The sequence below is a fragment of the Musca domestica genome, unplaced genomic scaffold (assembly GCF_030504385.1).
Source record: "Musca domestica strain aabys unplaced genomic scaffold, Musca_domestica.polishedcontigs.V.1.1 37, whole genome shotgun sequence".
NCBI lineage: Eukaryota > Metazoa > Arthropoda > Insecta > Diptera > Muscidae > Musca > Musca domestica.
The window spans coordinates 2,112,464-2,256,642 of NW_026712321.1; the positions used below are offsets into that span (position 1 = coordinate 2,112,464).

General features: G+C 33.9%; 9 protein-coding genes across 13 annotated transcripts; 6 read left to right on the forward strand and 3 right to left on the reverse strand.

Annotated features, from left to right (window-relative positions):
- Positions 1 to 3,839: 3,839 nt before the first annotated feature.
- Positions 3,840 to 8,832, reverse strand: LOC101890006 (dynein regulatory complex protein 1 homolog). The gene is made up of 8 exons (XM_011296846.3): positions 8,563 to 8,832; positions 8,337 to 8,500; positions 6,810 to 7,648; positions 6,593 to 6,752; positions 4,622 to 4,848; positions 4,382 to 4,561; positions 4,194 to 4,324; positions 3,840 to 4,135 (listed from the first exon to the last, which is right to left on the reverse strand). Exons 1-8 carry the CDS (start codon positions 8,757 to 8,759, stop codon positions 3,898 to 3,900), a joined length of 2,136 nt encoding a protein of 711 aa, XP_011295148.2. The 5' UTR covers positions 8,760 to 8,832; the 3' UTR covers positions 3,840 to 3,897.
- A 2,026-nt stretch (positions 8,833 to 10,858) lies between these two features.
- On the forward strand, positions 10,859 to 14,041 carry LOC101889661 (probable enoyl-CoA hydratase, mitochondrial). Its single transcript, XM_005189984.4, has 4 exons — positions 10,859 to 11,011; positions 11,103 to 11,232; positions 11,832 to 12,550; positions 13,746 to 14,041. Exons 2-4 carry the CDS (start codon positions 11,133 to 11,135, stop codon positions 13,809 to 13,811), a joined length of 885 nt encoding a protein of 294 aa, XP_005190041.2. The 5' UTR covers positions 10,859 to 11,011; positions 11,103 to 11,132; the 3' UTR covers positions 13,812 to 14,041.
- A 1,896-nt stretch (positions 14,042 to 15,937) lies between these two features.
- On the forward strand, positions 15,938 to 41,409 carry LOC101889835 (synaptogyrin). The gene is made up of 5 exons (XM_005189985.4): positions 15,938 to 17,065; positions 33,238 to 33,469; positions 33,533 to 33,672; positions 34,887 to 35,061; positions 35,132 to 41,409. The coding sequence occupies exons 1-5, from the start codon at positions 16,937 to 16,939 to the stop codon at positions 35,176 to 35,178; spliced, it is 723 nt and encodes a 240-aa protein (XP_005190042.1). The 5' UTR covers positions 15,938 to 16,936; the 3' UTR covers positions 35,179 to 41,409.
- Positions 41,410 to 46,769: 5,360 nt separating this feature from the next.
- Positions 46,770 to 55,113, forward strand: LOC101898853 (procathepsin L). The gene is made up of 3 exons (XM_005190120.4): positions 46,770 to 46,864; positions 53,834 to 54,230; positions 54,302 to 55,113. Exons 2-3 carry the CDS (start codon positions 53,911 to 53,913, stop codon positions 55,014 to 55,016), a joined length of 1,035 nt encoding a protein of 344 aa, XP_005190177.1. The 5' UTR covers positions 46,770 to 46,864; positions 53,834 to 53,910; the 3' UTR covers positions 55,017 to 55,113.
- Positions 55,114 to 59,405: 4,292 nt separating this feature from the next.
- Positions 59,406 to 67,309, reverse strand: LOC101898225 (SET domain-containing protein SmydA-8). The gene is made up of 4 exons (XM_059126253.1): positions 67,175 to 67,309; positions 66,996 to 67,124; positions 66,367 to 66,928; positions 59,406 to 60,171 (listed from the first exon to the last, which is right to left on the reverse strand). Exons 1-4 carry the CDS (start codon positions 67,231 to 67,233, stop codon positions 59,422 to 59,424), a joined length of 1,500 nt encoding a protein of 499 aa, XP_058982236.1. The 5' UTR covers positions 67,234 to 67,309; the 3' UTR covers positions 59,406 to 59,421.
- Positions 67,310 to 71,461: 4,152 nt separating this feature from the next.
- Positions 71,462 to 75,046, forward strand: LOC101896264 (uncharacterized). The gene is made up of 2 exons (XM_005175409.4): positions 71,462 to 71,598; positions 74,117 to 75,046. Exons 1-2 carry the CDS (start codon positions 71,494 to 71,496, stop codon positions 75,023 to 75,025), a joined length of 1,014 nt encoding a protein of 337 aa, XP_005175466.2. The 5' UTR covers positions 71,462 to 71,493; the 3' UTR covers positions 75,026 to 75,046.
- A 3,417-nt stretch (positions 75,047 to 78,463) lies between these two features.
- LOC109612383 (uncharacterized) lies at positions 78,464 to 79,617 on the forward strand. Its single transcript, XM_020036388.2, has 2 exons — positions 78,464 to 78,616; positions 78,678 to 79,617. The coding sequence occupies exons 1-2, from the start codon at positions 78,512 to 78,514 to the stop codon at positions 79,602 to 79,604; spliced, it is 1,032 nt and encodes a 343-aa protein (XP_019891947.2). The 5' UTR covers positions 78,464 to 78,511; the 3' UTR covers positions 79,605 to 79,617.
- A 3,412-nt stretch (positions 79,618 to 83,029) lies between these two features.
- LOC101895987 (protein quiver) lies at positions 83,030 to 114,741 on the reverse strand. 5 transcript variants are annotated; one of them, XM_059126152.1, is made up of 4 exons: positions 114,521 to 114,741; positions 100,535 to 101,227; positions 95,736 to 95,900; positions 83,030 to 92,627 (listed from the first exon to the last, which is right to left on the reverse strand). In XM_059126152.1, exons 2-4 carry the CDS (start codon positions 100,590 to 100,592, stop codon positions 92,368 to 92,370), a joined length of 483 nt encoding a protein of 160 aa, XP_058982135.1. In that variant the 5' UTR covers positions 100,593 to 101,227; positions 114,521 to 114,741; the 3' UTR covers positions 83,030 to 92,367. The 5 variants fall into 5 exon arrangements, with proteins under 5 accessions (XP_058982135.1, XP_058982133.1, XP_058982136.1 ...); XM_059126150.1 differs by having other exon boundaries at positions 114,434 to 114,572; XM_059126153.1 differs by having other exon boundaries at positions 100,535 to 101,115; positions 114,434 to 114,558.
- A 1,671-nt stretch (positions 114,742 to 116,412) lies between these two features.
- LOC101891431 (cathepsin L) lies at positions 116,413 to 140,672 on the forward strand. Its single transcript, XM_059126132.1, has 4 exons — positions 116,413 to 116,575; positions 124,365 to 124,488; positions 139,493 to 139,707; positions 139,780 to 140,672. The coding sequence occupies exons 2-4, from the start codon at positions 124,396 to 124,398 to the stop codon at positions 140,483 to 140,485; spliced, it is 1,014 nt and encodes a 337-aa protein (XP_058982115.1). The 5' UTR covers positions 116,413 to 116,575; positions 124,365 to 124,395; the 3' UTR covers positions 140,486 to 140,672.
- Positions 140,673 to 144,179: the final 3,507 nt, after the last annotated feature.

Genomic DNA, 144,179 nt, shown 5'->3' on the forward strand with positions numbered 1-144,179 from the left:
TATGAGAAGACCTTCTGGTCTTCTATGAGAAGACCTTCTGGTCTTCTATGAGAAGACCTTCTGGTCTTCTATGAGAAGACTTTCTGGTCTTTTATGAGAAGGCCTTCTGGTCTTCTATGAGAAGGCCTTCTGGTCTTCTATGAGAAGGCCTTCTGGTCTTCTATGAGAAGGCCTTCTGGTCTTCTATGAGAAGACCTTCTGGTCTTCTATGAGAAGACCTTCTGGTCTTCTATGAGAAGACCTTCTGGTCTTCTATGAGAAGACCTTCTGGTCTTCTATGAGAAGACCTTCTGGTCTTCTATGAGAAGACCTTCTGGTCTTCTATGAGAAGACCTTCTGGTCTTCTATGAGAAGACCTTCTGGTCTTCTATGAGAAGACCTTCTGGTCTTCTATGAGAAGACCTTCTGGTCTTCTATGAGAAGACCTTCTGGTCTTCTATGAGAAGACCTTCTGGTCTTCTATGAGAAGACCTTCTGGTCTTCTATGAGAAGGCCTTCTGGTCTTCTATGAGAAGGCCTTCTGGTCTTCTATGAGAAGACCTTCTGGTCTTCTATGAGAAGACCTTCTGGTCTTCTATGAGAAGACCTTCTGGTCTTCTATGAGAAGACCTTCTGGTCTTCTATGAGAAGACCTTCTGGTCTTCTATGAGAAGACCTTCTGGTCTTCTATGAGAAGACCTTCTGGTCTTCTATGAGAAGACCTTCTGGTCTTCTATGAGAAGACCTTCTGGTCTTCTATGAGAAGACCTTCTGGTCTTCTATGAGAAGACCTTCTGGTCTTCTATGAGAAGACCTTCTGGTCTTCTGTGAGAAGACCTTCTGGTCTTCTATGAGAAGACCTTCTGGTCTTCTATGAGATGACCTTCTGGTCTTCTATGAGAAGACCTTCTGGCCATCTATGAGAAGACCTTCTGGCCTTCTATGAGAAGACCTTCTGGCCTTCTATGAGAAGACCTTTGGGCCTTCTATGAGAAGACCTTTTGGCCTTCTATGAGAAGACCTTTTGACCTTCTATGAGAAGACCTTTTGGCCTTCTATGGGAAGAGCTTCTGGTCTACTTTGAGAAGACCTTCTTGACTTTTATGAGAAAATTTGCTGGCCTTCTGTGAGAAGATTTTCTGCCCTTCCATGAGAAGACCTTCTATGAGAAGACCTTCTGGCCTTCTATGAGAAGACCCTCTGGTCTTCTATGAGAAGACCCTCTGGTCTTCTACGAGAAGACCCTCTGGTCTTCTATGAGAAGATCCTCTGGTCTTCTATGAGAAGAGATCCTCTGGTCTTCTATGAGAAGAGACCTTCTGGTCTTCTACGAGAAGACCATCTGGTCTTCTATGAGAAGAGACCTTCCGGTCTTCTACGAGAAGACCATCTGGTCTTCTACGAGAAGACCTTCTGGTCTTCTACGAGAAGACCTTCTGGTCTTCTATGAGAAGACCTTCTGGTCTTCTATGAGAAGACCTTCTCGACCTCCATTAAAAGAACTTCTCGTCTTCTGAGAAAAGAACTTCTGGCCTTACTGATCCTCTTAAGTTAGACTCACTTTCCTCTTCTAAAATGAACTTCTGCCATAATTTTCCCCATTTTTTGTTTTATTTTTTGTAGTCTAGTGTCAATGCTACCCATGTTGAGCATAATTACGCTAATAATGAAAATCCATGCTACCGATCTAAGTCATGGATCACAAATAGGTGTTAATTAAAACTACAAATTAATGTTGACGTTACAGTGCACGTCAGTTTTTTAGTCATTCAATCACTCATTCATTCATCCAACGATTGAAAAAGAAAAAAAATTGGAGGAAAGGTTTCTGTTAATTTACAACCCGATTAGATCTCTGATAATAACCAAAATATTGCCCTACCAATTAAAGAGCGTTTTGAAAAAAACATAATCATGATAAGCCATATAAATTAGAGTCTTATCTGGAATCTCTCCATGAAGTCATTTTATTGGAATTTAGCCATGGCATGCGGCCATAGCTATTTATGGCCACGTTCAAGTCTAATCATTTCCAAATGATAACTACGTCGTAATTGGTATACCGGTCATAATTGTAAGACCCCCAACTAGTAGTGGGCCACTTCAAATGCCCTCCAGACACAGTACAGCCCAAATGCCAACGAAATTCCCTAATCTCTGGCCAAGGTATTCCCCTGAAGAAAAGGGGTGCCAAGGGAAGTTAATAGTGTCTCTGATAATACGCAATTTTTTTGCACTTCTTATCGGCCAATTTGAGGTGGGCAGAGGGGGAGGGGTTCCTGAATACCCTTTGGGGGGTGGTGACGCTTTACAATGCCACCCAGTGGAAGCTAAAAATTTCCATTTTGCAATTAACTGAATCATTTATTTGGCGAGTGGTGGTGAATGCTTTCTCCGTCAGCGTTATCTCTTCCGCATAGGCCGAAAGTAATCAGAAATATTAGAAAGGTATTTTCAAGGTAAATATAAAATTATTATGCAAGATTATATAGAATACCAATGGCATTTATTATATGGGGGACAAAAGGGTGTTCCTAATTCAGTACACCTGCCACATGGCAGAAGTATTTTTATGGGGAAGAAATCAGCGAATACATTGTTTAAAAAAAATGATAAGAATACCTTCTTGGAAATTATCAGGACAGAGAGAAATTGGATCAGGTTGGGTGAGTTTGGAATATGATTTGTTCTTTTAATAGAATTTTTTTTATTAGCCCTTTCCGATTTTCTAAGAAAAGAACCTTGGAATATTCTCCAAATTGGAAGTTTGTGGGCTTCGCCGAGAATATATTCTAGTCTTTTTTAGAGCTACAATGACCTGGGCTTCTTCGAGCAGACCTTCTGGTATTCTATAAAAATGCCTTAGGTTTTCTAAAAGAAGACATTTTGGCCTACTTTAGGAAGATATCTGGTCTATGAGAAGACCTTCTCTGCCCTTCTATGAGAAGAGACCCTCTGCTCTTCTATGAGAAGAGACCCTCTGCTCTTCTATGAGAAGAGACCCTCTGCTCTTCTATGAGAAGAGACCCTCTGCTCTTCTATGAGAAGAGACCTTCTGCTCTTCTATGAGAAGAGACCCTCTGCTCTTCTATGAGAAGAGACCCTCTGCCCTTCTATGAGAAGAGACCCTCTGCCCTTCTATGAGAAGAGACCCTCTGCCCTTCTATGAGAAGAGACCCTCTGCCCTTCTATGATAAGAGACCCTCTGCCCTTCTATGAGAAGAGACCCTCTGCTCTTCTATGAGAAGAGACCCTCTGCCCTTCTATGAGAAGAGACCCTCTGCCCTTCTATGAGAAGAGACCCTCTGCTCTTCTATGAGAAGACCTTCTGCTCTTCTATGAGAAGACCTTCCGCTTTTCTTCCTTCTTTTCTGCTCTTCGATTAGAAGAGACCTTCTGCTCTTCTCTGAGAAGAGACCTTCTGCTCTTCTCTGAGAAGAGATCTTCTGCTCTTCTCTGAGAAGAGACCTTCTGCTCTTCTCTGAGAAGAGACCTTCTGCTCTTCTCTGAGAAGAGACATTCTGCTCTTCTCTGAGAAGAGACCTTCTGCTCTTCTATAAGAAGACCTTCAGCTCTTATTCTATGGGAAGACCTTCAGATCTTCTTCTATGAGAAGAACTTCAGCTCTTCTTCTATGAGAAGACCTTCGCTCTTCTTCTAGGAGAAGACCTTCCGCTCTTCTTCTATGAGAAGACCTTCCGCCCTTCTTCGATGAGAAGACCTTCAGCTCTTCTTCTAGAGACCTTCTGCTCTTCTATGAGAAAAGACCTTCTGCTCTTCCGTTAGAAGATCTTCTTCCTTAAAAATAAGTTCTGGAGAATCCGTGAAGAATATTTTTTCATTAAAGGAGTCGTTCAAACTTGATTTTGAAATCTTTACAATTTTTTAATTCTCCTTCTCACATTTCTCCTTTATTCTCTACAATTTCTGCAATAAATATTTCAATTCCGAATTTTGTTTCTGCAGAAAAACACACTCGCCATCCAGCTGGGAACGTTTCTTCAATACCTCCAAATAGTGATTCAAACCGTGTTCTATGGTCTTCCAGAGATTTTGTTTATCCTGAGGCATAAAATTGGCAAATTGTTGCCAATAGCTGCGTATGTGGTTCTCATCCAAGGCCAGGAGATCCATTTCGGTTTCAAGGCACAGATCTCTGAAAAGGAATTCAAAATTTATTTGAAACATTCCAATATTCATTATTAGCTACAAACTTCTTGTGATCCTTGACATTGGCGGACTTGCCTCTGATCTGTTCGTGGCGGGTAAATTCGTTGAGAGCTGTCAAAACCAAGGCCGGTTCCATGACCAGAATGTGATTTGAACAGGGGGCTTTGGAGGAGACCTAAAATATATTTAGAGGTAAAGTTTTGAAAATACCAATAATTGGATATTATTTTACCTCTGAGCTCTCTTCTGTTTCAGTTTCTTTCACTTCCTCCTCCTCCCCCTTGTCCTTAAAAGAATACAACGATTTCAGGGATTTCTGATTCACACCCTCCGAACAATTTGGACACCAGGAGTAGGGCTCAAAATAGGTAATTAAACTATTGACCACCTCAATATCGGTTATGTGTAAGGCCTGAAATATTAGTTTTTATTGATTGAGATCTCACATCTCTCTCATAGATTCAGGGCTTACCGAAAATATATTCTCAATTCGCACCAAACATTTCTCTTCATCTGTATAGGGTTTTAATATTTCAAAGAGCCGTTCTTCAATCAAAAATCCAGCACGATCGGAAATTTTTTGCAAAATATCATTTAATTGTCTTTGATTGACTTTTTTGTTCTGGGATTTTGAGGTGCCGGATGTCAGGCGATGTCGATTGCGTCCATATGAGGCGGGAGCTGTTTTGGGCTTTGAAGCTGTAAAAGGAAATATTATTAGAAAATGAAGGGCTATGAAAAGATCAATTGTAAAATGAAGGGTTTGAAAAAATCCATTGAAAAATAAATTTTAAAAATCGATCTATGGAAGGGTCTTAAGGTGAGAATACATAAAACGCTTTATCGACTGGCTTAAGTCATTGGCTTGTTTTGTTCGGAAAAGAACAAAGAAGCGTCGAGCCAAAATCGAACTAAGTCAACCTAAAACTTCTTTGTTCATCTACGAAGAAGTCAGTCAAAAAAGCGTTTTATGTATTCTCACCTTTATTTTTTATGGAGAAAGCTTTAGGGGCATTTATCGCCAAACAAGATTCTTTGATTAATCTGCAGTAGAACTTAATTCCTAATAAAGAAGCGCCTTCAAAGCCTCCTCTATCTATGGAATGAACTTTACCTAAATGAGAGCTTTTGAGAACCTCGCTAACAACAGAGAAGGTTTTAAAATAACCTTTGAAGGATCATCTATCTTTTTGGGACCCGCAAAAAGTCCTCGGAACATTTTAAGGCTCATAGGTCCAAAATACATTCAAGACCCTTGGAATGTATTTTTTATGCCAAACAGAAAAATTTAATTGACCTTCCTTAACAAAAAGAAGCTAAAAACAGGTTTACATTCAAAGCCTATCATCCCAGACTTGGAAACATTGATATATCATGAACTGCATTTTTCAACAATTTCTACAAATCTCAATAATTTTTCATTAAAAATTCTCAATTATTATTATTATTATTATTATTATTATTATTATTATTATTATTATTATTATTATTATTATTATTATTATAATTATTATTATTATTATTATTATTATTATTATTATTATTATTATTATTATTATTATTATATTATTATTATTATTATTATTATTATTATTATTATTATTATGATTATTATTATTATTATTATAGTAATTATTATTATTATTATTATATTATTATTATTATTATAATTATAATTATAATTATTATTATTATTATTATTATATTATTATTATTATTATTATTATTATTATTATTATTATTATTATTATTATTATTATTATTATTATTATTATTATTATTATTATTATTATTATTATTATTATTATTATTATTATTATATTATTATTATTATTTTGATATTATTATTGTTATTATTATTATTAATAATAATAATAATAATAATATAATTATTATTATTATTATTATTCTATTTTATAATTTTAAAAATTGTCCAATTGCATTAGATCAACCGTATTTTTGAGTGTGTCCACTTTCGATCTATGAATCCCTATTACCCTAGACTAGAAAATCAGCTTGCGACTTGTTTTGGGGTATTTATTTCTTTTTTTTTTTTGTGATTTATTTTAGGCTTCTCTATACACAAATGTATCTTAAACAGCCTTTGTGAGAATGAAGCTATTTCATAAATTGAATATTCAAAATAATAATTTGTGCGATAACAGCTGCTCTCTGTCCGCAGTTTATATTTTTCATGCTATATAGATCTATTTTAAAATTTGTCCTTTGAGATCAACTGTAAAATTTAATTACACTTTGTATGTGCATCATTTTCGATCTATGGATCCCTATCACTTCTCACTATAAAAGCTATAAGCGACTATTTTCATGTCATTTTAGACTCTTCTACGTACAAAAGGTCTTTTACAAGCTCCTGTATAACCAGAACCTCTTCTCTCTCTCTCTTTCAGATTAAATGTGCTTTGCCAAGTTACTCTCTTACCATTCTTCTTTGGCTTGGTATAGTCCAGTTTATCCAAATCTACTGCAGGTCTCTCCCACTTCCTGGCCAACTGCTGTTCATATAATATCCTATCCACATCCCAGACACTTGTCAGTAAATCCTTCAATTCCTTGAAATGCATGCTCCAGACTTTGGTGAACTGGAAACCAAACCATGACTTTATAAACCCCTCTTTTTATTTTATCCTCAAACTTACCTTATTCCTATTGCTCTTTTGAAAATGTTCCGCCTTCAGCTGTAGCTCATTGATGCTGGCATGCAACTTTTGTATCTCCTCCGTATAGCGTTGCATAACTTGATGATTATTCTGCTTCAGTGTTTCCAGCTTCCGTTTGAGCAAAACAATCGATTCATTGAACTTGGCAACCCTACGTTTTTGTTGATTGTTGATGATGATGTTCTCTTCGTTGCGTTTCTGCAACACCTGATAGTTGTAGTCGATCTTTTCAGAATTTATAAGAATATTTGCTCGGGTCTTGCGAATTTCCAGCTCCAACATTTCAGCATCTTTTTCCAGGCGTATACGCGTTGCGCGCGTTATCTCCTCCTGTTTGGTGCGTATCTTTTCCAATTCTTCCGAATAAAGTTCTTGTTTTTCCTTCACCAATTCCATTTTCTCCTGCTCCTTTACCGTTAGATCTTCATACATTCGCGACCATTTCTCTTGGGAGACTTGATGCAATTTTTTCTTCTCCGTATCGATGGCCTCCTGAAGTTCGTAGAGATTTTCTTTGTAGGATTTTTTCAGCAGCTCAATTTGATCATCGATCCTCTCGACTAGGAAACAAACATCCTGTGATTGTTTCTGCTGATCGGCATTGTATTTTTCATTGATCCGTCTCAATTCCTCTTGGCATTTGTCGATCAGTTCATCCTTACTGCTCATCATTTGGGCTATGCTCTCGCGTTGTTTTTGCGTCTCTTCGAAAATGGCCATGGGTTCACGCATTTCATTCATTTCCAACCATTTGGCATTGATTTCATCGAAAAGCTTTAAAGTTTCCTCGGCTTCGTGGCGCAGTGTCAGCTGGAGGTCTGAAGGGAGAATAAGGGGAAGGGTAAATAAAACCGTCGAAAAGTTACATGCAGAATTTTTGAAGGGCCTTCTATCCAATGGATAGCCTTCGAAGGATCTTCCTTAATTAGAAGAGCCTGTGAGGAGCTCCATTGGATCATATTTCCGTATCAGGATCCTTACAAGATCTTTATCCCACAGATGAACCTTTCGAATAGCCCTTAAAGAATCTTCTAATTTTAGAAAAGCCTTTAACGCCTCCTTCGCATAGAAGATCCTTTAGCTAATCATCCTCTCAACAACAGCCCTTCAAAAAGTTCTCTTTTTATAGAGGAGTCCTCTATCCATTGAAGGCTCTTCTGAGCTTTTTTTAAGAAGAATATCTTTCATAGAAGGATCTTCAATTCTTAGAGGTTTCTTCGATTTATAGAAGATACTTGAAAAGGACTTTGATTCGTAGAAGACCTTTAGAAGGACCTTCATTCTATTGAAGAGGCTTCAAAAGGTCTTCTTTTTATGAAAAAGTTTTCAAGGGATCTTCTCTCCACAGAAATGCCCTTAAGGGGTCTATTTTGGATAAAAAAGCCCGGAAGGACCTCCTCTCAATAGAAGATTCCTTACAGAGATTTCATTGCCCAGAAGAGCCTTTAAAAGGCCCTCCCTCATCCATCAAAAATCTTCTTTGTTGAAATAACAACAAAATATTACCCTCTTCCCTCTGCTTTTTACTGCGGCACTGCAACAGCTCCTGCTGCTCATTGGCCGCTTTGATGTTGTTCACCAATTCATTGCCAAAATCCAAAAGGTCCTGCAAACATTTATCATTTTTCTCCAGTTGTAGCTCAATATCGCCTTTCTCCTTTCCCTGGGGCCTGGAACACAAATCGTAAAAAAAGAAATAAAAGGGGGAGGCTTTAACAGTCCTTCTACTCACATATCCTTCAGTTTCTTTTGTAGCCTATCCTTTCGAAGTTTACTGCGTATATCAAAAATGTGTGGAAGTTTCATCGTCACATCCCGTTTGTTGCCCACATATGGTATAAAGCCAGTTTTGAGGCTATCTTCTGAGAGTTGTCCCTTTGTTGTCCCAGCATCACCTCCACCAGTATCGTATTCATCACAATTTTCCATGTTTTTTCAAAATAATTTTCAATTTAAAATCAATTTTTATGAAGTTCCTGCTTCTGTCACAAATAGCAAATAGATTTTGAAAAATAATAAAGCCATGGTAACCGTTGTTTATTTTTATTTAGAATGTCAGGACTGTGAGGAATTCATTTTCCACCAGCCGACAGATGACATGACTAGTTCAAATTTTCTGTAATTAAGAAAGTTCTCAAAAATATCTGGTCCAGAGTTATCATTTCAATCTGATTTACTTCCTGTGTCATAAATCTTCCGCTCTAAATTATTGCAATTTTATTTTGAATAATTCTCCATTTTCTTTAATTCGAGTTTACCCAACAACGCCATCTGTAATTGATAACATACAACTCACCTTATTGTCTCAGTCTGTCATACGATTTATCGTCCAATTGAATGATATAATACAATAAAATTGAAGAAATAGCATGGATATAAACCTCAGAAGTGGATTTTATTTATATATGTTCTGGCCTACGACGTTAGATGGCGCCTAATTACACATTTAACCCTGTCGAACGGAAACATTAAATTACCCTTTTATTTTAGCTCAAAAAATTATAGTCGTTTAATAAATTCTCTTGTCTCCAATCTTCAAAAAAATCTAACATTCTTGCAGTTCTGGAACAATCCAAAAAATGGGATGAACAGAATAAACTATTATATATTTTAGAAAAAAAAAAAACAACCGCAGCGAGACTTTCAGTATAACCCTGAGGTTATTTGTCACTGTCGCTCTGTTGCAAAACCTGCTACAAGTTTCGATTTTTTTCGATAGCATAAAAGGAAAATCGGTTATCGTAGTACATTTTTTTTTGACATTCTGGTGATTCTAAAACAGAGCACATGTTTAGCCCCTTGGTGATCTCGCTAGAATTCCTGAAGCGTAGCTTCGTATTGCAGAGTGCCTTATTAAAATTCCTAACATTTACCGCAAAATGTCTCTAAAAAAGCATGGTCGTATCGCAAAGTGTCTTGTTAAAAAGTATGGTCGTATTGCAAAGTGTCTTGTTAAAAAGTATGGTCGTATCGCAAAGTGTCCTGCTAAAAAGTATGGTCGTATTGCAAAGTGTCTTGTTAAAAAGTATGGTCGTATCGCAAAGTGTCCTGTTAAAAAGTATGGTCGTATCACAAAATGTCTTGTCAAAAAGTATGGTCGTATCGCAAAGTGTCTTGTTAAAAAGTATGGTCGTATGGCAAAGTGTCTTGTCAAAAAGTATGGTCGTATCGCAAAGTGTCTTGTTAAAAAGTATGGTCGTATCGCAAAGTGTCCTGTTTAAAGGTATGGTCGTATCGCAAAGTGTCTTGTCAAAAAGTATGGTCGTATCGCAAAGTGTCCTGTTTAAAGGTATGGTCGTCCTGTTAGAATTTTTGGTCGTATCACCAAGTGTCGTATCACTAAGTGTCTTGTCAAAAAGTATGGTCGTATGGCAAAGTGTCTTGTCAAAAAGTATGGTCGTATCGCAAAGTGTCTTGTCAAAAAGTATGGTCGTATCGCAAAGTGTCCTGTTAGAATTTTTAGTCGTATCACCAAGTGTCTTTTTAGAGAAAATGGTCGCATCGCAAAATGTTTTGTTAGAATTTTTGGTCGTATAGATGACATACTTTGAGAACAATTGCTTGTATTATACAAAATAATCTATAGTTTAGACATACTAACTATAAACAAAAAAATTAACAATTTTTTCATTTTTATTTTTTTCCAATTACCAACATGTTTTCTATTATTCGTCAATACTTTGTCACTCTTGAATTTGTTCGACATATTTCGCTAACACTTGGTGGAGTGATTGTTGTTATCGGTAATATTTACTGTGTAAATTAGCTTAGTGTGATTTTCTGTTAATTTTTTGCATTTTCTAAACACTAAGTTAAAACGAGCGCCTTTACCGCCGTCATAGCCATTCAATAAACACTAAGTTAAAGCGAACAACTTTAACGCCGTCATAGTCATTCAATGGAAAGTCGACTTTAGGATCCCTACTTCAGTGTTCATCAAAGACCTAAAATGTCTTTGTGTTAATTTCGAAAATATTTTGCTTTTCTTCATCGACGCATTTTAGCTCTCAACTCAATTAATTGTTGTATACTTTCAGGCTTGTAAAAAACAGCACGATCGTCGATATCAAAGAATTTTTCAATGAATTATTTATTTCGATTAACCACAAAGTCGATCTTAGAGCCCCTAATATGCTCCAAAGAAAATACAAGTTGATCATTCTTGCTCCAGTGTTCGTTCCGTAAGTAACTTATTGTTCTTATTCGACTCGATTTTGTACCCCCTCCTTCCTCTGTAACCTGTTAAGTAATAAATTCTTTTGATTTTTCCAGAGCTCGCTAAGCAAATCAAACTCTTCAAAAATGGCACAAATCATGAAAACTGTGGCCGGTCGTGCCCAACAAATGTTGCAGGTTGCTGCCAAACAACAACAATTTGTTCCACGTTTCTACAGTGCTGCCGGTAAGTTGGCAATTTGCAATAGAGAACTTTATTCTACCTCCCCCTGCCGCTTGCTTAATTAGTTGTTAATTAATAGTTTTTCACAATTGTTTGACCTTCTCTGGAGGTAATTCAATGAAAGTGGAACAATAGTGGACATGTTTTAGATGAGTTCTTGAAAGTGTCGGTGGTTTTCGTAAAGATTTGTTTGTTTTTGTTCAGTTGTGGACTATGTTTTGGCAATTATGGAAAATCACTGATAGCAAAATTACGTAACTGCTTGCAGACAAAATTTTGATTTTTAATAATTGTCTTAGGTTTGGACCAAATCTGGGGCTAGCATTTTTAGAAGAAACTTTGGACAATGAAGCCATGTTTTATTTTTTCACATCTGGAAATAGAAAATTAAATATCAAGTTATTATGCGGCCCACCTGGCTCTAAAATAAGCAGACAATCTATATTTGTTTTATCTATGCAAATTATAATGTATTTTATTATTCCCGACACGGGCTGCCTCAGATAATGGATTCCGTGTTAACGAACACTGCTATTGTTCTTTATTATTAAAATACATTTTAATCAATTATTCGTATCTCCCCTTTGTTTTTTCTCCCTTAGCCACCAACTTTGAATTCATCAAAACCGAATTGGCTGGTGAAAAGAAAAATGTTGCCGTCATCACTCTGAACCGCCCAAAGGCCTTGAATGCTTTGTGCAATGGTTTGATGAAAGAATTGAGCACTAGCTTGGATCAATACGAAAACGATAACAGCATTGCCGCCATTGTTATTACCGGCAGCGAAAAGGCCTTCGCCGCTGGTGCTGACATCAAGGAAATGCAACCCAACACCTATTCCAAATGCATTATGGGTAACTTCTTGAATGACTGGACCCGTGTTGCCAAGTGCCAAAAACCCATTATCGCTGCCGTCAACGGTTACGCCTTGGGTGGTGGCTGTGAATTGGCCATGATGTGCGACATCATCTATGCCGGTGATAAGGCCAAGTTTGGTCAACCTGAAATCGCTTTAGGCACAATTCCCGGTGCTGGTGGCACCCAACGTTTGACCCGTGTCGTTGGCAAATCCAAGGCCATGGAAATGTGCTTGACCGGCAACATGATCAGCGCTGCCGAGGCCGAAAAGACTGGTTTGGTTAGCAAGGTTGTGCCAGCCGATCAATTGGTTGCCGAAGCTGTCAAGTTGGGTGAGAAGATCGGTACCCACTCGCAATTGATTGTTCAATTGTGCAAGGAGGCTGTCAACACTGCCTATGAGACCACCTTGCAAGAGGGTTTGAAATTCGAGAGGAGAACTTTCCATGCCACTTTCTCGACTGTAAGTAAGAGTAGAAGATAAATATGTTTGTTAATAGAGGGAAGAAATCTTAAAGATTTACATAGACACTGTTCAGTCTTCTTGTCAAGAGTAAAAGACCTTAGAAGACAGGGTTTCTAGTAAAGAAGTGCAGGCTTTTTACAAAGTTTTTGGGTTCTCAAATAAGAACTTCTAAGCTTAAAAGTAATTTGGAAGAACTTCTATTTTTAAAAGACGTTAAAGTAAAAATTAATTTCCATTCGTTGAAATTTATCCCTTTTAATGTTATCCTTTTAAAGGACAATATAGATCTAGACTTGTAGTTACTTAGAGTAAAAGTCTTACGGGTCATCTTTTAGAAGACTTATAGGTCTTCTTATTAAAGGTTTGTAGGTCTTATTTAGGGAGATATAAAAGTCTTTCTATGGAAGACTAAAAAGTGTTCTTTTACACAATTAATAGCCTTTCATTGTGATAGGTTTATATGTCTTCTTAAAAAAGACTAATGGATTCAAGATTTCTAGGTGTTATTTTAGAAGACATAAAGGTCTTGTTGAAGAAAACTTATGTGACTTCTCATAGTAAACCATCAGGGTTTTTTTTTAGAGAAGGAACCGATTTCGTTTGTGTAAGCTTCAAAGTACCTTTTGGCCATATTTAGAAAATACCTTCAGGTTTCCAAATTTCAAACCTTGGGCCATTTTTAAAAAAATCGTTTTACGGACTTGTGCCTCTTCTTTTAAAGACTTTTTAAGTGTGTGTCCAACTTAGAATTTTTGGGACATGCATCAAACCCACTTTAAAACAAATCCTTGGGAAATTCTTGGGTCTTAATAGGACCTGTAGGCATCTTATAGTCTTGTAGAAAACCTGTTGGCATTTCACTAAATATATGTTTTTGTTAGGAGATCGTAATATTTTCACAGAAGGTTCTTCTACATTCCTCTAGAAGAATACAGAAGCTTAAAAGGCCTTTCTATGTAAGACTTTTTAAGCAACCTGTAGTTATTCTACGTATTTTTCTTAGTAAACTATAATGTCTTCAGAGAATTTTACTCTGTATTCTTCTAGAAAACTACAGAAGTTTAGCTGGCTTTTCTTTGTAAGAGTTTTGTGGTCTCTTCCAGATTTCTTTATATCCATTTTGTATTAATTTTAATTTATCCATTTTTCCATAATTTTACTAAACAATTTTCCTGTTTTTCCTAATTTCCAGGAGGACCGCAAGGAAGGTATGACCGCCTTCGTTGAAAAACGCCCAGCCAAATTCAACAACAACTAAATCCAATCGTATGCCTTAACAATATTAAATATTGCGGAACTTAATGAGAAGAATGAAAGAAAGTTTAAGAAAAAGAAATACTATACCAGTAATGCATTTAAAACTATTTTTTTTATTGATATTTGACAACAAAGTTTTCGTATATTTTTGTCTATAACTGTGTTAATTTTTTTATAAAGATCCCAAGAAAAATATACACTAAAGCCATATAATCTTTAAAAAATAATGTATTTTACATATTATTATATGGAAAACTAATGGTTTGTGTGTCATCGAGACAGCCAATTTTTATAGGTAACTCATTTGACTTAAATTGTCTTGTCTTGTGCCCTTTGGCGAGACTGTTCAACAGCAAGTAAACTAGATAACTTATCTCTTGTTATCTTAATTTGCCAGATATTTTTAATACTTTTTGATGAGTTGGCAAATTTTTTTAAAGAAAAAAAGCAAGAATTTTAATATTTTTCTACCAGAGCCACGAGATATATTATTTAATCATAGACAGTAAATCATCTTATTTCTTGTAGAAAATTTGAAGTGTGCCTGTAGAATGAACTTGTTTTAGGTATAGGGGAAACCCCTTTTTAGGTTCATAGAAGACCTTTTATTATTCTTTTATACATAAGAGGTCTTCAACATGTTATATCACTTTGATTGATATTTATACCCCACCCCACAAGGTGCCCAATACCCTGTCTTTCTGCATTTGTTTGTAACAGACAGAAGGAAACGAGATAGATTCATCGTTCCTTCTGAAGATCTGCATAGAATCACATTCTGAGTCGATTTATGCATGTCCGTCCGTTTGTCTGTCCATATATTTTTGTAAAGAAAGTACAGATCGCATTTATTGGCCCATCCAGATGAAATTTTGCACAAGTCAATTGTTTGACCCAAGGACGAACCCTATTAAAATTGGATATAATCGGTAAAAATTCAGATATAGCTATAGCTCCCATATATAATGTTCGTCCAATAGATTATTTTTGTCCGCCATAGCCGTAATATGTACTCTGTAACAACGATAATCCGGAAACTATGTCAGATATAGCTCAGAAATACTTTCGCCAAAATTCATCGTGTTCGGTTCAGATTTGGATATAGCTCCCATATATATCTTCGTCCGATGTGCCTTTTATTGTGCACCAAACGTGTAATATTGACCCGAATGGATTGAATTTGACACTTACGACCAAATTGAACCTGAAAATAAATATGCCTAATTTGATCGAAATAGGTTCAGATATAACTATAGCGTCCATATATGTTCATCATCCTATGTCTTATATTTGGCATCCACATCCATAATATGAACTCCGTAATAATGATATTCGGAGAAATATATTAAATACAGCTCAGAAATACCTTTTCAAATTTTATTGAGATCGGTTCAGATTTGAATACAGCTACACGATTTCAACTTAATTGTGCACCAAATGGTTAATACAAGGCCGAATTGAAAAGGCACAAATGCCTCCGCAAATTTTTGTAGAAATCGATTCAGAGGAGAATATTCCTCCGTTGGACTATTGTGTCTGGAGTATTTTGGAAAGCAAGGTTGCCACTAAAAAATATCAAAGTGTCGATCGCCTCAAGCAAGCACTTCGCCGGGAATGGGCCAAAATACCGTAGAGCAACATTCGGGCAGCATGTGACGGTTTCATTGGCCGTTTGAAGGCTATAATTCGTGCCAAAGGTGACCAATTCGAAGAAATCTAGACTTATTCTAAAATTCGATATTATTTCCTACATTTTTTGCTTTCATTCAATAAAATTAAAGAAAAATTTAAAAATTGTGGCGTTTGTCTTTGTTGCAGTTTTTTTTTATTTAATCCTGTATAAGTATCTGATACATGAGTCTAATAGTTTTAAGTCTAAGGCTGATACAAGACCCTTCCAAACGGGTTTTTTTGTAGCATATAGCCTTCTTTTATATTGTAAAGTGTAGGGTATCACATATGTCATCACTCTAAGGTAAGATTTATATCCGTCCTGCTTTGGCTTTTTGTTTGCTGTTTCCGTTTCCCATATTCCATTTGTTAGGGGTTGGTTTTTCATTCCTTTTTTATTTTGTAAAAAGCTTTTCTTGTTTACTATGATTTGGGCTTTCATAAAAGCTTTGCATTTTTCCCTATTGGTTTCTGTCAATGTGAGACAAATTTTGGAACAGAAAAATACAAATTCAGTTCGATTTGGTATTTGTTACGAAAACAAAGGCGCGCTTTGTAACGAAAAAGAAATCTCTCCATTTTGTGTAATTTTGCAAAATAATATTTTCAAAGAATATTTAAAGAGAAAAAAATAGAAGAAAATTAAAGAGAAAATTGATAAAATATTGTGAATTGAAAAAAAAATAGAAAAAAATATTTATAAAAAATAAAAAGTATACGCCACCAAGGCACGGTTACTTGTGAGATTTTTGAGTGTGTGTGGTTGTGCGCTACAAAAACCATCAAGCCACCCTCCTTTGCTGGCCCTTATTGTGTGGCAGAAAAATAACGAGAGACTTTCCAGAGTCACTCACAGAACAAAACTACTCTCCTCAAAGTCATCATCTTCCAAGACGAGAACTTGGACACTTGCTGTAGTATTTGCAAAGAGTAAAGCCAAGAAAGGAAGGAAGCCATTGTCTCTCTCTCTCTCTCTCTCTCTCCGTTTGCCCCCTTATTCTTGTTCCGAGATAATAGAAAAGAAATAATAATACATCCAAAAAACGTAACAATTTTCAAAGCAAAAAAGAAAAGAAGAAGAAGAAAAGTGAACAAAATAACAGGACAATTTATTGTAGTGTCCCCTGCTCTCTCTCGCTCTCTTTCTCTCTCGTTGTGTGTAAAACACAGGATTTGAAGGCAATTATTTACACTAGAGCTTTGCTATAAGAAATACGAAATTACATAAAAGTGTAGAGACCAAAGGAAGAGCAAGAAACGAAAAAGCCAAAAAAAATTGGAAAAAAATCACAGGAAAATTTTGCATTTTTAAATAAAAGTTTGAGATTTTCCAAACAAAATAAAAAATAAACAAAATAGTAAAACAAGAATTTTTAAGCAGTTGAAGGAGGAGTGAAAAATTTTAGAATAATTTATTTTCATTGGTATTTGGTGTTTTTATTGTTGTAATCAAAAATGGATATGCTAAATCAAATATTAAATATGAATGCTGGTGGAGCCTATGGTGGTGGCAAGGCCGGTGGGGCCTTCGACCCCCTCTCGTTTGCCATGAAACCCCAAGTTGTGATACGAGCCTTGTGTTGGGTAAGTTTTGAAAGCGAAAATGTAATTTTTTAAATATTATGAAACAGGAAAAAAGGGGAGAGAGAAGAAAAAGGGGTTTTTAAAACGAAACCAATAGAGGATACCAAGTTTATTTCCTCCCCAAAGAAGAGGAAGTACCAAATGGTTTTTTCTTTTCCAGAAGACAAGGAATTATTATTCAAAATCAAAATTAGTAAAGGAAAAATAAAAAAAAAATCCAAAGAAAGTGGCTTTTTATTCCTCTGAAGACAAGGAATTCCTATTGAAAAAAGGAAACATAAAAAAATTCCTCAAGAACTGTTTTGGAATTTATGTAGCTTTTTTGTTTGTCCTCTACCAAAATTCCCCAAAACCAACCCTTAAATCTCCTCAAAAATTCCTTTACTTAATGTTGATGTTTCTGCCACTATTTTTTGAGTGTCTTTTATGTATTTTTTTTTTTTTTTTGGTTGTTGTGACCATGTTTTCTTGTTGTATATATACTCTAAGGACATGCCTATATACTACATGCCCACATACATACATATGTATCAAACTAGATATATACTACTGGTATATAAATAACAACAATGTAGGGTACATACATTATGCAAATTTGTTTTATTGATTTTGGCGTTTTCTGTGGGTGTATGTGTGTGTGTGCGTGCGTGTGTGTTTGACTTTTTTCCACGTTCCTTCAATTTTATTAGATTAGATACAAGGTCTTCATTAAAAGGACTTAACAGAACGCACACGCATCCTTTTTAAAACAAATATTACAGAAAATCCCTGCACATGTCCTGACATTCGATGGAATCATAATCCTGCAATATATTATCCCTGGGGATAAAAAAAAACAAATTCTCCCCACCAATACAGTACCAACACCCTCCACAATTTCTCCCCTTTCATAAAATGTCCTACCCGCCCCCTCTCTCAACCCATCAAGCCAAACAAATCCTGGCCATGCTTCAAAATAAATCTGAGAGTCCTTAAGAAGTCATCAAGTGGAAAGTTGAGTACTTGGCTTTTAACAACTAGAATTTGTAATGGAGGACCTCCAGCACACAATCGCAAAAATGTCAAACGTTTTTTTTTTTTTTTTTTTTTGTAAAAAACACATTAAGTTGTTGTTACTGTAATTTTGTTGGAATTATTTCATGACACTCCACTCCAATGGGAATAGATGAGTTACAAACACACCCACACACACACATGTGGATATTTTGATATTTACTCACTTAAATGCTTGCTGGGGAATTGTCACAAGGATATGGGTTTTTTTTAAAACACACACACACACTCTCTCACGCAAATATCAAAGGATATTTGTGTTAATAGCAAGGAAATTCCCAAATGACTGCAAATGCAATCTGTGATGGAGAAACTAATTTTCAAATTAAATCTTAATTTTATTGCAATAGGGAGGGGGCAGGAAAGAAAGAGGGTACGGAAAGAGTGGGAGATTGAAATGAACTTAACAAATATTTGCAATAAATAAAAGACATAAAAAAAGATAAAAGGACTTTTAAATTCGTTTTAAATGTTCTTGGACTTAAGACTTGAAGTCTTTTGAACCTCACCCCATGGCAGAAGAATACAGGTAGATGCATCAACGCTTGGGAGCATTAATATGCCAAAAAAATTTAAATGTTTTTTAAATATAAGTAAATTTTTATATACTTTCATATACTACGTCATTCGAAGGCTATTATAATTCGCGTTTTTCAACAATTTTTACAAATTTAAATAATTTTTCATTCAACATTTTCAATTCTAAAATTGGTTTGACAGTTCATTGTCCCAGCAGCTGTGTCGATGCGTCTACCTATATCCTTCTACCATGCCGCACCCTATGAATGAATGGCTCAAAAAAGGCCAAAAAGCGTTCTAATATCGCAAAAAATTGAGAGGTATTTATCATAAACTTCGGAAACTTTGTGGATTCTATTTTCTTAACACAAATTTTATTTACAAAATGAAAATATCTTAATGAACCTCATAGGCACCACCTGATTTCACGTTGTTTTTGGAATTTTAACCACAATTTCCAACCGGATCCATTGTAATTTTATGTTTTGAGTTCTTAGTGGACATGGTGGAAGAATACAGTAGATGCATAAACTCTTGGGAACAGTAATATGCGAAAAATTTTGAAATATTTTTTCAAATATAAGTAGATTTTTATATGTTTTTTATACAACGTCAATCGGAGGTTATTATAATAAGCATTTTTCATGACAAATTTGAAAAATTTTTCATTCAACATTTTCTATTCCAAAATTGGTTTGACAGTTCATTGTCCCAGCAGCTGTGTCGATGCGTCTACTTGTCTTATTCTACCATGTTAGTGGGTTAAGGTGCAAGTACATAAGAAGCTTGAAGTCATGGCTAGGCATATTTTGTGACATTTAATAAAGGGATTACAGAGCCGCACTAAAATTCTGCCGCCGTTTTCCCTTATAATTTGACATTAATATACCTAGCCATGACTTCAAGCTTTTTATGTACTTGCACCTTTAGATAGCTGAAATTGCACATAGGTCCACAATTCGCTATTATCATGGTATAATAAAAATGTATTGCAAAGCTACCAGCCGATTAAAGGTTTTCTGAGAGTGCTTGACCTTTGTCATAGTGATTTCTTTCAAAATATTTTAAAAATCAATGATCAAAAGTATCATTTATTACAAAGAGCAAATTAAAGAATCTAACCAGTGTTGCCATGGCAATGATAAAAGAATAAAATGAATTATATTTCTAAAAGAAAAATCAAAAAACTTTGATTTTTCGCGATTTTTAGTTCATTTAAAAAATGAAGAAAAATAAGAAATAGGTGAGAAACTCCTACTACACATCATTTGAAATCATTGTGACCATGATAAAATTATATATGTAGTGGCACCACCACAGCTGTTGGTACAATGAGCTGTCAAAATATTTTTGAAATTCTAAATTTTGAATGAAAAATTATTAAATAATTGAAATTTGTTGAAAATCACGTATCATACCAACCTCGTATAAGAAAACCGTTTAAAATTCATTTATTTTTGGAGAAATTTTTAAATCGTGATTGCGACAAAAAAACAGATATAGCATCAGGGTTGTATTTTAGCTTCCTTTTTTATTATTTTTTCTTATATATTTTCCATTAAAACTTACCTTCCGATTTTTTGTATTTTTTTAAATTTATACTTTTGCACTTTTTCAAGCATATAAACCCTTTATTTCTTCAGGAAATTTTCAATGTCTAAGCCTTATTTTTAAGCCGAAGTGGGTGGAATTTAATTTTTTGATATAATAATGGAAAGAATGAACTCCTCGCTAAATATTTCTATAAAGGGGATAATACATAAAACACCTTTTTTGAGCGTAGGGTTAACAAATATAAATAATGGACCGAAATTGAACTAAATCAACCTAAAACTTCTTTGTTATTTTAAGATGATTTAAGTCTGTCAAAAAAAACCTTTTATGTACCCTCACCTCTATTGATTTTCAGTAATGCAATTCTGGAAATATGAAGTCATTTTTAATTATATTTATTTAAAATTTTTAAGAATCTGTTTTTGTGGAATTGTATATAATATTCAGAATAATTATGGATTTTTAGGAACACTTTTAAGGACTATCATGGTAATATTTTGCAATATATTTTAAAGGTGCGAATACATAAAAGGTTTTTTTTTCATTGGCTGGGAAAAGAACAAAGGAATTGTAGGTTGACTTAGTTCAGTTTCGTCCCATAATTTATGCTAGTTCTCCAAGCTCTCTTTTTCATTAAGCCAATCAAAAAACCCTTTTACGTATTCTCACCTGAAGGGGCTATAATTTTAATTCAATGATTTTTTTCAAAGAGAGAGAGAGAGAGAGAGAGAGAGAGAGAGAGAGAGAGAACTGTGCTCAAGAACATTTTAATTAATTTTTGTCAGGACTATCCATTAAACGTAATTTTTTCAAAGACTATCTTATAATTTTTTAAGTTTTTTTTTTTTCGATTGTCTATTTTTTTTAATTTTTTAAAACATTTTTTTCTTTTTCTACGATTTTTTTCAATTTCTTGGTGGATGTTTAAACGAATGTTTTTATGGGCCATCGGTGAGGTTTAAATAAGTTTTTTTAAGGACTTTTATAGAAAAAATTTACGGATTTTTACGGAGAAATACGGAGAAATCTTCTCCCAAGGACTATTAGAGCTGTAATTGTGAATTTTCAATGATTTTTTTTTCTAGAACTGTCGGTAGCTGCGGATTTTTAGGAGATCTTCATCCAAAAACTGTTAGAGCTTTAATTGTGGAAATTGTAAAGAATTTGTAATCTTTTTAAAATATCTTTTTTTAATTACTATAAGTAATTATACAAGTGTTTTATAGAATTCTATATAATCCAAAATCAAGAGCTATAATCTTGGGTTTTAGACTTTGCATGATATAATTGTATATTCTGGGCCACAATTTAAGTTAAGAATACATAAAACGCTTTTTTTGAGTAGCTTAAGTCATCGGCTGGCTTTTTTCGAAGAGGAACAAAATAGTTTTAGGCTAACCTAGTTCGATTTCGGCCCTACGCTCCTTTGTTCAAAAACCAATGTTAGAACTAAGAAGGTATAGGAATTATATGTTAAATTTTTTTTCAAAAGTTATACATTTGATAACATATCATTGTCAAAATATTTATTTATGAATATATTGTATGTAAACAAATCAGAGGTGGGAACCTGTTTGCTATGCCCTTCAATTTGACGAGGTAAATTACAGAAAAAGCAGAGCCCAAATTGTACCATGTCCTCATCTTTAAACTAGACACATTTATTCCTTTGTGCTTTTACGAAAAACCAGCCGGTGATTTATACCTGATTAAAATACCTCTTCTCAAAGAATTTTTTTTTTCCAAAAACTATCAGTTCTACAATATTGGAATTTAAAGAATCTTTTCTCTAAGGACCAACTATAAAAAAAATCTTGAATTTTGTAAGGCATTTTTCATCAAAGACTTTGAAGATAATAATCGTGATTTTTTATAGAATTCTCATTTTTATTTCATACAATTATCTTTCACTGTCAATTCCATTCCCTATACCTCAAAATGAAATCAACTCTTAAATCCAGTAGATTTTATTTGACATATACGTAATGAAATTGGCAGTTGAAATTGCGTTTTATGCTAAATAGGTCGCTAAATTTGAATGTTTAGGGCTTTTTCCACAGTTATCTGTAGCATTTGTATAGCCTCTTTTGAGTTACTTCCAAAATTTTTTTATCTAAAAAGAAGAGCTTTACAGTAAAGTAGATATTAATATAAGTATAGAATATATAAAATAAAAGTGTATTTATGTAAAATATGGTACCATGGTTGAAGAATACAGGTAGATGCATCAAGACTTGGGAACATTGATATATCAAAAAATTTTAAATTTCTCTTCAAATTTATGTAGATTTTTATATGTTTTCTTATACGACGTCATTCGGAGGATATTATAATACACGTTTTTCAACAATTTTTACAAATTTAAATAATTTTTCATTCAACATTTTCAATTCCAATTTTGGTTTGACAGTTCATTGACCCAGCGGTTGTGTCGATGAGTCTACCTATATTCTTCTACCATTAATGTTACTTTGAAGTTTAAAAATCATTGGAAGCTCCTTAAAGTATGCTATAAATGTTGAAAGGGAAACGGTTTTCTGGGATGGGCTACCATGTTCACATTGGCATTTGAATAACGTTGAGAGCTCTTAAATACGAACTAAATTAACATATAAATGTCTTTCTTTAATTAAATTCTCTAGTCCAGAACCTGCAAGATTCTACTATTTTTTTAAATTTCTTCGATATCATAAAGGGAAAATCGTTTAACGTAGTAATAACTTTTAAATTCTTGCAGTTCTGGAGCAGATCAAACTTTACATTCTTTCTGGAAATGTTGACTATTAAAAAACACTTTTATCTATATCTTTTTTCGATTACAACTTATATTTAAAGGGACAAATAGGGGGCTGAAAACTTAACTTAAAAAAAATCATGCCACCAAACAAAACCCCCCACGGATTTATGGCCATCACTTGGCCATTGTCATTACAAAAAAAAAAAAAAATGACAATAAGGAATAGACATGACAACTACAACCACACACTATGCCATTGTTTCCAGCACTTTTCCAATTGTGGTAGTTTTTGCTTTTGTTGTCAGCAAAAGGAAATTAAATATGAAACCATGAATGGGCCCTAAAATAGTTGGTCGAGATGACGTACCAAGAATTCCATTTTATCGCATTTCTTTATTTTTCTTCTTCTGCTGCACGTTTATTGCTTTTGATTTAGATTTTTTTTTGAAAACCTAAGAATGACTTTGCCTTTTGGTATTGACAGATTTCATAGCCATATTTTCTTTGCACACCCAGCACTTATTTGCACTTACCCAATGTAATGTGAAAATTTAAAACAAAAATAGAAAAGAAAAACAACCAAAAGCAAAGAAACAAATCATTCTGACCATGGCCAAGCGACCATAGTAGTCATGAACATGGTTATAGTAAATCGTGATTGTTAAGCTATTACGGATTTTTGTTTTGTTTTGAAATGAAAGATAAACAACAAAAACAAACAATGCCTCCAATGTCATTGGGCATTGGGAAAGAAAAGAAATCTGAAAAGTGGCCAATTGGTGGACACGAATGAGCAGGTTTGACATAAGCAAGGCAGAAAAATGAGACTACAGGGTGAGATAAAAACAAACTGCAACAAGGTTAAACGCCATCATTTTTTACATTTTTTAAAAAAAAAATTATTCAATGAAAGCAAAAAATGTCGGAAATAGCCTTAAATTTTAGAATAAGTTTAGATTTGTTCGAATTGGTCATCTTTGGCACGAATTATGACCTTTAAACGGCCAACGAAACCGTCACACGCTACCCGAATGTTGCTCTGCGGTATTTTGGCTCATTCCCGGCGAAGCGCTTGCTTGAGGTGATCGACATTTTGAATTTTTTTAGTGCCAAACTTGCTTTCCAAAATACTTCAGACACAATAGTCCATCGGATTGGTATCCGGAGATTTTGGTGGCCATTGCGCGCTGGAAATGAAGCGAGGAACCTCATTTTGTAACCATTCTCTCTTTTGAGTCTATTTCTTTTCTCTTGCGGTGTAAGTTCTGGCGCTTTTTAAAATTTCAGTGGCTTTACTCCGAGCTCATTTTTCAATATTTGCCGGATGGAATATTGCGATATGTTCAGCTCACGAGCCATTTTTCGGCCACTGCGACGTGGGTTTCGATCAAGTCGCTTCTTTACTTTTCGAACCATTTCTGCTGATATTATTGTTTTCTTCCGTTCACTTCCTTGACATCGGGCTACGCTGCCACTATCACGGTAACGAGCGATGGTACGAGACACAAAAGATTTATTGACATTTAAATGCTGGAGTACTCTAACGATAGCCACTTGTGGTTTTCCAGCCAAATATAAAGAAATCTCACTACCACGCTTGAATTCCATTACGAATAACTTTTTTTCTGGAAAATTCTCACCAAAATGCTTTTGGAAGCTTGTAAACAATGTAATGAGCTATTACTGGAATAACTTTAACAGCTGTCGGAAGAGTGGCTTAGAAATCTCAACAGTGTGAAGTTGGTTGCAGTTTTTTCATCTCACCCTGTATACAAGACTTCTATAGATTGCATAGATTTTTTGGGTCCTTATCATTCCTCGTTTTTCTATTTTTCTTCTTTCAACTATTTATTTCTATTCCCTCAAAATTTGTTCTTTATTACCAAACACTTATTTTCCCCCTCATCAACCGACCAATACGTCGTCGTATAAGTAATAAATATTAATTATAACTTATACGCATTGTTGACCTTTAAAACAAAACTAAAACTTGGCCAAGTATTTAACACCAAATACCTACCAACCTACCTACCTACTTACAACAAGAAACTACTTTCATTCATGCCAAGAATTCCAAAAGTTTACCTTGTCTAAACTCAACGAAATACCAAGGAATAACAAGAAAATGCAATGAAAGTATATGGCTGTATGTGTGTGTGTACCATAAAAAACTGGAATCCCAACCTTGAATATATTTAACAACTTTGTCCCACATAAATTTTATATTGAAAGGACATACATGCATTTATATAAAAAAATATGTATATTTTTATGTATTACCTCATACCATGTTCTCACAACCAACCAACCCACCACCACAATTCCATTATAAAATGGGTCAAATCATAAATTTTTCATTAGCAACCAAGCGAGGTCATCGATGACCTTCAAGTTTGGATTCGCACCTGTTTGCTCTGTTGTTGTTGTTTGACATGCTGCTTCTTCGTCTTCTCCTCAGTTTGGTTTTGATTCTCTTTCCTTGTTATTTTTGGTTTATTTATTGTTGTTTCCTTTTGATTTGATTACCAAGAAAATAAATAGAAATTGCAACTAAAACAAAATCTATGCTGTTTCTGTTGTTTGTGCAGTGCGGGCATGCAAGTCCCGTTGTTGGTGTGTGTGTGTGTGTCTCAATGACTGGGTGTGTTGTGTTCAACGAGTAGTAAATGCAACGGGAAAACGAGAGACTCTCTTTGAGTTTCAATTTCTGAATAGAGTGTAGAAAAGTATGAGAGTGATGTCACATATAACGGTAGCTTGGTAAAATGCAATGCATGTGCTCTCTGTAAAAGGGGCGAATCTGAGGGGGGGGCCTTTAATGTGAGAAAATACATTAGAGAAAGTGGGAAAGTAAAGTGAATTGATAGCACATAAAAGGTAGTTTACACATTATTTTCGAGTCATGTATATGAAAGGTGAATATTCAGAACAATATTTAGCTGCATAAAAATATATAATATTGTTATATGCGAAATCTTTACCCGGGTTAACTGCAATAAGTGATCAATCATAAATTTGTTAAGGCATATGTCAAATTTATTGGGTTGGGTCAAAAAAGAAAGATTTGTGTGTTAATATACTTTTATACAATATTTATACCATGGTAGAAGAATATAGGTAGAGGCATCGACACAGCTGCTGCTGGGACAATGAAATGTCAAACAGATTTTGGAATTGAAAATGTTGAATGAAATGTTTTTTAAATTTGTAAAAATTGCCGAAAAACGCATATTATAATAACCTCCGAATGTAGTCGTATAAGACAACATATCAATATCTACTTATATTTGAAAAGATATTTAAATTTTTTTTTGACATATCAATGTTCCCAAGCGTTGATGCATCTACCTGAATTATTCTGCCATGGATGGGTCAAAAAATAAAGATTTGTGTGTAAATATACTTTTATGCAATATTTATACCAAAAATTACGTTTGTATATATTTATACAATACTCCAAAGGTTTTTTATACCCTCCACCATACATAGTATGGAGGGTATATTAAGTTCGTCGTTCCGATTGTAACTCATTGAAATAATAATTTTAGACCTAACAAAAATTCTTGATCAGCGTAACATTTTAAAACGATTTAGCCCCAGTCCGTCCTTCCGTCTGTCTGTTGTAATCACGCTAGAGTCAAAACGAATTAAGATAGGAAGATGGAATTTTGCACATATCTATTTTTTTGTCTGCAGGCAGGTCAAGTTCGAAGATGGGCTATATCGGTCCACGATATCATATAGCCCCAATATAACGGTACAACCGATATTCGGTATTTGGATGATTGAAGCCAAATTTTTCATTGGATATGTCTGAAAATCCACAAAAGAAGTTCCTTCTAAATACTTTACCTCCTAGAAGAGCACTCTCTATATAGGTCCACGATATCGTATATCCCCCATCTAAGGGTATCTCCCTATTTGGTATTTTGACGATTTTAACTACATTTGATTGTCCGAAACTTCACATTAGACGTTCTTTCAAAGCACTTTACCTCTTGGAAGAGAATTGTCTTTATAGGTCCACGATTTCGTATATACCCCATATAACTATACCTCCCTATATTCGGTATTTTGATGATTTTAGCGATATTATTCACCGGAATTGTTTCATATTTTCTATTTAAATTTCCTAATAGGTTCTGCAGTCTATGACAGAAAATTGTCTATGTTGGTCCACGTCTTCGTATAGCCCCATGTATCGGTGATTCCCTATATTCGGCATTTTTATGATTTTAGCGACATTATCAACCGGAATTGATTCAAAATTCGTATTGGAAGATCTTAATAGATACTACAACTTATGACAAAAAAAAAAAATTACGTGTGCAAGTCCACGTTTTCGTATAGCCACCATATAACGATACCTCCCGATATTCGATATTTTGATGATTTTATCGGCATTATTAACCGGAATTGTTTCAAATTTCATATTTGAAGTAATTAATGGGTAATACAGCCTATGAAAGAAAATTGTCTGTGCGGTCCACGTCTTCGTATAGCCATATAGCGGTACCTCCCGATATTCGGTATTTTGATGATATTAGCGACATTATTCAACGGAATTGTGTTAAATTTCGTATTTGAAGGTCCTAATGGGTACTACAACCTATGACAAAAAATGTGTATGCAGGTCCTCGGCTTCGGAAAATTGTTGACGATTTTTTTGTTTTTTTTAATTTCAAGTTCCTTCCAAATGGTGGATGGTATTAAAGATTTTTAAATTTGTGGGAAACGCCTAGAAGTAGGCTTCATAGTAGAGGCATACAGGAAGGTGCATCAACGCTTGAGAACATTGATATGTCAAAATTTTCCATTGTTTTCTTTTTATTTTTTTAAATAAGAAGATTTGTTTTTTTTTCCTTTACGAAGCCAATCGGGGTTGTTTTTTTTTAACAATTTTTATAAATTTGAATAATTGCTCATTCAAAAATTTCAATTCCAAAATTGGTTGGACTCTTCATTGATCCAGCAGCTGTGCCCATGGCAAAAGAATACAGGTAGATGCATCAACTCTTGGGAGCACTGATATGTCAAAAAATTTAAATGTTCTTTCAAATATAAGTAGATTTTTTATGTTTTCTTATACTACGTCGGTCGGAGGCTATTATAATTCGCGTTTTCGATAATTTTTACAAATTTAAATAATTTTTCATTCAACATTTTCAATTCCAAAATTGGTTTGACAGTTCATTGTCCCAGCAGCTGTGTCGACGCATCTACCTAATTCTTCTACCATGAGCTGTGCCGATGCGACTACCTGTATTCTTCTACTATTCTAGACTCTACGAATGATAGATATAAATAAAGGAATTGACCATTTAAATTCACTGGGTTTACTAAACCCTATAAACTGTAAACGACCTTTAAATCCCTGTAAAGCAAAGCTAAATATTGAACAAAGAAAAATATTCACCTAGTGAACTCGCGAGATAGTTACCACTATTTTCAAACTTTTTGCGATAGACAAATTCACTTTCGTTGTTATCAAGAGGCCTTGATTTACTTGTACAGATTTTTGATGGCCTTTTATTCACCATCTCTTGAATATTCTAATCATTACACTAAATTCAAGTATATGACCATCTTTCAAGGTTTTCATTCAAAGTAACACACTCAATCCATATAGTATAGAATTACTGCAAGCCTACGTGCCCAGGAATAAATGAGCACCTAGTTACCATGTAACGCAGTAATACGATGCTATGTAACTATGTATGTAATATTATGTACACAGTATTATATACTCATGTATACGACAGCTGGCTATGTTCACTTAGGTTTTATATTCGATGGAATAATTTTGAACAGTTTCCTTGTCATTCGTTTTTCTCTCTCATCTTTTTTAAAAAATTTTTTGCTGGACAAACAATCCAAATTGGCATCATCAAATAAAGCTTGTTTTAACAGATGTTCGTTACTTTGTGTACATTTGTCTGATGCAATACAAAAGCTTTTTTATACCATTGTCCTTTTTCTCTTCTTTTTTCGTTATTTTTCTTCGTCCGGTATTTGTATGTGTATGAATGTTATTAAAAATGCAACCCGTCCTGTCTGCCTGCCATTTAGTCAAACACATGCATTACTCACACCACTCTCTTTCTCCTACTCTTTTTATTTTTTTTTTCGCAGCGCTTTGTTCTCTCAATGGTATTTGAAAAAAAAAACCTTTTTCACACATGTTTCAGTCAGAGGAGGCTGTAAAAAAAATATAAATGGAAAACACATTAACAAAAACAACTAGAACCCATTCTAAAGTTTTGCCCCAGTTTTTTATGGTCTTTTTCTAGGTTGACATTTGTTATAATGATGACAAATGTTGAAAGTGGATTTTCCATGAGTTATATTTTTTTCTTGTGTTTTCAGAACATTTTTGTAGGGATTTTTTTTTGTGCATGTTTAGAGAATAAACAGATTGTTTAAATTTTGAAAAGTTAGAGAAAACAAACAAATGAGATTAAATTAAAAAGGACTTTAATTCATCAACGTGTGGACATGCCATAAGTATGACAAGCAACTACAGTAACGCCGTATGGCAAATTTATTTGCATAACTTAAAAGCACTCGTCTCTGAATTCTGGGACAATATAATATCAAGGCGGATCCAAAATAAAAACCGGCCCATGTTTTTCCGAAATTTTTAAAATTTATTTACAGGGTGAGATGAAAACATTGCAACCAACTTCAGACTGCTGTCATTTCTAAGCTACTCGTCCAACAGCTGTTAAAATTATTCCAGTGACAGCTCATTATATTATTTACAAGCGTACAAAAGCATTTTGGTGAGAATTTTTCGGAAAAAAAATTTATTCTTGATGGAATTCAAGCGTGATAGTGTGATTTCTTCACATTTGGCTGTAAAACCACAAGTGGATATCGTTAGAGCACTCCAGCATTTAAATGTGAAGAAATCTTTTGTGTCTTGTACCATCGCTCGTTACCGTGATACTGGTAGCGTAGCCCGACGTCAAGGAAGTGGACGAAAGAAAACAGCAACATCCTCAGAAATGGTTCGAAAAGTAAAGAAGCGCCTTGATCGAAACCCGCGTCGTCGCGTTGGCCGAAAAATGGCTCATGAGCTGAACATATCGCAATATTCCATTCCGCAAATATTGATAAATGAGCTCGGGGTAAGCCATTGAAATTCCAAAAAATGCAAGAACTTACACCGCCACGGAAAGAAAATAGACTCAAAGGAGCTAAAGAGTTGCTTCGCTTGGCCGAAAGTGGTGAACTGCCGAATTTGATTTTCTCCGATGAGAAAACATTCTTTGTCCAGCAGTTTGTAAACAAACAAAATTATCGAGTTTACTTGCCAAAGAGGTCAGGTGAAATTGTGCACCTTCGGTTGGCCACCACAAGTCAAGCGCCGGCCGTAAGGATGGTATAGACCGTGGGCCGCCATAACAGACGATGGTCGCTTTCCGTTCGTATTCATCTACCGTGGCATCAGAATAAATGCCGAATATTATAGCGAAAATATTCTGGAGGTTGTATTCAAGACTTGAGCACGCAAAACATTTTGGCCGCAGACCTTAGACATTCCAACAGGACTCAGCATCATGGCACCCAGCACGCGCCACCCAAGAATGGTTACAAAATCTCCAGATACCAATCCGTTGGACTATTGTGTCTGGAATATTTTGGAAAGCAAAAAAAATGACCTCAAGCAAGCGCTTTGCCGGGAACGGGCCAAAATACCGCAGGCAGTGTGTGACGGTTTCATTGGCCGTTTGATGGCCATAGTCCGTGCCAAAGGCGATCAATACGAACAAAACTAAACTTATTCTAAAATTTGATGCTATTTCGGACATCTTTTGCTTTCATTCAAAAAAAAAAAATGTAAAAATTGTGGCGTTTGACTTTGTTGCAGTTTTTTATCTCACCCTGTATATGTCTTTTTTTATAAGGAAGTTTTGTATATTCACACCTATTAGCAGATTAAAAAAAAAAGAGTGGATTATAAAATTGCTATTCAGCATCATATGAACCTGACATTAATGTGGATGGCAACTTTAATAGCGCCGTATGTCAAAAAAAAATTATTTGCAAAGGTTAAAAGCAGCTGTCTTCAGATTCTGCGCCATATAATATTAAATCAGATCCAAAACAAAAGCCATGCCAGGATTTTCTTTTTTTAACTTTTAAAACACACCTAAAATAAATAGATTTCTTAATGCAAAAAAAAAGAAAAAATAACAAAAAAAAAACATTGCAGTAACTCTAAAAAATTATATTCACCATCATGTGAACCTGACATTAATGTGGATGGCTACTTTAATAGCGCCGTATGTCAAGTAAAAATAAAAATTAATTTGCAAAGCTTAAAAGCAGCTATCTTTTCATTCTGGGGTCATATAATATCAAAGCAGGTCTACAATAAAATCCAGGCCAACACTTTCTTCTATAGGTTGGGCATATAGGTTTAGGCTGGCATTATTATATATTATTATTTTATGAGTATTTTTTATATACATACCTAAATAAACAGATTTCTTAATACAAAAAAAAAAAAAAAAAAAAAAAAAAAACAAAAAAAAACATTGCAGTAACTCTAAAAAATTATATTCACCATCACGTGAACCTGTCATAGCGCCGTATGGCAAATTTGTTGCATAGCTCTAAAGCATATTAGAAGAATACAGGTAGATGCATCAACGCTTGGGAACATTTATATGTCAAAAAAATATTAAATGTTTCTTTAAAAATATAAAGGTTTGCATATGTTTTCCTATGCGACGCCAATCTTAGGTTGTTATTAAATGCATTTTTCAACTATTTTTACAAATGTGAATAATTTTTCATTCAAAAATTTCAATTCCAAAATTGGTTTGACAGTTCATTGTCCCAGCAGCTGTGTTGATGCGACTACCTACCTATATTCTTCTACCATGGCTCTAAAGTCAATGAATTTCCATAGCATCTACCCAGAACAACCCTATTAAACGGATCAAAAATAAAACCCAATTTTTTGTGTTTTATTTTTTATGTTGACATAATTATAAATTATTATTTAATATAAAACTCATTATAGGAACCTACCTTGATTGAAAAAATTCTTAAATTTAAAAGTAAAAAAAATAATTTCTTTCTGAAACGTGCGAACATGCCATTAGTATGTCTGGCTACTTCAATAGCGCTGTACGACAAATTTGTTTTCACATCGCAGAAGCCCCTATCTCTGGATTCTGACATCAAATACCAGACATGACATCAAATACCAGAGCAAGCCTGTTAAACAGGTGTAAAATAAAATCCAGCCCATGGTACAACAAATGTGTACTTCCAGCTGATCATTATATATAGCTGTCAAATTACTTAATGTGTTTGAAATCAAGCACGAAAGATAAACAAAAATGCCATTTGGTCTAATTTTTTTAAAACATTATAGAATATCTTAAAAAAACATTAAATAGATGGCTGGGTGCTCGTGAGGTCCTGTTAGTTCAAGTGTTTCAAGCCTCATCGACTGTTTTTAACTCATCGACTGCTTTTTTCGTAGAGGAACAAAGGAATTTTAGGTTAAATTAGTTCGATTTTAACCCTAGGCTCCTTTGTTCTTTTCAGTCAGCCGATGACTTCAGCCAGTCAAAAAAACGTGTTATGTATTCTCACCTTAAGGGCAGATACATAGAAAGCTTTTTTATTGGCTTAAATTATCAGCTGTTTCTTTCGTAAGAGAACAAAGGAGTTTAGATTTGACTTAGTTCAATTTTAGCCCGTAACTTATACTTGTTCACCCTACGCTCCTTTGTTCTTTTAAGAAAGAAGCCAGCCGTTTAATTTAAGCCTGTAAAAAACTTGTTCCATAGAGTGAAACAGTTCAAAGCTTAAATCGTGACTTCGGCTTGACTTTTTGGCTGAACGAAATGTGAAAATACAACACTGTTGTCAGCTACACATATCAATAGTGCTGTGATTTAGGTTTCGATACGTTTTAGCCTTAAGCTGGGAATACATAAAGCGCTTATTTGGCTGGCTTAAGTCATCAGCTGGCTTCTTCGGAAATGAACAAAGGAGCCTAGGGCCAAAATCGAACTAGGTCAACCTAAAACTCCTTTGTTCATTTACGAAGAAGCCAGCCGATGACTTAAGCCAGCCAAATATGCGCTTTATGTATTTCCAGCCTTACGTTTATTCGCTTTTAGAAGAAGCTTCGCCCCATTTTACCAAATGTTTGCTGGAAATTTATTTATTTTAACTTCTTAATTGATTGATTATTTCTTGTTATGAATTTTAAATTTTAAAGTATTTTCTTTAGGTTTTTCTTCCAATTTTATTTTTACAATTGTGTGTTTTCCCATTTCAGCTCTTCTCAGTGGTGGTCTTTGGTTGTATATCCTCGGAGGGATATCGCGAAGAAGATGGCAAAGAGGTGTGTCTGTTCAACAAAGATAATATGGCATGTAAATATGGCAACACTGTTGGGGTTTTCGGGTTTATTGCATCGATTGCATTTATTGTGGGAGAATATCTGTTTGAACGCATGTCATCGGTGAAAAGTCGAAAACGTTTCGTTATGGCCGATATGGGTTTCTCAGGTGAGTGGGAGATAAGGGAGGATATTTGCATGACGTTTAATTTTTTATGGATATTTCTTACAGCATTTTGGGCATTTATGTATTTTGTGGCGTTCATCTATTTGTGGTCACAATGGAGTTCAGCTGAAATGCCACCTGGCGGCATTGGTGCTGGAAATATGCAAGCGGCCATTGTGTTTTCATTGTTCTCCATATTTACATGGGTAAGTTAGTTAAATGTCAATTTATGTGTTTTATTTGACATATTAGGGTGACATTTTAAATTAGGTGTTTTATTGTGACGGCTTTCATGTAAACGTAGTTATAGATTTCAAGACGTGTGTTTAAAAAGATACTTAAGGTGGAAACCCAGTCAAGCGCTTCGCTTCATTTTCTTGCTTGACATATGTCAAATTATAAGAAAATTTCAGAGACGCTCTGAAATTCTTACGCCGTTGCCCTTTATATTTTGGTGTCAACCATCAACGCTTGGGAACATTGAAAAGTTTTGAAATATTTAAAAAAAAATAGTAAATTTTTATATGTGTTCTTATACGACGCCAATCGGAGGATACTGCGAAAGGCATTTTTTAACATTTTTTTCGAATTTGAATAACTTTTCAAACAAAAATTTCCCTTTCAAATTTAGTTTGACAGTTCATTGTCCCAGCAGCTGTGTCGATGTATTCTTCTATCATGTCTTCAACGAAGCAAGAAATGTAATTCTTTTCATGGTACAAAAAATACAGGTAGTCGAATCGACATATCGGCTGAGACAATGAACTGTCAAACCAATTTTGAAATTGAAAATTTTTAATGAAAAATTATTCAAATTTGAAAAAAATTGTTTTTGGAAATGCGTGTTATAACGACCTTAGATTTGTCGTATGAGAAAACTTATAAAAATCTAAAATTTTTTTGAAAAATATTTTTCAATTTTTGACATTTGTTCCCAGGCATTTACTTGCATTCATGGTAGAATAATATAGGTAGACGCGTCGACACAGCTGCTGGGACAATGAACTGTCAAATCAATTTTGGAATTGAAAATGTTGAATGAAAAATTATTTAAATTTGTAAAAATTGTTGAAAAACAGGAATTATAATAACCTCCGAATGACGTCGTATAAGAAAACATATAAAAATCTACTTATATTAAGAAAAAACATTTAAATTTTTTTGACATATCAATGCTCCCAAGCGTTGATGCATCTACCTGTATTCTTCTGCCATGCTTGTATTCTTCTACTACCATGGTTCTGTTTCACCCTTAAGGCTAGTTTCCACCGGCATCTAAATTACGCGTTTTTCGAAGATACTTCATAAATTTGACATATTGTCTTAGAAATTGGCAAACCAAATATTTCAACATGTGAACCCCCTTAATTGAGATCATTTTAGTACAAAATATCAATTTTTGGTGTTTTATTGTTTTTAGGCACTGTGTGCTTTCTTGGCCTACAAACGTTTCTTAATTGGGGCGGGCGATGAGTTTACATCGGCCTTTGAAAACGATCCCGCCAATGTGGTGCATCAGCAGGCCTACACAAGTTATTCCATGGATAATGACAATGACCAATATAGTGCTTCACCATTTTCAGGCCAGCAAACGGGTAAGATTTAATTTTTCCTCAAAAAATTTTCAAATTATTTTCAAATTTCATATTTTTCTTTAAAAAATAGGAGGCATGGAACAACAAAACATGGAATACCAGCAACCCACCTATTAGATATCAAATTCAAAATAGAAAAACTTCAAAATAATTTAAATCTAAATTATAATGGAATAATTTGTTTTGTAGACGATTTAACAGAAATAAGAACTTAGTAACATACAACCCCCCCCCCCCTCAACAAATTATAATTCATTGCATATACTGAAAAAAACCCACTAATAAATGAAATTTTGAACATTCAGCAAATTGGCGCCCAAGCGTAAGAAATCCATTGCAAAACAGCAACAACTACAACTAAACTCTGTAAACTTGAACAATACAAAAAATACACCGAATAATAAATGTTAAAAAAATTTGTAAGAAAGCAAAGATTTAAGATGATGAACCAAGAACAAAAGAAGTTAGAGAGAGAGAGAAGTAAGAGAATACCACAAAAAACGTGAACACAATAAAACTGTAATAAACAATACATATTATATAATTATTAATATTAATAATAATAATAATTATTATATATACATTTGCATAACATACCTATATAGAGATTATTATACACTGATAAAGAAAAAGAGTAACAACTAAGTTTTGAAAAAAAGAACAACACACAAAAAAAAACAAATGGTTTAATGTTTTTCTTTTGTAAACATTCCAAAAAAACAAGAGCTCTCAAATGCTTCAGCTTTAGAAACAACAACAATAAAAACAATAACCATATTTTGTATTTTAATAGTAAACATTACGAATATAGATGTATTGTGAAGAAAAAAAACAGCTACCATAAAATCACAAATTAATCAGTTATTTAATATAAAATTGTTCGAAATATTATTTTTAGAAGAAGCGTTCTCAAACATGGTGGCTATATCAACTGAAAATAATTTATTTCCTTTGTGGACTTGATATTTTCTTAGAAACCCTTCGGTTTTGCGAAAGAGAGGAAAAACATATATTTTTTTCATTTCCCTTCTGCTCATTGCCTAACTAAAAATTCTGATCTTTTTCTCTGTTTTTAGTTAAAATATTTATATTTTGTAATTTGAGCAGAAATGGAGTTGTATTTTAACCTCACAACATTCAGACAATTTCTATTTAGTGTACCCTATACAACAAATTTCAAGTAAATCAACGTGTAACTTTTATATATAAATTTTACGAAAACTGGAATTTGATATTTAAAATATTATTCAAAACTAGGTTAAACGAGTTTGAAACACTTAATTTGAATTAATTAAAAAAACTGATTGTCTAAACTGTCAACACACATCTAATATGATCAGTAATAATCGAATTTGAGTAACCTATATAAGCAACTTTCCCATTGGCGTGTGGCAAATTAGTTTAAATGCCTTTATATTAATTTTATTGATGTTATTTCCACGAAAACTGAGTTATGTTATTCAGAACTAGATTAAATGATTTTAAAACACTTCATTTAAAAGAATTCAAAAAATATTTGGCTTAAATTGCATATGATTGCCAAAACTGTTCGTGTAAACTGTCTATAAACGTCTAAAATATGATCAGCAATAATCGATTTTGAATAACCTATGCTAGCAACTCTCATGTTGACTTGTGGCAAATTAGTATAAAGCCATTTATGTTGGTTTTCTTGATGTAAATTCCACGGAAAGTCTTTTATGTTCTTCAAAATTATGTTAAACGATTTCGAAACACTCAATTTGAATTAATTCAAAAACTATTTGGACAAAATCCAGTATGCATGTATAAACTGATTGCGTAAACCGTCTATAGCAATCTAAAATACGATCTGCATTAATCGATCTTGAGTAACCTTTACATGTAAATTTCACATTGACGTGTGGTTAGTTTAAAGGCGTTTATGTTTATTTTCATGATGTAAATTCCACAAAAACTGTGTTATGTTATATAAAACAAGGATAAGCGAGTTTGGAACACTTAATTTGAACCAATTCAGAAAATATTTGGACAAAATTAAGCATGCATTCATAAACTGATTGTGTAAACTGTTTATAAGCATTTAAAATAAAATCTGTAATAATTGAATTCTAGCAACTTTCACATTGACGTGTGGCAAATTTGTTTAAAGGCGTCTTATTTATTTTCTTGAGGTACGATACACTTAATTGAATTGCATATGATTGCCTAAAATGATTGTGTTAACTGTCTATAAGCATTTAATATAAAATCAGTAATAATCGATTTCGAGTAATATATTTTAGCAACTTTCACATTGACGTGTGGCAAATTAGTTTACGATAACTGTGTTATGTTCTAACTATGTTATGTAAACTTTCTATAAACATTAAACAAATAATCAGTCATCATCGAATTTGAGTAACCATCTTTTACATTGACGTATGGCAAATTAGTTCAAAGGCGTCTATGTTTATTTTCTTGAAATATTATTAAAAACTAGGTCAAGCGAGTTAAAATTTAAAAAAAATTCTAAATTCTAAAGCAACTTTCACATTGGTGTGTTGCAAATTAGTCCAAAGGCGAAAATAAACATTCTTGATGTAACTTTCACAATAACTGTATTATGTTCTTAAAAATATCATTCGAAACTAAGTTAATCGAGTTGAAAACACTTAATATAAATAAATTTAAAAATGTGTTGACAATATTCACGTATATATCATATGATCAGTAATAATCGAATTTGAGTCACCTATACATGCAACTTTCACATTGACGTGTGGCAAAATCACTCAAAGATGGTGTAATTAATATGTAAAAATCTTCTTATTTCTTTTTTGAACTCTACAATTGACTACAAGTGTTTTGTACAAGATAGAAAACAAATTCGATTTGTTTTGCATAGATAACACATTTGCCAAAAAAACACCCGATAATTTTTTTTTTTAATAATGTCAATATTTGTTATATAAAAGAAGCTCAACATTGACAACAACAGTCGGACCAGTGAGACAACTTGTTTAGTTTCGATTTTCCTTCATTCCTATTAAAAATTAAATAACTTTTTAATCCTGATAATCATCAGATATATTGTACCAAATGTTCGATTTGATCAGCTGATTGCTACCATGTTGAGGTCTTTTCAATTTAAATTGATTGTCCTGTTTTAAGATGATCTAAACAGTAATGTGTGTTGGTCGTAACACAGCTGATTGACAACTACAGCTGATTTATATTGTGTGCAATTTAAAAATAAGGAAATTTGCAAAATTATTTCACAATTATATTATGAAATAACATAACATTATTTTTTGACATTATCAGTGATATATATTTCAAGTAGAAAAATTGTACCACTAAATTGTTCTTATAGGAACATGTCACCGATGTTACTAATTAAAAAAATATTTGCAGAGATTTATTTCAAAAAAACAAAAATTCACGGAAATTTTTTCTATAATAAGGAATAACGTGCGACATTTGTATTTGGAAATGTATGACTGATGATATTTTTGAAATATTGTCTGTTCCAGAAAAGATGGCCTCTTTCGGAACTGCAAGAATGTAAAATAAATACGATAACAGATTTTCCCTTTATGTAATCGCAAAGAATAGAAGGTTCTGGAACAGAGCAAGAATACACAAGTTCTTATTACAATAATCTATTTTCTCTTTATGATATCGAAAAAAGGGCAAAACTAATAAGTCCTTGCAGGTATTGGAACAGATCGTTTATATTTGAAAGATATCATTAATATCATCAGAAGTACTAGTTGTTTTTATTTTTGACATTTTTACTAAGAAAAATATCATCGGTGAAATTATTCTTTAAGAAAAACCAAGAAAAAAGTCACAATAAACCGAAATGTAGAGATAACTACAAATAAGAAGTTATATATTTGTTTTTCTCTTTTGTATGTAAATGGCTTGATTCGTTATTGTTAAATGGATATTTGTAAATTGTAGGCAACAAATGAAAAAAAATATATAAACAACAATAAAAACATCATATTCCACAGAAGAAAATATAAAAATAAACACAAAAACAAACTTAATAACTCAGGTTATAGCAAATGAAAATGTAGAATTGATTTTGAAAACAAGAATAAAACCGGTTTTTATTGAATTTTAAGTTAAAGCAATATTGTACATTTTTGATTCTTACTATTATTTAGAAATGAACATTTAATGATTTATAAAAAACAGCATGTCATTTCTTGTTCAAAAAACATGGTATTATTATTGGTTTGGCCAAGAAATCTTAGGGCAATTTTTTTTGCTATATGTGCAGTGGAATTGGTCTTACCAAAACCATTTCGCATCACTAGGAACATTTTACATCTCACGTATTCAAATTTTCAATTATATCAAACATTTTTCAAGAAACTGTAAAAGCAATGTGTAAACAATGTGTTACATCAAACACACATGTGTTCACCAATTAACGAATTAGAGTTCCCTATTCTGGGGGTAGAACTTTAATTTTGGCGTATGACAAATATGTTGTTTTTTGCTGTAAATTCTACAAAATATGCATTTCATTCTTCAAAATCTTATAAAATACTTACATAAATATGAAATTTATGTGTACCATATTATTTGGAGCATTTTGGTACCAAATTTGAAAAATTTATGAATTTGGTAAAAAATTTAAGAAATATTTTCGGTTTATAAATGCGTTTAAGTAATGTATGAGCAATATGTAACATCAAATACACATAATGGTAGAAGAATACAGGTAGATGCATCAACGCTTGGGAACATTGACATATCAACAATTTTAAAATGTTTTGACGAAATAAGTAGATTTTTATATGTTTTTTTATACGACCCAAATCGGGGGCTATTATGACAGGCATATTTCAACAATTTTTACAAAATTTCAATAATTTTTCATTCGAAATTTTCAATTCCAAAATCGAGATGGCAGTTCATTATCCCAGCAGCTGTGTCGAAGCGAAAATTTTTATTTACCATGACACACATGTGTTCACCAATTACCGATTTAGAATTCTCTATTCTGAAGGTAAAACTTTTATTTTCAAATATAAGTAGATTTTTATTTTTTTTACACGACGCAAATAGGAGAATTTTATAATATGCGTTTTTAAAAAATTTTTACAAGTTTGAATAATATTTTTCATTCAAAAATCTCAATTTCCAAAATTGGTGTGACAGTTCATTGTCCCAGCAGCTGTGTCGCGCAATTGCCTATATTATTCTACCATAATATTCATCAATAATCGAATTAGAGTACCCTATGCTCAGGGTAAAACTTGATCTTTGACGTATGGCAAATATATTGTTTTCTTGGTGTAAATTCTACAAAATATGCATTTCATTCTATATGATATAAAAAATAAGAACATAATTAAGAAATGAATACAGACGTTAATTTTTAGACTATTTGTGTACAAATTTGGAAAATATATGCACTTGATGAAAAATGTCGAACAATATTTCCGACCTTTCCAGATAAAAATGTATCCATCAAATGTGGATACATTTTTATCTGGAAAGGTCAGAGATTTCAATGTAGTTAATAATAAAAATTCCACAAATTTGGATTTCTTAAAGGATGTCAGACCTTCAGGCCGAGTAGCATGTTAGGATTTAAATTCTTTCTCTATAAAAATGTGAAATTAAATCTTTTATGAAAAAAGATTTTCAAATAAAATTAAAATTAACATAATGTACATGCTGTTTTCCTAAATTTCCCCCCTAAGCTCAATAGTTACATACCGTTCATTTAAATAAATCAAATTAATAATTATGAAATTAATCCTAATTTAAATAAAACGGCATTTTAAAAAAGGCTTTACAGAGCAACACATATAGGAATTTATTATTAAAAATATATATTTAACAAAAAACAATACATAAAAGTAGTATTATTTAAAGATTTTATAAAAAAAATAAATTACAATAATTTAACACTCATTACACACACACATTCCCATCCCTATCCATAAACCCACTAAGAAAAAATAAAATTTATTTAAAAAAAATACCACAGCCCAATTCTTACCATAACAAATGCCAAAAACAACAACAAAACATATTCATAATTTTTCTAAAATAAAAAACAAATAAAAAAATAAATAAAAATAAACCTGCAAATACAAACCAAACTAAAAATTGTTGCTAAATCACTGTTACATACATTTATAAATGTATTTCACTTAAATATATAAATAAATAATAATAATAATTAACTATATATTTATATATATTTACATGGACACATAACTATATAATACATTCCAGCATATATATACACTAAAATACCAAATCACACATCTACACCCACACCCACACACATATACATAAAAATATTTATATAACTGTCTATTTAAGTAGTAAATGTGCGCGTTTTTTAGAAAAAAATGAGAAAAGTGAAAAAACTAAAACCAATATTTAATAAATAAACTACACAATAACAAATAATTATATATACATAAACAAAATTAAATACAATAACTAACTATGTAATGTTATTCATATATGAACATAAAAAGTAAATAAATAAAATGAATCAAGAGAACTATAAAACCCTATAAAAATGAACGAAAAGAGCAAACACATTGTAAGGCAAGTATAAATTTAAATAAAATAATAGAATAAAATAATAATAATAACAACAACAAAAAAAATATGTTTGGTTGAATGATTAATTTTGAGAAATAAATGAAAAAAAATATAACATTAACAAAAGAAAACCCAAATAACAACATTAAATCAAAAAAATTGTATGGTGTTTTATTTCAGGCTTATTTAAATCGACTTTCTTTAAAGTATGTTTAGACTTATGAAATTTACTCGATCGCAAATGTCAATTTCATATCGTATATGTCAAATAATATCTATTGGATTTATGAATACAATTTAAGTGACGCATACGCCATGTTAGAGGAATATAGGTAGACGCATCGACTCAGCTGCTGGGACAATGAACTGTCAAACCAATTTTGGAATTGAAAATGTTGAATGAAAAATTATTTCAATTTGAAAAATTGTTGAAAAACGCGTATTATAATAACCTCCGAATGACGTCGTATGAGAAAACATATACAAATCTACTTATATTTGAAAAGACATTTAAAATATTTTGACATATCAATGTTCTCAACCGTTGATGCATCTACCTGTATTTTTCTACCATGACTTACGCTATGAAAGTGACATTTGAAATCGAGTGGACTCAGAAGTGTTCTTAGACAATTTTTTTACAAGTTTTTATTGGCAAATATAATCCTTTTTGTATGTTACGCACACATGAAGTCTGCTTTGATTCTAATTATCGAACACGTTTTCATAAAACACCTAATTTAGTTTATTTACATTGTCAATTTCTTTAATTATACGTCATTTATTTAACGTATAATGAAAGGAAATGACAATCTAAATAACGAGATTAGTGTAAACGTATTCGGTATAAAAATCCTACTTTACACCAATACTAAATAATGCGTTTAACAAAGATTCGACCATTGTAGAAGAATACAGGTAGATGCATCAATGCTTGGGAACATTGATATGTCAAAACATTTTAAATGTCTTTTCAAATATAAGTAGATTTTTATATGTTTTCGTATACGACGTCATTCGGAGGTTATTATAATACGCATTTTCAACAATTTTTACAATTTTCAATAATTTTTCATTCAATATTTTCAATTCCAAAATTGGTTTGACAGTTCATTGAGAACCTAAATAACGCGTTTTGTGGAAACATGGGCGGTGTAAATATGACATAAAATGATTGTGGTGAAATGCGTCGACCGAGTACGTCTAACTTTAGGTAACGCTCATGTTAGAAGAATATAGGTAGTCGAATGAGATACATATGATGGTACAATGAACTGCCAAAGCTTTTTTGAAAGGAAAAATGTTGAATGAAAAATCACTCAAATTAAATAAAATTGTTAAAAAAAAACATATCATAAGAAACTCAAAACGGCGTCGTATATGAAAAACAGCTTATTTTGGTGAAATATTTTAATATTTTTAACACATAAATGTTAATAAGTGTTAATGCATGGTACAATAAAAAGGTAAGGTAGAGCTATCAGTTGATTACAATTTTTTTTCTAAGTGCGCCCGACTTCTGCCAATTTTATGTATGTATTTATTGTTTTGAAAAATAAAAACAAAATATTTTCAAAATCAATGATTGGAAGAATCTTAAATTGCAGGTGTGCATTAATGATATTAAACAGATTTGCGGCGGAATTGAAAGATTGAGCACTTAGTATTATATTTTTGAGAGAACATCCAGGCATTTCATTCAACTTTCACGCTATTTTTTTCATTTTAAAAGTGAACAGAAAAAAATCAAATAAATTAAAACAACTTGTTGGATATAATTTTGAATAATTCCGACAAGAAGCGGGCATAGTCTCAGGCTGTATTTCTGCAGTTTTACGAAGCTGTTCTACATCCTTACTGTACCATGTGTTAATGCATTCACCTGTATTCTTTTGTCATGACAACTCTATTAATACAAATGCATGTAGGGTGACTTAGTTCAAATCAGAGCCCATGATAAAATGATACAAGTAGGCGCATCAACACAGCTGCTGGTACAATGAGCTGTCAAACCAATTTTGGAATTGAAAATTTTTGACTGAAAAATTTCAAAATTTGTAAAAATTTTTGAAAAATACATGTCATAACAACTATTGGCGTCGTATAAGATAAGCTTTTAAATTCCATTTATTTTTTAAATATTTTTAAAAATTTTTGACATATCAATGTTCGAGAGTGTTGATGCATCTACCTATATTCTTCTACCATGTCCGACCCATTGACTTATATATCGTTTACATACAAAATTTGTTGTTTACATACATTCGTTTGTTTGTGAATGTGTGTATTTGTTTTGACCAATGAACGTGCTTGTAATTTCGCTGGATTAGTATTCTTAAAATTTCCAAGTATAGATGAAGAACCTATAAATACGAGTGAGTAGCAGGCCAGTTAGTCAGATGTGAATAAGATCGCCAATAAAGTATTGTGTGGACCAAGTAATGTAAAGCGTGATTTGTGTAAAGAAAAGTCTTGGCTGGCTTAAGTCATCGTCTGGCTGCTAAGTAAAATAACAAAATCGAGCTAAGTCGACCTAAATATCCTTTGTACTTTTTCGAAAAAGCCAGCCGATGGCTTGGGTGGATATACATAAAGCGCATATTTAGCTGGTTTAAGTCATCGGCTGGCTTCTTCGTAGAGGAACAAAGAAGTTTTAGGTTGACTTAGTTCGATTTTGGCCATAGGCTCCTATGTTCATTTCCGATGAAGCCAGCCGATGACTTAAGTCAGCCAAATAAGCGCTTTACGTATTCCCACCTTTAAGCCAGTCAAAAGAGGTATCTATGTATTTGCACCTTAAGACTCATAATATATAGAAAATATGTGCGGGGAATCAAACAGCGTTCACACGCTAAGTCATTGGCTAGCTTCTTCGGAAAAGGACAAATGAGCGTAGGGTCAAAATCGAACTAAGTCAACCTAAAACTCCTTTGCTCCTCTACGAAAAAGCCAGCCGATGATTTAAGCCAGTCAAAAAAGCCTTTTATGTGCTGTCACCTTTAATATTTTTATACCCTCCACCATTCTATGGAGGGTATATTAACTTTGTCATTGCGTTTGTAACTCCTCAAAATATTCATAATAGACCCTACAAAGTATATATATTCTGGATCAGCGTAAATTTCTAAGACGATCCAGCGATGTCCGTCTGTCTGTCTGTTGTAATCACGCTATCTTTCGAACGAATTGAGATAGACGGCTAAAATTTTGCACACATGTTTAGTTTTCCAGTAGGCAGGTTAAGTTCGTAAATGGGCCATGTAGGTCCACGTTTTCATATAGTCCCCATATAACGGTACCTCCCGATATTCGGTTTTTTGATGATTTTAGCGACATTATTTACCGGAATTGTTTCAAAATTGGTATTTGAAATTCGTAATGGATACTGCAGCCTGTGACAGAAAATTGTCTGTGCAGGTCCACGTCTTCGTATAGCCCTCATATAATAGTACCCCCGATATTCAGTATTTTGATGATTTTGGCGACATTATTCACCGGAATAGTTTCAAATTACGTATTTAGAGTTCGTAATGGGAACTACAGCCTGTGACAGAAAATTGTGTATACAGGTCCAGGTCTTCGTATAGCCCCCATATAACAGTACCTCCTGATATTCGGTATTTTAATGATTTTAGCGACATTATTCACCGGAATTGTTTCAAAATACGTATTAAGAGTTCGTAATGGGAACTACAGCCTGTGACAGAAAACTGTGTATGCAGATCAAGGTCTTCGTATGGGCCCCATATATCAGTACCTCCCTATATTCGGTATTTTGTCGATATTAGGTACAATACTCACCGAAATTGTTTGAGATGTTGTATTTGAAGTTCGTAATGGATGCTACAGCCTGTGACAGAAATTTGTCTATGCAGGTCCAGGTCTTCGTATAGCCCCCCTATAACGATACCTCCCCATATACGATATTTTGATGATTTTAGCTATATTATTCACCGTTTATTTCAAGTTCCGAATTTGAATATGGTATTGGATTATGACAAACAAAGCCTATGTCGGTTCACGTCGTAGAGACCCCAATATAACGGCTATATTTGGTATTTTTTAGAATTTTAACAGAATTTTTAATGGATTTTATTTTTTGAAAATTTCCAAAATTTCGTTCCAAATGGTGAAGGGTATTCAAAGTTCGGCCCGACCGAACTTACTGCTTTTTCAATTGTTATATTTTTTATTTGTTATATGAAGCTCTACTAAATATGCAAAGGGGTGTGGGGTATCATAAGGTCGATCCCGCCCGACATTTAGATTTTCTTTACTAGTTTTTTAATTTAATTTTATTTATTTATTTTTTTTCTTACTTTTAAATTTTCGATCTCTTTTTAAACACCTCCTTGCTTTCGTTTGTAAATCCCCACGCCTTTCACTTGGTTGATATATTTTTTTTTTTATTTTTTTTTTTATTTTATTTTTTTTTTTTTATTTGTTTGTTTTTTTTTTCAAAATTATTTTTTGAAATACGTTTTTTGTTGATAATAAACCATGGATTTTCGCAAAAGCCATGATTAATGTTTCACTAAATCAGCCCTTTGTTGGTAACTCGTTGAGGAAATCTTCTCCCAAATATCAAACCTGATTATAATACAATTAACATAATTACGTCCATAGATATTAAACAGAAGAAGATGAACTCTCTTAAAAGCCCCGCTGAACAACAACATCTGGATTCGAAACACCGCAGGTTGGTATGGTCATGGTTCTCCAGTCGATATGGAGACGTAACAACAAATGATAATGACCAACAATGATGTATGAAACACATGCGAATGGGCAAAATAACGAACAACAACAAAAAACATGTCTCGTGGAGCAACACTAACAGCAACAACAACAATTAATACAACGAAATCCAAGCTAATAAATTTACATTAATTATCAAAAAAGATCAATGGTGATAGTTTAGATTTAAAGCTCCCCCCAGAGCTGAGTGTTGACGTTGAACGGTGAGGGGGGATGTAAGGGGTCTAAGGTTATGTTTACAAACGTTTTCAATATTTTGTTTCATTTCCAAAACCATTTCTTGTTTCATTTTCATTTCGAAAAATCAACAACTTCATAATTTTCTATAAAAATCTCCGTTTGTTAGTTAAACAAATTTCAGTCGTTCAATAGACGAACAAGTTATCGGGCCGTGAGTTGGACGGAGATTTGAACTTTGAACGTTATTAGTGTCAAACGGATATTGCTCATCTGGAAATTTTTTTATATTGCACATCTCAACAACAATTTCGAAAAGGTGTGTGTGCGTGTGTATGTGTGTTGTGAAATGAAAACAAAAATCGAAATGAAATCGAAATCCATTCATTAATACAAAATCGATGCCACCGAGTAACAAATAATTTTGACCCTAAAAAAACGTATTTAAAAAAAAAAAAGATTTATGAATAGTTGAGAAAAAATTCCATAAAAATAATCAATGAATGAATTAAAATTTACAAAAAAAAAAAAAAAAAAAAAAATATTTAACAATTTTAAATGAATTTTTAAAAATTTTGTACTCCCCCCAAAAAACAAAGTGAATGAGAATTATTTCATTATATCTTAACTAGAGATTTCATTTTTCAGTGATTTAAAGTGACATTTCAGGGAGAATATTTTATGGTGCAGATACATAAAGATATGGGTACATAAGCAGCTTCAGGTCTTCGCATGGTATATTTTGTAAAATATTACAAAAGGATGCTAGAGCCGCACTCAAATCCTGTCATCATTTTTTCTTATAATTGAACAAGCTGATTATGTACCCACACTCTGTGAGAATACATAAAACGCTTTTTCGACTGGCTTAAGGGAGGAAATATATAAAGCGTATATTTGGCTGGCTTCTTCGTAGAGTTTTAGGTTGACTTAGTTCGATTTTGGCCCTAGGCTCCTTTGTTCATTTCCGAAGAGGCCAGCCGATGACTTAAGCCACCCAGATAAGCGATTTATGTATTCCCACCTTGAGTATTCGGCTGGCTTCTTCGTGGAGGAACAAAGGAGTTTTAGGTTGACTTAGTTCGATTTTTGTCCTACGCTTCTTTCTTCTTTTCCAAAGAAGCCAGCCGATGATTTAAGACAGTCAAAAAATCGTTTTATGTATTCTCACCTTAAACCTTTTTAAAGACTTTAGATACATAAAATACTTTTTACTGGCTTAAGTCATTGGCTGGCTTCTTTGGAAAAGAAGAATTTTACGAAGAAGTCAGTAATAAAGGGTGAAATAAAAAAAAAACTGCAACAAAGTCAAACGCCATAATTTTTACATTTTTTTCAAATTTTATTGAATGAAAGCAAAAAATGTCGAAAATGCCATAAAATTTTAGAATAAGTTTAGATTTGTTCGAATTGGTCACCTTTGGCACGACTTATGGCCTTCCAACGGCCAATGAAACCGTCGCACGCTTCCCGAATGTTGCAGTATTTTGGCCCATTCGCGGCGAAGCGCTTGCTTGAGGTGATCGACACTTTGGTATTTTTTAGTGCCAACTTTGCTTTTCAAAATACTCCAGACACAATTGCCCGACGGATAGGTATCCGGAGATTTTGGTGGCCATTGTGCGCTGGAAATGAAGCGAGGAACCTCATTTTGTAACCATTCTTGGGTGGCGCGTGCTGAGTCCTGTTGGAATGTCCAAGGTCTGCGGCCAAAATGTTTGCGTGCCCAAGGCTTTAATACACCCTTCAGAATAATTTCGCGATAATATTCGGAATTTATTCTGATGCCACGGTCGATTAATACGAGCGGAGAGCGACCATCGGCTAGTATGGCGGCCCACATCATCATCAGGGCCGGCGCTTGAGTTGTGGTGGGCAACCAAAGGTGCACATTTTCAGCTGACCTCTTTGGCAAGTAAACACGATCATTTTGTTTGTTTACAAACTGCTAAACAACGACTGTTTTCTCATCGGAGAAAATCAAATTCGGCAGTCCACCACTTTCGGCCAAGCGAAGAAACTCTTTAGCTCTTTTGAGTTTATTTTCTTTCTGTTGCGGTGTAAGTTCTTGCACTTTTTGGCTTTATCCCGAGCTCATTTTTCAATACTTGCCGAATGGAATATTGCGATTTGTTCAGCTCGGATTTCGATTAAGTCACTTCTTTACTTTGCGCACCATTTCTGCTGATTTTGCTGGTTCGTTCATTTCCTTGACGTCGGGCTCCGCTACCAGTATCACGGTAACAAGCGATGGTACGAGACACAAAAGATTTATTCATATTTTGGAGTGCTCTAACGATAGCCACTTGTGGTTTTCCAGCCAAATATAAAGAAATCACACTATCGCGCTTGAATTCCATCACGAATAACTTTTTTTCTGAAAAAAATCTCACCAAAATGATCTTGTACGTTTGTAGACAATATAATGAGCTGTCACTGAAATAATTTTAACAGCTGTCGGACGAGTGGCTTAGTAATGACAGCAGTCTAAAGTTGGTTGCAGTTTTTTCATCTCACCCTGTATTTTAACCTAAAATGTGCTTCTATGAACATTTTTCCCCAATTTAGACGTTACTCTGCTTGGGCGCCATTTACTTCAAATATACTGAATATCCTTTTTTTCTTCTCAAATGCATTAGTCAGATATTTATGGCATAAATGGGGCTGCTAAGATGCTTATCATCTCCCTGAGGGTCTCCACGTTTTACAGCCAGGTGGAATATTTCACAGAATATTACAAATTTTACTCGCAGTTCATATTCCCTATAGAATTACCCCCTGCAGGAGATGATCCAATATTAAATTGTTGATTGTGGCCATCAGAGCTATTTGTGCATCTGCTGGTATCTGCTCATTTTGCCTCAAAGATCCTAATTTTTAACGTCCAACTCATGTTTTGAACAGCACAGACTTCGAGAATGCATTCCGTCCCGAACTTACCGACTTTTCCTCTACCGAAATTAGACAAGTGCTTCCCGTCCTAAACTTTCTCATTTTTTCGTTCATCGCCTTTTTGGTAGATGATAAACTAACTTCTAAGGAAGGACTTTTAAAAATATTTTTAAAATATCGACGTTTGTGGAAGGACCTTTAAAAAATATTTTTAAAAGACCCACGTTTGTGGATATTTAAAAAAAATCCACGTTTTTTGGGATCTTTGAAAAACTTATTTTTGAAAAATCCACATTTGTTGGCATCTTTGAAAAAAATATTTTCAAAAAAATCCACATTTGTTGGAATCCTTGAAAAATATATTTTTAAAAAATCCACGTCTATTAAAGCCCATAAATATGTATATTTTTGGTAGATGATAAACTAACTTCTAAATCTGGTTTAGTTGGGCGCTATCCCAAGGAGCCATCTCTCCTACAACCTCAACGTTTGATAGCGAGGTGAAATAATCCCCTAAAAATGTCGAGCATGACTTCCACTCTGAACTTGCTATTCATCTTTTCTCGTAAACTCCGTCTTTAGTCAGGCAAGAAACCCCTTCTCCCTCACCCCTTCAGTTTGACATCTTCCCAGGGAACTGCTCTCTGCAAATAATCTTGCTAAGAGGCTCAACGGTATACTGCGGTATATATCTCCTCTTAACTTCCAGGACATAGCCGCTATTGGATTATGTCTGCAAGACCTACAACTAATGTTTTTGGTCTCGTTTCTCCAGCATTCGGCGTACAACGTTTGTAAATGAGAAAAGAAAGACGACCGTTTCGTCTAGGTTCAACTTTAATTCTCGATCCGGCTTAAAGGATCAATGTAAGTGAGAATAGAATCCAATCTCCCTCTTCGATTGTCAATTCTCTTCCGGATGCTGCTCGGAGGATCAATGTTTTTAATACTGAGAATAGAGTCCAATCTCCCTCTTCGATTGTCAATTCTATTCCGTTTTCGGCTCGACTAGAGCAATGTAAAGTAAGAAAAGAAATACGCTCGCTTCGTTAGGGTGTAATTTCAATTCTGATTTTATTTCAAAAATATGTTTCTTAAGTGCTACTGAAACTAATCGAACTTATCCCAATCGCAGCCATACAATTATTCATATCGATTCTAATATTGAATGGAGAACATTGCAGGGCTGCTTGACATTTCATTCAAGTGGTCTTGTACATCTACTGAGCGCATCGATATCTGTGCGTTTGGGTCATAACCTTTATTATCTCACACATGATCGTAAGATCACCGAATTGTTCAAATGTGGTATTTTATGGCGGCTGGGAAATATGTAATTTTAGAATATTTATTGTTTATCGCTAGATTTTCCCAGCGCCTCAACCGCACTCAAAAGTATATACAAAGTATTTTGTACAACGTTGTTTTCTTCCGGTGAGTATCCTTGGTCTCGCACTCTATGTGAACTCCGGGACCGGAATTCATACGTTATTGAATTATGACTTATGTGACATACTATTTAGATCATGGCGATTATCCCCGATGTGATCGGCAATGGAATATCTTTGTCTGATGACGGTAAGGTACTGTCTTCGGTACTTATGATCAAATGAAGTCAGCCTTAAATCATATGCTTCAGTACCATTCTGTCGAATTTTCCGAGTTTCAGAAGCAATGTGATTGTCAGAAACTGATTAAGGGCTTTTGCAATGTAATCCGGGCTCATAGAACTCAATGAATTGGAAAAGGATATGTTTCGATGTAATACTCTTCGCGACGACCTTGCGATCTCGGGGTACTCAACGGGCTGGTGGTTAAAATAATCGCTTACCTCTTCAAATCCATCACCGTCGTAAAACGTAGCCGTAGAGTTTTCTTCTTTCTTTGTTCAGGGCTCTTACACCACCCCCTTTGGTTTTCAGTCTCAGGTTTGACTCAAGCATTTCTATGGCTGCGATTCCTTCATCTTTTTTCAGGGTTCGAGTGCGATTTTAGGTTTTCAACACTGTGGATATCCTAAAGACCTTTTCCACCTATTCTCACCGGATTCAAACCCAGTTCTCTGACACTGGAATCATTTAAATTGGACAGCCAAAACTCATCACGAATATCTTCATATTCCATATCACTTTGTCGTCGTCCGACAAATAATTCTTGGAATAATTATACTCGAAGGCTAGGTAAAGATCTCTAAAGGCTGGGTAAAGATCAATCATTCCCTGAGCCTTTCAGTATTTCGATCTCTGTCAAAGGATCTTAGGACAATCTGCTTTTCATGGTTCTTGACTCTATGCGGTCGAAGCAATTGAAGGCGGAAATCTCATTTTCGGGAGTTAACAGTGTTCTACTCTTCACAATTTGAGACTCGCAATGCTCTCACTCACCTCATCCATCATCTTGCTGAGCTTTTCTTATTTCAGATTTCAAGGAATATTGTATTTTCATTGCTGTCGTATTCAAAGTTTGAGTTATTACCTGTCTCTGAGGTCTTTCCCTGAGCAATTTAATCTTGTTCTCCCTCTTTCTCCACGCCTATCTTAATAACTGCATAGGGGAGTTCATTTTTTGAGGAAATGTTGATGTTAGATGGTTCTGCAAATTAAATATTTCTTTACAGAATCTCTATGTTTTGCAGAAAATCTTGAAAACTTTGGAATGCACTTTGTCATCTTCGCCCAAAAAAAAAAAAATCCTTTGTCTGGTATTTGACTTGGGTACCTCAGCTTTTAAGGTGAGAAAACATAAAATGCTTTTTTGACTTTGGACTTAAGACAAGAATAAGGGAGTGTAGGGCCAAAAACTCTTTTGTTTCTCTACGAAGAAGCCAGCTGATGACTTAATCCACTCAAAAAACGTTTAATGTATCCTCACCTTTAAGTCATCGACTGGCTTCTTTGGAAAAGAACAAAAGAACGTAGGGCAAAAAAAATCGAACTTAGACAACCTAAAACTCTTCTGTTCCTCTACGAAGTCAACCAAAAAAGCCTTTTATGTATTCTCAGCTTTAATGTGAGAATTCTAACTTCTTCGGAAAAGAACATAGGAGCCTAGGGCCAAGTCGAAACTTCAACTCAGGTTGAAGGTTTTATGTATTTTCACCTTTAAGACATCGACCAAAATCGAACTAAGTCAACCTAAAATTCCATTGTTCCTTTACGAAAAAAAGGCGATGACTTAAACAGGTCAAAAAGCCATTTTATGTATTCTTACCTTAAGTCATCGACTGGTTTCTTTGGAAAATGGCAAAGGAACGTAGGGCAAAAAAATCGAACTTAGACAACCTAAAACTCTTCTGTTCCTCTAGGAAGCCAACCAAAAAAGTCTTTTATGTATTCTCAGCTTTAAGGTGAGAATTCCTAAAACGCTTTTTTGGTTGGCTTAAGTCATCGGCTGGCTTCTTCGGAAAAGAACATAGGAGCCTAGGGTCAAAATCGAACTAAATCAACCTATAATTCCATTGTTCCTCTACGAAGAAGCCAGTCGATGACTTAAGCCAGTCAAAAACGCGTTTTCTCACCTTTAGCTTTTTATTGAAGCCTTCTCTGCCCTCTTCTTATCCGGAATAAAGTACTTTATCCAAGAAATGTTATGGACGAGTTTCAAACTCCAAAACTTCCTGTTTTTTATTCTCGTTGTTTATTCGGATCATTTTAAGCCTCTCTTTGTTTGTAGTGCGTTTCAGAAAGCTCTCACTTCCTTCATACACCATCTTCCGGATCTTCTGCCTATTTGACATTTCAATAAAGGTTTCCTTTGCCCATTTTTTTTTTTTTTTTTTTGGACTCAGAGTCTCTATCATTTCTTGTCACTGAGTGCTCGATTGGAATGGAATTTCTTTGAGATTATCTCTCTCCTTTTTCCCTTTTCAGGAAGCAAGTCTGTCTATTCTTCAACATAAAGTATTACCGGGTTTTAATTGATTCTTGAGAATTTTTTTTCAATTTTCTGCTCATTTCTTATAACAGACCAGAAACCCCAACTACAAAGGTCTCCTCCAAAAATGTTTTTTCAAAAAAAAAAAAAAAAAGTCTTGTCTTCTAAGCCTTACTTGTATGAATAGCTATTGTAGCTATTACTAGCTTCTAAGTTCCCCGATGAGTGTTAATTTCTATGGAATTTAATCTCCCACGTTTAAATCTAAAAACCAAGAATTCCAACCCTTTCGTCGTCAAAGATGACGAAAAAAACCGGATATAAAAACCTGCCTAAAACATCATAAATTTTAAATTCATTTGAAGTCATGAATTCTTATCACCTAAATGACACCCATAATGATCGCGGCGATTAGTCAGTCGTGACGTTTATTGATTTAGTTGGGAGATATTATAATGGCTATAAAATTAAACAAAAATTAGCATCTCACATTTTAAATCTCGCATTCTTTTCTTTCTCACAGAAGCGGCAGCGGCCAAGGTTTCCTGTAACGCTTGAGATAACAAATTTGGAAGCAACAACAACTAAAACAACACCAATATGTTAACACCTAAACAAATTAGCTTTTTAATGCTAACCACTTTTGTGGCTGCCGGCTGGGGTCTACAGTCATTCCCCAAACTCTGTAATGTCCAAGATTTCCAAGATTATTTGCATCAGACGGGCAAAGTTTACAATGATCCCAGAGAATATCAGTTCCGTGAATCCATATTTTTGGCCAAAAAGGGTGTGGTGGATATGGGCAATAAATTTGCTGCCCAAGGTTCATCGTCGTTTAATATGGCCATAAATCCCCTGGCCGATTTGACACACAATGAGGTGGCACGTTTGCTGGGCTCGAAAATTACCTATACCGGAGAGTAAGTTCATTTTTCTTCAAGAGAAAGAGAGAGAGAGACATTTAATTTTAATTTTATTTTCTCTTTTTCAGAAACATTACCTCTCAACACACCAACTTTGTGACGGCCAAAACCCAAACGGATGGCTTGCCAGATCATTTCGATTGGCGTGAATTGGGCGGTGTTACACCACCAGATTTCCAGGGCTTCGACTGTGGTTCTTGCTGGTCTTTTGCCACCATTGGCGCTTTGGAGGGCCATTTGTTTAGACGTACTGGCCTTCTAGTGCCTTTGTCTACTCAAAACTTGGTCGACTGTGCCGAGGATTATGGTTCGATGGGCTGTGATGGTGGTTTCCAGGAATATGCCTTTGAATACATACGTGATCACGGTGTCTCGGTGGCCAGTAAATATCCCTACACCCAAATGGAAAATGCCCAATGCGGTAGGAATGAGACCACCGACAAGGGTGTGTATATACGTGATTATGCCCGCATTAAGCCCGGTGATGAAGCCAAAATGAAAGAAGTCATTGCCACCTTGGGCCCCTTGGCCTGTTCCATAAATGCCGATGTGGTCTCGTTTGAACAGTACAATGGTGGCATTTACGATGATGATCAATGTAATCAGGGTGAGGTTAATCACTCTGTTGTCGTGGTGGGTTATGGCTCGGAAAATGGCCGTGACTATTGGATTGTCAAGAATTCCTATTCGGCAAATTGGGGGGAGAATGGTTTCTTTAGGCTGCCTCGCAATGAGAATAGTTTTTGCGGGATTGCCAGTGAATGTAGTTTCCCAATTTTGTAAGAATGTAAAGGAATCAGCTGTTTGCTGCAATCAGCTGTTCGAGGTAAACAGCTGTTTAAAGATAAACAAATTGTAGATTTTGGAAATTAACAGCTGTTTAAGGCAATCAGCTGTGTTAAGTTGATTATATTAATTTTTGTGTCAATCAGCTGTTTGAGGCAATCAGCTGTTTAAGTTGTTTATGTTTATTTTTTTTTGTCAATCAGCTGTTTACCGCAATCAGCTGATTGAGACAATTAGCTGTTTATATTCATTTCTAAAACAAAGTTTATGTTTAGTATTAATTATTTTTTTTTAGAAAAATTGCTATAGGTCACATTCTCATACATAAAGTTGTTTTTAATATTCATTGGCCATCAAAATAAAATTTAAAATATAAAACTCCACAGGAAATTTGTTTTTATGAAAATTTTTTAGAATGAAGCGGTGAGTATGCCAACAATTCACGACAGATTCCTAAGATATTCAGTTATTGATCTCCTTAGAATAGAATACATTTAACATAGGGGTATATAGATCGACTTAGGAACATGTTAAACTATTTTCATTTTCAGCTGACCTCTTTGGCAAGTAAACACGATCATTTTGTTTGTTTACAAACTGCTGGACAACGAATGTTTTCTCATCGGAGAAACCCAAATTCGGCAGTTCACCACTTTCGGCCAAGCGAAGCAACTCTTTAGCTCGTTTGAGTCTATTGTCTTTCTGTTGCGGTGTAAGTTCATGCACTTTTTGGAATTTCAATGGCTCGGGGTAAGCTCATTTTATATTATTTGCCGAATGGAATATTGCGATATGTTCAGTTCACGAGCTATTTCTCGGCCACTGCGACGTGGGTTTCGAGCAAGTCGCTTCTTTATTTTTCGAACCATTTCTGATGTTGCTGTCCTTCTTCCGTCCACTTCCTTGACGTCAGACTACGCTACCAGCAGTGATAGTGTGATTTCTTTATATCTGGCTGGAAAACCACAAGTGGCTATCGTTAGAGCACTCCAGAGGATAACGAGCGATGGTATGAGACACAAAAGATTTATCCTCTGGAGTGCTCTGACGATAGCCACTTGTGGTTTTCCAGCCAGATATAAAGAAATCATGGTGTGAATTGAATTCCATCACGAATAACTTTTTTTCGGGAAAATTTTTACCAAAATTCTTTTGTACGCTTGCAAACAATATAATGAGCTGTCATTGGAATAATTTTAATAGCTGTCGGACGCGTGACAGCAAACAATATAATGAGCTGTCACTGGAATAATTTTAACAGCTGTCGGACGAGTGGCTTAGAAATGACAGCAGTCTGAAGTTGGTTGCAGTTTTTTCATCTTAACCTGTATATTTTTTCAATTATATTTTTTCGTTGAAAATAGGGCTCGCTGTGATCGAAAAAGAACTTATGTACATTACTCATGTACTTCACAACTGAAATGTCGTCCATGTATCACACGATTATTCAACTTCTACATATGGAAAATTTGACAGTACATATGTAAAATACTTATCGTCTGATAGCAGTTTTAGTTGTTCAACTGTTCATTTTAGTTTTCCCGTTTCTTTTAACATCGTTCGTTTGTTGTCATATATAATTAATTAAATGTATTAAATATATGAAATTTTTATATATTCCTGCCAAGGTTGGTTTAGGTTGTACCGGCGTAACAATCGATTTTCTGAAGAATTTGTTTCCGGGCCGTTTGACTTCTGACTTCTTCTTGTGGGGATATTTGAAGTCAAAGGTTTACGTTAACAAGCCAAGGACCGTAGAAGAGCTCAAGGGCAACATTCGTGAAGAAATAGCCGCTATTCCGGACGAAATGTTGGCAAAAACAATGGAAAATGCAGCAAAAAGGGCACAATACGTCATCAACGCCAGAGGCGGCCATTTGAGAGATATCATATTCAAAAATTGATGTAAACAAATCTACTTGGAACAAATTAAATGATTAACATTGCCAACCGCCACATTTTTTTCTTTGATTTAAAAAAAAAACATGGGTCCGTCGAATATGGGCAACCCTGTACTGTCTATAAAATTTGAAATTCAATTGCCTTAACAAAATTCCTTAACTGTTTTATTTCATTTACCATGATCTGATTAAGGTCTGGTATGGAGTCGTTCCCTAAAAATTGGGAACTGATATTTGCTAACGCTGGCCATTGGCAGAGAAAATGCTGCAATGTTTCATTATCTTGCGTAAAGTGGAGAGAAGAGAGATAGGAGAACTAGATGCACCGAAGGAACAAGATTAGTCAAAAAGCAAAGTATAGTTCCAATAGTTCCCTTTACGGAATAGTTTAGTTCAATTAGTTTATTTTGGTAGCACACAGTTTACACTAGACATATTGCTTTGAATCAGAGTTGCATTTTAATGCATTTAATTAACATAAGAAGCAAACAAATAAGGAAGAGAAAGAGAAACAAAAGGCAAGTTTTTCATTGAAGATTTTGTATTTGTCAGGTCGCAATGAAATTGTAGTATTTTGTAAATATTATATTTTATATTATATTATATTATATTATATTATATTATAATATATTATATTATAATATATTATATTATTATTGTATTATATTATATTATATTATATTATATTATATTATATTATATTATATTATTTTATATTTTATATTATATTATATTATATTATATTATTATTATATTATATTATTATATTATTATATTTGATTTTTTCCACAACTGCAAGAAAGTTAGCATTTTTACTTCGATTATCAATTTCCCAATGTTAATATTAAGAAGGGAAAGTCATTTCAGATGAGCATATCCATTTCTGCATTTTCTGTAATTTACCTTGTCAAATTTTACTGCGAAGAACATAGGTTCCCACCTCTGACTTATGCATTTATTGGATTTATAAATATAAATTTTGATATTTGGATGTTGTCAAATGATAAAATAATTATAAATAATTTAAAACAAGTAAAAAAAATTAAGTTCGGCCGGGCCAAACTTTTAATACCCTCCACCTTAGGGTAAAGGAAAGATTAGAAGAAATGTGGCAAAAACCATTAAAATGTCGAATATCGGGAGGTACGTTATATGGGGGCTATACCAAATCGTGGACCCACACATGCAATGTTTCGCCAAAGGAGCTAGAACCCATTATGATCTACAATTTTCAGAGAAATTCTTGAAAAAAATGTGTCAAAAATCATCAAAATATCGAATATTGGGGACTATATCAAAACGTGGACCTATAATTACAATGTTTCGCCACACGAACTAGGACCCATTATGACCCACAAATACCTATTTTTAGACAAATCAGTGAAAAAATGTGGCAAAAACCATCAAAATACCGAATATCGGGAGGTACCGTTATATGGGGGCTATACCAAATCATGGACCCATACATGCAATGTTTCGCCACCGGAGCTGGAACCCATTATTACCAAAAAATACCAATTTTTAGACAAATCCGTGAAAAAATGTGGGAAAAAAATAAAATATCGAGTAGCGGGAGGTACCTTTATATGGGGGTTATACCAAATCATGGACCCATACATGCAGTGTTTTGCCACACGCACTGGGACACGTTATGACCTACAAATACCAATTTTCAGACAAATCCGTGAAAAAATGTGGCATAAATCATCAAAATACCGAATATCGGGATGTACCGTTATATGGGGACTATACCAGAACGTGGACCTATACATGCAATGTTTTTCCACACGCACTGGGACCCGTTATGACCTACAAATATCAATTTTCAGACAAATCCTTGAAAAAATGTGGGAAAAAAATTAAAATACCGAATATCGGGAGGTACCTCTATATGGGGGCTATACCAAAACGTGGACCTATACATGCAGTGCTTTGCCACACGCACAGGGACTCGTTATGACCTATAAATACCAATTTTCAAACAAATCCGTGAAAAAATGTGGCATAAATCATCAAAATACCGAATATTGGGAGGTACCGTTATATGGGGACTCTACCAGAACATGGACCGATATATCTCATTTTCAATACCAATCATCCTAGACACAACACAAAAAGCTCTGCTAAATTTTGGCGCTCTGCGTCAAATAATGTGGGCTGTATCGTGATTTCAACAGACAGACAGACGTACGGACTTCGTTAAATCGACTTAGAATTTTATGCTGATTATGAATATATCAGCATACCACCTTTCCAAGGTGGAGGGTATAAAAAGTGTAAACATATGATAGCCTGACTTTACCTTCTTAATTCTACCATGAATTTTCCTTTTATGATATCGGAAAAGATTGCAAAACTAGTAGATTCCTGCTGGTTCTGGGACAGAAGAATTGGCTTCCAGGAACTATAAACCAAAACTTCTTATTCAAAGTTATAACGGAACCTCATCTCTGCTGGAAAATTAAAAAACTTGTTTTTCTTTCATTAAAAATTACTTCTCTTTATTCATCATCATGCTCCGGCAAGGGGTTATCCAAAATTTGAATATCACTGCGCAGATCTCTCAACTCACTGATTATACTCTTAACTAATTGCCCTTCGGGTGTTTCGGGAGGTTCATAGAGTAGGAGGCGCATTGATTCACGATACATTGCTTCACATTTGCGCAAATATTCCTGCAGCTCCTGGGCACTAATTTCATCTTCACCAAAACGCAAGCGATAAAGCTCCGCCGATGCAATTGCCATTTCGTACAAAGCAATAGCTTTCAGCCTTGATATTCCCGGTTGTATAATATGCAACAACACCACCAGCTCCTGACACAGGCGAATTTTCCTCTCATACAACTGACGTCCCGGCCTTTGCAAACTATTCCGAATGATGGTCCTTAACATATTTGCAATATTCTGCTTAACATCCACAATGATATAGTGATTCTTATGCAACAGTGTTGTCAACTTGGTGAGTAAATATTCCAAATGTCGAATGTCATCTTGGGCGTGGAAAACTTCCTCTTTGACTTTCTCTAAAATGTTTTCAATCTGTTCCGTCTTCAGGCAGTGTTGGCAGTTGGAACATTTCCATGTCTTCGGATCGATTTTCAAAATGTAACCCTCTTGTTTGTTTGTGGCACATTTATTACAAATCAAGGTGCTCATATGCGATTCCAATTCGGTGGGATCTTCACAGCGTGCGCAGACGCAGTGGAAATATTTGCCCTCACGCAGGAAGTTACGACGATCATCGGTGCCCTGGAAGAGAGAGAGAGTGGGAGTTATTGACTTGTAAATAAACAAAGTAGACAAATACAGACAGAGAGATGAAAAAACTGCAACCAACTTCAGACTGCTGTCATTTCTAAGTCACTCGTCCGACAGCTGTTAAAATTATTCCAGTGACAGCTCATTATATTGTTTACAAGCCTACAAAAGCATTTTTGTGAGAATTTTCCAGAAAAAAAGTTATTCGCGATGGAATTCAAGGTTTAGTGCGCTTCATGTTTGGCTGGAAAACCACAAGTGGCTATCGGCCAGCATTTAAATGTGAATAAATCTTTTGTGTCACTGGTAGCGTAGCCCGACGCCAAGGAAGTGGACGGAAGAAAACCGCAACATCAGCAGAAATTGTTCGAAAAGTAAAGAAGCGACTTGATCGAAACCCGCGGCGCAGTGGCCGAAAAATGGCTCGTGAGCTGAACATATCACAATATTCCATTCGGCAAATATAAAAAAATTAGCTCGGCGCAAAGCCATTGAAATTCCAAAAAGTGCAAGAACTTACACCGCAACAGAAAGAAAATAGACTCAAAAGAGCTTCGCTTGGCCGAAAGTGGTGAACTGCCGAATTTGGTTTTCTCCCATGAGAAAACATTCGTTGTCCAGCAGTTTGATCAGCAAATGATCGAGTTTACTTGCCAAAGAGGTCAGCTGAAAATGTACACCTTCGGTTGGCCACCAGAACTCAAGCACCGGCCATGATGATGGTGTGGGCCGCCATAACAGCCGATGGTCGTTCTCCGCTCGTATTAATCGACCGTGGCATCAGAATAAATGCCGAATATTATTGTACAAAATACTTTGTACATACTTTTGAGTGCGGTTGAGGCGCTGGGAAATTCTAACGATTAAAAATGAAGATTCCAAAATATCAAGTTCCCAGCTGCGATAAAATATCACAAGTGTAGAATTCAGTGATCTTGTGCGCTGTCGCATATGATAATGTGTAAAATAAAAAGAAAGAATATGACCCACACACACTTGAATGAAGGGACAAGCAGCCATATAATAAAAATAGATAAGAACAATTGTGTGGCTGCGACTAGGTTAAGCTAGATTAGTTTCAGTAGTACGTAAGGAACATATTTTAAAAATAAAATCAGAATTGGAACAGCATTCGAACCTTCAGGTTCCGCTTTTCCTTTCTCACTTTTTCAATTATAGCGCTATTTTCTGGAGGCTGTATTAAAGCCTTGGTCATCAAACATTTTGGCCGCAGACCTAGGACATTCCAAAAGGATTCAGCACCATCGCACTCAGAACGCGTCACCCTAGAATGGTTACAAAAAGAGGTTCCTCGTTTAAATTCCAGCGCTCAATGGCCACCAAAACCTTCGGATACCAAACAAGGAAACAAGGTTGGCACTAAAAACTACCAAAGTGTCGATCACCTCAAGCAAGCGCTTCGCCGGGAATGAGCCAAAATACCGCAGAGCAACATTCGGGCAGCGTGTGACGGTTTCATTGGCCGTTTGAAGGCCATAATTCGTGCCAAAGGTGACCAATTCGAATAAATCTAAACTTATTCCAAAATTTGATGCTCCTTCCGAAATTTTTTGCTTTCGTTCAATAAAATTTAAAAAAATGTAGAAATTATGCCGTTTGACTTTAGCGCAGCCTGTAGTACCCATTGGGAACTTAAAATACGACATTTCAAACAATTTCGGTGAATATTGTACCTGAAATTGTCAAAATACCAAATATATGGAGGTACTGATATATGGGGCCTATACGAAGACCTGGACCTGCATAGACAATTCTCTGTCATAGACTGGATTTCGCATTACGAACTCTAAATACGAAATTTGAAACAACTCCGTTGAAAAATGTCGCATAAATCATTAAAATACCGAATATTGGGAGATAGCGGAGAATTTGGACCAAATCCGTTCAGGACATTTCGATCTAGCGATGTCCGTCCGTCCGTCTGTCTATCTGGCTGATGCGCACGATAACTCTCGAAGGGAGTATCCGATTTGGTTCGAACTGGGTACATCGTAATATTTTTGTCAAACTTAGATCGAGTTCGGAGATGGGCAATATCGGCCCACACCTTCTGGTACCTGCTTCACAAAAGGTCGAAATTTTCAAAAAATGTATTTTTTGCACAGAAATAGAAAGGATAATCCGATTTTGCTCCAACTTTTCAAATCCTAATATTTGCATCAGTGCTAGGTCAGGCGTGAAAATGGAAAATATCGGTCCACTCCATCAAGTACCTCACCCACAAATGGTCCACCATTTTGAACAATTACAACTCTCATAAAATGTGATTTTAGAATCAGATTTTCTTCAACTTTCACTAATCCCAATATTTATAATAACCCAAGGTCTGGTGTTAAGATGGACAATATCGGTCCACTCCTTCTAGCACCTCCCCCACAAAAGGTCGAAATTTCAGAAAAATATATTTTTTTGCTCAGAAAGAGAAAGGAAACTCCGATTTTGCTCCAACTTGCAAATCCTAATATTTGCATCAATGCTAGGTCAGGTGTGAAAATTGACAATATCGGACTACTCCATCAAGTACCACCTCCACAAAGGGTCAACATTTTGAATAATTATAACTCTCATAAAATGTGATGTGAGTGTCCGGTCGTCTTCAAATTACACATATCACAATATTTTTATTAATCCAAGGTCTGATGTGAAGATGGAATATGTCGGTCTATTCCTTCTGGTACCTCCCCCACCAAAGGTCACAATTTATAATATCCATGAAGCTCATAAAACACGAAATTAACATCCGATTCCATTCAAACTTATCACATCTCAATATTTCCATTAACACAAGATCTGTTATAAAGATGGTAGAGATCGGACCATTCCTTCTAGTACCTCCCCCACAAATGGTCAACGTTTTTAATAACAAAGACTATCATAAAATCCGAAATAAGCATCCGGTTCTCTTCAAATGACACACATCACAATATTTTTATTAACCTAAAGCCTGGTGTGAAGATGGCATATGTCGGTCTATTCCTTCTGGTACCTCTCCCCACAAAGGGTCAAAATTTTGAATATTCATGAAGCTCATAAAACGCGAAATTAACATCCGATTCCATTCAAACTTGTCACATCTCAATATTTCCATAAACACAAGATCTGTTATAAAGATGGTAGAGATCGGACCATTCCTTCTAGTACCTCCCCCACATAGGGTTCAAAATTTTGAAAAACAAAACGCTCAAAGAAAGAGAAATAGGAATCCGACTCTCTTCAAATGTCACACATCCAAATATATTTTGTAACGAAGGATCTCTTGTGAAAATGATATATATCTGCCAACCTCTTCGGATAGGAATTGGTCAATATTGGCCAACTGCTTCGGAACCTCCCCCTATAAAAGGTCAACAGTTTGAGTAATCATAACTTAAGGCTGGGGGTATTAATCTATCGGCAAAACCGACCGATACAATTTTACTTGTTACCTTTACATTTCACGGCAGAAGAATATAGGTAGATGCATCAACGCTTGCGAACATTGCTATGTCAAAATTTTAAAATTGTTTTGTCAAAAATAAGTAGATTTTTATATATTTCCTTATACGATCCAAATCGGAGGTGGTTACAATATGAATTTCTTCACAATTTTTACAAATTTTAATAATTTTTCATTCAAAATTTTCAATTCCAAAATCGGTTTTACAATACATTGTCCCAGCAGCTGTGTCGAAGCGACTACCCATGGTAGAAGAATACAGGTAGATGTATCAACGCTTGGGAACATTTATATGTCAAAACCAGTAAAGAAAGTCTTAAAGTCGGGCGGGCCGACTTTATGATACCCTACACCACTTTGCTGATTTAGTAGAGCTCCGCATAACAATTAAAAGTTTTTATAGGAGAATTCAAGCATACACGCTATGATTATAATTATAATTTAAAGTTCAAAGGACTAAATATGCCGATGCATTTGTATCTTTTAAATTCGGGCTTGTTTTGCCCAATTGGTGCACAATTAATTTGAAATCGGATAAAAATATATATGGGAGCTATATCCAAATCGAAACCGATCTCGATAAAATTTGGCAAAGATATTTCTGAGCTGTATTTAATATATTGCCCTGAATATCGTTGTTACGGAGTGCATATTACGGCTGTGGGTAACAAATATGACAAATCGGATGAACAGTATATATGGGAGCTATAGCTATATCTGAACCGATCTTCACCAAATTTGACATACCGGAACCGATCTCGACAAAATTTAGCAAATGTATTTCTGAGCTGTATTTGATATATTTCGCCAAATATTGTTGTTACAGAGTGCATATTACGGCTGCGAACGACAAAAATAGCAAATCGGATGAAAAATATATATGGGAGCTATAGCTATATCTGAACCGATTTCGATCAAATTTGGCATACTTGTTTTCAGGCTTAATTTGGTTGTATGTGCAAAATTCCATACTATTCGGGCTGATATTACACATTTGGTGCACAATAAAATGCAAATCGGACGAAGATATATATGGGAGCTATATCCAAATTTTGACCGATTATCTCCAATTTAAATAGGGTTCGTCCTTGGGCCAAACAAATGATTTGTGCCAAATTTCATCTAGATAGGGCAAATAAATGCGATCTGTACTTTGTTTACAAAAATACATGGACAGACGGACGGGCGGACATGCATAAATCGACTCAGAATGTGATTCTATGCAGATCATCAAAAGGGACTATGGGTCTATCTTGTTTCCTTTTGCCTGTTACAAACAAATGCACAAAGACATAATACCCTGACCACCTTGTGGTGTAGGGTATAAAAATGTAAATGTTCTTTAAAATATAAGTAGATTTTTACACGTTTTCTTATACGACGTCATTCGGAGGTTATTATAATTCGCATTTTTCAAAATTTTTTACAAATTTAAATAAGTTTTCATTCAACATTTTCTATTCTAAAATTGTTCCCAGCAGCTGTGCCGATGCGTCTACCTATATTCTTCTGTAAAAGCAGGGGATATTATTATTATTATTATTATTATTATTATTATTATTATTATTATTATTATTATTATTATTATTATTATTATTATTATTATTATTATTATTATTATTATTATTATTATTATTATTATTATTATTATTATTATTATTATTATTATTATTAGTATTATTATTATTAGTATTATTATTATTAGTATTATTATTACTATTATTATTATTATTATTATTATTATTATTATTATTATTATTATTATTGTTATTATTATTATTATTATTATTATTATTATTATTACTATTATTATTATTATTATTATTATTATTATTGTTATTATTATTATTATTATTATTATTATTATTATTATTATTATTATTATTATTATTATTATTATTATTATTATTATATTATTATTATTATTATTATTATTATTATTATTGTTATTATTATTATTATATTATTATTATTTATTATTATTATTATTATTATTATTATTATTATTATTATTATTATTATTATTATTATTATATTATTATTATTATATATTATTATTATTATTATTATTAGTATTATTATTATTATTATTATTATTATTATTATTATTATTATTATTATTATTATTATTATTATTATTATTATTATTATTATTATTATTATTATTATTATTATTATTATTATTATTATTATATTATTATTATTATTATTATTATTATTATTATTATTATTATTATTATTATTATTATTATTATTATTATTATATTATTATTATTATTATTATTATTATTATTATTATTATTATTATTATTATTATTATTATTCTTATTATTTTGAAGAAATCAAAATGTCAAATAAAAAGGTGTCTATAGGTCGACTTAGTAACTTTTATCGATTGAAGATTTGTTAAAATTTCTTTAGCTTTTTATAATGGAAATTAAGTTGTTTTTTAATAAATAAACAATAACTATGTTAAAAAAGTCCCTGAATAGGGATCCTGGACATCTATCCTATTCCGGCATAAACAAAATCCCATGGGTCTCTGTAAAAACATCTCCCGCCTCGTTTTTCCCAAAATACAACTGAATTGTTTCCTTTTCAATTTGACAAAATTGACTTTCGATCTCTCACACAACAAAGTTCATTTGCCTAATTTTAGTATAGCAGAATACAACAACAAAAACGCAACGAGAAAACCAAACAAAAAAAACACCTCTTCTTTCACTCACCATCAGAACATTCGTATACGAGATTGTGACCATTTCGTCTTTGTCAATATCACGATTGGCATAGATTTTGATGCGATACTGATCATCGATTGCCTGATTGGCGTTCGGGATGCAATTGTGTGCCAACATTGAGGCATTTAAATATAAAGCACGCATACCCTCCGAATCGGGTGCTCTAATTTCATACGAATTGACATCCCAAATGCCACAGATGTGTTGAAGAAATTCCTCGTTGCAGCGTGTTGCGAGTTGTAGCCTTTTTACGATATTCGATTTGATGAGGGGTTGTATAACAGCCCTGTTATGATCCTTCCACACGGCAGTGTTGCGTCTCTTGTCCAGATGTGATTCCATTTGTAGCATTTTTTCAAAATAGTCTCTGGTTTCGGGATTTTCATACAACAAAAGGCATTTCAGAATGTTGTAGGTTGCGAAATATTTCTTCAATAATTCCACTTGGATCTCCGGCTGCTGTTTTGAGCTGACAACGTCGCTGAGGGTTTTGCAATCAAAATCGCTATGGCGTTCACATTCCAAACACAGGGGAGAAATTAGGCATTTGCTGGAAAAACAAAAATACATTGGATGACTTTCTTTAAAATTTTCCCCCTCATCCTGCCTTGACCTACCCACAGTACTGCTGGGCAAAACGAAAACAATTGGTGCATCTCTTATCTCCACTGGCTGGCAGTATGAGCAACGGCTTTTCCAGCAGCAATGTCTCCCCCGCCTCTATGGCGGCCACAGATTTCACATATCTGCAAGAAAGTCATTCAGTCACTGCCACTTTCACTCCTTGGCACATTACCTTCCCAGAGATTCACTTTTACACACCGTACACTTATCCACAAACTGATCGGCCATCATCCGAGAAGGCTCTGTGTTATTGATTTTCGTTCTTCCGTTAGCGTGTAACCGATCACAATGAAAGATTGTATTGTACTTAACGTTTTGAGATTTTGCCTGCAAAGCAGGTGGCTGCATCGCGAATTAGATTCGAAGATTATAAAGATTATGTCCACAAAAATGAAAATAGTTTTCAAAAAAAAAAAAAATAATCTGGTCTTCGAAAAGACCACCTTCTGGTCTTCGAAAAGAAGACCTTCTGGAGTTTCTGCTCTCCGAAGGAAGGTCTACGAAAAGAAGATCTACTGGTCTTGGATATGAAGACCTTTTCGTCTTCAAAATTTAAACTTTTTGGTCTTCGAAAAGAAGGTCTTCTATTCTTCCAACAGAAGACCATGTGATGCTCTTACAGAAGACCTTCTAATCTTCCAACAGAAGGCCTTTTGGTCTTCTGTATCCTTCTCGTCTTCTATGAGAAGACCTTCTTCTCGTCTTCTATGAGAAGACCTTCTTCTGGTCTTCTATGAGAAGACCTTCTTCTGGTCTTCTATGAGAAGACCTTCTTCTGGTCTTCTATGAGAAGACCTTCTTCTGGTCTTCTATGAGAAGACCTTCTTCTGGTCTTCTATGAGAAGACCTTCTTCTGGTCTTCTATGAGAAGACCTTCTGCTGGTCTTCTATGAGAAGACCTTCTTCTGGTCTTCTATGAGAAGACCTTCTTCTGGTCTTCTATGAGAAGACCTTCCTCTGGTCTTCTATGAGAAGACCTTCCTCTGGTCTTCTATGAGAAGACCTTCCTCTGGTCTTCTATGAGAAGACCTTCCTCTGGTCTTCTATGAGAAGACCTTCCTCTGGTCTTCTATGAGAAGAACTTCTTCTGGTCGTCTATGAGAAGACCTTCTTCTGGTCGTCTATGAGAAGACCTTCTTCTGGTCTTCTATGAGAAGACCTTCATCTGGTCTTCTATGAGAAGACCTTCTTCTGGTCTTCTATGAGACGACCTCCTGGTCTTCTATGAGACGACCTCCTGGTCTTCTATGAGACGACCTCCTGGTCTTCTATGAGAAGACCTTCTGGTCTTCTATGGGGACACCTTCGGCTCTTCTATGAGAAGACCTCCTGGTCTTCTATGAGACGACCTCCTGGTCTTCTATGAGAAGACCTTCTGCTCTTCTATGAGATGACCTTCAGCTCTTCTCAGAGAAGACCTTCTGCTCAGACAAGAAGGTCTTCTCTGAGAAGACCTCTTGTTCTTCTCTGAGAAGATCCTTTGCTCTTCTTTTCAGACCTCCTGCTATTCTCCGAGAAGACCTTTTGTTCTTCTTAGAGATGAAATATACCTTCTGATATACTTTAGTTCCTCTGAAAATGGAGATAATGCACATTTCTCCTCGAACGGTGTTCTCTTTTTATTCATCACTTGTTCTCGACGTCTTGTCTTCTTGTCTAATTAATTTCAGTAGAGCTAAATTTGCCATGCATTATAATTATCTGTAGAATCGTTTGTCCCTTTGCATAAAAGACGAGAATAACGACACGAAGGTTGTGGCAGCTGTGAATGAATTTTCTATTGGATTTTAGGTCTTCAAATACTTGCCACCGGCCGATTAATTAGTTGGTGTGTTATTACGGCAATCAGATAGAGAGGCTGTCAGTCCATAATATTGGACATAATATATCCCTCTATATAATTCTCCTATTTTGTTGATTTTTTGTAAAGATTCTCTTGTTGGGATAGGTCGGAAGTTACTTTATAATAGAAGATTTTCCAGGCGGGAAAAACGGTCATAAATATAGTGTGGAACCTTCTTTCGGTCTCGAGGAGGGTTCGATAATAAGTTAAGAAAAAACTAATTGTATAAAAACTGTTGTGTGGGTAACCATTGTGGACATGTACGCCACATTCGACTGTCCATAGAAGAGAAATCAAAGTTTTATCTCAAATCTGTTTGAAATCCCCAGCAATTCTTAGAATTTTATAAAATTGTTTAACTATTTATTCAAGTGTCTGTATGTGTTGTCTGATTAAAAAAAAATGTGATAACGAAGATATTCGGCTAATGTTAATATCAAGGTAATTCCTTTTCGGGGAATTGAAATCTAAACCTAAACATTAACGAAAAAGTGATAAAAATATGGAAAATAAATTATAATATTTAAAATATTAATCAAAAACTTCTCATAAAAATGGTAATGGTAGCAAATTTCGGAAAATATATAAAAATTATTAAAATTATAAAAAAAATAAAAATATTAATTCCCCAACCTAATACCCGCCTTATTTTGTAGCTATTTTTCTAATATTCCTTTTTTTTCCCATTTTCCCTTGTAAATAATTAACACACAATTAAAATCGTTGTATTACACGCATTGTTAATAGGATATGTGTTGTTCCGGCCATTTTAGTAATTTGCAACAGATTTCAGTTTTCAAAACATTTCATGTGTCAAGTTTACGATATGTTTAAACAGTTGCAAGCAGTCTAACAGTGCCCTGTCGTGCCAAAGCCAACGCGATGCATTTGAGCATGGAATACAATGGCATAGAAGAATAATTGTTTTGAATTATGTGAATTTTATTTGTAACCCTTTGATCATAATTTTAAATATAAATCATTTATGCCAGAAAAGAAATTAATGAAAGAACTGCAGAACTTTTCAAAACCCTTTGGTTTTAGGTGAAATTTTCAAAATATTTCTATGTAATTGTGTTTTGTTTGTTCATAATTCATTATATTTTTAAACGAAAGATAATTTAAGAACCGATTACTTTAGTTTTGTAACCGGTTACTCATTTTCTTGTAACCGACTACTCGAATAAATCTCATTATTTCCTTTTTGGCATTCATCAATAATTTTCAAGAATATTTTGATCAATTTAAAAATCGATTTTGAAGGTTTTGTAACCGGTTAACCGGTTTTTAGAGACATTTTCAAATTTTGCCCTTACAATAATGTTTTATTCTTCGTCATTCAATAAATTAAGATTATAAAGATTATTTATAATCCGAATATTTATTTTTGAGAACCGATTACTTTGTTTTGGGTACCAATACTCGGTTTTGCGAACCGATTATTTGAATTTTTATGAGCGGTTATTCGGTTTTTTTGTATCCTATTATTTGCATATTCATCATTAATTGATGTCCATGATGTTTATCAGTTATTTAGAATCGGTTAAATCGTTTTTGTAACCGGTTACATATTTTAAATCAAGCAAATACTCGGTTTTAGAATCATATATTTCGAAATTTATATTTAAATTATGTGTTTTGTTCATTACACAATAAATTATTACATGACAGAGCATTTCAAATCCGACTATTCGCTTTCAGTAACCGGTTACTTGGATTTTTGTAAAAAAACTACTCGGGGATTTCGCACCATCTACGTTTGTGGTGTTAATTAATAACTTTCTAAAGCATTTTAAACCAGTTGACAATCGATTATAGGATTTTTTGAACCGGTTACCACTATTTTTCAAGCAACTACTTTGGGTTTTTGAAAGAATTTTTTTTTTAGAATTTTTTTATTTTTTTTTTTTGTTTTAACATTCATTAGATTATAAAAAAATATAATTTAAAAAAAAACACTTACTCGCTTTTGAGGAACCGGTTTTTTGTTTTAGAAAACCGGTTACTCGTCTTTTGGTTGCCTGTTATATGGAGTTCTCCACATTTGCTTTTCTTTGCTCATCAATAATATTTTAGAGAAATTTGAATAATATAAAAATCTATATCGGGGCTATCGAAACCGGTTACTTGTTTCCTCAAGCAATAAATCGGGTTTTTGTGATTTTCCCCCAAAAATTGCCTGTGTTTTTTTGTTAATCATAAAATATGTTAGGTCACTGAAGAGAATTTAAAAACCGAATAGTCGCTTTTCGATGCCGGTTACTTGAGGTTTCATAACTGGTTACTCGGTTCCATGTATCCGTTTGCTAGTAAATGTTTTTTATTTCAAACTTTTGGGCTTGCTTTCAGATTTAAATTTTTGGTCGATTTATTCCGAATCTTCCCATACTTTATTTAATTAGTTTAGTTATAAAAAAACTTAACAAATCCAAGAAAATATCATAAAAAACTGTTTTTTTATCGCATCCCCTTATCACTCCAAAAAATAAGCGAGGAAATCATAAAATGCAGCCAAAATAAAATTGTTTACAAAATTATGTATAAAATTCCGTTTATCTTGCCAACACACCTTAAGCAGATAATTATTTCGCAATAATTTGGGTAGTTTTGAAAACAAATTTTAGTTGAATTTTGTGAGCCATAGAGAAATGTTTTCCCAAAGACCATATTGGATTTTGACCCTTGTGGTCCTCTTGGCCATCGACAATTGCTGTGGTGTGGTTGTTAGCGATGCAGAATGGAATAACTATAAGGTAAGTGATACTGTGGAAATTTATTTAAGGTGACGATACATAGGCAGTTTGCGAACGCAGCATGTCATATAATGTCAAATTATTAGGAGGAACGATGACAGAATTTAAGTGCGACCTTAAGCTACCTCTTTAATCAGCCCAATCAAAAATAACACCTTCGAGATGAGTTTTCCTCTCCTTTCCTTGTTTGTTATCAAAAACCTTAGGCCCCTGGTTTTTACGGCATTCGCTATCGAATGCAGAATCGTATCGACATGAATTATGACTCGAATTTATTGTTGCATTCGATCGTAATTTAGTATTGAATTGATCGATTTTGTTACATTTGAAAATGTCAAATTTGCCATCTTTTAGAATAAACAAATCATGTTGTTATTTATTTGGTGAAAAAGTGAAATTTTGCAAAATTGGATGATGACGAAGTGAATTTTCCTCCTTTTTGAGGCGATAAAATTTTCGATTCAAAACATGTTTTTCCTCCTTAATCTTAAGTTATTTCTCTGTTATATCACGAATTGAAATTAATAATTCGTTCAGCTCTGATCTCCATTGAACATTTTGTTCCACACTTTTTTCCAAAAGTGTTGTTTTTGTGACTTTTGTCATTTTTTCTTTGGAGGTGCTTGGAGTAAAATCTATCAAATCATCTTTTTCTGTGGAAGCCAAATTCTCGTCTTCATGGTTTGAGTCTTCCAATATATTCTCTAGGATTTCGTCGATATTCCTTGGTGTACCGAAAGTTTTTACCGATGAGAGACCTTCGACTGTGGCAGTTAATCCAGCAGCCTCAACTATTTGCTCTTGGGCAGTACTTAACAGTTTTTCTTAGAAAAGCCCCCCACCGGTTTCCTTTTTTTGTTAAAAGATAACTTTCTCTTCACCTTATGTTTCTGGTCAGTGTAAACCTTACAAAAATAAATCAATTAACATATTGATACATTCAATCGGGAAATCATATATTTCGCCACATAGCTGAGGTTTTCGAGGTGCACTCGTGCTTGGAGTAAAATCTAGCAAATCATCTTTTTCTGTGGAAGCCAAATGCTCGTCTTCATGGTTTGAGTCTTCCAATGTATTCTCTAGAATTTCGTCGATATTCTTTGGTATACCGAACGTTTTAACCGACGAGAGACCTTCGACTGCGGCAGTTAATCCAGCAGCCTCAACTATTTGCTCTTCGGCAGCACTTAACAGTTTTTCCTTGAAAGGCCCCCCCACCGGTTTCCTTCTTAGAAGTTTTGTTAAAAGATAACTTTATCTTCACCTAATGTTTCTGGTCAGTGTAAACCTAACAAAAATAAATCAATTAACATCTTGATACACTCAATCGGAAAATCATAACTTTCGTCACATAGCTGAGGTTTTCGAGGTGCACTCGTGCTTGGAGTAAAATCTGGCAAATCATCTTTTTCTGTGGAAGCCAAATGCTCGTCTTCATGGCTTGAGTCTTCCAATATATTCTCGAGGATTTCGTCGATATTCATTGATGTCCCGAACGTTTTTTTTCCGATGAGAGACCTTCGACTGCGCAGTTATCCAGCAACCTCAACTGTTGCTCTTCGGCAGCACTTGACAGTTTTCCTTGAAAAGCCCCCCAACGCTTTCCTTTTTTTGTTAAAGGATAACTTTCTCTTAACCTGATGTTTCTGGTCAGTGTAAACCTTACAAAAATAAATAAATAACATCTTGATACATTCAATCGGAAAATCATACCTTTCGCCACATAGCTGAGGCTTTAACAGGTTTTAACAAATGAAGATGGTCTGTCATGAAATCGGCAAAAATAATATTTTGCTGGAAGTTTATTTTGTTTGAATTTGACCTACAACTTTTGAAATCATAATAATTATTCAATTATTAAATATTTTTAAAGAAACTTACATTTTGTTTTTGAATTAATGCACAAATTATGCTCCAATCAGAATTATAACACTTTAAATTGTCGTATACGATACAAAAATAGACCCAAAAACTCGCATGGTTGCATTCAACACTTCCATGTCAAGTACTCGATATCGAACGCCGCCATTCAAACATGAGATTACGATATCGTAACTTCTCGGTAATTAGACCCTAGCATTTCTCTCGGAAAATTATTCCGAGTGAGGAAATTTAGGTTTCCCGAGTGCTCTAAAAATTTTATTTTCCTGCAGAAATTTGCAATTTAAACGTCCATATTGCTCCAGAGCCCTATCAACATTCGACACATATATTCGAATCCTAATACTGAAAAAAAGATGCTTTAAGTTGCCAAATTTTTATAAAAAGCAAACAAAAGCATTTCAAATTTGCACCAAATTGAACAACAAATAGGTTACACTAGATACGAAAAAGAACTTCTCGCGTTGCCATCTTCAAGAATTATTTCTCCTCAATTATTCGTGCCAGGAGGCATTACCTTTCGAGAAAAATGTTTTCCATACCATAATGCTAAGCTGCTTATGTAGCATCACCTTAATTTTAAAGCCTTTGTTCGAATTTGAGACTTTTTTTAAATATTACCATTTTTGCTTAACAGCTAAAGTTTGGCAAAACTTATGACAATGCCGTCGCCGAAAATAATGCCCGCTTCTATTATGCCTACAATGTCAATTGGATGTCGACACACAATAGCCAATACGACCGAGGTCTGAAAACCTTTAAATTACGCCCAAATCAATTCACCGATATGCGACTGATACACTTTAATGCCATGTTCCCAGTGGCGACAGCACCAACAACCACGAATGCCTCGCCGCCTCCAAATGTAAACATCGTACCACCCAGCTATGATCCTTCGATAAATTTTGGTTACACAATTCATGCCGAAGATCAGGGTTTGAAATGCAACAGCGGCTGGTCCTATTCTGCCGTCAAGGCAATTGAAATTCTCAATGCCATCCAGACAGGCAACACTGTCCCCACACCTTTGTCCGCTCAACAGCTCATTGATTGTGCTGGCCGTACAACGGCTTGTACAAAGCAAGTACCACAAACCGTATTCGATTATTTGAAGATGTATGACATGCCGCTGCTCCTCGAATCGGAATACAAAAATAATAACTCTCAAAGTGAAGCTGGCATGTGTTTAGTTCGAGGAAATGTGGGAGTGCGTGTTTCCCAATACTCTATGCTCACAGCGGATGATGATGAAGCTTTGAAAAAATATGTTGGCTCCGGATTTCCAGTGATTGTTGAGATCAATCCAACCTCCTTTGAATTTATGCATTATTCCGAGGGCATCTATGAACCGCCCGTGACCGGAACTAGGGGTTCACATTTTATGACGGTAATCGGTTATGGAACTGATAAGGCCAGTGGTTTGGATTATTGGTTACTCCTGAATTCCTTTGACACCACATGGGGTGAACGAGGATTTTTACGGCTACGCAGATCGTCAACCATCAAGTTGGCCAAAAATGCCATTTTCCCAACTGTTTTGGGTTGATAGTTTAAAATAATGAAAGAAAACGAAAAATAAATAAAACATAAATTACAACAAAGTACTGCCTTAGATGGACACGAGTTATTTGCATTTCATTAGGTATTTTGTCTTGAAAATCGCACCTTTCCTTTCAATGACACTTCACATTGCCTCCAAGAATTTCCATTTCTTTTAACGTCTGCAAGAAAAAAAAGAAAGTGTTAGAAGAAACTGTTATACAAATATTTGCTGAAACAATGTGGCCGAGGTAATGGCTGTTCGCTGGCTTGCTAACAAGTTAGCAAAACAAATGTACTAGACATTGAGCGGATGGTTACACCAGATTAAAAGATAGAAACTGTTGGCAGTAGACGAAAACATGATGACCTACAATAAAAAATAATATTTTTAATATATTTATTAAAAATAATTGCTCTGTTCCAGAACTGCAAGAATGTAAAAGTTTTTACTACGATAACCGATTTTCTCTTTACGATATCGAAGAATATTGGAAAACTAGTAGATTCTTGCAGGTACTGGAACAGAGTAAATATTTCTAATAGCGAGCGATAATAAGGCTTTATAGTGATATCGATTGTTATCGATACACATAAATATAGATCCCTATTATCAGCTGTTTTGGGCCTTAAAGGTGAGAATACGTAAAATCCTTTTTTTGACTGGCTTAAGTCATCGAAAAATATAGACAGTCGCATCGACACAGCTGCTAAGACAATAAACTGCCAAACAAACTTTGGAATTGAAATTTTTGAATAAAAAATTATTTAGATTTGTATATACCTTTGAGAGCCTCTGAGGTGCTGGGAAAATCTAGCAGTAAATAATAAATATTCTAAAACTACATATTTTCCAGCCGCCATAAAATACCACATATGAACAATTCGGTGATCTTACGATGATGTGTGAGATAATAAAGGTTATGACCCACACGCACAGATATCGATGCGCTCAGTAGATGTACAAAACCACTTGAATGAAATGACAAGCTGCCAGCCCTGCAATGTTCTCCATTCAATATTAGAATAGATTAGATTATTTTCAGTAGTACTTAAGGAATATACTTTTAAATAAAACCCGGAATTGAATCTACGTCCAAACGTAGCGGCTGTGTTTCCTTTCTCACTAAACATTGCTCCAGTTGAGCCGAATAAAGAATTGAATTGACAATCGAAGAGGGAAATTGGATTCTAAAAAATGTCGGAAATAGCATCAAATTTTAAAATAAGTTCAGATTTGTTTAAATTGGCCAATGAAATCGTCACACGTTGCCCGGATGTTGGTCTGCTGTATTTTGGCCCATTCCAGGCGAAGTGCTTGCCAACTTTGCTTTCCACAATACTCCATACACAATAGTCCAACGGATTGGTATCCGGAGATTTTGGTGGCCATTGTGCGCTGAAAATGAAGCGAGGAACCTCATTTTATAACCCATTTTGGGTGTCGCGTGATGAGTGCCTGCAGCCAAAATGTTGAGGAGCCCAAGGCTTTCATACTCCCTCCAGAATATTTTCGCCCATAATATTCGGCATTTATTCTAATGCCACGTTCGATTTATATGAGAGGAGAACGACCATTGGCTCTTATGTAGGCCCACACCGTCACCATGGCCGGCGCTTGAGTTCTGTTGGCCAACCGAAGGTGCACATTTTCACCTGACCTCTTGGGCAAGAAAACTCGATCATTTTGTTTGTTTACAAACTGCTGGACAACGAATGTTTTCTCATCAGAGAAAACCAAATTCGGCAGTTCACCACTTTTGGCCAAGCAAAGCAACTCTTTAGCTCTTTTGAGTCTATTGGCTTTCCGTTGCGGTGTAAGTTCTTACACTTTTTTGAATTTCAATGGCTTTACGCCGAGCTCATTTTTCAATATTTGCCGAATGGAATATTGCGATATATTCAGCGCACGAGCCATTTTTCGGCCAATGCTGGTGTACAAAATACTTTGTACATACTTTCGCTTGAGGCATTGGGAAATTCTAACAATTTTGCGATAAAATATCACATGTGTAGAATTCAGTGATCTTGTGCGCTGTCGCATATGATAATGTGTAAAATAATAAAGGACGTGACCCACACACACAGATATCGATGCGCCAGAAGGTAGCCAAGACCACTTTAACGAAGGCACAAGCAGCCATGTAATAAAAATAGATAAGAAAAATTGTGTGGCTGCGAATAGGTTAAGTTAGATTCGTTTCAGTAGTACGTAAGGAACATATTTTGAAAATAAGATCAGAATTGAATCACTTGTTGTTTCCCAGCCAAATATAAAGAAATCACACAATCACGCTTGAATTCCATCACGAATAACTTTTTTTCTGGAAAATTCTCACCAAAATGCTTTTGTACCCTTGTAAACAATATAATGAGCTGTCACTGGAATAATTTTAACAGCTGTCGGACGAGTTGCCTAGAAATGACAGCAGTCTGAAGTTGGTTGCAGTTTTTTTCACCTCACCCTGTATAACCTCTCTAGCCATATGACTGAGGATATAATAATATTCCCCAAGTGGAGGCCATTTTTTTTTTGCCTCGCATAAAATTTGCTCTTTTTAACTCATTTTCCCTGGACTTTCACAGAACTTCCGGTGTTAAGTTATTAATTTCGTCTCGAATATTGGTTTTTAATCCCTCAATAGTCCTAGGCTTATTAACAAACAATTTTCTCTTTTATATAGCCCCAAAGGAAACAGTCTCGGACTTTTAAGGTGAGAATACATAAAACGCTTTTTTGGCTGGCTTAAGTCATCGAAAAAGAACAAAGGAGCGTAGGGCCAAAATCGAACTAAGTCAACCTAAAACTTCTCTTTTCCTCTACGAAGAAGCCAGCCGATGATTTAAGCCAATCAAAAAAAACCTTTTATGTACTCTCAAGTTTAAATCCGGGAGAGGCCAATTAAAATTGCTTCTATGGGAACTTATTCTTTCTGTAGATCAATACTCTTCAGAGTTGGCATAGTTTATTCATATTGTCTTCTATATAACATTCCATTGAATTAAGCTTAGAAAAATTATTCTCTCTCCCGCTCTCTCTCTCTCTCTCTCTTTACCAAATTCACTTATGGAAATATTTCTCCAGCCAGTTTCATGGTACTTCCATTCTTTTATCCAAATGTTATTCCTTTAGGAAAAATATGTATGTGTTTTAAAGCATAACCTAACTTATTGCCAGATGTAGCGTGCCTTTTGGTATGACAAGGTGTTAAGCCGTGAACACAGCCATGTTGATATTTGTACTTAAGATCCCAACGATGCACAAATGCTTACAGAGTTTTCAACTTCCAATCAACAAATGGTGTTCTTCTCCCTTTCTCTCTCTCTCGCGCTCTCTAATCAGCCACTAACAGCCGTTAATCTAAAATGGGTTAGTTTATTAAATAAACAATGGACAATAGTGAAAATAATTCAACATTTTTGGGTTGGCTATAAAAGTTCTTTGATTGCCCAGCCATGAGGTTAGTCGCATTAGTTAGGCAAGTGGCGGAAAATGAATTACGTTTTGGCTTTGGCATTAACCATTTTAACATTGGCCACCTTCCACGGCAGCTGGGCCATTAATCATGTGCCCACAGCGGAATGGTCTGAATACATGGTAAGCACGCAAAAAATTATTTTTTTGCAACAGAAAAATTATTAACTGTGACCTTTTTAAGCAAATGTATCAAAAAACATATCCTAATACAGCTGCGGAGGCCTTGGCTCAATATTATTATGCCTATAACAAGCGAATGATTGAGAATCACAACAATTTGTTTGATCGCGGTCAAAGGACATTTAAACTGAAAATTAATCAATTTACCGATATGCGTTTGGTACAATTCAATGCCATGTTTCCCAGTGTAACACCTCCCACAACCTCGTTTGCCCAACCCGGGCCGGAAACAATAGAAGCTCCTGTGTCCTATAATCCATCCAAAAATTTCGGTTACATGTTCAGTGTGGAAAATCAAGGCACAAAGTGTAACAGCGGCTGGGCCTATGCTGCCGTCAAGGCCATAGAAATTCTGCAAGCCCAACAGGATGGTGATATCAATCCCCCAGCCTTGTCGGCACAAAATATCATTGATTGTGCCGGTGGAGCCAGAGGCTGTAAGAGTCAGTCGCCCCAAACTGCCTTTGACTATTTGGCCCGATATGGCATGGATTTACATACCGAGGGTGATTATATGAACAACAACACCCAAACTGAACCGGGTATGTGTGTGCCGCGTGGTCCAATGATTACAAATTTGGCTCAATACTCTTCGATACCCGATGGCGATGATGAATCCCTGAAACGTTTTGTGGCTGCCGGTTTCCCGGTGGTGGTTGAATTTAATCCAGCCTCTTTTGAATTTATGCACTACTCCGAGGGTATCTATCGGCCTTCGAATAGCAGGAGTACAGGATCACATTTTATGGTTGTCATTGGCTACGATACCGATGAGGAATCCGGCAAGGATTATTGGATTCTATTGAATTCGTTCGATAGCACTTGGGGTGAACAGGGCATAATGCGTATACTTCGAGATAGCAGCATTAAATTGGCCAAGAATGCCATATTCCCATCACAATTGGGTAAAAATCCCGAAACGCCGTGAATTTAATTAAAAGGAGAAATTTTTAATTTAAGGTTTTGAAAATTATTTATTTATTATTTTTTACAAAAAAAAATGTTTAATGTTTTAATAAATCCACTAAATTATGAGATATATTGCTTTCCATAGTCATTTTCAATTGAAAACATGTGAAACGCCCTATTCGCAGTAAATGCTCACTAAACACATCCCTTTTATGATCAGCTGTAAAATGAACAAGGGATATTAGGTCAAAATACTGTATTGGATTATTGGACTTTATTGAACTCAGAGTCGAATCGCCTGGGGCGAACAGGTCAAATAGAAAATGTTAAAATAAAAAAGATGACAAAAAAGAGGCAGAAAATTTAATTTTGCAAAAAAGAAGTAAAACTGAACTGATGAGAATAATGAAGAGAATGTCCAGGAACGTGAAGAAAATTTTGAAGAGGTTATTGAGCCAATTCCAAATTTAACTCAAGAAAGTGCTAAAAATTAGGGCTTTTACCGTTCCAAAGGGGGGTTTTCAGATAATTTAGCCTGCCAATACAGATGGAAACGGACCAGTGTAATGACGAGTGCGGAAAAGTGATATTTAGTGAAAGTAATCAAAAGTATGTTTGTCTTTTTAAGACTTATATGAAGAATTAGTAAAATGGACAGATTTGTACATATTTTATTTCAGATATTTTTCATCTTAAATACACTAGCAACGCCAAAGTTCACACAATCCTTCAGAAACATTTTGTTCACCGAGTTACGAAAAGAAAACGGTCCGATTAGTTTTCCTGATGTCAAGTCCAGAAAAAGTGGCTTGTATTGAAATTAAGAATGTTGTTTAAAGGGTGACATGATAAAACTGCAACCAACTTCAGACTGATGTAATTTCTAAGCCACTCGTTCGACAGCTGTTAAAATTATTCCAGTGACAGCTCATTATATTGTTTACAAGCGTACAAAAGCATTTTGGTGAGAATTTTCCAGAAAAAAAGAGTTATTCGCGATGGAATTCAAGCGTTATACTGTGATTTCTTTATATTTGGATGGAAACCCACAAGTGGCTATCGCTAGAGTATTCCAGCGTTTAAATGTGAATAAATCTTTTGTGTCTCGTATCATCGCTCGTTACCATGATACTGGTAGCGTAGCTCGACGTCAAGGAAGTGGACGGAAGAAAACAGCAACATCGGCAGAAATGGTTCGAAAAGTAAAGAAGCGACTTGATCGAAACCCGCGTCGCAGTGGCCGAAAGCTGAACATATCGCAATATCCATCCTTTCGACAAATATTGTAAAATGAGCTCGGAATAAAGCCATTGAAATCCCAAAAAGTGCAAGAACTTACACCGCACCAGAAAGAAAATAGACGCAAAAGAGCTAAAGAATTGCTTCGCTTGACCAAAAGTGGTGAACTTCCGAATTAGTTCTCTCCAATGAAAAAACATTCGTTGTCCAGCAATTTGTAAAGAAACAAAATCATCGTGTTTACTTGCCAAAGAGGTCCGCTGAAAATGTGCACCTTCGGTTGGCCACCAGAACTGAAGCGCTGGCCGTGGTGATTGTGTGGGCTGCCATAACAGCCTATGGTCGCTCTCCGCTCGTATTAATCGACCGTGGCATTAGAATAAATGCCGAATCTCGAAAATATTCTGGAGGGTGTATTAAAGCCCTGGGCACGCAAACATTTTGGCCGCAGACCTTGGACATTCCAACAGGACTCAGCACTCGCCACCCTAGAATGGTTACAAAATGAGGTTCCTCGCTTCATTTCCAGCGCACAATGGCCACCAAAATCTGCGGATACCAATCCGTTGGACTATTGTATCTGGAGTATTTTGGAAAGCAAGATTGGCACTAAAAAATACCAAAGTATCGGTCACCTCAAGCAAGCGCTTCGCCAAAATACCGCATAGCAATATTCAGGCAGCGTTTGAAGGTTTCATTGGCCGTTTGAAGGCCATAATTGGTGCCAAAGGTAACGAAGTCGAACAAATCTAAAGTTATTCTAAAATTTGTTGCTATTTCCGACAAGTTTTGCTTTCATTCAATGCAATTTAAAAAAAAAATAAACAAAATTATGGCATTTGACTTTGTTGCAGTTTTTTTATATCACCCTGTACATATGAGTGATATATGATACTTAAAAGACTAATAAATTACTCACTAAGGACACATACATTATCAAAAAATTGTTTAAATAAGACTCACAAAAATGCACCAAGTAAGAGTATTTGCGCAATTAGTGATTAGGATACGATTCGAAAAAAAATGTAACTATCAGAAAATGGTAGAAAAAGACTTTTCTAACTAATCTAGAGGACGACTCATGGCAGAAGAATACAGGTAGATGCCTCAACTCTTGGGAACATTGATGTGTCAAAAAAAGTTTGAAAAAGTTTCTTCAAATATAAGTAGATTTTTATATGTTTTCTTATGCGACGTTAATCGGAGGTTATTATAATATGTGTTTCTAAACAATTTTTACAAATTTTAATAATTTTTCATTCCAAATTGTTAATTCCAAAATTGGTTTGACACTTCTTTGTCCCAGCAGCTGTGTCTATGCGTATACCTGTATTCTTCTACCATGGGACGACTCATATGTGATTTATTTAGAAGAGTCACGCGGGAGGTCACTTTTTTTCTCCCAACAAATGTGTCTATTATGATCAGAATATGCGCTCATATTCCAGCTTTTTAGTCGCGCAACAGGAACAAAAAATACTCGAATGTGATTAAAAAATTAAAAAAAAAATGCTGACTGCGTATTTTATCAAGACATATTTAAATGTACTTTGCAACATAATTCTTTATAATTTTTTTCATTTGACATATATTTTCTTTATAAAAGTTTTCGCATTTTCATAGAACAAGAAATGAGCCTCTGGATTAATTTAAAATAGAATTTAGATGAAATAAATGATGAATTTCATTTTTCCCTATTTTAAGACATGTGAAATCCCCTTGTAGTTCTTGCTCGTGTATCCCCCCAAACTAAACATTGTGTTTACTGAACACATCCTTCCTAAAAAAACAACTGCAATCAATCCAAATGAACACATCTCTACTTACTCTCTCTCTCTCTTTCTTCACATTGTCAAATAAAACATGATTTGTGTTTTTTTTTTTTGTTGTTTTGTGTGTTGTTTTTGTGAAAGTTTTAACCTTTTTAGTATTTTTCCTTTATTTGATCATTTATTGAGTTCTTCTACAAGCAGAGCTTTACAGACTTACTTACTAATACATAAACAAACTGAATGAAAAGTAAAATATGCTGCTTTTCGGTATTCTTTTATTCTTCTTATTTATATTTTTTTGTTTGAAATTATAGTTTTGCTTGTCTGGTTGGTTGGTTTGGTGTCAGAGTTGTATTTCTTGTGTGTGAGAGTGTGTGTGCGGAATTGCATTTTCCGGCTGTGTTTTGTATGTTTTGTCATTTCTTGTTTACTGGTGATGATCTCGTTTGTCGAAGCTTGTCAGTTTCTTTTTCTGTTTTCATTTTTTTTTTTAATTTATTGGAGTGGTTATTGGAGTGTCTTTGTTAAAAACTTATTTAAATTTAAATTAAAAAACGAACAAATTTGTTGGGTTTTTGTAGCAGTGTTGTTGCATTTTGTTTGTTGTTGTTGTTTTTATTAGTTTTGTTGGGGAAAGGTTTTTAAAAATATTTTTTAGCAATTTTTTTGGTTTTTTGATTATTGCGTTTTTTTGTTTTTTGTTTGTTTGGTTAATGGTTTTCTTTTAAGTATTTGTTCGACCAAAAAGTTGATTTTTAAGCAAAGCTCATGATATGGTTTTACGCATTATGTGTTTTTTATTGTTGTTGTTGTTTATTTATGCGTAAATAGTTTAAATAATGTTTGTTTTTTTTTTGTTCTTTTCCAAGGAGGGGCGGAGTGTATGAAATGATGATTTTAAGCGTGTCCTGTTACACGTAAATATATATTTGTAATAATGATTTCTTTTTTTGGGGGGAATTTGCATTTAATATAATTAATAATTTTAAGTTTGTTTTTTTTCTTTAACTCATTGCTTTGTTTTTAACAAATTTTATTTTAATTTTCTTATATTTTTTTCATATTATCTAGTTAAAGAGTTGTCATTAATTTCTTAAAGTTTATATTAAGTATTTGTTATTATTATTTTATTAAAGAACTCTTCCTTTTTGTCTATCATTTTAACTTTTTTATTTAGTGTTTTTTTTTTCTTACTTATTATTTATAAATATGAGATTTTTTGTTGTTGTTCGGCTAGTGTTTAATTTTCTTTGTTGTTTTTTTTAACATAATTAATTGGTTTTTCGGTTTTTTATGTACTAAAAATTAAATAGATTATCTACAAGTTAATGAAGTTTTTATTTTTTTCTCTTTTTTTCATATAGATTTGATTTATTATTGTATTATTATTATTTTTTTTAATTTATATATTTTTCTAGTTTTGAAATATTATTTTTTATAGTATTATTTAGTTCTTGTTTTTTTTTTTTTTTTGTAAGACAGACCATTAACAAACAATACATATCCGTTTTTTTTTTCTTTTTTGCAATGAATGTTTTATGGCGTGGAATGTGATTTTTTTTTCTTGTATAATTTATTTAAATATTTTCTTTATTATTAAATTTATTTAAAAAAAACAAACAATAACACATTTTGACAATCTTTTATGTACAACTAAAATTTTTAATAAAAAGCCACGAATACAAGGCGTTTGATAAAAGATGAGAAATATTTCTTCTGCATTTGTATTTGAAACGTGCGAAACCCCCTTAGTTGCAGTGCGAAACCCTCTTACTTGAAGTATGTGGTTACTAAACACAGCTCTTTATGATCAGCTGTAATTGAAATCAATTTGCATTTCAAAAATGGTAAAAAGAACCTATCCAGTTTCTGGACGAAACGTTCATTTGTAAATACATGTAGATTTAAACCAAGGCAGCTGACAGCAAAAAAGGAAGGGAAACATATTATTCCAAAATATTTTCCAAAATACGAAATCTTTTAGTGAAAATTGCGGTTGAGACCTAAAATCAGTGGAGTGAGTAGACAAACGATTTGTCAAATACAAATAATCTGGCAATCTCGAACTCAAATTTTATTACATCACATTATCACTCCAACTTGGGGATCGATCAGAAGACATTAAAAAATCAACTGATCAAAATTTCCCATAACACACTTGATAATTCACTGCTTCTAGCTTAAGGTACGTTTACACTTACTAAATCGTGCTTATTTCAACTATCAATAAGTCAAATAAAATCGACTTTCAAAGCCATGGGATTTCATTTGACATATACGCAAAGGAATTGACAGTTGAAATCCACTGAATTTGTTATGTGTGTGTTTCGTTTTAGCTTTCATAATCACATTAAAACTATTATTAATTAAATATTTCCTAAAAGGTCGTTCTTTGTCTCCATTGAGTCATAAATTCCAGACGATTTGTTGCCATGGCGGCACCCCTCATATAAGAAAAAAGCTATTTTCTTGCAACAATAAAATTTGTTGAAGACATGCAATATATTGAAAAGGGCAACGAGAATTTTGTCATTGTGTGACCTTGAGGTAAAAAAAGGAAAATATAAAATTTAATAAAAAAATTAATGGAAAAATTCAGTTTTCTTGAAATGTTTCTTTTGCTACTCACTTGTCAAAAATTCAACGGCATTTTGTTATATTATGCCAATAACTTTGTGACGACTTTATAGAATGAGTATCTATTAATTCAATTATTTACCCCATTGTGATCAATGAACGCAGCTAAAATGACTTAAAAAAAAGTCATCGTTCTCTCTTGGTCTTGACGTTGCTTTATGCGATTTATAGTTAAAAATTGTGATGTAAATATTATCAATATATGTTCCCATCGTTTTTACGGCTGCCCATGTGAGCCCCCTTTAGTTTCTTTGTGACTATTTAACATAGCCCAAAAAGATCTTGCACGAAATAAATGAATTTATTTTCTATTTTCCTTGTGTTCAATGAACGGCTCCGTTGGTCTTCATTTTTGATATTTATAGTTAAAAAAACCAAACCACATATGAAACAGATTTTCCAATATTTTGTTGTAAATATTATCAATATGTGTTTCAATAAATTTTATTTTGGTACATGTGAACCCACTTCGTTTCTTTGTGTCTATTTAACATAGCATAAAACGATCTTGTACGAAGTTGGTGAATATAGCACAGCCTTTTCTCTCACGTTCGGGAAACTTAAATGGGTTTCACATGTTTAAATATAAAGTTAATGCATCATAAAGTGTCCTGACCACATATCAAATTTATATTTGAATTGTTGTAGAATAATTATTTACTTTGTAACTATTCAACACAGACTACACCGGTTTACTTGAAGTCATTTTTTAAAAGAAAAACCGGATGCCTTTTTGTTTATACGTTTTATTTTTGAAAAAGGACCTAGCCAAAAATCCAGCATTCATTCTACCATTGTGATGTAAATATTATCAATATGGGTTTCCATATTGTTTTACGAATGTGCATGTGAACCCACTTAGTTGCTTTGTGACTATTGAACATAGCCAAAAACGATATTGTACGAAGTTCGTGAATATAACACGACCATTTTCTCTTTTGTTCGGCAATCTAAAAGTGGGGTTCACATGTTTTAACATGAGGGTTATGAGCCATAAAGTGTCCTGGCCACATATCAAACTGTAATATTTTGTAAATAATTATTTTTTTTATCTCTCTCTCCCTCTCTCTTTCTGCCTGCAATCTAAAATGAGGTTCATATGCTTTAATATGAGAGTCATACGTCACAAAGAGTCCTGCCACATATCAAACTCATTTTGTAAAATAATTACTTATTTTTCTCTCTAGGTATCCAATGTTTTAACATGAGGTCTATAACCCATAAATTGTCCTAGCCACATATCAAATGGAATTTTAAAATTTTGTAGAATAATTATTTATTTTTTTCTCTCGCTCTGAAATCTAATATGGGGTTCACATGCTTTAAAATGAGCGTCGTGCTTCATAAAGTTTCCTGGCCACATATCAAATTTAGTACACATTTTTGTAAAATAATTACTTATTTTTCTCTCTTGGTTTCCAATCATAAAAGAGGTTCACATGTTTTAATATGAGGGATATGAGCCATAAAGTGTCCTGGCCACATATCAAATTAAAGTTTACATTTTTGTAGAGTAATTACTTATTTTTCTCTCTAGGTATAAAGGAGTTCACATGTTTTAATATGGAGGTTATGAGCCATAAAGTGTCCTGGCCACATATCAAATTTTAATTTAAATGTTTATAGACTAATTACATATTTTTCTCTCACGTTCTGCAATCTAAAATGGGGATCACCTGCTTTAATATGAGAGCCATGCATCATAAAATGTCCTGGCCACGCATCAAATTAAATAGTTTAAATGAATTTGGAATAATTATTTATTTTTCTCTCTGGTTCTGAAACCTAAAAAGGCGTTCACATGCTCTATAAAGTAAATTTTAGTTAATAATGATTATTCTACTAAAATTTATATCAAAAATCGATATGTGGCCAGGACACTTTAAAAAACATGTGAATCCCGTTATTAGTTTAAGATTTTTTACAAGAAAAAGATAAGAAAATTGTTTTGTGCTGTGATCATGTTCACACACTGCAATATGTTAAAGCTTAGTTATGAAGGGGCCTGGCCACTCAACAAATTGTTATTTGAATAATGCAAATTTAGCACTTTTGTTGTATTTTAGTTAAATTTAAGGACAAATTTCGCCTTGTATCGTTAAAACTTAACATTTTTTTGATAAAAATTTTAACATTGTTAGTTTTGAAATATATTTAAATAGAATACTGCTCAATTATAACAACATGTTTTTAACTTATAACAACAATACCAACATAATACCATTTAAAATTAAAAAAAAATACTTAATGTGTGTGTGTGTTTTAAACTTAAATTTAAAAATACTTAATCTTTCCCATATATATAATTGCACTTATAAATTTCCGAAAATATTTATCTATATCCTTTGTTATTTAAACTTGTTTTTCTATCATAGGCATTCCTTTTGTTTTCTTTTTTTGCAGTGTTTTTTTATTTATTCTTTGTTTTTTATGTGTAATATAGGCATGTGGTTATGACATGAAATATGTGTAAATAAAATTTTGAAAGAAAAAAACATATTTTTGTTAGAAGATTTTTTTTTTTAGATTTTTATTGAAATAAGTATTTGTCCTGCTCTAATAATAAATATAATCTATGACATTTAACATGTATCCTTTCTTTCGTTTTTTTTTTTTTTTTTTTTGGATTTTTGGTTTTTATTTTATGGTATTTCTTGATGTTTATGGGTTTGTCATAGGAAGATATTTAATTCTTTATTTATAAATATTTTTTTTCAGATTTTATTCTTATGGTAATAACGTCTGTATTTTATTTATTTATTTTTTTTTTTTGTATGTATATGTACGTTTGGATTTTTTTTTCTTTATACTTTCTTGTTTTATTTTTTCTGTTAAGATTTCATAGAAATTTAAGTTCGATGAATTATAGAGAGAGAGTTAGTGTTAAAAACTGTGTGAAACTGTTTTGCAGTTTTATTAAGAAATTGAATGTGTAATTAGTACTAGAATAGAAATGAAGAAAAAACACAAAATTCAAAAAAAAAATAGTTATAATTTTTTTTTTTTTTTTTTTTTTTTTTTTGAATATTGAAAAGTGTAATTTGAAAAAACTAAAAAAAAAGAAACTGTGTTATGCTGCATGTTTTCTGTACGTGTGTTGTCCTTGCATTTAGAGAGAGTGTTCAATTTACTACTAAATACACAATTTATTGAGTTACGTTTTTTTTTTTGTAATTACAAATTAGATATAATTTTGTTTATGTATGTATGTATTACGAGTATTATAACGGGTACATTCATCCTACTTCACCTTGGATGGTGGAGCGCCTGCAACAAATGTGTGTGTGGTATATTTATTTGAAAATTTGTCTATTTTTTGGATTTATTACAAAAAAATTTACCTTATCTTAGGTTTATATATTCCCCACTTTTTATCTGTAATGTTTAACCCCCATTTTTATGTGTATGTATGTATGTATGGCATTGTGGGGAACCCTAATTGGAACTTTAGTTTTTTTGTTACTCATTACTATTATATTTTTTGCATTGACTTTCCTAGAGTCGTCCATAATTTATGTGAGAAAAGAATTTCGGAAAGAAAAAATTTTTTTTTTTTTTCAAAAAAGTAAAATTATGGAACGTTTTTCAAATGTTACTGTTTCCAGTAACTGATTTTTGACATTTTCAGCAAAAATAACCCAAATCTGTTTGTTGAGTGTGAACACCCTTTAAACTTCTCGTGTTTACTCAACACAGCCCTATCAAAAAACAAAGCATAATGCTTACATAAAATATACTTGGCAATCACAAAAGAGTATTGGATTGGGAACTGACTCAAATCCAGCTCTGAAAAGGCCTAGCGTCGCCCATAATTTATGTGCAATACTGAAATGTAACTGTTTTCAGAAACTGATTCATGTAATTTTTCCGAAAAATAACCCCAATCTGTTTGTTGAGTGTGAACACCCTCTAAAACTCCTTGTGTTTACTCAACACAGCCCTACAAAAAAAAGCACGATGTTATATAAAGTCTTACATAAAATATATTTGGCAATCACAAAAGAATATTAGATTGGGAACTGAGCCGAATTCAACTCTGAAAAGGCCTAAGGCCGCCCATAATTTTTTTTTTTTTTTTTTTTTTTTTTTGAGATAATTCCAATTTTTGGAACTTTTTTCAAAACGAAAAGACCAATGAAAATCCTCGTCTGATCCTTACCAAAACTAAATACACTGAATTGTTACTGTTTCCAGAAACTAATTCATAACGTTTTCCCGAAAAAATAACCTCAAACTGTTGGTTGAGTGTGAACACCCTTTAAAACTCCTTGTGTTAACTCAACACAGCTCTATCAAAAAAAGCACGATGCTTTATAAAGTCTTACATAAAATATGCTCGGCAATCACAAAAGAGTATTGGATTGGCATCTGAGACAATTCCAACTCCGAAAAGGTTAGAGTCGCCCATAATTTATGGGCACTACCAAATGAATTTTAATAAGAATTTTTTAGATATATTAAATTTTGGAACGTTTTCCAAATCGCTTGTTGTCATTTTTCCGAAAAATAACACCAATCTGAAAACCCCTTAAAACTTCTGTGTTTGCTAAACACAGCTCTATCATAAAAGCATAATGCTATGTAGAGTCTTACATAAAATATACTTGACAATAACAAAAGAGTATTGGATTGGGAAAAATCCAACTCTGAAAAGTCCATGAGCTCGATTTATTTAATGAAAATACTCCTCTGATATTTTCTTAATGATCATTACTTTACTGATGCTGATGCATGACATTTTCCCGAAATTTTCCTGTTGATTGAGTGTGAATACGCTTTAGAAGTTTTTATGTCTACTGAATACAGAGTATTGGATTGGGAACTGAGCCAAATATGTCTCTGAAAAGGACAAGAACACATTTTATTTAATGAAAATACTCTTCTGATATTTTCTTGTAGATCCTGTTGATTGAGTGTGAACCCCCTTTAGAACACTGTATGTCTACTGAACACAGCTCTATAAAAATATCATAAAGATCACCAGTAAATAGTAAAATATACTTGGACTGTGAACCCCCTTATGTGATAACTGAACACAGCTCAATATTTACTCTGTCAGGCCACACATCGAAAAGACTTTGTTAAATCTGAACCATGGTACAAGAATACAGATAGTCTCATCGACGCGGCTGCTGGGACAATGAACTGTCAAAACAATTTTGCAATTTGAAATTTTGAATGAAAAATTATTCAAATTTGTAAAAATTGTTGAAAAATGCACTTTATAACAACCTCCGATTGGAAAGAAAGAAAGAAGAAAGCTTATAAAAATCTACTTAATTTTGAAAAAAAAAATAATTTAAATTCTTTGACATATCAATGTTTCCAAGAGCAGATGCATCTTCCTGTATTGTTCTACCATGGATACTGATACATGGCATTTTGCCGAAATATAATCAAAACCAGCTGATAGAGTGTGAACACCATTTAAAAACTTTATGTCTACTGAACACAGCTCTACAAAAATAACATTTAACTCTGTCATGGTAGAAGAATACAGGTAGTCGCATCGACACAGCTGCTGGGACAATGAACTGTCAAAAAATTTTTGAAATTGAAACTTAAGAATAAAAAATTATTTAAATTTGTAAAAATTGTTGAAAAATGCATACCATTACAACCTCTGATTTGTGTCGTATAAGAAAGCTTATAAAAACCTACTTTTTTTGAAAAAAAAAAAACATTTTAAAATGTTTGACATATTAATGTTCCCCAGCTTTGAAAATATACTTGGACTGTGAACCGCCCTTATGTGTTAACTGAACACAGCTCAATTCGATTTACTCCAACAGGCCACACATCGAAAAGACTTGGTCAACTCTACACACTGGAGTGTTGAAAATTATAACATTTTAAAGATTTTCAAATACGATTTCGATATTTATGGCTTTCGCATAAACTATGAACGACCCCAGATAATATAATTATTTTTTCTAGTGAAATTTTTTGTTACAATTTTTCAAATTTAAATAATATCTCTTATCTTTGGATACTAGATGTGGTTGTTGAAATTTATTTATTTATAACGGGACCAAATCGGTATATATATCCTCCAGGAGAAAAATTAGATTAATTTAAAGCTTACAACCACATTTTCCCATTAACACATTTTCCATTTCTTTTTTCTCCAAACATTTGCACACATTTCAGTGAAGTGCCAAAAAGCCATAATTTCTTAAAAATAAGACTTAATTTAAGAGAGAAAAAATAAACAATAATAATAAATACATTAATAATTATCGTAACATACAAATACAAATATTTGTTGTTGTTTGGTTTCTTGTTCTTTAAATTTAATTTTCAGGCAGTTTTTTCTATTGTTTTGTTTTTTTTTTTAAATATATTTTTTTTTCAACTTTTATGGAAAGAAAATCCTCTTCCTTAGACACACACCCAAAACCACATACAAATCAAATCATTGTAATTCAACAGAAAAATATAAAAAAATGAACTCAACTTACAGAGTTGTATTTTGAAAACTGAATTGGAAATTTTTGTCTTAAAACCAATATACAAACTGAAAGCTGTGAATATCCCCAACGGAACCAAAGATGAATACTTATTCTTTTGTTTTCTTCTGTTCTGGTTTTATTATTATTATTATAACAATTAACTAAGTATTCGTAGGTATTGTTTTATTATTATTTTTATTATTATTCAAGACTAAAACCAAATGCTAGCTCGTACTTTTGCTCTTTGCTGTTGTTTTGTTACTTTAATTTGTTTTTCTTTTCTTTGTGGCTCTGTTTTGTGTTTGTTGTTGTTGTTTTTTATGTAATATCCACTTTCAGATAGTCATCAATATCGTTTTTTGAATTTATTTCCTTTTATGTTTTTTTTTATTATCTTTGGTTTTTGTTTTAGTTTTCGTCAAGCGTAAATTTTCTTAGTTTTTTTGTTTGTTTTTGTTTTGTTTTTTTTTTTCTTTCTTAGCTGTGTGTAATTGTTTTGTTATTTTCTTTGAGTTTTATTCGTATTATTTGCTTTTCTCTTATTACCTCTTTCTGATCTCCGTTTTCTTTACTTTTTTTTGTATTTCCTGCTGGCACTGTTTTCTTCCTCCACTTAATTCTGCTTGCAGAGCTCCGGTCCTTGCTATTATTTGGTTTTGTTTTTGTTGTTGCAAATTAATATTTATGAAGTTGGCTGCAAATGAAGATTGATACGTTTACACGAGAACATTATGAAGAGGGCAGCTAGTGTATAGGGCATTAGGTGTAACAAATAGTTATTGTTGTTCAGCACCGATGTGCCATGATTGCACAAATCTGTGGTGCAGGCACAATATGTTGCCTGTACGTCATGGGTACCCGAACGCTTAAGGCAGGCACCATCGTCTGTGTTGTTATCACGTATATAACCGCAGCCGCGTACAATGCGTACTTTACCATAAACTGGAAAAAGTAAAAAAAAAACATAGAGTTATATTAAGAAAACGATTTTATGCAAAGAAACCCTTTTGATCATGGTAAAATAAAGAAGGTAAAGTCAATTCGAATAAGCATTCCCATCTCTGGATTTTCCGAAATTTATCTTTTCACATTACACTACATAAAAACAAGTTCCCATCTCTGATTTGTGTCTGTACAATGGATTAATAAATACACATTTTGTCAAAACGAGATGTTGTCAAATTAAAAATTTAAAAAAAATGTAAACATATGATTGCATGACCTTACCTCCTTGATTCTACCATGCTTTTGATCTTCAAATTATACTTCTGACTGTGAACCCCCCTTTAATAGAGAAGAAACATATGTGCATGCTGAACAAAGCTCCTTGATTTCTCTCAAATATACTTGTGCATTGAGAACACAAGTTAAATGTTATTGATAAAGTGACGTACACACTATCGAACGCCTTATATTGTTATAACAATTATAACACTTGAAGGATTTTTAAATTTGAAATTATTTATGAATTGTAAATTATTGTTCATTGTGAACACACCTCGTGTGACAAAGTGGTATGTGATAAATAAAGCAACTTAAACACCATGTGACCTGTTCGATTATTATAACATGGCAAAGACTTTTTAAGTGTGAACCCTCTTTTATTACCTAAGAAACATATTTGCATACTGAACACAGCTAAAAATGTTTTTTTCACATAAATTTATTCATTGTAAACGCACCTCAGACGACAAAGTAAAATCTTCAAATTAACTTCTACATATGTGCCCCCTTTAATAGACAATGATTACGTGTGCATACTGAACACAACTCTAAATTTTACTTATTGCGAACACACCTCAGAGGATAAAGTGAAATTTTATAATTAAGCCACGTACACACTATCGAACGTTTTAAAAAACCATAATATTTTAAAGAAACCGTTAACTTTATACCCTTTTCAGGATTGAACCCGGTTGATCTTTACATTAAGTTCTAATGAATGAACTGTCAAACCAATTTTGGAACTAAAAATTTTAATTCAAATTTGTAAAAATTTTTAAAAAAATGCATATCATAACAACCTCCCATTGTAGTCGTGTAGGAAACCACATACAAATCTACTTATTTAAAAAAAAAAAAATTTAAAAATGTTTGACAATTGTTTCTGAGCGTTGATGCAACTGTCTGCATTCTTCTACCATGGTTCTAACTATGAACCTCCTCCTATAGACTAGGAAATATGTGCATACTAAACACAGCTCTAAATTTTTCTTACATGTGGTTGTCCATTGTAAACACGCCTAGTATGACAAAATGTGATAAATAAAGCAAAGTACACAAAGAAATTATAAAGAAATTATTGATACATTTTTCATTTAATTATTGAGCGTTCTGCAATAAGTAATATTTTTATTAATATAGAGTCCGTTGTTCCAATGCTCAGTAGGAACACTGTATAAGAAGAATTTGAAAAATAAGCTCGAAGTAAAGCCATTGAAATTCCAAAAATTGTAAGAACTTACACCGCAACAGAAATAAAATAGACTCAAAAGAGCTAAAGAATTGCTTCGCTTTGCCGAATTTGGTTTTCTCCGATGAGAAAACATTCGTTGCCCAGCAGTTTGTAAACAAACAAAATAATCATGTTTACTTGCCAAAGAGGTCATCTGAAAATGTGAACCTTCGGTTGGCCACCAGAACTCAAGCGCCGGCCATGGTGATGGTGTGAGCCGGCCATAACAGCCGATAGTTGGTCTCCGCTCGTATTAATCGACCGTGTCATCAGAATAAATGCCGAATATTATCGCGAATATATTCTGGAGGGTGAAGGTATTAAAGCCTTGGACACGCAAACATTTTGGCCGCAGACATCGGGCATTCCAACAGGACCCAAGAATGGTTACAAAATGAGGTTCCTCGCTTCATTTCCAGTGCACAATATTCACCAATATCTCCGGATACCAACCCGTTGCACTATTGTGTCTGGAGTATTTCGGAAAGCAAGGTTGGCACTAAAAAATACCAAAGTGTCGATCACCTCAAGCGAGCGCTTCGCCTGTAGATATATTATTTTAACACCAAGAGCTGAGATTTTTTTACGTTTCGGTGAGCCATCTGCGCATTCAAAATTGTTTAAACATTTTTTCGAGAATTTCAAATTTGGAACTATCGATAAATTAAACTCCTTCTTCATGGCAGCAAATTCAATTTTAGACACCTTGAAGAGACGATAAAATTCTACCACAAGGGACCGACAATTTTAGCATGACCATGGAAGCCCATACTTGCGATCAGTTATGACATCAAAATGCTTAGCATTAAGACCTAAGTATTTCAAATGTTCATGATTTTTGTACAACCAGTGAAGGTGTAAGTACGTAAGACGCTTGAAGTCATGGCTAGGCATATTTTGTGACATTTCATAAAGGGATTACAGAGCCGCACTAAAATCCTGCCGTCGTTTTACATTATAATTTGACATTAATATGTCTAGCCATGACTTCAAGCTTTTTATGTATTTGCACCTTAAGTCAGCAAACGTTCTGTACAGTCTTTATTATAACTTTACTTATTTATAACTTTATTTATACATTCCATTATCAAGGAATAAATGTTTATTTGATGATTGTATAAGGGTTAAAATATTTAAAGGGTTAAAGCATTAGTAATAGTTAAATAGTTACCGCCTGAAAGTATGCTCTGAAATCTGAACCTAGTGTTATCTAAGAACAGTAAACACAAAGAACAATAGTGACAAAACGTCAAAATGATAACAAAACAAAATAATCACTGAAAGTGCAGCGAGCCAGACAAAAAATAAAATGTCACTATTCTATTAAAACTAAGGCGTTTTACAACAGAATTTCACAAACCACTTAACTGGCGGAATTCGATTTAACAATTTATTAGGAAGTTCACTATGAAATACCACTATAAACCCAAAAAAGAAATTAGAATTATTATAGCACTAGACACACGAAAATAACACAACTAGACGCTGCAAGAGTTGCCACAAATAAATCCCCTTTGCTAGTGTATTTTCAAGTCACCAGGCCACACATCAAATCGAGTTTATTTCAAATTATTCAAAAAATTTCATTTACTTACCCTTTTGTACGGTTTTACGGCATAAAACTGGTACCTTATCCTTAAGATGTTCACGTGGCTCTTGTTTGCTGCAGTTAACCTCACCTATCGAATAGGGATCGAATGGATCACCGCAACGGCGATCGTATTCACTATTACAATCATAGCACATAAGAGCCGTTGTAACTGGAAAATAAAAACAAGTAAAGTTATTTACACAAAATATATAAAAATTTATTGGTAATTCACAAAGAAATGATAACATTAAAAAATCTAATTAATTTTCTACTCTATCCTCTTTTGCTAATTCAATCCCCCTACATATTTTTATAATTTTCGTTTGTCCCTGCGAAAACCCCCTAAAATCTAAAAGCTTAGTAGCAGGCAAATGTCTACCACATGTTTCGTGTGTTCTATGTTAAGACAGACTATTTTTAACATAATCCACTTAGGCGGTTTGAATGGAATAAAATAGAAAATTAAAACAAAACATGCAATTATTGTTCACTTATAATTGCACACGTGTCACGTACATAACTGAATGCTTCGCCCATTGTACCCGTATGTGGTCAATGAAGTACACATATATTGTCACCTGTGATTTTATCAAAATGGTAATTAATATACACGAAAAATATAGCAGATTGACTATTAATAACGCGAGATGACGTTATCGTACTACAAAATTTATTTTTTGGCCTTTTTTGTGTCTATTGGAGATATTTTTATATAACTCAACGTTTATTGGTTCCGGCTTTAAAATTATAAGTCCATTACTGCAGTTATTTCATAAGAAAAAGACGTTTGAGAAAAGGCAATATATAAAGCTATGCAAAACAGTTTTACTAATATTATTATACAATGCATTGTTGGCATGCGAACTCCCCTTAATATACACACCACCTACGCTAACTAAACAAAGTTCAATGATTATTTATTTTTGGACTTACGACTCACATAGAAAGTTTGATTGCAATAAAACTAATTTTGTGGTTAAGATGAAGAGGAATAAGAAGCGTACTAAGCTTTCATAAATTTTCTTCCGGAAAGTTAATTTTCTTTCAACGTACAAATGTCAGATGTGAATGCTCTTTATATGGTGTGAATTTATGCCAACTAAACACAGTTTAATGATCACAGAGACAGATACTACAAACTTTGTTCAATAAAAATTAAGATTTATTGGACATAAGTAAAGGATTAACCCCAAAAAAATATGTATGTAAGCGTAATTTAATTATAAGGGTAAACAATGGTAGAAGAATACAGGTAGATGCATCAACGCATGAGAACATTGATATATCAAAAATTTTTAAATTTTTTATCAAAAATAAATAGATTTTTAAATGTTTCTTTACACGACGCCAATAGGAGGTTGTTATAATATGCATTTTCCAACAATTTGTTAAACTTCAATAATTTTTCATTCAACATTTTCAATTCCAAAATCAGTTTGACATTTCATTGTCCCAGCAGCTGTGTCGAAGCGACTACCTGTATTCTTCTACCATGGACAGAGTAAAGGGTTACCCCGGTATGTAAATGTACTTTAACTTTTAAGATTGATATGCCAAAATTTTTAAAATGTTTTGCCAAAAATATGTGGATTTTTCTTCCTTTTCTTATACGAAGGTTGTTTTTTTTCAATATTTTTTCATTCAAAATTTTCAATTCCAAGATGGGTTTGACAATTTTTACAAATTTCAATATTTTTTCATTGAAAATTTTCAATTCCAAGATTGGTTTGACAGTTCATTATCCCAATATTCTTCTTCCATGGGGTTAACCCACGCAAATATTTGCATGTAAACGTCATTGTACTAATATCATTCTATTGCATGTGAACTCCTCTTAGTATGCATAACAGAGTTTAACGATAATAGTTTTTTTTCTATTTGCCAATGCCTTTGTCTATTTTGACATAGAGAAAGGTGAAAATGGCCCACAGTCTTTGCAAGCAATCCTTTACAATGGCCAAAACTAGTTTTATAGACTTTTTCTATGTGTCTTCTAATTAAGTTTCTGCTTTGCTTTCCCTTACGAATTTTGCCAGTTCATATAGGCTTTCTTCTGGGTGCTCACTCATAAAGTCCTCAACTGAAAGGATTTCATTGAAGGTGGAGTAAATTATTGAATTTTTCTGACTTCTAAAATAATTCTTGTTTTTCCAATTTTACAATGGCTTTCCTTACGGCATTTTATATTTTTTCTATAACTCTTTCGATTAGGGATACTCCATGTGGCTGCATAATTTTTTTAATGACGAAGACCTGATTTTGATACAATAAAACTGCGTTTGTGATTAGAGGGGGAAAGAAATAATCGAAGTATTAAGTTTTCATTCCCGTTCTTTCTGAAATTTAATATTCTTTCAACTAATAATGGTCGGTTCTTCATACAAAACATATTTGTGCCAACTAAACACAGTTTAATGATCACTCATCTGTTTGCCTACAAGCTTTGTTCAAAAAAATAAGAATTAATTAGGACATGAGCAACTTTTGTCACAAGGCAACTTATATCACAATATTCAAATGCGAAACTTGAAAAAAATCTGTTTATAATGTAGCTAAAATCATCAAAATCGTCGAATATAGGGAGGTACCATGGTGGTTATAAAACGTGGATCTGCACAGAAAATTTTTTGTCATAGGCTGTTATATCGAACTTCACGAACTTCAAATGCGAAATTTGAAACAATTCCGATAAATAATATCGCTAAAATCATCAAAATACCGAATATCGGGGTGTACCGTAATATGGGGGCTATACGAAGACGTGGACCTGCACAGACAATTTTCTGTCATAGGCTGTAGTATTTATTACGAACTTCAAATGCGAAATTTGAAACAATTCCGGTAAATAATGTCGCTAAAATCATCAAAATACTGAATATTGGGGGGTACCGTTATATATGACCCATTTTCAATACCAAAAGTCCTGCAGACATAGTACACATTTGAGTAAAATTTTATTAACCTACTTCATTTCGTTCGGAAGCTAGAGTGATTTCCACAGACTGATAGACGGACGGACATTGACAAATCGACATAGAATTTTATGCTGATCAAGAATATATATACTTTGTGGGGTCTAAAATGTATATTTCGAGGTGTTATAAACGGAATGACAAACTTAATATACCCTCCATACTATGGTGGGTATGGGTATAAAAAGAGTCCATTTAAATTAACCTAAAATTCCTGTAAGACCAAAATTAATTTGTTTAGACTATTAAAATTTAAATTGAAAATTACTGAAAAATTAAGAAATTTTAAATTCCAAAATTCTGAATTTTCTATAATTTACGTTGACAAATTTCACTGCTTAAAAAACAGATTCCCATCTCTGGTTTGTGTATATTCAATGGATTTATAACCTGGTATAATTTATATAAATTTATAAAAATTGTTGAAAATGTATGTCATAGCAACCTCCGATTTGCTTCGTATAAGAAAACATATAAAAATCTCGTTAAATTTGGGAAAAAAATAAAAATGTTGACATAGCAATGTTCTTAAGCGTTGATGCATCTACCTGTATTTTTATCCTAAATTCATAAAAGAGAAATTAAAAAAAAATGTAAACACTTGGTTGCATGACTTAACCTTCTTAATTCTACCACGTTTCATATTTAAAACTAAACATAGCTCCAACCCCAAGACTTTTTCTCATGTAAACTAAACACAGCTTTTTTTTCTTAATAAAACACGCCATTATAAAACTATCTAGCCACACATATAAGAAAACATATAAAAATCTCGTTAAATTTGGGAAAAAAATAAAAATGTTGACATAGCAATGTTCTTTAGCGTTGATGCATCTACCTGTATTTTTATCCTAAATTCATAAAAGAGAAATTAAAAAAAAAAAAATGTAAACACTTGGTTGCATGACTTTACCTTCTTAATTCTGCCACGTTTCATATTTAAAACTAAACATAGCTCCAACCCCAAGACATTTTTACATGTAAACTAAACACAGCTTTTGTTCTTAATAAAACACGCCATTATAAAACTATCTAGCCACACATAGAATTGCTGGCCAAAGACATAACTTTTTTATGTCACATATAAAATTAATATTAAAAAGACGAAACACTTCAGCCGGTCAACACTGGTAGGATTCTCTATCTATATATATTTACCTTTTAACTTTATATCTTTACAAAAATCGGTATCTTTCAAACTCAAAACATTTATATAAAAAGTCTATATGAAGCGATAGATATGTAATAATAAAATATATAATTCAGTAAATCACTTCAGAACTTGCTGTCTTATTTTCTACTACAGTTACTTAAATGGAAGTAATAATGGAATAATATATTCTGCTGGAATTGCTTTTAAATTGCATTTAATTTAAGCAAAAATATTTGATTTGGCATAATTATTCTTTTGCATAATCAATTGACATAGATTTCATGGTGTTTAGTGTGCCAGCTTAGGAGCCCCCTTAAGATTTGTGGCCAATACAGCAACAACAATGCATTTGCAACTGCATAAACTATTCATGTACTTTAGTGTGATTACTGGCCAAAAATCATAAAAATCCCCCCTAAATATTCTTTGTAATTTACATTCCTCTAACACTGATTAATGTTTTGTTTTTTATTTTCCCAAATCTCATTAAATCAATTCGTTTCACTAAAAGTCCTTTTTAATTGTCCTACTTTCCCCGTTGGGAATTCCTAATGTTATTCCCCATTGACCACACAATGTGAACCCTACTCTATTATGTGTTACACATCTACGCTATTCACAGTGAACTGATTACATTAGTATAACTAGGTTTCGTTTCGTAGGGGTATCGGTACTTACCATGCAGGCATGCCAGGAAGGCAACCAAAAGTAATGTTCTTTCCATAAAGGGTGACATTGTTAACTAATTGTTTTGTGGTTGTTGTTGTTGTGGGTTTTTTGTTTCTTTTACTTTTGTGGTTTTCTTTTCTCTTTTCTTTTTTTCTGCTGTAGTTGCAGTAAGTTTTCTTTACCGGATTAAGGAAACGGCGGTTTGAGGCAACCAACAATAATATCTTCGAAAATTACAAATCAAGCACGAATCGTTGTCACTGAACCGATAAGCCAACCAACCGCGAACAAACTAACAACTGGGTTTAAAAAACGACGGACGACCCACACAAACACAATAATATAACGATTCTTGGTTCTTCTCTTCCGTTGTAGGTAGTTGTTGAGTGATGGGTTATTCTCTCAAATGGCAGCAAATAGTTAGCAGCAACAATTAAATCAATAGAGGTTCAAACCCAAAACAATACACGCAGTGATATATCCTTCGTTTTTTTGCTTTCTATTTTAGTTTTCGTGTTATTTATTTTCCGTGTTTCGTCTCTGTAATTTCGCTTCCTTTTGTATAACAGGCACACGCACACACACTCACACTGAGAGAGGGAGACAGCGACAGAGAGAGAGAGAAATCAAAGAAACCAAACCGTTAATGTCGAATGTTAAATCAACAACAACATATCGCAGTGTAGCTTTTGTTATATAGAACTGTACAGACAAAATCAAATATCGAGAGACAGCGAAATAGAGAGAGAGAGACATGCAAAGAGATTAAAGAAAACACAAAAAAATAATGTTATTAATAATGTTTGTTATATGATACATGTGTTTCATAATACGGAAGAGATTTTCCCAAAAAAAAAACGAAAATGTCATTGTCATAAAATTATAATCCAAAATATTGGGAAACAAAAGGTTAATTTGCATTAAATATTGGTTGTAGAGTGTAAAATTTTCAATATGGATTTTTCATACGAATATAAAATACCGTTCAGACATAATAAATCCAATGGGGGTTTAACTTTAAATTCTATAATACGTCAAATAAAATTCACAGGATTTGGAAATCGATTTAATTTGACGTAAACGCAAAGGATTTGACTATTGAAATCCGCTCCATTTAGTATGTGTAAACGTACTTTAAGGCTATTTCTAAGTTTGTTTTAAATATTACGCCACTTAGTTGTCCCGTCTATTTAAAATATTTTAAATTTCCATAAAAAGACATTTAGCTAAAGGTAAAATTAAGAAGGTAAAGTCATTTGAAATAAACATATCCATCTCTGATTTTCTTATGCTTTGCTTTGTCAAATTTCACTGCATAGAAAACCCATCTCTGGTTTAAAAATATACATTTTGACAATTAGCTATTGTCAAATAAATAATTTTGAAAAAAAAAATGTAAACATATGATTGCATGACTTTAACATCTTAATTTTACCATGATTTAGCTATTTAAAAAATATATTGGTTAGGCTTTTCTATAAAAGAAATTATTGGTCTATTTCACCATTATCCACTGTGAACACCCCTTAAGCTTCAATGATCTCTGCGGTAACTAAACACAGCTCGATCATTAAACCAGCTATTATCATGCTATCGAAACTCAATAAATATTATTGTTTTAATTGAAATAAAACTTTAATATTTAAAATTTTAATAAAAGAAAGGACTTATTTGAATTAATAATCAAACCATAGCCAAATTGGTCATAATGTTGTGTGAGCAGCCCTTAAGGTAATGATAAACGTCATGAACATCTATGATAAAATTTATTTCACCATTACGCACTGTGAACTCCCCTTAAGCTTCAAGGATATTTGTGCTAACAAAACACAGCTCGTCCATTCAACAAAGAGTTATCATGCTATCGAGCCACACAGCAGTTTAGCTAGGAAATTAAACAAATAATAATGTTTCATTGAGAGTTAACATTCATATTTGAATTTTTAATAAAAAATGATTGATTATAAATTATTATCTAATTATTATCTAATTATGTAGTGTGAACAGCTCTTATTGTTTGAACATTTGTGATATATGAACAACTCTGCTACAATTTATTTCACAATTATGCACTGTGAACACCCCTTACGCTTTAACGATCTCTGTGCTAACCAAACACAGCTCGATAATTAAACCAGAAGTTATCATGACATTCCAACGTTTTTGTTTTTTTTTTTTTTTTTTTTTTTTTGCTGTAATTAAGTCATTAGGTGCCAATCGTAAAATTTATAGCATTTTCTGGTAAGTGGATTACATTTGCGCCATCTTTTATTTCTACTAATAATCTAACCATTGTTGAGTTTGCCTCTATGGACTGTGAACTCCCCGAAATGTTATCAACATCTGTGCTAACTAAACAAAGATCAGTTACTGCACACAGCAAACAACCGAGCCACACATCAAGTAATCATCAAGTAATCATTTCACACTCAACAAAGTATGTATATTCATGATCGGCGTAAAATTCTAATCAGATTTTGTCATTGGCGTCCGTCCGTCCGTCTGTGGTAATCATGATATCTTTCGAAAGAATTGAGATATAGTATTGAAATTTGGTACACATACGTTTTGGATCTGAACTTAGACTAACTTTTTCGTATAACCCCTATATAACGGTATGTAGTGTGAACAGCTCTTTTTAAAAATTTGACCAATTGTGGCGCGTTTTTCAAAGGAATTGTTTGAAATTTGGTATTTGAAGGTTGTCACGGGTTTCTAAGTACCTTGCCGAAAAATAGTTAATATAGGTCCACATTGTGTTATAGCCTTCCTATAAAGGTAACCTCTCATTTTAAAAATATCGATGATTTTCGTCGCATTTTTTAACAGAATTGTCTGAAATTTGGTATTTGTATGTATTTAGGGGTTCATAAGCACCTTGCCAAAAATAATATTTAATATAGATCCACCTTGTGGCATGAAGGTAAACCCACATTTTTAGCATTTCGAAGATTTTCAGCAACTTTTTCAACGGAATTGTCTGGAATTTGTTATTTGAAGGTTGTTATGGGTTCCTAACCTTTTTGCGGTAAAACACTTAATTTAGGTCCACATTTTGGTATAGCCCTCATATGAAAGTACCCCCTCTGTTTCAACATTTTGACGCTTTTTGCCATATTGATCAACGGAATTGTCTGGAATTTGTTATTAGAAAGTTATTTCATGTTCCTAACCACCTTGCAGAAAAAGTCCACATAGGTCCATTTTGTGGTATAACCCCATATGAAGTTACCCCCTCATTTTAAGCATTTCGACGAATTTCGGTACATTTTTCAAAGAAACTATCTGAAATTTGGTATTTGAAGTTTGTTCCGGGTTCCTAAGCACCTTGCCAAAAAATATTTAATATAGGTTCACATTGTGTTATAGGTCCCATATGAAGGTATCTCCTAATTTTAAGCATTTTGACAATTTATGCACAATTTTTAGTGGAATTGTCTGGACTTTGGCATTTGAAGGTTGCTACGGTACGGGTTGAAGATAGTTACAGGTTCCAAAGCTCCTTGCCAAAAAATAGTTAATATGGGTCCACATTGTGGTATAGCCCTCCTTAGAGGTACCCCCTCATTTTAAGGATTTCGTCGATTTTCGACATATTTTTCAAGGGAATTGTCTGGAATTCGGTATTTTGAGGTTGTTACAAGGGTCCTAAGCACCTTGCGGAAAAAAAGTTAATATAGGTCCACATTGTGGTATAGCCCCCCTACAGAGGTACCCCTCATTTTAAGCATTTTAACGATTTAGGCCAGAATTTTCAATGGAATTGTCTGGAATTTGGTATTTGAAGGTTGTTACGGGTTCCTAACTCCCTTGCCAAAAAATAGTTAATATAAGTCCACACTCTGGTATGTCGGCCATATAGTGGTACCTACGGTACTCTATATTCGGATATTCTGATGGTTTTCCCAAATTTTCATTAAAAATTTGTTTGAAACTTTGTATTTCAAGTTTTTAACTGCCTTACAAAAATTGTTGATATAGGTTCTCATGCTGGAGGGTACTGGTTAAAATTATTATTATTTTTATTTATTATAATTATTGTTTTTTTACTTTTTTTTTGAGGCGTTTCAGGTCCTGGAGCTATGTTAAACACTTATTTCGGTTCATAAAGCCTGCCTTTTATTCACATTTCCGTCGTCGACTAGTCTCAATAAAAATCCTTTGAGTCGTCGAAAGATTTACAAGCATTAGAACCAAGGCAGATTACAAAACATTGACATCTGGTGCCATTGGGCGCCAGTGTAACAAAATAGTTTTGTAATTGGCTCTGGATTTGTTAATATTTGTCTAAAATCCACCGAATTCCGAAAGATTTGCAATCACAGTCGCCATGGTATCATTGGGCGCCACTTAAGTTTATGCTAATAACAGGCTATTTTTTCGTGGTTAGTTTTCTGATTTTTTTCGGTCCAACATAATCTTTCCTCCCCTTCCCCCCAACCGAACACAAAAACAATAGCATTTTCCATTAAATCTTCATTACGTTAAGTACCTGGGTTTTTAGAAAAAATCTAGACTACAAAAAAAGACATGTCCCTCTTTGTGACATTATCATTGTGACACAGTTTCATAACTCTCCCACCGAAAGCAGCACAAGAAGAAAAAAAATACATTTTGTTACACTTTTTTTTTCTCACATTTCACTTAAGCACCGTGCATGTCCTTATTTTTATTTCTTTTTTGGTTGGATATTATGTTTGATAGAATTTAAAGAAGAAAAAAGGAAGAAAAATAGAGTCCAACTTTCTTTTTTGCATTTTGGATTCAAATGTCTGTCTATTTTTGTATGTCCACGACCTATTGAGTGGTGTGGTGGTTTCGATTCGGTTTTGCCTTGCTTTCGGTCGGTTGGTCGTTAGTTTTCTTTTGTAGTTCCGTAGTTTCGTTTTTTGCTCATTCTTATTGTTCGATTTAGAAATTTGTATTCCATTTCTTTATGCCATCTATGTTGTTGCACCACTACTACTACAACAACAACAACATTTCAACTCGATACAATGATGACGATGACGCTATAAACGACCTAATTACCAGCAACAACAACAACAGCAAGAGTAATAATAATAGTATAGCAACCAACAACAATAACAACACAAACGACGACGACAACAACAACATGGTCGTCAACAGAGCCACAAAACGAACCGTAAAAGAAAAATTCTTCTTGAGGAAGCTTCTGGCCCCTGCCGCCCCCCTGGGCAAATGAAATACAGTAAAGAGCCCTCACAGCCCACAGCCCACTCTCAGGACCCATTCTTATTGAGAGTGTGTGTGTGCTTGATGGACGACGAGTGAGTGAATGGTTATACTCCAACATACAGGGTGTCCCAATTTTGTCAATACGTTTGGAATGAATGAATTTTTCAATGAAAAATACTTTCGTCATTAGAAAATCTCAAATTTTTTTCAGAATAATATGTAGTATGTTCCCGAACTGCAGGAATCAAAAAGTTTTTACTACGATAACCGATTTTTCCTTTATGATATTGCAAAACTAGGAGATTCTTGCCGGTTCTGGAACAGACCAACAAATAGTTATCAATGATCAATTTTTGCTCTGCAAAAAATGTCAGGTTTAAATGTTTAAAAAGATAAGCAATATGAAATGAAAAAATTTCGGAGAAAATATTTTTCAAAGTTTGCCATTGGGCGCCAGCATGCAAAAATGTCCCAGACTTGGATAACTTGGATAACTTATCGTAAATATCAAACTTTTTAGATAGGAATAAGCTTGCAACTTAACGAGGTTCTACTCTTGAGGCAGTTTGTCTTTGGAAGCCAGGATATAAAATTATTGACTTGAAAGAAAAAAATGTTTGCTTCCGAAGTGTCTCATAGTGACATTTTCTAGCGCGGATTTTCAATCCTGGTCTTTAGTCATAAAGTTTGTCATTGGACGCCAGCATGCAAAAATTTGCCTAAGTAGGATTACTTATTGTGGATATCAAACAATTTAGAGGAGAATAGGTTTAGAGCTTAGCCAAGGTCTACTCTAGGGCCACTTTTTGTGTATGGAAGACTGGATATGAAGTTAATGACTTGAAAGAAAAAATATATGCTTAGGGAGAGTCTACTCTAGCGCCAGTTTATATTTTGGATGCCAGGAAATTTAATTTCAAAAACTTCCTGGTGTCTAGTCAGAAAGCTTGTCATTGGGCGCCACTAATGAAGTTTGCATCGGGCGCCAGAATACAGTAATTTTCTTGACTTGGATAACTTATGATGGAAATCAAGCCTTTCACATGAAAATATGTATGGGTGGTAAAGAGAGTCTACTCTAGAGTCAGTTTATCATTAAATGTCCGGAATCCTAGTTATTGACTTGAATGAAAATCAATCTTTTTCTGGCATGTCTTAATTACTATGTAAAAGTTCTTGCATAGTGGCGCCTAACTAAAGTATGCCGATTTTCTCCTATCCAAATGTACGCTTTCTTATCCGATTTAGAAGTCTCTTTTAGGGTTCTAAAAGTCGAAAAATTCTATCCTCTACAAGTCTCCTTTGGCGTCGTTCAAAAGGCGTATTGAACTTAGCCTTTTTCGAAGTTGAATCCAAATCGACTTAACATATCTGCATTTAAAGTTACTTTGGAGTGAGAGTTGACTTTTCGGGATCTAAAAATTCCGCATTTTGTCCCCCTCATGTTTCCTTTTGCATTGTTCAAAAAGCGTATTATCGTTTGTTTCAATTTAGCCTTCGTCGATCTGGAATGCTCGGTTTAACATATTTGCATTTAAAGTTACTTTAGAGACAGAGTTCGGGCTCCCAAAAATATTTATTTTCAATATTGGATAAAGTCAACTTCAGTGTACTTTTCAGTCGTTCAATCCGCCAAAAAAAAAAAAAAAAAAAAAAAAAAAAACATTTCTAGCGTCTTTAAATACTGTTGCTCTGTCATCCAAATCTACACTTCCTTATTCGATTTAGAGACCCCTTTTTGGTGCTCCAAATACCCAGCATTTAGTGCTCCAAAAGTCCCCTTTTGCGTCGTTTCGGACGTTTTAATTTAGTCTTTGTCATACTGGGATGCCGTTCGGTTTAACATATTTGCATTTAAAGTTACTTTTCAAATATCAATATTCATTTTCAAATTCAATATTAGGGAAAAAAACACGAATTTTAGTCACTTATAAAGTCTACTTTTCAGTCGTTCAAAGCACTCATTTCCAATCAGCCAAAAATATATCTATCCATCATCTAAAAATTCCTCTTTAGTGTTGTCGAAATCCACGCTTTCTTATTCGATTTAGTGATCCCTTTTTAGGGCTCCAAAAGTCAAATATTTTGTCCCCACAAGTCTTTTTTGTTTCGTTCGCGTTTCAATTTAGCATCTTTCGAAATTGGATTCCGATTGGTTTAACATGTTTGCATTTAAAGTCATTCATGAGAGAGTTCACTTTCCGGGCTCCCAAAAATATTTTTTTTTCCAATATTAGAAAATCCCCACTTCGTGGTTTATAATATCTACGTTTCAGACCTTCACTTCTTTCCCATCATCCAAAAATATTTCTATCCATCATCTAAAAATTGCTCTTTAGTGTTGTCCAAATCTACGCTTTCTTATTCGATCAAGAGATCCCTTTTAAGGGTTCCAAAAGTCCAACAGTTTGTCCTCCACAAGTCTTTTTTTGTTTCGTTCAAAAAGGGTTTATTCTGGCGTTTAAATATAGATTTTGTCAAAATGGAAACCTTATCGGCTTAACATTCTTGCCTTTAAAGTTACTTCAGGGAGAAAGATCCCTTTCCGGGTCCCCAACAAAAATTATTTTCAATATTAGAAAAAGGCACCAATTTCAGTCGCTTATAAAGTCTACTTTTCAGTAGTTCAAAGCACTCCTTTCCAAGCAGACAAAAATATCTCTATCCATCATCTAAAAATTCTGCTTTATTGTCATCCAAATCCACGCTTTCTTATTTGATTTAGAGATCCCTTTTTAGGGTTCCAAAAGTCCAACATTTTGCTCTCCACAAGTTTTTGTTTGCTTCGTTCAAAAAGGGTTTATTCTGGCGTTTCAATTTAGCTTTTGTCGAAATGGAATACTGGGCCTCAATTCTTGTTCTGTGAAAATGTGAAGTAAAAACTTTTATAAAGGAAAGAAATGTCAAATAAAAATTTTTATAAAGCAAACATTTTTCATTTCATATTTTCATAGAACAAGAATCCACTCCCTGATCGGCTCAACATGTTTGCATTTAAAGTTCACTTTCCGAGAGAGTTCACTTTCCGTTTTCCCAAAAATATTTTTTTCCAATATTAGAAAATTCCCACTTTAGTCGTCTATAATGTCTACGTTTCAGGCCTTAAAGGAAGGAATACATAAAACGCTTTTTTTGTTTGGCTTAAGTTGTCGACTGGCTTCTCGTATAGGAACAATGGAGTTTTAGGTTGACTTAGTTCGATTTTGGGCCTATGCTGCTTTGTTCTTTTCCAAAGAAACCAGCAGATGACTTAAGCCAGTCAAAAAATCGTGTTATGTATTCTCACTCTAAGTTATTTCAAATCAGCCAAACATATATCAATTTAAAAGTCGAACATTTTGTTCTCTACTAGTCTCCTTTTGCGTTGTTCCTTTACGAAAAAGCCAGTCGATGACTTAAGACGATCAAAAAAGCCTCTTATGTATTCTCACCAATATTTTTTTTTTAAGTGAATTATTTAACTTTTTTTCGAAATCACTGTCATCACTATCTACATTTTTTTCAGTTCTAAAATCGTTCATATAAAATTCGCAAAAATTCGTGCTTCTTTTTAGCCGTCCAAAAATGTTTCCCTGCAGCCGTCTCTGAAGACACCTTTCTTTCATCGCTAAAAACTCCCAGCCCAGTCAGTTATCGAAAACGTCATTTTTTCCACACATTAAATCTCACAGGACTCGTTTACTGGCGTTTATATTCAAAGGTTTTACTATATATATGTATGTCTGTATAAATCCATGTAAACTATAAAAGTTTTGGCCTCAGCGAACTTAATTTATGTTTTCTTTTTTTTTTCTTCCTTATTCATCTTCTACAATTCTCTGCTGTCAGCAAAAATCTGTGTGTTTCATTCTTCTTCTTCTTCGTTTTCTATGTATTGTTCTTCCAGGTATAAGTGTGTGGGGGTATTACGAGTAGTTTTTGGTTAGTTAGTCAGTCGGTCTGTCGGCGCTTGTATGAGAGAAAAGAACAATTTAATTGGATTGGAATGTTAGCTTTTTAACTACACTTGCAATGCATCAGAACGTTGATACAAACAAACATATATACATGCAGGCAAACATGTTTAGGCAAGAAAACCTCTCAAAGCATTTCTTTTCAAATGCTAGCCATCGTCGACGTCGTCGTGCATGCTTAAGAGAGTGTGAGCCACACATGGATTGTTTATGTGAGTGTGTAACTCACTTTTACCTCATTTCCTTTGGCGCTCCCCTCCTATGACAACCGCTAACTAGGTTGGTTGGTTGGTTGTCTTTGGTTTTTTTTTCCAACTTTTACATAGCAACGTTGGTGCGTGCGAGTGTGTGGGTTGAATGGATGACGAAAAAAAAAACACTAAAAAAGTAAATGCCATGAATAACATTGATTTTTCCCCCATTTGTGTTTTATGTTCATTCCACCACTCACTTTGCTTTCTTTGAACAGCAAGGAAATAAAATACAACCAACAAGACATGAATGACATAATTTTTGTGATATCCTTTTCCCGTTGTTATTTTTTTTCCATCTTTCTGTCATTTCTAACTACCGGAAGTTGTGCAGCAATGTTACTACGGACTTCATTTGTAGCCTAAAATGTATTTGGCATTTTATTTTCTGCAGCACAGAAAATGCCGTTTTTCAATATTAATTTCCTGTTTGTTTTTCAATAATAAATTGAAAGCTTTATAATTTATTTTCGCTCTCTCTCTCGCCTTCTTCCTCTCTCTCTGTCTCTCGTTCTTTAAACTTAGCTCCATTTTTGCCGTACTCGTTATCCGTTACATGGGAGTAAGTATTGTTGTCTCTTTTTCTCTACCCTATGACTGGACGTTGTGTTCCTTTTTCGTTTGCCATACTAAACATGGCTTCATTTCCCTTTTAACACTCGCTGGGTTTTTGTATAATCCAAAGTTGTTGTTATTGTTGTAGCTTGAACACTTCGACAGGAAAAAGAGATACAGTGTGAAAAAGAGAGCCGAAATGTTTCACATGTCACAGACACACGAAGTTGAGTAGCAATGAGTTTCTAACGGGATTTTTTCTTGTTTTTCTTATCGCATGGCACAAGTGATGCCAATGTGACGATTTTTTACACATAATATGTGTATGTGCTATTAAAGCAATCGTCGATGAAATCTACCAAAAGACTCTTTTCAGTCACACTGCTCTATAAGGCAATGAAGACTTTTTCCGTTAGCAAAAAAAAAAAAGATTTCATTTCAGTCTTCAAAATATACGCATCAGCCGAACAAGATTTCGGTGTTGATATTAAGGTGAGAATACATAAAACGTAGACGAACAAAGGAGTCTTAGGTTGACTTAGTTCGATTTTGGTCCTACGTCCCTTTTTTCTTTTATGAAGAATTCAGCCGATGGCTTAAGGCTGGAAATACATAAAGCGCATATTTGGCTGGCTTAAGTCATCGGCTGGCTTCTTCGTAGATGAATAAAGGAGTTTTAGGTTGACCTAGTTCGATTTTGGCCCTAGTCTCCTTTGTTCATTTCCGAAGACGCCAGCCGATGACTTAAGCCAGCCAAATAAGCGCTTTATGTATTCCCAGCTTAAGGGTGCAAATATATAAAAAGCTTGAAATCATGTCTAGGCATATTAATATCAAATTATAATGGAAAACGGCGGCAGGATTTTAGTTCGGCTCTGTATGCCTAGCCATAACTTCAAGCTTTTTATGTACTTGCACCTTAAGGCAGTCAAAATAGAGTTTTATGTATTCTCAACATTACTCTTCTCATAGTAGTTTCTTTTGACATCTTTGCTTTTAAAATAATGTCTTCAGGCTTTTCTGTGATCCTTTTTTAGGTCAAGCAATAGCAAGCCTATAAAATCTGCGAATTAATCTACAATTAATCTAAAAGATTAAAAAAGACTTGCCGTCAGCCAAAATAGATTAAATTTCAGTTTTCAAAAAAATACACTTCATCCGAAAAAGATTTACGTGTCAATTTTACCCTCCTCTAATAGGAGATTCTTTTGACATAGTTGTATTTAAGGTCTGAGTCTCTTTGGACTTTTCTGATATACTCTTTTTAGGTCATTAAGAATACAATTCTAACTATTTAACGGTACGTTTACATTTAAACGGGTAAACCCACTAGATTTGGATTAAAATTGCCACATCCATTACTTATACTTCAAATCAAATTAAATAAATAAATTAAAATTCTAACATAAATATGACATAAAAGGTCTTCAGATATTCAAAATATATCTGCTAAAATTTTACAGTATTTTTACATTCGAGCTTTTTACCGGGTTAACCTTTCTTATGAGGATTTATTTGACGTATGGGAAATGGAAGTGGTAATTTAAATCCAGTAAACTGTATACGTACTATTAATTAAATTGGCCAGGTATTGCCGAAAGCTAAACCTGTGAAGAACTTGATTTGACATATTTGCATTTAAAGTTATTTGTTCAGCCCTTCATATATACACATGCCCTGTTCCCGAAACTGCAAGAATCTACTATTTTTGCAAATTGTTTCGATATCATAAGAGAAAAATCGTTTATCGTAGTAACATTTTTACTTTCTTGCAATTTCTGGAACAATTGCTGTATTCCAGAATCTACTTCTTTTACATTTTTTTTCGATAACATAAAAGAAAAGTCGGTTATCGTGGTAAATAATTGTTCATTCTTGCAGTTCTGGAACAGAGCAAGGTAGTTTTCAACTTGGAAAAAGTCCGAAATTAAAAATAAAATTCCATTCTATTTTCTTTGATAATTATGTCATATCCCTGTACAACTAATAAGGTAAAGTCATGTAATCACATGTTTAAAATTTTTTCAAAAACAAATATTCTTCTGACAACATCTCATTGCCAAAATTTATGTTTATAAATCTATTATAAACAAAGAGATTGGAGATGGGAACCTGTTTCTTATTAAGTGAAATTAGACAAGGTAAATTGAAGAAAACACAGAGATGGATAGTCTTATTTGAAATGACTTTACCTTCTTGATTTTATCATGGTTACATCCATGTGACAAAAATCCCATTCCCAAATTCCCATTCCCATATATCATATATTCATAAATAAATATTTTGACAATAAGATTTTGGCAAAGGAATAATTAAAAAAAATTGTAAACATATAATTGCATGGCTTTACCTTGTTAGTTCTGCCATGGTTATAATGAAGAAGAGGTTTTTTGACCTAGCAGAAGGAAGTTATTCAACCCATAGAGAAATCAAAACTTCCAAGTACCTTTAATTTGATTGGAAAATTAAGACAGTCCCTTCAAATTTTTTGTATAAATATTTTCCAAACATTGAAAAGCAATAGAACAAAATTAGACAATTGGTTTCCAAATATTTCCAAATTTGATTGGGAAATGAAGACAGTACCTTCAAATTACATTAATACCTTTTATGTGGATATTTCCCAAACACAGAAAAACCAGAACGCAAAATTACAGACAATTCTTCCAAAAGGAAGAATATCAAAAGCAAAAAAATGTCAACCTGAAGACAAGACAAGTCTAAATTATCTTAACATTGTTAAAAATGATGAATATTTAATTTGTTTTATAAACGGATCAAATTATCCTTCAACCTTTGATAAAAGATTTACTTAATCGGCCAACAAACCTAGTGATTTACAGACAAGTGATATTACCTTTCCAAACTTAGTGAAATTTTGAACTCAAGTAACTTGACAACACTGTTATTACACAAGGAGCAATGACAAATGTGCTGCATCTTTGTGATTTTTTATTTGATTTGGCGATTTTCCCCACACCATGTTTTCAGTTGACACAGATTAAAGCACACGAGAGCACAAAAAGGCAGAGAGAAAGAGAGATTATGTATTACAAAACAGAAAGAGAGAGAGAGAAGATATAAAATGCTCCACATAGAGAGCTGAGTAGAGTTGAGTTTTGTTGTTGTGAGCCAGGATGATGATGATGATTGAAAATTCAATAACTGACCTAGTTAAGTCAATTTCAAGAAACATGACTCTAGTGTTCCACATTATTGTTCTTCTTTCTTTTGTTGCTGTTATTGTTGTTGCATGGTTGCCTATTTGCCCATTGTCACTACTTCATTCACAATGACAGAGGGGGGGGCAACCTTAATACATATATTTTTGCCATTGTTGTTGTTGTTCTTGGTACACTCCTTCTTTTTTCGAAAATAATTAAATAACCAATTAGAAAAAAAGAAATCACTAATGCCTCCCAGGAAAATTAAAATAAATAAAATGACTTGGCTTGTCATTTTCCACAACGTAACGTGACTCTCACACTGTGATTTAATTTCGACTTTTTTTTTGACTTGTCATAGATGAGGAAAAAAACTTATGTAACCATAAGACAATCACATAATTTTTTTAACTTTAGGATTTTTTCAACACATTAATGGGTCAAATTTAGTAAAATTTGTTAATCTATAGTTTTTGTTTAATAAAAATAACACACTTTCACAAAAATGTCTTTAATTTAAGATAGGAAAAAGGAGTATCATTGGAAATTCCTTCAAAATGATTCTTTGGGAAAAGTCTTTTTTTTTTCTTTCTTTGGTTTCTTTGATTTTAATGTTCTTTTCTCTTTTTTGTGTCAAAAGTTCTTAATAAAATAATTTTTAAAAAAATTGTATATTTTTTTCTCTAGATATTTACGTAAGAGCTCTCTATAATATTTTATATCTGCAGTACCCGAACGAACGACGCGTTAATGGTAACAAAGAAGAATCAGTTTTCACAGTTGTACCTATTCCTATTATTTTTTCCACTTTTTTTGCCAATCCAATAGTGTTAGCTGTGATGTACGGTACGGTATGACAAGAGCGCAGCCTACCAACGTTAAAACACCGTTATTTCTTCTTGTGTCTTTTTTCGCAATGAATAACAAAACTCAGGAAAATCCAGCAAGGACGTCTATAGCTGACTGGAGAATGTTAAACGAGCACACAACAGCAGAAATAGAAACGTTACACCACTGTTTGGCTCATTCGTGTGACTGTTGTAAAGGTGTCATATGTTTGTCTCTTTCACACCACAGTGATATATGGTAGAGATGAAAAACCGTTACATTTTGGTGTGTGCTCAGTTGCAGGGTTGTAAATAGGTGGTATAAATAACGGTAAACTTTGAACTATAGGAAAGTGGATGGAAAAAATGATTGCAAATTGTTTAAATGTCAACAAAAAACTGACAACAACTGAAAATTTGTTAAAATAGTTTGACAAGCTTAAGGGTGGAAATACATAAAGCGCATATTTAGCTGGCTTAAGTTATCGGCTGGCTTCTTCGTAGATGAACAAAGGATTGCTGCTGCTGGGACAATGAACTGTCAAACCAATTTTGGTTTTGAAAATGTTGAATGACAAATTATTTAAATTTGTAAAAATTGTTAAAAAACGCGAATTATAATAGCCTCCAAATGACGTAGTATAAGAAAACATATAAAAAACATTTAATTTTTTTTTTTTTTTTTTGACATGTCAATGCTCCCAAGCGTTGATGCATCTACCTGTATTCTTCTGTCATGCATAAATCTAAGACTAACAGTACGTTTACATATAAATAGGTTAACACACTGGATTTGGATTAAAATTGACATATCTATTACTTATACTTCAAATAAATCATCTTAAAATATATTAACCCTACAAAAAATTCAAACATAAACATGGTATATTATCCGCAAAATATTTGCTCTGTTCCAGAACCTGCAAGAATCTAATAGTATTTTCGATACCATAAAGGGAAAATCAGTTATCGTAGTAAACATTTTTTTGCAGTTCTTGGACCATAGTAGAAGGTTAGAGAACCGCATCGATGCAGCTGCTGGGACAACAAAGTGTCAAACCAATTTTGAAATCTAAAATTTTTAATGAAAAATTCAATTTAATTCACGACTCAAACATTTGTTATTGAACAATTAATTTCTTGAAGGCTCGTTTTTTTACTTATAAGCAGAACTAATGACAATTTTTATAACACGATTTATGAAAACATGTTCGGTGTAAATAAAACCTGGTAATGAGTGTTAATCGTTGTTCCAGAACTACTATTCTTAGATTTTTCTTCAATATTATAAAGGGAAAATCGTTTATTGTAGTAAAATAATAAATATTTGTAGTCCCCCTTATAAAAATGTATTTGTAAAAGGTTTATAATTCGTATAAAACGCCGTACACACATATGCTGTGTTCCGGTACCTGCAAGAATCTAGTATTTTTGCAATTTTCTTCAATACCATAGAGGGAAAATCGGTTATCGTAGTAAAAACTTTTACATTCTCGCAGTTCTGGAACAGACCAATAACAAGTTAGATGGATTTTGATAACTAAAATCAGCTCTAAATGCCGTGGATTTCTAATGATGTGTGCGCAATAGAATTTACAACCGATTTTTTTAGCTTTAGTTTTTAACACATTTGTACTATTTACTGATAAATGTGTTTAGATACACATATTTAAAATGTAAACTGACACCAGTCTACTTACAATAACAAACTTTTAATTTGCTTGCAGTTAATTGTATTTGTTGTAGTTTCTTCTAATAATTCTAATTAATGTACTTTGCATGTGAACTTGGTATAAAAATACCTTTATTTAGGGTCATGGAAATCGACTTTTTTCCCTCAACGATTGGCGGCAATCCTCGAAGTAATCGTTTTATCGATATATCAAAAGCCGATCTACAGTTCCCTAATTTCATTTTTCGAGGTTTCTTTACGAATAACAAATATAATTAATTCTATTCTGACTAAACAATTCCAGTCAGAAAGACGTAAAAACAAGTGCCGTAGCGTGCATAACAAAGCGTAATATATTGCGTGTGTGTGTTTCAAATAACAAAAGAAAAACGAATTCCAAGAATAAATAAATTTATTGTTTTAAGAAAGGTAAGTGCAAATCGAATCAGAAAGTAATTAAAACAATTATTGCTGTGTTTTTTGATAAAGAAGAGATTATGAGGAGGCCTTTGTTTAGTTTTTTAATTTCTAATTGCGTTTTTCTATGCTAGTCAGTTTTCAGCGGTGTTTTTGTTGTTGTTTTAGTTTAACTATGTGACTTTTGTTGTTTGCATTTTGTGTTGTGCAGGCATAGATGGATGACAAATTGCGTAGAATTTTGTACAAGGAAGACAGATAATATAACAGTAATTTATTATTATTCCTTTGGTTGTTATTGTTAACCCGTTAATTTTCTTCGTGTTAATTTTTTCCTATGGAAACAAGGGTTGCCAACATTTTCTAGGATATTTTTTCGTCAAGGTAAACAAACGATGAAGAACAACCTGTAAGGAAATGCGAAAAGGGAAAGGTACAGTAGGCCAAGCAATTAATTTTGACCAATTCAAAGATAAAAAACAACTCTTTGTTTATTTCGATTCAAGCGTCTATCATCGTCAAGTATTTCGTCACAAAAAAGCGTTTCGGAAATAAAACGAAACAAAAAATAGCACAAAGAAGTGATGCAAAAAAAACTGTTGAACATTAATGGGTATTAGACAAAGACAGCGAAGGGGTGATAACAAATAAAGAGGGGCGTCGTTTAACCCAGACAACAAAAAATGAGCTTATCAGCTGAAATTTGCAATGATTTGTGTTTTTTTCCATTGTAAATAAAAACCAGTTTTGATTTTGTTTGTTTCATGTTTTGTTTTGCACGGCTTTCGCTACGTTTTGTGTCGTTTATTGAAAGTTTAATGAAACATTTAAAATGTGTTAGTTGTTTTCGTTTTCATTTTTTTTTTTTTTTTGATATTTTTGTGAACAAAAAGCTTTTGGGGGGTGTTTGTTATTTATTCAAGAAAGATAAATAAAATCATATTAAAATTCTATGCATGAATGCGAACTCTGCCGATCGGAAGTTTATTTTGAATACCTACCTACTTTTTGTTGTATGATTTGTATTATGCCAAAACGTGATAACACAAATGACCCTGGCTTTTTTGAAGATCACTGGGAACCACCATGGAAGTGGTCAATCGAGTTAAACATTGTGCGTGGTGCGCTTTCAAAAGAGGAATTATTCAAAATATCAATTTCAATCTCTTATCATTTCTATTTTTGCATACTCTGCATCTGGAATTGAAATCGAAACACCAATGCCTATAATTTCGTCAAGTACTTTTTGTCGTTGGAAGATCTCTTTGATGTGTTAGGTTGGAATTTGTTTTTGGGATCCATTTTGCATCTAAAGAAGCTGCCTTTACTGGAAGCCCTCTCTTGGAAGCAGACATCTTCAGGAGCTTCCTTTTTTTTTATTAAAAATATCCCTTTTAGACTCCGGTTAAGGCACATCCATTTTATGAGAAAGACGTCACTCCAGAAGATCTAGTGGCGGCTACCATCGAATCTTTAGTGGACGTTAGACCCATAGACGACCACTTCAAATATTTGGAGAAAATCTCTTTAGGGGTCTGTTTATCTCTTTTATGTGTGCCTTATTCGGAGGCCACAAATTTCAGTATTGGAATCCTAAAGTGACTGTAAAAATCGTTCAGAAATGTGCTCTTCTCGTCTCATTCTCAGATTTATGTCTCTCTAAAATAGATTATTAGAAGGTCTTCTGGAAATCCACTCCTTCGGAACGTCAATGTAGCTAGAAATGTCTCCTTCCTCAAAACCCTTGAGAGGCTAGAAAAATACCCTGAAAATGTCAGTATTTAAACCCTAATGGGGCTATAAATATTTGTTTAGAATTGGGTGCTTTTCGTCCCCTTGCCATGAACATTTCATAAGACTTTCCCGTCTTGACAACTTCAATGAAACCATGAAAAACTTCCTGAAACATCCACATCCGAAAAAGCATAAATACTTCCTCAGAAATCCCAGTTTTGGAAATTTAGCTGAGGCCATAAAATTCGCTAAGTAAATCACGTCCTGGATGTTTGGATGAGGGCATACAAATTGCCCAACAGTCAAAAGTTTTTGGAAACTTTTTCCTCATAAAAACTTGAATGAGGCAACGAAAATGTCTTTAAAAGTCCATGTCTTGGAAACATGATGGAGCCATGTCAATTTTCTTAAACGTCCCTGCTTTTAAAACTGGGATGAGACCATAAAGTTCCCTAGGTATACCTTGAATGAGGCCACGAAAACCTCCTTAAAATTCCATGTCTTAGAAAAAAGATAAAGCCATGTGAATTTTCTTAAATGTCCACGCGTTTAAAACTGGGATGAGACCATAAAGTTCCCTAGGTATACCCTGCCTTACTGCCTGGTAAACATTACCATCGTTCTCCACAAAAAAAACAGATGTTGTTTTTATAAAAAACAACAATAATGGGATTAAGCCTGAACATTTTGTAAGAACAAAAAAGTTTCATGAAACAAGTTGTTGTCATGAAACTTCATAATTCCAAAGAATACCATTAGATTTTTATTAAAAAAAACTTGTCTTGAAATTTTTGATAAGGCCATGAAAATTACCTAAAACATCCCACCTTGAAGACCATAAAAATTCCCTAAAACATCTGCCCCTTGAAAATTTGAATAAGGCCATAGAAATTCCCTACAAAAAATTCAAGTCTTGAAAACTTCAAGAAGGCCATGAAAATTGCCTAAAACTGTCCACGTCTTGAAGACCATAAAAATTCTTAAAACATTTACGCCTTGAAAATTTGAATAAGGTCATAGAAATTCCCAAAAAAAATCCAAGTCTTGAAAACTTCAAGAAGGCCATGAAAATTGCCTAAAACTTTCCCCACCTTGAAGACCATAAAAATTCCCTAAAACATCTGTAGAAATTTTCCCTAAAAAATCCAAGTCCTGAAAGCTTCAAGAAGGCCATGAAAATTGCCTAAAACTTTCCACTTCATGGAAAATTGGATTGGAGCCTAAAAATTCTCTTGAATTTCCTAGATATAGTCATATTTCACCATTTTCTTCGTAGCCATTCGATTCGATTGTGTTTTTGTCTAGCATTTTGTAACCCCCAGTATTTCTCAATTTTTGGTTGGCAAATAACAAAAAGAACCCCCCAAAGAATAACTTTACCTTTCTGAAATTCAATATTCTCGAAGGGGGGTGAGTGTCTGGATTCATTGTTTTATTGTTTAAAAGATAACAAAAAAAATATCGGGGATTAGTCATAAAATAAAATGGGACATTACACAAATCGATTGCAAAGCATATTCTCTTCCTTGTCCTGTGCAGGAATATCACTTTCATAAACATTCTTTATGCAACATTTCAAAAAGAAGATAATGGTGGACAATGGAAAATTGCCCCCCTCAAGGTCATTGACTAGAATCGGCTATGGAATTGAAATGCAAGTCCTATGGATGGAAAATCAGAGAGGTATTTGAGTAACAATTATTGGAATAACCATTTTTAATTAAAAATCGTTTTTTATTTTTTTTAGAATATTATAAAACAAAATGGGAATTTCTCTTAATCACCAAAAATACAGATTAATTTGTTTTCGTTAGAAGAAGAATAATGATTGACAGTTTAATGATAATAACAATAATGGAGCGATATTAAAATACGCCTCTTATTTTCAAATCTAATAATTAGTTATCAGTTAGTCATAGCGCAATAGAGAGACTGTATTAAAGTGAAAACACATAGAACAAGTTTTTTACTGGCTTAAGTCATCGGCTGGCTTCTGCGTAAAAGAAAACAAAGGAGTTTAAAGTTGACTTAGTTCAATTTCGACCCATAATTTATAGTTGTTCTCCCTATGCTCCTTTGTTCTTTTACGAAGGAACCACCCGATAACTTGAGTCAGTCAATATATAGCCTTCTATGTATTCTAATCTTTAATGTGTTACGAATCCTCGAAAACTAAATTGAATTAAATGAAAGTCCACAAATGGTCAATAAAATGTAGGAAAAAAATTTACAACATAATCAAAGATTTATAACTTTAGATAGATAACTTGTACATTGTCTGTTGTTATCTTTTAACCCAAGCAAATCATAAAAAACTCCGGACTCCAATCGACAAATAGCTACTACGTTTGCGTTTTTTTTCCATACACTTTCAAATTCTAAGAAATATATGTGTGTTGGTTTGAAAACAAAAAAACCATTACTAATTTAGCACCTCACCACGATATTCGGTATACAGTATTCGGTACCAGTACGTACTCTGGTACGAGTGATATTAATCATGTTTCAGGCAATGTTTTTTCCTTGCCTTTTGCAACCAACGACTGAATTTTTATAGAAAATCTTTTGATTGTACACGACTCTGTAAAGACCATTTATATAAAAAAGGCCTTTTAGAAATCTACCAACTCTTGAAGACTCCTTTCAAATTCTAAAAATATATTTGTGTGTTGATTTCGAAAACCAAAAACCATTACTAATTTAGCAACTCAACACGATTCTCATTGAATAGATTTTAATTTTAAATTTCATATACCTTAATCGGTGCCAGTATGTACTCTGGTACGAGTGATATTAATCATGCTTCAGGCAATGTATTTTTCCTTGCCTTTTTTTGCACCCAACGACTGTATTTTTATAGGAAATCGTCTTTTTGTACACGACTCTGTATAGACCATTTAAAGTCATCTCTATATAAGAAGGTCTCCTTTTAGAAGTCTACCAACTTTTGAAGACTCCTTCATGAAGTCTGTTGCAATGACCATTGCTTCAATTTTTCATCAATTGAAGATATTTTCAGGAGGAAACCTATCTCTAAAAGACTTTTTCAAAAGGTTTACTCTTTTATCTGTAGTAGACCGGAGGTATTACTTCCGTTGAGGACCTATTCTGGAATTCTCACTACAGATTATCATCTATTTTTATACCCTTCACCAGTCTGTGAGGGATATATTAGCTTTGTCATTCCGCTTGTAACTCCTCGAAATATTCATAATAGACCCTACAAAGTATATATATTCTGGATCAGCGTAAAATTTTAAGATGATCTAGCCATGCCTGTGTGTCTGTCTGTATGTTATAATCACGCTATCTCTCGAACGAATTGAGATAGAAGACTAAAATATTGCATACATGCATAGTTTATCAGAAGGCAGGTTAAGTTCGTAAATGGGCCATGTCCGGTCCACGTTTTCGTATAGCCCCCATATGATGGAGCTCCTGACATTTGGTATTTTGATAATTTTAGCGACATTATTTACCGGAACTATTTCATATTTAAAGTTCGCAATGGGTACTTCATCCTATGGCAAACATTTTTGTATGCAGGTCCACGCTACCTCTCAATATTCGGTATTTTCATGATTTTAGCGACAATATTTAACAGAATCGTTTCAAATTTTGTATTGGAAGATATTAATTGGTACGACAACCTATGGTAAAACATTTCGTATGCAGGTCCTCGTTTTCGTATAGTGCCCATATGACGGTACCTCCCGATACTTGGTATTTTCTTGATTTTTGCGACATTATTCATCGGAATTGTAATAAATTTTGTATTTAAAGTTCTTAATGGGTACTACAGGTTAGGACAAACAATTTTGTAAGCAGGTCCACGTCTTCGTATTCGGATTTTTTTTTTTTTTTTTTGAAAATTTTCAATTTCCTTCCAAATGGTGTGGAGGTTATTCGTATCGTCGTAAAAGCCCACATAAGCACCTAAGGCATGTATTTTTCAAGCATTTAAGACGCAGATTCGTTCTACAATTTTAAAACCTTATTCAACACCTATGAAGGAGATTGTTTTTAAAAGATTTTTACTATCCGATCCATCTCTAAAGCAGAGACTATGGTATTTTCCCTAGAAGAACTCTTTCGGAATTTTGTCCACAACGATATCGTCTATATTTTAAAGATCCCTTCACCAAGTCTTCTATGGTCAAAAATGCCTTTAAGGAAATCTATCTATAAAAGACTCCTTCAGCTGGTATTCAATTTATTTAAGACCCCTTTATGAGCTCTTTGATCTAAATCCTATGATGTTTCCTTTTTTTCTTCAGACGTGAATTTTCAAAAATTGAAAGGTTCATTCACGCATGGGTTTTTTTTTTTTTTTTTTTTTTTTCAAGAATTTTAAAAACCTCAAGTCGCAGATTTTTTTAGAATATTAAAGGCATCTCCAAACAAAGAGGAACCCGATATTTCAGCACCCAAGTGAAAAATTGAAATAACCTCAAGATGCGGATTTGAATTTTCTAGAATTTTTATAGCCTTAACACAGGTACTCAATCTTCATTTATTTTTCCAAAAATTAGCTTTATTTAAAATATGTGGTTTTTATAGCCTCTTCCATGCTCGCAGGGCGCGTCTTTTTTTTCAAGAATTTTGAAAAAAGGTTATTTAAGACCCCTTTATGAGCTCTTCGATCTAAATCCTAGGATGTTTCCTTTTGAAGGTTTTTTTTTTCATTCCTCCAGACGTGAATTTTCAAAAATTTAAAGGTTCATCCACGCATGGTTTTTTTTTTTTCAAGAATTTTAAAAACTTCAAGTCGCAGATTTTTTTCTAGAATTTTAAAAGCTTGTTTTTCCAAACAAAGAGGAATCCGATATTTCAGCATCCAAGAGAAAAATTGAAATAACCTCAAGATGCGGATTTGAATTTTCAATAATTTTTAAAGCCTCAACACAGGCACTCAATCTTGATTTATTTTGTAAAAAGTTGGCTCTATTTTAAATATGTTTTTACAGCCTCCTCCATGCTTGCAGAGTGCGTCTTTTTTTTTTTTTTTCAAGAATTTTGAAAAAAGGTTATTTAAGACCCCTTTATGAGCTCTTCGATCTACATCCTAGGATGTTTCCTTTTGAAGGTTTTTTTTTGCATTTCTCCAGACATGAATTTGCAAAAATTGAAAGGTTCATCCACGCATGTTTTTTTTTTTCAAAAAATTTAAAAACCTCAAGTCGCAGATTTTTTCTAGAATTTTAAAGGCTTGTCCAAACAAAGAGGAACCCGATATTTCAGCATCCAAGAGAAAAATTGAAATGACCTCAAGATGCGGATTTCAATTTTCAAGAATTTTTAAAGCCTCAACACAGGCACTCAATCTCCATTTATTTTTTAAAAAGTTGGCTCTATTTTAAATATGTGGTTTTTATAGCCTCCTCCATGCTCGGAGGCGTCTTTTTTTTCTAGAATTTTGAAAAAAGGTTATTTAAGACCCCTTTATGAGCTCTTCGATCTACATCCTAGGATGTTTCCTTTTGAAGGTTTTTTTTTTTTGCATTTCTCCAGACGTGAATTTTCAAAAATTGTAAGGTTCATCCACGCATGTTTTTTTTTTTCAAGAATTTTAAAAACTTCAAGTCGCAGATTTTTCTTCTAGAATTTTAAAGGCTTGTCCAAACAAAGAGGAATCCGATATTTCAGCATCCAAGAGAAAAATTGAAATAACCTCAGGATGCGGATTTGAATTTTCAAGTATTTTTAAAGCCTCAACACAGCCACTCAATCTTCATTTATTTTCCAAAAAAATTGCTTTATTTAAAATATGTGGTTTTTATAGCCTCTTCCAAGCTTTTAGGGAGCATTTTTTTTTTCAAGTATTTAGGTTGCCTCAGCTAAGTAATGCTAGAATTTTTTGAAGAAAGTTTTGAGATTTATTTTAATTTTTTGCAGTTATTTTCAATCATATTGAAGTTTTGTGTTGCTAGCGAGTAGAAGGTATACTCCATAGAAAACTGCCATCTTAGATCCAATTTTTATATGTACAGATCCTCCCGTCCTATTGTAGTTGACTTTCTTTTGTATTTTCGTTTTATCTAATCTCTTTTTTCCTTTTTCTTTTTAGCATTCAACTTAACACATCTCTTTTCATCACAATGCGTCCAGTATTAGCTTTGCTGGCTTTGGTAGCCGTAACACAAGCCGTTTCATTGACTGAAGTCATTAAAGAGGAATGGCATGCGTACAAGGTAAGTTTTGGATTTTTAGAATATAATATATAAATAAGTTATTATTGCTATTTTTCATTCATTGCATATAGACAGGGAAGGGAAACTATTTATTTGGTTTTAGTATCACATTTTTGCGTGTCAACATTCAATAGCTGACGATCTTATCTATTGTGCTAAATAAACTCCCTTAAGTAGTTCAAGTGCTATTCTGCCATTGTCCGATTTTATCGCTATGTATGTGTTTCAAATGCCACAAAATATTGGGACAATTAGTCATTCTCAACTTTGAAATTTTATTGAACACAAACTCAATTCAAAACACAAGCAGTCGTAAAACAAACGGCAGAAGGAAAATCCCCATCATCAAATTCATTGCACTTTACATTAACCCAAAAACACCATGTCTAAAGTTGCATTTGTTCCAACACAAATACAGCAAACAGGGCTTTGTGTTATTTATGAGAGGAATTCAATTTTCAAATAAATATACAAAACGTTAATTATTTTTTAATGTGCTCTTCAGAAATTTGATATCAGTGGCATTTATTAAACAAAGCAATTCCATTCCTTTCAACTTTCTTGTCGTGGTTTCAAATGCAAGAAACTTTAAAAAGTTTTGTTTTGTTTACAGTAAAAGCTGATCTTTTGTTTATATCCGAGTTAGTCAGCAATCATATTATCACGCTAACCAGCCCAGTCCAGCCCGGCCATCCAGAGCCAGCATGCATGCATTCACCATTACTCATATACATAATTATCACATGACAATAACATAGCGTGATTTGATTTTGTTTAAGCGTTTTGTTGTTTGGCTTTTATGTGAATGTCGTAGATGATATTTTACAATAAAAACAAACATACTTAGCTTGGATATAAGCGGAGTTTTGCTGAGCTTAACATTTGATTGTGCCATGCCTTAACATTCACCCCAGCAAAGAAAAATGGCCAACAAAAACCAATTCCCTGATTAAAACAAAATAATGATGGCATTTTCCTTTTTAATCAAATGAAAGAAGTAATGAACTCTTTTTTTCTTTGTCTCAAACACAGGAGGGCAAAGTTTAAATTATTGCTCCCTTTCATCAATCGTATCGGTTGGCGAAAGAAACGTGCTCAAGTTGAATGAATGCTGGTGAAATTTAAATACGTTCTTTGCCATGAATCTTGCATCGTTCAGCTTCCGATGATTATTATTCCCGTTGTTATCTCATTTTGCGTTTTATTATTTATTTTCAAGTAATCTCGTATGTAAATATTTGCAATAAGTCATTGATTTGGGTCATCATACGGCTTGGCCATAACTGGCGGCGGCTGATTATCAATAACGTTTTTTTTTTTCTCTCAATCCTCCTTATCTGTCCAATACACTTTGTTTTACGGCATCACTTTTTAGTTTATTTATATAGTAATCTATGATTTATTTACAGCCAAGCTTAAAATCTCCCAGTCTGTGACCATTGCCGGCCGGCTAGTAGACTTTTTAAGTATTGTTTTGTAAGTTTTGAATTTCCCTAGGTTTGGAGAACGATTTTCTTCATTATTATATTATATATTGTTTAAATAAAACAACCTCGCTAGGTTCAAATGGGATGAATATGAATTCCAACTAAAGTGTTCTATTGATTATTTCATTTTGAAAATGAAGCATACTTTTAGGCCAATGCATTTAATAATGAAACGGCCAAATTTTTCTACATCAGAGTTGCCATTTGATTCAAAATAAACAGGAAAATGAGGCAACAACAAAAAAAGAACTTATTTGTGAAACTATTAAGTTCTGAATGTTTGCACCAAAATTGATTGGAAGATGATGAAAATTACCGATTTTTTTAAAGACAGACCAGATGCAAATATTGTTGAAAATACACCACGAAATTGAGGCTGCAAGACGGTGCTCAGCAGTAATTTTTCATTAACAATTTATAATCCTGGAGTATAGAGAATATGCAGATATTAGTGAATATTTTTTTTATGAAAAAATGCCTTTATTGAAGGCTGCCAGGGTATACCACTGATGAAATTGTTCCTTCTTCAAAAAGTTGTATTTAAATAGAAGACTTGTCTCCAGGGCTTAATACAATTCCGGCAAAACCTGAAATTGAAAGAATCGATTCACATATTGAATTAACATGACCCACTCTGGAACATTTCTTACATTGATGCAACTTTTTCTTCTTCAAAAAATTGTATTTAAATAGGAAACTCGTCTCCAGGTTTTAATACAATTCCGGCAAAACCTGAAATTGAACGAATCGTTTCACACATTGAAGTAACATGTCCAATTCTGGAACATTTCTTACATTGATGGAATTTTTTCTTCTTCAAAAAGTTGTATTTAAATAGAAGACTTGTTTCTAGGTCTTAATACAATTCCGACAAAATCTGAAATTAAAAGAATCGTTTCACATATTGAAGTAGCGTGTCCAACTCTGGAATTTTTTTTAAAGGTCGGTTACGAATTTAATTTGATCAATGCTTCAGCAATTAAAAGATTGTACCGAATGGGGTTGCTAAAGTGCTACCCGATAGATCGACCCATGACAACTCGTTTATTATTCCGTTAAAACACTCCACCTGGGCTCCAGCGAAACAGTACAATGATAAAACGTTCCACAGAAAATTTAATCTTCACTTCATGTGCTCCCAAGCTTAATACAATTCCGACTTGAACGTGCTAAAATGTTGGTATAACAATTTTAATATTTGATTAGGTTTTTTCTTTTGTTAATTTTACTTACCTGCTGTTGGTGGCGGTGTCTTATTTTTATGGATTTGTTAAATGCTTAAATAAACAAAATACAGTCAGAGTTTTTGTCTGGTGTCTCTTGCAATGATGATATTCTTACCAAAAGAACGTGTTTGCGAAGAAATTTTTGTTAAAATAATTGTTGTATTAATCTATTATATTGGCCGCCCGCATGGCAATGTGTTTCTGTTTGTTTAAGTCTTCTATTTTCTATTTCATAGTACCGAAATTATATCGGTCATTCTTTTCTGCTATTCAGTTGATTACTTTTTGCCTGTCTGCCTGCCAGCCAACAAACCAACCAGCATCCTTAATATTACATTTCATCATAATTTAGTTAATTGTTACATTATATATTTTTTTCAAAACACTTTATTTTATTATAATAGTTGTATAAATCAATTTATTGGCCCGCGTGGTAATTTCTTTCTTTTTGTGTCAAAAGATCAGCTGTTAATCTATTTTTCTGTTGTTTTCATTTCCGCCCGCCATTTAGCCAGCATCCTTAATCATGTGTCATAATAATTAAGTTAGCCGTTTAGTTCTATTGTCTCTGTCTCTCTAACACGCCTTGACATGTGTTTTATTGAGAGTTAGGGCTGTTTCACATAAGGCAATTTAACTTTCAGCAATTTCTCGGTTTGGCGGTAGGAATTACCTAACACAAATAATGTCTAATGAATATGTGTTGGGGATTGTGTTGAAAAAGGGGGCTTGGTTTAAATGTTTTAAAACACACTGTTCGTCCTATGAAAATACATGTAGCCACCTTGCTTGCTCTCTTTCTTACTTTTTGTTATGTTGGAAAATTGAGAATTCTCCAAAGGAGAGCAATGTTAAAAGTGCTAAATTCTTTGAGCATAATACCACAATGTTCTTTGTACATAAATAGCACCGAAAACCCCCCTCTCTCGCACTATTCTATTCCATGTGCATGAGAAGAAGAAGCAGCAGCATATCACCCAAAAAAAAAAAAAAAAAACAACCATTGAAAAAGAATCAAAGTGGTGGTGCTTGCTTTGTTAGTTGTTGTTGATATTTTTGTATTATTTTGGTGTTTTTGCTGCTCATTGTTCTACTGCGCCGCTGAGTGTGCTGTGCTGTGACGTTTATCGTTGCCTGCCTTCCACTACGGCTGCCTAATGTTAGTATTTATGATAATAGTGCTGCTCTCTCAGTAGTATTAGCGACATACACCAGCAAGGTTGCTTGGTTTCGTATAGCGGCGGCATTTGCTGTGTGAAATTCTTGTTTTTTTTTGTGATTCTTTTTTGGAAATACCCGCAAAAAATTTAATATTAAATTATTAGAAAAAAAAAAACTCAAGTGAAATATATTATAACCAGAAACCAACACATTTACATAAATCATAAAAAAACAAATTTTGGAGAGCAGCACAACCCCCCACACAGAGAGGAAAACTGAACTTAATTTTGCCTTAAAAACCCCACCAAATAAAACACAAAAGGACAACAAAATGACAAAAGAACTACAACCCATTGACATGGTGACAGATGTCTATGTGCCGGCCGTCATAATTGCTGTGCTCTTCATTGTCAATGGCATTATTTTGTTTTACATTTTCCAAAAACGAAAATTAGTTGTCTATGAGGATATCAACGATGAGCCGGCCACAACATCCACAAATGCTGGCCAACGGGCGATAGATGATGGCAACACCATCGAATTGGGATCATTATGAAAAAAGATATGGCAGAATATCTTGGCTAGAAAACAAAAACAACAGCAACTAAACAACTAGTAAATCATTGGTTCCTGTTTGTGAGGTTCCAAAAGGCTCCCCCAACTGGCTGGCGACTTGTTTCTTCTGGTTGGCAGTGACATTTTTACAAACAAATTAGCTTAAGCACTTTCTTTATTTGTATTAAAAAAGAGAACTCCATGTGTATACTGGAAGGAAATCTATGAAGGTTTCCTTGATTTTTTTTTTTTAATTTTATATAGATTTAAGTTATTAATGTTTGTTAATTATTATAATTAATAATGCTTCACACTTTCTTTAAAATTAGTTTTTTTTTAGTTGAAAAAAAAACGAAAAATTATGACTGGATATGAATAAATATGGAAATATTGTAATTAATACCCAAACAAAATCAATCATGGACATCTCTCCTTACTAAATAAATACCGGGAATATTGTCTAACTCTGCTTTATAAGGATTGAATGTAGGATTATCAGACGGACGCTACATCTATGGCATAGCTAATAAATCCACCTTTCAATCAAACAAGCGGTACACTCAATTTGTTTTTTACCCATTTGTGCCATGTCCACCATGATTATTTACATGTAATTATCAATTTCCTGTGAAAAAAAAAAACCAAACAGCAAATCACTATGCATGGGGTGTGCTCTGCTCTTTGGCACCACCACACAGCGCTACATGTATATTTTGTTTATACAAAAGGCTACTGAACCTTTTCAACATTTGATTGGAATTCTACGCGATGTCTGTCTGTCGCCTCCTCAACACTTGTCGAACAACTTGCTCAGTGTGTTCCCTCCTGCTGCTTCTGTTTCTGTTTTGGCTTACTCGATTTGTGCATAGCGCTTGCATTTAGCTTATCACATGCTGTCTTTTTTGCATAGAAGGCAGTTTTCCTTGTTTCTGTTTTTCATGCATATTTTCTTTTTTCGAGTTTATCCATTATTTGTGGGTTTAGGCAACTGGCCACCACGCTTTTTTGTCATTTACTCTATGATTTTTGGTTCAGGCTTCCCTTTTCGTAGATAGAAAGCCATGTTTTGGAATTGTACCCTACAGCATAAGTGACCCCCCCTCCCCTTATTTTACTTCTTTTGGCTTACAAGGTTACCAGGAAATCCCACTAAATCGGTGCTAAATTTAAGATCTTTTGTCACTTTTCGAAATTAATTTAACCGAATTATGATAAACAATCTGACTTGTAGAGGGATATAGGGAACACCACACCTCCCCCAATCTCTATCATGCCTCTTACCCCAAATTCTATTCGCTTTTTTCTGAAACTCTCCACGATCCCCAGCATCTGTGTTTTGGCGTATGTATTAAATATTGCATATGTTTTTCAATAATGATTTATTTTGTGATAAGAAGCCACTAGATTAATGTTTATTTTGCAAAAAAAAAAACAAAACAAAACATAAAAGAAAAGAAAAAAAAAAACATCACCCAAGAGAGACAGGGGATTTGATGCAGTACTATTTTATAATCGAAATATTCTGCCTTGTTGGTATTAACAATCTACTGATAATACAATGAATGTGCATTAAAAATATTGAAACGCGCAGATTGAAATAATATAATAAATTTTATTGTTATCAGAAAAAAAAAAAAAAACATTTCCAAGAAAATTTGCAATTGGAAGTGGGATTTATAAGGAGCTTACTTGGGGCATCAACATGCACTACGAAAGAATTTTTTGATTATTATTTATACCCTACACCACATAGTGAATTTATTTGTAACATGGAGGCGAGATAGACCCATATTTACTTTTGAGGATTTTCATAGAATCAATTTCTAAGTCGATTTATGCATGTCAGTCCGTCCGTCCGCCTGTCCATATATTCTTGTGAACAAAATGCAGGGTCGCATTTATTATCCAACTGAGATGAAATTTTCCAAACAATATTTGTTTGGCCCAATGACGAAACCTATTGAAATTGATGAGAATCGGTTGAAATTTAGATATAGCTCCCATATATATCATCCACCGATTTTGAATAAATTGTGCACCAAATGGCCAATATCAGCCCAAATGACCTGAATTTTTGTACATCCGACGGAATTCAGTCTAGAAGCAAGCACATCAAATTTGGTGGAAATCGATTCCGATATAGCTTTAGCTCCCATATATATGTTTAATCCGATTTTGGGTTTTAAGTCCCTCACATTCGTAATATGCTCCCCACAAGAATGATATTTGGTACCCGATATCTTATAGAGCTTGGAAATACCTCTGCCAAATTGTATCAAAATCGGTTCAGATTTGGATATAGCTACCATATATATCATCAACCGATTTCGGATAAATTGTGCACCAAATGGCCAATATCAGCCCAAATGACCTGAATTTTGGTACATCCGACGGAATTCAGTCTAGAAGCAAGCACATCAAATTTGGTGGAAATCGATTCAGATATAGCTTTAGCTCCCATATATATGTTCATCCGATTTTGGGGTTTTAAGTCCCTCACATTCGTAATATGCTACCCACAAGAATAAAATTTGGTACCAGATATCAGATACATCCCAGAAATGCCTCTGCCAAATTGTGTCAAAATCGGTTCAGATTTGCATAAAGCTCCCAAATATATCTTCCAGCGATTTCGGGTTAATTGTGCACCAAATGAACTGATTTTTGGTACATCCGACCGAATTCAGTCTCGAAGCAAGTGCATCAAATTTGGTGAAAATCGATTCTGATATAGCTTTAGCTCCCACACATATATGTTTAATCCGATTTTGTGGTTTTAAGTCCCTCACATTCGTAATATGCTACCCACAAGAATAATATTTGGTACCAGATATCAGTTACAGCCCAGAAATGCCTCTGCCAAATTGTATCAAAATCGTAAAATTCAATGTCGATTTACCGATGTCCGTCCGTCTATCCGTGTGTGGAAATCACTCTAGCTTCCGAACGAAATGAAGTAGATTGATAAAATTTTACTCAAATGTATATTATGTCTGCAGGACTTTTGGTATTGAAAATGGGCCATGTAGGTCCACGTTTTGGTATAGCCCCCATATAACGGTACTTCCCGATATTCGGTATTTTGATGATTTTAGCGACATTATTCACCAGAATTGTTTCAAATTTGGTATTTGCAGTTCGTAATGGACACTACAGCCTATGACAGGAGATTGTCTGTGCAGATTCACGTCTTCGTATAGCCCTCATATAATGGTACATATATTCGATATTTTGACGATTTTGGCGACATTATTCACTGGAATTGTTTCAAATTTGGTATTTGCAGTTCGTAATGGACACTACAGCCTATGACAGAAAATATTCTGTGCAGATCCACGTTTTGATATAGCCCCCATATATATTCCATATTTTGACGATTTTGGCGGCATTATTCACCGATTTTTTCAAGTTTCGCATTTGAATATTTTATTGGCTTATAACAAAAGTTGTCTATGAAGGTCCACGTCGTCATATAGACCCTAATATAACGGCAACATTCGGTATTTTCAAGATTTGAAAAGAATTTTTAACGGATTTATTTTTTTTATTTATTTATTTTTTATTTATTTATTTATTATTTATTTATTTATTATTTTTTTTTTCCTTTTTTTTTTTTTTTTTTTTTTTTTGAAAATGGTCAAATTCGTTCCAAATGATGGAGGGTATTCAAAGTTCTGTCCGGTCGAACTAACAGATTATTTACTTGTTTTTATTTTATTTTGAATTTTATATCGCAATTCATCCACAACGTGCTGAGAAACCTTCCCATAATTCAATTTATTGAAAAAAATGACCAAAAATTCCTGTTTAATCTAAACCCTGGTTGCCTTTGACCATTTTTTATCTCCGACACTTTTTTGCGTTAAACACGCTAATCTTGTCAATCGTGTGAGTTGTGACCGCAATTAAAGCAACATAAATTAATAGCCCAACTAACTAATCTTTGGCATGACTTCGATTTTCTACCATTCCCACAAATCACCTATCTGGCCAATAAAACTGACTGACAGACTACCCTTCAGTAGTGGTACTACGTCACATCCAAAACTCTAACACACACACAACCAATCGATACGAAATCAATTTGCCTCCAAATATGATTGATCAATACTCAGTAATATACAATATTTTGATAAGATTTCAAATCAAATACACCAGAGGGTGGTCTGTCCAATATATGTTGTGGCAGAACTATTGAAATAAATATTAAGTTGACATGATAAGAAATTTATTGTTACACATTACTAAATAAACAATAAAAGGGTCGTCGTCGCCCGGTCGGCAGGCCGATGACATGAAAAGCAAATAAATAGGGTTTCTAACAAAGCCGTAAACACCATAACAACTGAAATGAAGGAAAACCACCCTCTACAGCCAAAGTCGTCTCGACGACGGGCACATGTTTTCTTATTTGTTTCTTGACGAGTTTCAATATTTGTTGAAGAAATTAGAAGTCAATAGTCTATCGAGAATGAGAAGTGTGAGAGAATTGAAGTGATAATAAAAATGATTGCTGGCATTCTTTCTTGGTTATTCAGATAGTCTCAGGATTTCATATTTTCAGTCCTCTAGATCAGGGAAATAAATAAAAGGATTTCAACTTACTTTTTTTACTTTTCCACCAAGGCGTACACAAGTTCGGCCAAGAAAACTACTTTTTTTGCACTATTGTGACTTGACTCTGTTTGAATTTCAAATCACAAACATAGTTGTCAGGTGGGCGGCTCACTGGCCGCGACCTTTTATAGGCCATGTTTTCCACCATGTGAAGCAGGGTGCATCCTCATGACTCCTGTGAACTATTTACATGAGGAGATGAAGGTTCTTCTCTTACGTCAGCATAATCATATGCTTTCGTTGCAGTGCCTGCTTGGGTGTTATCGTGGGAGTCATCCTAACCATCATATGTGGTGGACAGTATTTCCCCACTCAGGCATGTCAGGAAGGACCTTCATGATCGAGAGAGGTCCAGCGATATAAGAGAGAGTCCCTAGATCAGGAAGCCTACCTATGAAAGGGGTCTGAATAGCATTCATACTGCTGCAGTCGCAGACGTAGTTAGCAATTACAGTATGAATGGCCATCCTCGGAGTCCACCCCATATTCATTGCAGCTGAAGAATGTCGGCTGCCTAGGCAAACCCGGGTAGTTTTGGCCTAACTACGTTCAGAATGTAGCAGCCGTCTCAATTCATATTGGGCACGACTGGACAAAGATGAGCGGAACGCCTGCCCAGCGTGCGATACAGGCCCGCATAATACGCTGCGTCTGTTAAATTTTCCAGCCAAACCTACTCATCTCTGTTCAGAGGATCTCTGCCTACAGCCCATAAAGGTAACAGAATTCCTAAACCTGGACATCGAAGAAGAACCGGATTAATTAGTCTATAAACAACAAAGTAGGTTATCACTGCTACAACAACAACGACAAAGCTTAAGAAGAAGAAGGGAGATAGAAAATCGAACATTCTTTTCAAACGCAGACCTATCAAGCGGGGCTGTCCAGCCAAACCTACTCACCCAACTCCAGTTTCGTTGTGGACCCAACCCATACAGGTTGCATCCTTTTTGAGGCTGGACTTGGATGCAGAATCCGATTGAGAGGGTCTGACTCCTCAGCAGTATGGGCTGCTACAACAACAACAACGCTTAATCCAATATCGTATTTCAATGAGAGCTTTCTTGCAGTCAAAAGTGACTCTCGATTTAAAGGCACTTGGCTTTTAGGGCCGCCTGATTATCGAGATATATAATAACTTCGGCTGCCCTCTTAATTGCAAGAATTTCCGCCTGAAATAACTCTTCAACTGTCAATAACCTCATATGAGTGTTTAATCATTGGATTGGGGCAGAATACTTCCAAACCCAGTTGCCTTCATCCAACTTGATGCCGTCTGTATACAAATCCAGACCCTTCAAAGGAAGTTCGTTCAGCGCCAGCCCAGATATCCCTATCAGGTATCTTAACGTCAAAATGATTGAAGTCGTGAGAGATGCTTTCAATTGCAAGAAACCTCTTTTAGGGACCATGCATCTACACAAACATTTCTCAGGCGCCCTAATATTTACAGAAGATATTCGATGACTTCTTGGAATTTCCCTTTTTTCGGTATGGAAGGCATTGTAGAAACATGGAAGATTTTGGAAACCTTGTCATACACCAATACTTTAGATGTTGTCTCTCTCTACAACTTGTCATCATTCGAATTCCGCAGACTTGCCAATTTCTCCTAATTTTTCAACCCGCGAAACCATCAATTGTCACTCAAATACGCCCAAGACGTCAACGTCAAATAAATTGACAAAGAAACAAATAAATTTAGGATAAGAAGAAAAGAGCAAACAGACTTATAAACACTCTGATATGTACAGATGTCGTCTAGTCTAATTGTGGATGATATGACCGATCCGCAGCACAATCAAATTCGGGTGATGATGATGCCGTCGATGATTATTGGTGAATAAAGTGATGAGAGGTGCTTGCTGGCTAGCTGTCAGTCCATGGGAACAAACAACACAAACAAAACGATAAGCATTTCCTTTTGGATCACAAGCCATCCAGGCGTCAGAGGCGGCTGTGTGACGTTGTCATAGGCCGTCAGTTAGTCAGCCAGCCAGTCAGCCAGTCAGCCATACGATCGCTGTTTTCTGTAATAAATACTTTAATTAAAATAAATTAACAAAACTGACAATTTGGAGGGAAATTCAATTCAGTTTTTGTTGGGTGTAACACCCAAGTATTAGGGTGTGTCTATTAATTTTGAGAAAGATTTGTGATATTTATTGCCACCTCGGGCTAACAAATTTAAATGACAGTTTTATGCGTGCGTCTTATGACCAAATCTTTTTTCTTTGAATATTTTCAAAATCATTTGGCCTCTTGCCAATTTTATGCGTGGGAAAATATATGTGTGAATATTGCTCCCGATTAAATTTAGAATGACCCAGAACCAAAGAAATTCTCCAAAATACATTCATTTCCATCTCCTCCCTCTCCCCCTCATCCCTATAAATTGTTATAAATCATCATCATTCGCCACATGATAGATCTCTCTCTCTCTCTCTCTTAATGATCCATCCTCTCCATCAAACGCAAAACAAACGCGCACAATAATGACAGCGAAATGATCTAACTAGAAAAAAACAACAACAACAACCACAACAACAAATTTTTAATGACTTTTTGAACTCAAAACAGAATGCGAATGAGGAATTTTATTTGAAAGCTTTGTTTTTGGTTGGTGCTGGTGGTTGTGGTGGCGGCGGCGGTGATAGGTGATAGGTGACGTTAATCAAAAAGCAAATAAAAACAAACCATCAATGCAAAATTGCTAGGGGGTAGAAGATAATAAAAGTGACGTCTTAACCTCAAATATTTTTTAGAGAATATGGGGAACCCCAGAAGAAAAATTTAAATTTAAAAATGATGAGGGATCGTTTAGGAGTTTCAACAAGAGAAGTTAGCTACACATGGAAGACCTCTCGGAGGTGTTGCTTCTTTACATTTTAAAGACCTTTTATGTCGCACGGTGTAAACCACATTAGAAGGACTTCTTAAGTCAAATCAAAAATGGGGTTAAAAGGGATTAATTTTAAATTAATTTAGAAATCCACGTTTAGAGGAGGACCTGTAAATTAATATAGAAATTCCCCTTTAGAGGGCCTGTAAATTAATTTAGAAATCCACGTTTAGAGGACCTGTAAATTAATTTAGAAATCCACGTTTAGAGGAGGACCTGTAAATTAATTTAGAAATCCACGTTTAGAGGAGGACCTGTAAATGAATTTAGAAATCCACGTTTAGAGGACCTGTAAATTAATTTAGAAATCCACGTTTAGAGGAGGACCTGTAAATTAATTTAGAAATCCACGTTTAGAGGAGGACCTGTAAATTAATTTAGAAATCCACGTTTAGAGGACCTGTAAATTAATTTAGAAATCCACATTTAGAGGAGGACCTGTAAATTAATTTTGAAATCCACGTTTATAGGACCTGTAAATTGATTTAGAAATCCACGTTAAGAGGATGACCTGTCAATTAATTTAGAAATCCACGTTTAGAGGAGGACCTGTAATTTAATTTAGAAATCCACGTTTACAGGAGGACCTGTAAATTAATTTAGAAATCCACGTTTAGAGGACCTGTAAATTAATTTAGAAATCCACGTTTAGAGGACCTGTAAATTAATTTAGAAATCCACGTTTAGAGGAGGACCTGTAAATTAACTTAGAAATCCACGTTTAGAGGAGGATCTGTAAATTAATTTAGAAATCCACGTTTAGAGGAAGACCTGTAAATTATTTTAGAAATTCACGTTTAGAGGAGGACCAACCTGTAAATTAATTTAGAAATCCACGTTTAGAGGAGGATCTGTAAATTAATTTAGAAATCCACGTTTAGAGGAGGACCTGTAAATTAATTTAGAAATCCACGTTTAGAGGAGGATCTGTAAATTATTTTAGAAATTCACGTTTAGAGGAGGACCAACCTGTAAATTAATTTAGAAATCCACGTTTAGAGGAGGACCAACCTGTAAATTAATTTAGAAATCCACGTTTAGAGGAGGACCAACCTGTAAATTAATTTAGAAATCCACGTTTAGAGGAGGACCAACCTGTAAATTAATTTAAAAATCCACGTTTAGAGGACCTGTAAATTCATTTAAAAATCCACGTTTAGAGGACCTGTAGTAAATTAATTTAGAAATCCAAGTTTATGGTGTTTTTATACCTACCCTCAGCAATATGGCTACAGAGGGTATATATCATTTGATATGGTCGAAACGTGCTTAATAGAAATAACAGTTTTAGACCCTAGGTCTCTTTGGACCAAATCCGTTTCAAGACATTTGGAGTCGATCTAGCTATGTCCGTCCGTCTGGCTGGCTGATGCGCACGATAACTCTCGAAGGGAGTATTCGATATGAACTCGTAAAATGATTGTCAAACTTAGATCAAGTTCGAAAATGGACAATATCGGTCCACTCCTTCAGGTACCTCCCCCACAAAATGTCAACATTTTTCAAAGAATATAAATTACTGCACAGAAGGATAAAGGATAATCCGATTTTGTTCCAAATTTGCATATCCAAATATTTGCATCAGTTCTAGGTCAGGTGCGAAAATGGACAATATCGGTTCACTCCCTCAAGTACACCTCCCCCACAAAGGGTCAAAAAAAAATTCAATAACCAAAACGATTATAAAATCCGAAATTAGCATGCGGTTCTCATCATATTTCACATCCATTCCATTATTTCTACCAACACAAGATCTGCTGTGAAGATGGAATACATCGGTCAACTCCTTCTGGTACCTCCCCCACAAAGGTTCAAAATTTTGAATATTCATGAAGCTCAAAATAAGCGAAATTAACTTCCGATTCCATTCCAGACATGGTACATCTCAATTTTTCCATCAACATAAGATCTGTTTTAAATATGGTAGAGATCGAACCATTCCTTCTTGATACCACCTACCATGGGTCAAAGTTTTGAATAACCAAAACGATTATAAAATCTGAAATTTTCATCCAACTCTCTTCAAATTTCGCACATCCCATTATTTTTACTAACAAAAAATCTGCTGTAAAGATGGAACATATCGGTCCACTCCTTCTGGTACCTCCCCACAAAGGTTCAAAATTTTGAATATCCATATAGCTCATAAAACGCGAATTTATCATCAAATTCTATTCAGACTTGGCACATCTCAATATTTATATGAACACAAGGTTTGTTATAAAAATGGTAGATCCGACAATTTCTTCTGGTACCTCTCCCATACAAAGGCCTCACAAAACGCTCATAAAAAGCAAAATAAGCATAGAACTCTCTTAAAATTTCACACATCCAAACATTTTTTTTTAACCCAAGATCTGTTGTGAAGATGATACATATCTGCCAACTCCTTCTGGTACCTCATCCACAAAGCGTCACAATTTTTAATGCTCTTATCTGTCATAATTGGCGAAACAAGTCAGCGATTCTTTACAACTTGCCATTTCTTTCAACCAGAAACCTGAGATGAATATGGAATTTATTATTTCGCATAAAATTTGATATAAATCTCCGATTTTCTTGCAATTCTGCCCATACAAATATTTTTGTCTGTATTAGATGAAATATGAAAATGGAATGTTTCGACCGACTATATCTCGTACCTCAGCACATGTTAACCTTTTCTCAAAAGTTATCACATATCTCATATGATGTGAGGGCAGTAACCAAAATAGTCCAAACCTGACATGTCGCAATATTTATATCATGTTTATTTGGGTCCTATATAAAGTGGACAATATTGGCCCATTCCTTCGGGACCCACTCCAGAGAGGGTCGACAATTTGTATTGTCTTAACAGAAATCCAAATATATTTAAATAATCGAATATTGGCTGAGGCAATACATCTGTCGGCAAAACCGACTGATACTTTTTAATTTTTTTTTTTTAATTATTTTCTTTTATCTCTTCTTTTTATATCCTTGTTTTTATTGTTTTACTCCTCCATTTTAAAGGCTTCCTATCATTTTTGTTTAATCCACAATTATCTCAATTGTTTTTCTTTCTTTCTTTTCAGTTGGAACATCGCAAAACCTACAACAATGATATGGAGGAACGTTTCCGTTTCAAAATTTTCACCGAAAATCGTCACAAAATTGCCAAACACAATCAATTGTATGCCACCGGCAAGGTATCGTACAAGCTGGGCTTGAACAAATATGCCGATATGTTGCATCATGAATTCAGGGAGACCATGAATGGCTACAATCACACATTGCGCAAGGCTTTGCGGTAAGTAGGAGCATGAATGTTTTTGTTTTCCAATAAATCAAACTTAAATTTCCTTCTTTTTTTTTATTCCAGTGAACAAGGTGTGGTTGGTATGACTTTCATTCCCCCTGCCCATGTGACTGTACCCAAGACTGTTGATTGGCGTCAAAAGGGTGCCGTTACACCGGTAAAAGATCAAGGTCACTGTGGCTCATGCTGGTCCTTCTCATCCACCGGCGCTTTGGAGGGACAACATTTCCGCAAAACTGGTGTCCTTGTCTCGTTGAGTGAACAAAATTTGGTCGATTGTTCAACGAAATATGGCAACAATGGCTGCAATGGTGGTCTCATGGACAATGCCTTCCGTTACATCAAGGAAAACGGTGGCATCGATACCGAAAAAGCCTATCCCTATGAAGGCATTGATGATACCTGTCATTTCGACAAGAATGCCATTGGCGCCACCGACACCGGTTTCGTTGACATTCCCGAGGGCGATGAAGAGAAAATGATGCAAGCTATTGCCACCATTGGCCCCGTGTCCGTTGCCATTGATGCCTCCCATGAATCATTCCAATTCTACAGTGAGGGAGTTTACAATGAACCAGCCTGTGATCCCCAACAATTGGATCATGGTGTCTTGGCTGTGGGCTATGGTACCGATGAAAACGGCAATGATTACTGGTTGGTCAAGAACTCTTGGGGCACAACCTGGGGTGATAAGGGTTTCATCAAGATGTCCCGTAATAAACAGAATCAATGTGGTATTGCCACCGCCTCCAGCTATCCTACCGTCTAAACGATTTTAATTTTATTTTCATTTTGTTTCGCCCATTCGATTTTTTTTTTTTTTTATTTCGTTTTTAGTTTGTATTTTTTGCGTTCTTATTTTTTTTTAATAGGGTAAGTGTGCCTAAGTTCGGCATGTCCCAGTAGTCGGCACTTTTTATTTTTAAGCCCAAATAAATGAAACTTTTATAACTAAATATATTTTGTTTACTTCAAATATATTGTCAGCTATCTTTGTGTACAATTTCGCTAAGAAAAGATGATTTATTCTAATAAAAATTAAATTTCTGTATGTGAAAGTCCTCAACAATCCATATTCTTAAGAGAAGTACAGTAAAGACGTCGAATCAGTTTAACTAAACAAAAATATTATATTTTTATGAATTAATTTATTATTATCATTAATTATTCTTACAAAAAAATTGGTATGCCGACTGTTGCAACATGCCATACAGACAATTGGCAAGTGGTGCCGACTACTGGCAAAAAAGCATTGTTTTAATAAAACTACAAATTTATGAAATTTAATAAAAGGTTATTAAAACTTTATTTATTATTGCAAAAACTATACAAAATTTCAAATCTGAATAAATTAACTTTGTAATGATTGAAAAGTTCCACTCAGAATGGTGAGCGATTACAAACGCGAAAATCCTAAAAGTGCCGACTACTGGTACACTTACCCTATGTGTTAAGCATTTTTATATCTTTTTGTGTTTTTTTTTTTTTAATTTTGTTTGTATAAAAATGAATTATAACACTCATTTGTAACGAAATACCACAATATAGCTACAGCATACACATATACGTAGATATAAATATATATTAAACAAAAAAAAAAAAACAAGCTTTAAATTTCGTTAAGCATTTATATACGGGAAAAAAGTGAAGCCCAAGGGGGTGTTGTACTGGGGTTACTCACTCCTTGTGATACCTCTTGGTCGCTTCATTTATATATATACGAACCCCTAGTTACCTTACCATCATAGAATGTTATACTTGTCACACACACACTCCAAAGTATGTTAAATTTATCGAAATAAAAACTTATGTAATAAATACTAAAGCATGATTTTTTTGTCTGAAATTCAAAATAAAGGCGAAAGAAGAGGGACTGCGAAACGTTGATAGTCCGGAGAATGAACTTCAATTATTGTACCCTGCATCATAGTCTGCATATTAAGTTTGTCATTCCGTTTATAACATCTCGAAATATACATTTTAGATATATATTCTTGATCAGCATAAAATTCTATGACGATTTAGCGATGTCCGTCCGTCTGTGGAAATCACTGTAGCTTCCGAACGAAATGAAGTAGATTGATAAAATTGTACTCAAATGTATATTATGTCTGCAGGACTTTTGGTATTGAAAATGGTCCATGTAGGTCAACGTTTTGGCATAGCCCTCATATAACGGTACCTCCCGACATTCGGTATTTTGATAATTTTAGCGGCATTATTTACCGGAATTGTTTCAAATTTGGTATTTGAAGTTCGTAATGTATACTACATCCTAAGACAGTAATGTATACTACATCCTTGTCTGTAAAGGTCCACGGCTTCGTATAGCCCCCATATAACGGTACCTTCCGATATTCGGTATTTTGATGATTTTAGCCACATTTTTCACCGAAATTATTTCAAAATTGGTATTTAAAGTTCGCAATGAAAACTCCAGGCTATTACAGAAAATTATCTGTGCCGGTCCACGTCTTCTCATAGCCCCCATATAACGGTACCTTCCTATATTTAGTATTTTGATGATTTTAGCGACATAATTCATCGGAATTGATTCAAATTTGGTATTTGAGGTTCGTAATATATACTACAGCCTAAGACAATAAATTGTCTGTGAAGGTCCACGTCTTCGTATAGCCCCTATATAGCGGTACCTCCCGATATTCGGTATTTTCATGATTTTAGCCACATTATTCACCGGAATTATTTCAAATTTTTTATTTGAAGCTCGTAATGGATACTACAGCATATGACAGGGGATTGTCTGTGAAGGTCCACGGCTTCGTATAGCCTCCATATAACGGTACCTCCCAATATTCGGTATTTTAATGATTTTAGCTGCATTTTTCACCGGAATTGTTTCAAATTTGGTATTTGAGGTTCGTAATGTATACTACAGTCTAAGACAAAAAATTGTCTGTGAAGGTCCACGGCTTCGTATAGCTCCCATACAACGGTACCTTCCGATATTCGGTATTTTGATGATTTTAGCAACATAATTCATCGGAATTGATTCAAATTTGGTATTTGAGGTTCGTAATGTATACTACAGCCTAAGACAAAAAATTGTCTGTGAAGGTCCACGGCTTCGTATAGCCCCCATAGAACGGTACCTCCCGATATTCGGTATTTTGATGATTTTAGCCACATTATTCACCGAAATTATTTCAAATTTGGTATTTAAAGTTCGTAATGTATACTACAGCATAAGACAAAAAATTTTCTATAAAGGTCCTCGGCTTCGTATAGCCCCCATACAACGGTACCTCCCGATATTCGTTATTTTGATGATTTTAGCGACATTATTCATCGGAATTGTTTCGAATTTGGTATTTGAGGTTCGTAATGTTTACTACAGCCTATGGCAGAAAATTGTATGTACTGGTCCACATTTTGGTATAGTCCCCATATAATAGTACCTCCATACATTGATGATTTAGACCATAATATGACGGCTACATTTGCATTTTTTAAGATTTTAACAGAATTTTTAACGGATTCTATTTTTTTGTAAATTGCCAAATTCGTTCCAAATGATGGAAGATATTCAAAGTTCGGCCCGTCCAACGTACAGCTTTTTGCTTGTTTTTTTTTCCAAAAATTGTTTCAAAATCCACATTTAAATACCTTGTAAACATTCGTTTTTAATGGGCTACTGAAAATTCATTAGAAAACGGTGTTAAATTCCTTAAAAAAAACTTCCATTTAAGGAACTACTAAATCAATTTAAAAAAACTCATTTTAATTATAAAATCCGCGTTCAAAGGGCTTTTAAAATTTTTGAAAAATCCACAACTAAAGGATTAGAAAGTTCTTAAAAAATACGCGTTTAAAGGTCTTTTAAAATTTTTGAAAACTCCGCATCTAAATGACTTCCAGTTCCTTGAAAAATACGCGGTTGAAGGTCTTTGATAATCTTTGAAAAATCAACCTCTAAAGGGCTTTCTAGGGGTTTCCAAGTTCTTTGAAAAATATGCGTTTTAAGGGCTTTTAAAATCTTTGAAAAATCCAGCTCTAAAGAGCTTTCAAGGGGTTTCCAACTTCTTTGAAAAATATGCGTTTAAAGGGCTTTTAAAATCTTTGAAAAATCCATATCCAAAGGGCTTCCAAGTTCTTTAAAAAATATGTGTTCAAAGGGCTTTTAAAATCTTTAAAAAATCCATATCCAAAGGGCTTACAAATTCTTTAAAAAATATGCGTTTAAAGGGCTTTTAAAATCTTTGAAAAATTCAGCTCTAAAGAGTTTACAAGGGGTTTCCAAGTCCTTTGAAAAATATACGTTCAAAAGGCTTTTAAAATCTTTGAAAAACCCATATCCAAAAGGCTTCCAAGTTCTTTAAAAAATATGCGTTCAAAAGGCTTTTAAAATCTTTAAAAAATCCTTTACTAAAGGGTTCCCAAGTTCTTTGAAAAATCCACGTCTAAAGGGCTTTAAATATCTTTGAAAAATCCATATCGTAAGG

Coding starts and splice junctions, on each gene's coding strand:
- LOC101890006 (XM_011296846.3), bottom strand. CDS start 8,759: ATGGAAAATTGTGATGAATACGATACTGGTGGAGGTGATGCTGGGACA. Junction 8,501..8,562: donor CAAAAGAAACTGAAGGATAT/GTGAGTAGAAGG, acceptor TTTGTGTTCCAG/GCCCCAGGGAAAGGAGAAAG. Junction 7,649..8,336: donor TAAAAAGCAGAGGGAAGAGG/GTAATATTTTGT, acceptor TTCTCCCTTCAG/ACCTCCAGCTGACACTGCGC.
- LOC101889661 (XM_005189984.4), top strand. CDS start 11,133: ATGGCACAAATCATGAAAACTGTGGCCGGTCGTGCCCAACAAATGTTG. Junction 11,233..11,831: donor ACGTTTCTACAGTGCTGCCG/GTAAGTTGGCAA, acceptor TTTCTCCCTTAG/CCACCAACTTTGAATTCATC. Junction 12,551..13,745: donor TCCATGCCACTTTCTCGACT/GTAAGTAAGAGT, acceptor CCTAATTTCCAG/GAGGACCGCAAGGAAGGTAT.
- LOC101889835 (XM_005189985.4), top strand. CDS start 16,937: ATGGATATGCTAAATCAAATATTAAATATGAATGCTGGTGGAGCCTAT. Junction 33,673..34,886: donor TGTTCTCCATATTTACATGG/GTAAGTTAGTTA, acceptor TATTGTTTTTAG/GCACTGTGTGCTTTCTTGGC. Junction 35,062..35,131: donor ATTTTCAGGCCAGCAAACGG/GTAAGATTTAAT, acceptor TTTAAAAAATAG/GAGGCATGGAACAACAAAAC.
- LOC101898853 (XM_005190120.4), top strand. CDS start 53,911: ATGTTAACACCTAAACAAATTAGCTTTTTAATGCTAACCACTTTTGTG. Junction 54,231..54,301: donor AAAATTACCTATACCGGAGA/GTAAGTTCATTT, acceptor TCTCTTTTTCAG/AAACATTACCTCTCAACACA.
- LOC101898225 (XM_059126253.1), bottom strand. CDS start 67,233: ATGATGGCCGATCAGTTTGTGGATAAGTGTACGGTGTGTAAAAGTGAA. Junction 67,125..67,174: donor AAAAGTGAATCTCTGGGAAG/GTAATGTGCCAA, acceptor ACTTTCTTGCAG/ATATGTGAAATCTGTGGCCG. Junction 66,929..66,995: donor TTTGCCCAGCAGTACTGTGG/GTAGGTCAAGGC, acceptor TTGTTTTTCCAG/CAAATGCCTAATTTCTCCCC.
- LOC101896264 (XM_005175409.4), top strand. CDS start 71,494: ATGTTTTCCCAAAGACCATATTGGATTTTGACCCTTGTGGTCCTCTTG. Junction 71,599..74,116: donor CAGAATGGAATAACTATAAG/GTAAGTGATACT, acceptor TTTGCTTAACAG/CTAAAGTTTGGCAAAACTTA.
- LOC109612383 (XM_020036388.2), top strand. CDS start 78,512: ATGAATTACGTTTTGGCTTTGGCATTAACCATTTTAACATTGGCCACC. Junction 78,617..78,677: donor CGGAATGGTCTGAATACATG/GTAAGCACGCAA, acceptor GACCTTTTTAAG/CAAATGTATCAAAAAACATA.
- LOC101895987 (XM_059126152.1), bottom strand. CDS start 100,592: ATGTCACCCTTTATGGAAAGAACATTACTTTTGGTTGCCTTCCTGGCA. Junction 95,901..100,534: donor CTTCCTGGCATGCCTGCATG/GTAAGTACCGAT, acceptor TTTATTTTCCAG/TTACAACGGCTCTTATGTGC. Junction 92,628..95,735: donor CCGTAAAACCGTACAAAAGG/GTAAGTAAATGA, acceptor TACTTTTTCCAG/TTTATGGTAAAGTACGCATT.
- LOC101891431 (XM_059126132.1), top strand. CDS start 124,396: ATGCGTCCAGTATTAGCTTTGCTGGCTTTGGTAGCCGTAACACAAGCC. Junction 124,489..139,492: donor AGGAATGGCATGCGTACAAG/GTAAGTTTTGGA, acceptor CTTTCTTTTCAG/TTGGAACATCGCAAAACCTA. Junction 139,708..139,779: donor ACATTGCGCAAGGCTTTGCG/GTAAGTAGGAGC, acceptor TTTTTATTCCAG/TGAACAAGGTGTGGTTGGTA.